We start from the raw sequence: 144,179 nt of genomic DNA, 5'->3' as shown, positions 1-144,179 counted from the left end.
TGAAGGGCCATGGGAGGAGGAAGCAGAGTAAAAGAAGTGTTCTGAAGCCGAAGCCTCATTAGCTTCTTAGCAAATCCAACTGTGGTAGAAGATCTGTGGCAGACAGATTGTCACCAGTGTCTGTTCTCTCCACTGAGGGTTGGTTTAACATCGTCACCTTGTCATGGTCTAGATAGACCTGCCAGATAATGGAACAGCTGTGACAACATTATAAAAATTAGTGAGCTACATCGTGCTATCAAAGATCTAGGGGAACACTGGGTTAGACTGTGACAAGATAACACCTGTTGGCCACACGTAGATCCAAGACCCCACCCCACTATAGGAGTAGACACTTGGTTTGCCCCTCCCCTCACTGCACTATTGTGCCTCCTGGACCAGCATCCACCATCCCAAGGTCAGAGTAACCTCAATCCTAATGAGGAGTGGGGGGCTCAACACTGAAAGTATGTTGTTTCTGTGTAGACATGGATCAGTGGACAGGGGCTTGGGTGAGACACATGGCTCACCTCTCCCAAGTCCTTAGCAAACAACATCCTCCCCCACAGCCAGAGGCTAGCCTGCTACACACTTACCTGATTTGCTACAGATGCAGATATAAATTAGGATTAAGCTGATGAAGATTGTTGGGATGATCCATGGAGTTTCCAGGATGGATGAAGGTTGGTCGGCGTCTGGGACATTAATTGATGGTTCTAAAACAAAAAGTGAAAACCCTGTCAAAACAACAACAGCAACCCTGATGATTGCCAGACAGGATACTTGCAAGGGGGAGGGGGTATTGGTGAAAAAGATAAAGGAGTTTAAGAATCCACTTGAAGATCACCGACTAATGTATAGAATTGTTGAATCATTAGACTGTACATGTGAAATTAATGTATTTTATATGTTAAATATATTTCAATAAAAAATAATAAAATACCTTCCTGAGTACCCACTTTCCCCAGGCAGTCCATGTCACCACCAAATTTATTGATTCGTGATGTAGTAGCCCCTCTATCAGATCCCGACTATCCCCCCTCCCTAGTCGCACATTCTCCCCCACCTTCTCTCCACCCGATTTCCAGACTCTAATTCATACACAGGTGTAACCCCTACACGGTTCAATCCCCACATTTGGCTTAGCCTAAGGTCAAAGTTCAGCCTGTAATCCTTTGGCTTCAGAGCAATTTACTAGCTGAATGGCTTCATTTTTGATTCATAGGATTGGCTGAGTAAAATGCTTCCTGGGGAAATATCATCCAGCAGTTCCTAATTTATCTTTCATACATTTCTGTGTCTCGGGAAGCTAGAGCTTTTTACAAAAACTCTGGCAAATCTGAGGTAGTTTTATTTTACTATAGGTTCATATATCATTAAGTCATTGGTAATCTGTCTTATTTTTTTAAAATGTATTTTATTTATTTATTTTTAATATGTTTTTTAAGTAGCCTCCACACCCAGCATGGGGCTTGAACTCACCACCCTGGGATCAAGAGTCTGATGCGCCACCAACTGAGCCAGCCAGGTGCCCCTGTTGCTAATCATGCGGAAGTGGGACCAGCCTGCTGTGGGGAGCCTCTGGATGTCACGCACAAAGGTACGGGGCTGCAGTATGCATAGCCATGTTTATCTGTCCTATGCTACCTGCTTGGCAATGTGGGTAGAGAAAGAGAAACATGGCTTGAAAAGTAGGGACTGTGCCTAGTCCAACAGGAAATTATTCTAATCATCAAATGATTCTCTTTGCCCCTCTCCTCACAACTAAAGATATGTGAATAGTTTTCTATTGCTGTGTGACAGATGACAAACTCTTCTGCTTTAATGGCACTCAGTCATTAGCTCACAGATCTGTAGGTCAGAAGTCTAGCATGACGAGTTTAGGTTCTCTGCTTGGGTCCTACGAGGCTGTGATTAAGATGTTGGTCAGGTCCCAGGTGGTCCTTAAAAGAAAAGAGTTGAGGGGTGCCTGGGTGTCTCAGTCAATTGGACGTCTGCCTTCGGCTCAGGTCATGATCTCAGGATGATGGGTTCGAGCCCTACATTGGGCTCACTCCTCAGCAGAGAAGTCTGCTTCTCCTTCTCCCTCTATCCCTGCTCGTGTGCTCTCTCTTGCTCACTCACTCTCTCTTTAAAAAAATATAAATAAATAAGTAAATAAAAGAAAAGAGTCGAATAGGAGAAGTTTGCCCCTTCAGATGCTCCAAGAAGCCAAACTTGTGGCTTTCTTCACAAATTCACATGAAGGTATTCAGTGGGCATCTGGGGTTAGAAAAGCTCCCAGTCAGATCAGCCCCTGTCAGAAAGCTCTATTTTAGGGGTGCCTGGGCGGCTCAGTCATTAAGCGTCTGCGTTCAGCCCAGATCATGATCCCAGGGTCCTGGGATCGAGCCCCGCATCGGGCTCCCTGCTTGGTGGGAAATGTGATTTTCCCTCAGACTCCCCCCTGCTTGTGTTCTGTGTCTCATTGTCTCTCTCTCTCTCTCTCTGTCAAATAAATAAATAAATAATATCTTTAAAAAAAAAAGTGGGGATGCCTGGGTGTCTTAGTCCTTGGATGTCTGCCTTCGGCTCAGGTCATGATCCCAGGGTCCTGGGATCGAGCCCACATCAGGCTTCCTGCTTGGCGGGAAGACTGCTTCTTCCTCTTCCACTCCCCCTGCTTGTGTTCCCTCTCTCACTATCTCTCTCTCTGTCAAATAATAAATAAAATCTTAAGAAAAAAAATGAAAGCGCTATTGCAAAAAACCACAGTTCAGTAGGAACATTCAGTCTGCTTACAGGGGTCTTGTCCAGGCCAATAAGGCTGCAAAGCGGGAGGCAAGCCCTGCAGGGACTCAGGGGTGTTTTGGTGGAAGCATCCACTGGTAGCAAGGAGGTCAGTTTTCTCACAGGTGTCCCCCTGAAATTGCTTAGAGTAGCCAGAGCTGGCTGCTGATTTGATGTGTGCTTGACAAGTCTTTGCCCCTTGATTTCTTCATCTGTGAAGTGGAATCATAGGAAGGATTGGCTCTTAACCTTAAGAGAGGAGTTTGGAAGTCGACTCCACACATGAACTAGGTCCCAAACTCTTATACCTCTCATTTGTCCTTCTAAGGGCTTGTGCATCTTTCCTAAAAATCATGTCTTCACTCTCCTGTAAGAGGCCTGTATCCTTGTTCCCCTTTCTCTGTTAAGATGGTATTTAAGACAATTCTAAACAGCCTCAGGAGTTATTTTGTCCCTGGGCCTCTCCCATGTGCACATGAGGTGTACATAGTAATAAACTTACATTTCTTTTTCTCGTGTTACTCTGTCTTATGACAGCGGTCTTGGCCAAGAACTCTGAAGGGTAGAGTGAAAATTATTTTCCTCCCCTGCAATACGAATATTAAAAACAAAACAAAACAAACAACTTCCTGTCCCATCTGAGGGTTTATCTGGCATGTGCTGTAGTGGTCGTGAGAACTTAGCCCTCAGGTCTTCAACTGCAGGCACTCACGTGACCACAGGCCCCGAGCCCCACCCTGAAGCCCATTGCTGTGGATGCGTCACGGTCACTCTCCCTAGGGCTGCTCCCAGCCGGACAGGGAATTAAGGCAGACCTCTTCCTGGGAGACAAGGGACTTCTCTGATGGCCCACTTCTACTTGAGGGATCCCTGAGAACTTGTGGGACTTTCCCTAGACTAGATAGCAGTACAGGATGCCACCACCCAAACTCTGCCCCTCCTGCACTTAGGGCCTGAACCGCTTTGATCTGAACGGTCTCCAGGAACCCCCAGGCTTCCGCCATTATTCTCATGGGGGCTTCTGCCATTGAAACTCCTGCATGTTAATCCCATCTATGTTTCTGCTTCTAAGGACTGACCATCAGATGGTTTTACTGCCTGAAATTCTATGTCATTATATTTCAAGTTCTGATAACAACTAACATTGTACATTTCCTCTAAACATCAAAAGTGATAAGCTGCATTACTTGGTCATTTGGGCCTTAAATTCTTCTGCAAATTCAGCTTGTTGAATTGGTTTTCGTACTATGTAAGTAATTTGGGCAATGCTGTAAAATGACATGTTTTGTTTGGTCATAGCTCTCGAAAACAGAAATTGCATCAAAATGTTATTCATTTGTGAAATCTTGAAAAAGTTTCACATCCTCAGGGTAATTCTGAAGCTTTGTTTCAGTTAGCACAGGAATCCATAAAAAGGTAGAAAGCACCGACTCTGACCTGAAAGGTGTAGGGAGGTAAAACTATTAGTAAGCCAAAGTTCAAGCTTCTTTGGTAGATCTGTTCTTGAGTAAATTTCTCAGTCCCTGTGGAAGATGGTCCTCAACTTCCTGCTTCTCAAGAGTACCATGATGTCCAGGAAGGGGACACTGTCTCTGTCATCGCAGCTGAATAGCTCCTTAAAAGTTCTTTGCCCATAGGTACATAGGCTTTCATGTGTACCAGGGACCCACCTGAAGGTCCAGCCCGATTTTTTGATGTATTATAATAGGATATGGATTTACAACACCAAATAAGAAGTAACTTTGCAAAACCAAAATCAAATTGAAAGCTAATCAAGTCTCTGGATCTAACAGCTGGTTTATAGAAAATATTGTCAGCAGAACCATAGAAACAGGCACAGGGATGCAACCAGCCAAGTCTAAGATATGAAAATTTTATAGGACCATCTTGTTTCTTCAACACATTAAGGACAAGGAGAAAAGTAAGAAGGCAGAGCATAAAAATGAAACCAGGCTGTCCAGATCTGGACCGAGTCATGAGCGTGGGATTGAAGCAAAGGGAGTGAGCACCACTGAGGGAAACACGGAGGGGTCGGATGGGGAGAAAAGATCCTTTTAAGTCCCCCAGGCTCTGTGACCCCACAAGGAAACCTCCAAAGGGTTGGGCTGCCAAAGGGAGGAGCGTCTGTTCTCCATCCCTCCATCCTCAGCTCCTGATCCTCAACCTGATCCCCTCCACCTGTCTGAGGTCTGGGACAATGGCAGATTCTCCAGATCACTGTGTCCCCTGCTGCCGGATGTGCTCATTTGACAAGCATTTTGGGGGCAGCTACTGTGAGCAGAGCATGGGGCGGGGTAGAGGGCGAGCTGAAAGAGTACAAGACAGTTTCTGCCCTCTAGGACCTGACAGTCTAGCCAGACCCACAGGATGGTTAGCAGAAAGGGAACAGGCAAAGCTTCGGGGCATGTGATCCATGAATACAGGGCATGGCCTGGTCAGAGGCCTTCTGTGAAGAAGGCAGGACTTAGCAACAGGAAGGGTGAAGAGTGGGAAGATTTGAAGGAGGAGTCCTAAATCGGGGCTCTGCTTTCCAGAATGTCCAGAGAGTGAGGGGAGCAGTGCGAGGGAGGATTGCCACTTTAGGGTGATAAGAGTCAAAAACAGAGAGAGGCTAGGCTCTCCAGGACCTGAGGGGGAACAGCTTCTGTGGGCACTGACCTGGGAATCCACAAGCCCCACTAAAACACATGTGGAAGACAGACAGACAGACAGACACACCTGAACAAAGAAAGAGGCAAAGCCCTATGCATCTGGTTTCCAAGATTTAGAAAAGGATGAAAAGGACCTGCCTGTCTTCCTTCACTAAGACAGAAATGTTCCCAGCAAGACCGTGGGGACACAGCATGGCAGGACGATGATGAGTTCAGTGAGAGAGAAGAAACTGTGCCTTCCAAGAACCATCCCACAGCCATGTTTGCAAGCCGGGGTAATAGCCAGGATGTTATCCAGGGACACTGGGTGGCTCAGTGGGTTAAGCATCTGACTGTCAGTGTCAGCCTGGTTTTGATCTCAGAGTTGTAAGTTCCAGCCCTTTGTTAGGGGCCTACTAAAAAAAAAAAAAAAAAAAAAAAAAACCAAAAACATATTATCACCTAGGGGTCAGAGGGAGGGATTGTGTGACACCAGGCCTGAAGCCATTCCCTCTTCCTGACCTTCGAGATTGCTCCTCTTTGGGAGATGGGACCCCCAGCAGCAGAAACAGGAGGGAAAGAGGGGATTCTGGGCTCGGGACTCACCCCCGTCATGTATTGGCGTAGTGTAGCTTGTGTGGACTTCCGTGGTGATGCCAGGGACTGGGAATTTAACGGTTTCAGATGGCAAAGGCCCTCCCCCTGGAGCGGTCACAGGCAACCCGTTGAAATGTTTCTGGGCAGTTTGGGACTCCAGGGTTGTTCGTTGGCCTCCAGGATCCAAGGCCCCTGAGACTTTCTCTGCAGGTTCTCAACTGCCAAGGAAGCAAATGCAGATTGAAAAGTCAGCAGGAACACAACGTTCATCCTTGCTCACCCATTGTTCTTTTTACTTTCACTCTCCAAGGGCAAACTCTTTTCCCAATTTGTCATTTAACCCACCAAACTTGGCTTTCCATTTCAGTAATTGCATAGAGGGCTGTCCTGCTCTTCAGTACTTCCGTTCACTCACTGGTGAATCATGGATTTCCTTCCCTGTCACACACACACGTCTACCTCTTCTTTTTCTTCTTCTTCTTTTTTTTAACAGTTGCATAGAATATCCTATGGTCTGCACTCAGCACTTGGAAAATACTTTCTTAAGGAGACTGATTCCCTTTCTATCTGATCATCAATCAGATACATCAATCTAGTTCATCAATTCTAGTTCATTGGAGAAAACCCTGGTATATTATGAATACATTCTATTTCATGAATCTATTCTATGTCATGAATAACTGCTCAGCTATGCATTTAATCAGGTTCCTGCTCTGTGTCCTCTGGGAGCGGGGACGAAATACTCACTGAGGTGGGTTCCTGTGACCTGTGTTTCAGATGAACTGCACATGGCACAGAGCCTGGGGCCACAATGAATGAGGAGTTTACAGGGCCAGCGAGGACCATCACTTTTCCTGGCCTACCCAGTTCCCTGTCCTCAGCCCTACCACACTGCATGGTAGGTATTATTAAATACATGTATATTCAGTAATTGTCCCTTTTCTGGCCTTAATGAAAGGGGTATCAGTCCACCATCATCAATAGATGTTAAAATCGTGGGTTGAAAGGTTTTTGGGGAACAGGATATTCACATAGAGAATAAATTTCAACCCACATTTAAAAAAAAGATTATTCATTTATTTTAGAAATGAATCCATTCTATGTCATGAATCGATTCTATGCCATGAATAACTGCTCAGCTATGCATTTAATCAGGTTCCTGCTCTGTGTCCTCTGTCAGCAGGGACGAAATACTGGTTCCTGTGGCCTGTGGTTCAGATGAGGAACTGCACATGGCACAGAGCCTGGGGCCACACTGAATGAAGAGATTAGGTCAACAAGGGTTGCCAGTTTTCCCTGCCTACCCAGTTCCCTGTCCTCAGCCCTGCCACACTGCCTAGTAGATATTTATTAAATACATGTATATTCAGTAATTGTCCCTTTTCTGGTCTTAATGAAAAGGGTATCGGTCCAACATCATCAACAGATGCTAAAATCATGGGCTGAAAGGTTTTGGGGAACAAGATATTCACATAGAGAATAAATTTTGACCCACATTAACAAAAAAGATTTATTCATTTATTTTAGAAAGAGAGCACACATGCTTGCCAGAGTGAGTAGGGGGAGGGGCAGAGGGAGAGGGAGAGAAGCAGACTCCCTAGTGAGCACAGAATCTGACTCAGGGGGCTCCATTCCACAGCCCTGAGATCAGGACCTGAGCCAAAACCACGAGTCAGACACTTAATGGACAGAGCCACCCAGGGGCTCCTCTACCCACATGTTTAACATGCAAATGTCACACACATAAACTCAACTTTTATCACCACCATCATCATCAATTTTGTTAGTCTTGGTATCTATTTATTGACATTCTGGAGACTGGCTTAGGACTAACTCACTTGGCTTCCTTTTACCATAGCTGAGCAAAACTTCTACTTCCTTTAAAAACAAACAAACAAACAAAAACAAACAAAACTTCCATCTCCTTATGCGTGTGGCTGTGAGTTTGTCATTTTCGGTTTTTTTTTTTTTAAAGATTTTATTTATTTATTTGACAAAGAGAGATCATAGGCAGGCAGAGAGAGAGGAGGAAGCAGGTTCCCTGCTGAGCAGAGAGTCTGATGTGGGGCTCGATCCCAGGACCCTGAGATCATGACCTGAGCCGAAGGCAGCGGCTTAACCCACTGAGCCACCCAGGCGCCCTCATTTTTGGTTTTTTACGCTCTCACTCCAATGGTGGCCATGACCCAGATGGCCTTAATGTTCTAGGCCCCAGCTGGACTAAACTTAAATAATCTCCTTACTGGCTCCAGGTTCCTGATCTCCCTTTTCTTAGAACATTTTATTTATTTTTATTTTTTCTTTTTATCTTTTAAGTAGGCCCTATGTCCAGTGTGGAGTCTGATACAGGGCTTGAACTCATGACCCTGAGATCAAGACCTGAGCTGCTATCAGGAGTCAGATGCTTAGCTTAACCAAGACTGAACCACCCAGGAGCCTCTAGAACACATTTTTAAAAATGTGTAATTGTAAATTCTTTCTCCTCTTACCAGCTTTATAGCCCATGACTATCTTTCTCAAGGCCCTGGGAACAATCTCTTTAAAATACGAACATCAAGGAGATAGGGTCCTCACTTCCCTGTCTCTGCAGGAGGGAAGGACCCTATCTTTGACTAGAAGACCATCAGCTGGGCGGCTTAAGCAACAGAAATATTTTCTTTCTTCCTTTTTTTTTTTTTGAAAGAAGTAGCATGATTTTATTGAAATGTTTTAGTACAGTGTTGGATGATCTTAAAATCCCGTATTCTAAACTAATACAAGCACTGCAAATGATAGATTCCTGAATCTAGTGGGCATCTAAACAGAAGTTAGATCTAACAGGAGTATCTGCAAATTTATTAGTGCCCTTTCAGTTGGAGGACAAGCAGCCTTGGTGTTTGTGTATTTCTGTGGCTCCCCTTTCTGGCTGGATACACATGAGTCCAGGCCCATTTAGCAGAGTTGGACAGAAGTGATACATTTGGTGTTTTCTCCTAATGTTTGCACACAAGCAGCAAGGGTGCTGTGCAAGTTTTGGGATCAGGCCACTCCTGAGGCCACCTTCACCTTTTTGAACTGAAACCATCAAGTACTTGAGGTCTACATTGCCACTGTGTAGGGCCAAGTCTAGTAGAATTAGTTAATATATCAGAACTACTTGAAAACAAAAAGGGAGGCTAAAAGAAACAATAAGTTGTTAATTCAATAATGATAATGCAAATTTTTATCTGAAGATTATTTGAAACTAGCTCTCTATCTTAGACTCAATCTTAAGAAGAAATAATACTATGTTTAAATCAACTTTATTCAGTCATGTCAACATGTCTACGCTGTATGCCAAGGCTGGCTACCTGTGTGTGTTTGTAACCACTTAGAAACTACATTTTCATTGGTCTGTGCATAGAAATTCTAAGAAATTGATAACCCTCATTTATGGAAACTAAAAATTACATACATCTAAGTAGGCTCTTTGCATTATCAAATCAAATCTTCCTAGACAGAGTCAATCTATATGACATAGCTAACACCACCAGGCTAGAATACCATTGTTTGTCTCAAAAACCACTTTAAAGAACGGGAAAATGCTCATCTCTGCAATGACCAAACAATTTTCTCCCAGTTCTAGAGAATGGAAATCTGTGGTCAAGTTGTGGGCAGCTTGGTTCCCCTGAGACATCTCTCTTGGACTCCCATGTGGCAGCCTTCCTGCTCTGTCCTCACGTGGCCTCTCCTCTGTATGCACTCACTTCTGATGTCCCTTACCCTTCTCAGAAGGCACCCATCCAGTTGAATCAGGACCCCACTGTTAGGAGCTCATTCATCCTTAATTATCCCCTTAAAGGCCCCCGTCTCCAAAAACAGTTACCCTGGGGGGTGGGGCGGGTAGGGCTTCAACTATTACTTTTGGGTGGGGGGACAGTGGATTCCATAACAGAGACTAACTTTGATGGGAGCCACTTAGCAAACACAGATGGTCTAATTACAGAGAATAACATTTAAAAGCTCAGGAAATAACTCCATGTGCTCAGCACATCCTGTTGCTCAGCTTCAGGACTTACCCACTAACTTCCCCACCTCTTGCACACCCTCTGCTCCTTGTTTTAGTGGAGTGGGACTTCAGGGTGAGTTCTGGCCTCTCTCCCCTATTACAACAGCCTTCAGTAAAGTCTTCTTTGCCTGCTCAATGTTGTCTCATGCAATTTTTGCTTTTGACAGTTGCGGTATAGATGCAGATGGATTCTCTTTCATATTAACATCCATGATTAAGTTTCTGCATACTTTCCTCCTAAAAGCTACCCTGTTTGTTATGAGTATTTGTGCTTTATTTAGCAGAAATTACCTCGTCCCTTCAGAGCTCTCAGGGAATTATATTGTGTTGGTGCCAAAATAATTTTAGGAGTATGTTTCCTCCCAACATTTGTAAGATAATTTGTAAACATACAGAGAAATTGATAGAATTTTACAGTGAACACCAGTATACTGCTCCTCTAAGATGCTACAGTTAACATTGCACTATAAAAGCTTTATCACAGATTATCTACCTGGTCATTCTTCCCTTCTTCCATCAAAGTATCCTATTTTTGATGCATCTCAAAGTGGAAAACATTAAAAAGTTGGTCCCAAATGCTTCAGCATGCATGTCCATAGATAAAGTTCTTGTCTGCCTTTGAATAAGACCAAAAGGAATCAGTGAATCTTATGAAAACTGGGTTATAATGAATCATTAATATCAACAATTAACTACAACATATTCATCCTAATAAAATATTAGCTAATGCTAGTCTATTGCTTTCAAAGTTCACTGAGATCATTCTAATTTGATCTTCCCAGTGTTTCTGTATAGATGTAATCCCCTCTTGTTGGCTTCTGAAATTATGGGAGGGAAGTTGTGTGGAGCAAGGCCAGATGTCTGTGCCCCACAAAGAAGAGGAAGGGTAAGCTGGTGGAGGACAACACATCAACACACTTGCACTGTATACTCAGGCCTTCCAGTGTGGCCTACTTGCTGATTCCTGCCCTCATACTCATCTTTGTACTGACTCCAGCTCATCCCTTTGTCTAGATTATTTTTTCTATCTGAACAAGTGGTAAAATTCCTGTAGGGCTCAGATAATGTCACCTGAGTTTTCCCAACCATTTCTAATGGAATTAATTTAATCTCTTCTATGTTCCAAGAGTTCTGGCTGCTCTACAAATACCATTCGGTATTCTAGGTGCATGTACATCTGGCTGGCTCACATCCTGGGTTGATTAGCTCTCTTAGTTCTCTTCCTCAGAGAACACGGAACATTCTTGTTGCTTTGGCTCTTTAGAAGATCTTAAGCATTCTAGATGTTCTGTGAATGTTTAAGGAATTGATGTATTGTATTACTTTGGACATAGCATGCGCTGAGGATAGCCTCTCCTTGGTGTTAGGGAATTAGCAAAAGCCTTCACTGGATGTCTCTCAGGCCTACAATCCATGGCCCTAACGACGTCTCTGTTCTCCAGAGCAACCCTGCCCCGCCCTTCCTCACTGAGTCTCCTCTTGATTTATAACTAACTAGGTATAAAAGAGCTCCTACTCTTTCCTCAGATATTTCCTGTCTTGGACAACCTTGGCTCTGAAGGGGAGAGAAGAGCCTGGTATTTCACTTTTCCTTGACTTCCCTACTGGCAGCTTCCTTAGATGTGATGAGGCTCCCGTGACAGTTTCTTTAAAGCTCTGCAGGCTTTCCCTGAGCCATATGTCAATGTGCTCCCAGTGTCCACCGACTTCCCCTTTGCAAAGCCACCTGCACAGTTTGTTCCACTTCCAAGTACAAAAATCTGTGAATTGTGACATTGAAACGCATTGAAGTTGTGAATTGTGGCATTCTCTAACTCTGAAAGTGGGGAAGGTCTGAGGTGTGCACGGACTGGAGAAAACCTAGCCTCAAGTGGAGTTTCCCTAGGTCCCTCAACAAATGCAGGTTTTTCTCCTGAAGACCCGAGGATAATGTGAAGACCAGAGAGTACAGCTCAGCTCAGTAATAATAAAAACAATGAGCAGACATATTTTTACTTTCTCCTTCTCTCCTGGACCCCTGGGAGCTAGCTGTCTCTTAGCTGGGACCCTGGTCATTGCCAGCTGTTTCCTATTGAAGGCACTCTCTGTTGATCACCTATATTATCCTACTGGTTCAGGGTACATGGAAAAATTATTTCTTTATTTATATAATATAATATTATATATTTATTATATAATAATAATTACATATATTATATTATATTATATTATATTATATTATATTATATTATATTATTTCTTTATATCTGTTGTTGCTTATTTCCCCAAAAGTTAATGGCTTAGAACACCAATAACCATTTGTTACCTCCCATAGTTTTTGTGGGTCAAGAATTTAGGAGCAAGAGTGTTGGCAGGTTCTGGCTCAGAGTCCCCCATGAGGTTGCAGTCAAATGTTAACTGAGGTTGCTCTCATCAGAGGGTTTGACTGGGGTACAGGTGGGGATATCAGGCATACAGGTGGGGATATCAGGCATCAGTGCTTCTAAGCTGGATCCCTCCTATGGCTGTTGGCAGGAGGCCTCAGCTTCTCATCACAAGGAATTCTCACCAGGGATGGAGAGTGAGGGAGGCCTCTGGCCAGAGGACATCAGAGCTGTGCACCCTGAGCTAGGAGCTGCTGGTGAAGGAGCGCCTGGCCTCCCACAGAAAGGAGGGTTGGGGTAATCCACTGCCCAAGAGTGCAGGGGAGTCCATTACACTTGGGCTGGTTGAAGGCAGTGGGGGCGGTGACTCATGCAAGGAGAGCAAGGGTAGTAGTTTTGAAACCTGAGAAACCCCCAAGTCATGCTCAGAGTCAGTGCCCCTGGGGGTACGAACCTTTCATACCCCTTCTTGCATTTGGTGGCTCATCTGTTGAGCACTTTCCACTGGTATATGCTATGCCATTTTCTGTCGGTGCTAAGTGATAGAACTCTTGCACTGAAGTGTTTAAGTACTTGACTGGGACTCTCAATGAAGAGAACGTTTTCCATCTTGCCCTTTGGTTGTACACTATTGGATTTTTCTCTGTAAGATAACCATGTCCTTGCAGACAATATCACCAAGAAGATATTGTTTGAAGTTAGAGAACCTCAGGGAATTTGTTCTATGTACTGAGAAGGAAGCTCATGGACTTTTTAAAAATTTTTTATTTTTTATTTATTTATTTTTTCCACACAAAGTGGTTTATTGCTTTTAGAACAAGAACTTTTGTTAGTGAACAACAATGGTTAGAACTTGAGAACTTTCCTCAAACAGTATCTTGTCAGCTGACGAAGTAGGCACTTCAACAGAGAGAAGTCCCGGCGTGCAACAAGGCGTGGGACAAGGCACGCGACAACGGGGCACAGCCGGGCTGTCCCAACACGCCCCGCTCGCCGCTCAGAAGCGGGGCTTGCGCCTGCGGCCGGTGTACAGGGTGTCCGGTCTGACCTCCCTGCCCTGCCGCCTGCGGCGTGCCTTCTTCTCCAGCACCCACTGGCGGCTCTTCCTCACCAACCCGCGCCTGGCCATCCTGTACGGGATCCTGCTTCGGTGTGTTTACTGGTCAGGCGCTGCCCATGGGGCAGGCACGGAGGAGCGCCACTACTTTGGGGGCAACACAGGCCCGGGTCAGCTCCCGAGAGCCTGGTACCATCCAAGGAGAGCCAGAGGCCCGGTCCCCGGTGCGGCCATTTGAGCCCCTCACGTGGCCGTGGAGTTAGCACGCCTGGGACAGACCACGCACGGGCTCCTGGCAGCCACGGTGTCTGAGGCCGGAAAACAAGGCTGCCAGCTTGCGGCAGCCCCGACAATGCTCCTTCAGGGCTGATCTTGGCCTCTGGCCCTGGCTGAGGAGAAAAGGGACCCCTCACACAGCCCCGTGGGAGAGAGGCCCTGCTCATGGACTTTTAAACAGAATGACGTATGTGTGATTATTTTCCTCAGTAAATTATGCCCAGGTACATACATTTAAATAAATATTATCTCTACTATAAAAATATATAGTTAATTTGGAATTTTTAAATTATTTTTTTCTGTTTTTTCCAAGATATTATTTATTTGAGAGGGAGAGAGAGGGGGAGAGGGAGTGAGCACAAGCTGGGGGAGGGGCAGAGGGAGAAGGAAGAGCAGACTCCCGGCTGAGCAGGAAGCTGGTTGTGGGGCTCCATTCCAGAACCCTGGGAACCTGACCTGAGGTAAAGGCAGATGCTTAACTGACTAAGCTGCTCTCTACACCCCTGGAATTCTTAATTTTTTTTTAGTAGTAAAAAGATTTTTATTTATTTGAGAGAGAAAGGGGGCAGGAGAGAGAGAAAGCGTGTGTAGGGGAGAGGGGCAGAGGGAGTTGGACAAGTGGGGTCCCCTCTGAGCTGCGAGCCCAGCAGGAGGATTGATTCTAGGACCCTAGGATCATGACCTCAGCTGAAGGCAGACACTTAACTGGCTGAACCACACAGGTGCCCCTGGGCTTTGTTCTACATCCCAAGAGAACTCATGGAATTTTGTTCTTCCTCCACCGTGTGGGGTGAATAAAAGCGGTGAATCTGCTAGATCTGTTGGGGAGATAGAGAATTGAAGGATCGCTCAGAAATCCACTTTCAAGCAGCCATCTGTCAGTCTCAGACACGATCCTGACAGGCCAGATGCAAACAAATGTTCTGGGAATGAAGCAGTCGAGAATCTTTCTGAGTTTCCCGGATCCCCCACCACAGCCCTGTCTCCCCTGTCATCTCTCCCCACTGACTCACGTCCTTCAGAGCATGGTGAGTCTTCACAGCAGAAACAGATCTGCTTCTAAAAGGTGATTTAGGGGGCACCTGGGTGGCTCAGTGGTTTAGGCCTCTGCCTTCGGCTCAGGTCATGATCTCAGGGTCCTGGGATGGAGCCCCACATTGGGCTCTCTGCTCAGCGGGGAGCCTGCTTCCCCCTCCCTCTGCCTGCCTCTCTGCCTACTTGTGATCTCTCTCTGTCTATCAAATAAATAAATAAAAATCTTAAAAAAAAAAAAAAAGAAAAGTAAAAGGTGATTTAGTCCCTCATGAGCAAAGGATCAGTATCCAGAACATAAAGTGCTCCTGCAAATAAATATGTGTAAGTCTGGCTCTCCTAAGATCTGTGAAAATGCTTAGAGCAAGTCACAGACAGTAAATCAGCCTATGAAGTCACTGAACACATCCCAAGTAGTCAAGATAACACGAAGAACCACGAGCTTGCTTTATACATGCCTCACACTGACAAAATGTTAAAGAGAGCTATAGCAAGTGGTGGACAGGAAATGGAATAAGAAGGATTCTCTTATGGGTTGGTAGGAGTATAATGACATCACTCACTCGTCCTATATTTTCCTCTATCCAGACAGCGGTTGGTGTATTCACCCTACTTCATGGCAATCGCAGTATTAATTCAAGCCTAGAAACACATGAAGACCGAAAAGCAATTGAGATGTAGGATGTTTTTTACTGCAGTGCTATGTGGCATAGCAAAAAATTAGCCATATGATATCCAACTGAGGTACAATATATACAATGTGTTAGGAGATTTCTGTTTCTTCTTCTTCTCCTTTTTTTTTTTTTTTTAAAGATTTTTATTTATTTATTTATTTATCAGAGAGAGAGAGGGGGAGAGAGCGAGCACAGGCAGACAGAATGGCAGGCAGAGGCAGAGGGAGAAGCAGGCTCCCTGCTGAGCAAGGAGCCCAACGCGGGACTTGATCCCAGGACGCTGGGATCATGACCTGAGCCGAAGGCAGCTGCTCAACCAACTGAGCCACCCAGGCGTCCCAGATTTCTGTTTCTTCTTAAGACTAAATAATCTGAACCCTGTAAAAAAAAAAACAACAACACAAAGTTCGGTCAAAACACCAGCTGAACAAAGCTCTTCCATATATATTGAGAACTTCTAGACAACATACAGTCCCGGTAGACTCCTACAACTAAATCTCTCCACCAACATTTAAAAATTAAACCAACGAAAAAGGCAAATCAAACACTCTAACCCTCATCTTCAGCCCATCCAGGAAATGGAAAATGCCCAAGTCCATCAATCTCTTTGACCTTATAGGGCATTGCTGGAACAACTTGAAGCAGAGTCTGAGGACGAGGAGGCCCTCAGGTACCATGCGACCTTCTAAGAGATGATTCTGTGGTGATCCAGGGGAATATCCTCATGTGAGGAAAATATATCCTAAATTTTAGGATTAGGGGTCATTATGAAAACTGGGAGGACATCAGTGTGACAGTTATTAGCCAATAGGATCCAATAGCACATTAGAAGGATTATTCACCATGACCAAGTGGTTGTTACTCCTGGGATACAGGGGTGGTCCAACATGCACACACCAATCAATGTATAAACTACCTCAAAAAGAAAGGACAAGAACCATATAATCCTCTCAGTAGATACAAAAAAAGCATTTCACAGGGTACAGCATCCTTTCTTGATGAAAACTCTTCACAGTGTAGGGATAGCAGGAACATACCTCAATACCACAAGAGCAATATATGGAAAGGCCACAGTGAATATCATATCAATGGGCAAAAACTGAGCTTTTCCCCTAAGGTCAAGAACAAGGCAGGGATATCCACTCTCACCACTGTTGTTCAACAGAGAACTAGAATGCCTCACCTCAGCAACTGACAACCAAAGGAAAGAAAAGGCGTCTGACTCAACAAAGAACAAGTCAAACTCTTACTCTTCACAGATGACATGATATTCTGTATGGAAAGCCCAAAAGACTCCACCCCAAAATTGATAGCACTCATACAGGAACTCAGCAAACCAGCAGGATATAAAATCAAGGCGTAGAAATCCGTTGCATTTCTGTACACTAATAATGAGACCAAAGAAGGAGAAATTAAAAAGTTGATCTTGTTTACAATTGCACATAAAACCCTAAGATACATAGGAATAAGCCTAACCAAAGAAGCAAACTATAGAACTATAGAAAACTATAGAACACGCACGAGAGAAACTGAGGAAGACGCAAAGAAATGGAAAAACGTTGCATGCTCATGGGTTGCAAGAACAAATATTGTTAAGTGTCTATGCTACCTAGAGTCATCTACACATTCAAAGCAGTCCCTATGAAAATACGATCAGCTTTTTTCAGAGAGCTGGAAGAAGTAATCCTAAAATATGTATGGAACCCAGGAAAGACTCCAAACAGCCAAAGGAATGTTGGCAAAGAAAATCAAAGCTGGTGGCATCACAATATTCTGGACTTCAACCTCTATGACAAAGCTATAATCCTCAACAGAGTATGGTACTGCCCCCAAACAGACACACAGATCAATGGAACAGAACGGAGAGGCTAGAAATGGCCCCTTGACTCTATGGTCAACTCGTCCTTGACAAAGCAGAAAGAATATCCTATGGCAAAAAAAAAAAAAAAAAAGAAAAGAAAGAAAGAAAGAAAAAAAAAATAAAGGCAGTCTCTTCAACAAATGGTTCTGGGAATATTGGACAGCGACATGCAGAGGAATGAAACTGGGCCGTTTTCTAACACCCTACCCCCAAACAGACTCAAAATGGATGAAAGACCTAAATGTGAGACAGGAATCCATCAAAATCCTAGAGGAGAACATAGGCAGCTACCTCTATGAGCACGTCCACAGCACCTTCTTGTAAGACATGTCTCCAAAGGCAAGGGAAACAAAGGCAAATATGATCTACTGGGGCGTCATCAAGAAAAAAAACCTCTAGGTCTTGTTGTTGTTGTTTTAAAGATTTTATTTATTTATGTCAGAGAGAGAGAGAGCATGAGCAGGGTGGAGGGGCAGAGGGAGAGGGAAGGGCAGACTTCCTGCCGAGCAGGGAGTCCTATGCAGACCTCCATCCCAGGACCCTTGGATTATTACCTGAGCAGAAGGCAGACACTTAACTAACTAAGCCACCCAGGCACCCCAATAAAAAGCTTTTGGATAGCAAAAGATCAGTCAACAAAACCACAAGACCACTACAGAATGGGAGAAGATTTTGCAAATGACAGAAAAGGGGCTAGTATCCAAAATCTATAAAGAAAACTTCTCAGACTCAACAGCCAAGAACAAACCATCCAATCAAGAAAGGAGCAGAAGACATGAACAGACATGTCTCCAGAGAAGACATCTATATGGCCAATAGACACATGCAAAAATGCTCAACCTCACTCGGCATTAAGGATATACAAATTAGAACCACCATGAGATACCACCTCACACCAGTCGAAATGCCTAAAATTAACAAGTCAGGAAAGGACAGATGCTGGTGAGGATGCGGAGAAAGGTGAACCCTCCCAAACAGTTAATGGGAATACAAGTTAGTGCAACCACTCTGGAAAACAGTATGGAGGTTCCTCAAAAAGTTGAAAATAGAGCTACCCTACGACCCAGCAACCACACTACTGGGTATTCACCCTAAAGATACAAATGTAGTGAACCAAAGGGGCGAATGAACCCCAGTGTTTATGGCAGCAATGTCCACAATAGCCAAACTGTGGAAAGAGCCCAGATGTCCATCGACAGATGAATGGATAATGAAGATGTGGTAATATACTCAGCCATCAGAAAAATGAAATCTTGACATTTGCAACAACAAGCATTCCAACTAGAGGGTATTCTGCTAAGCGAAGCAAGTCAGTCAGCAAAGACAAGTATCATATGGTCTTACTCATATGTGGAACTTAAGAAACAAAACAGAGGATCACGGGAGAAGGGAGGGAAAAATCAAAGAAGATGAAACCGAGAGGGAGACAAACCATAAGAGACTCTTAATCACAGAAAAGAACCTGTAGGTTACTGGTGGGGGTGGGGGAGCGGGATGGACATACTAGGTGGTGGATACTGTGGGGGAGGGGCTACGTGATGTGTGAGACATGAATAGCTGACCTCTGCCTCAGAAACTAGGAATACATTCTATGTCATCCAATTGAATCTAAATTTAAAAAACTAGGAAAAAGAAAAAATTAGTGATTTTGCCTCAACAGGCAATGTATTACTACAATTCACATGGTTTATATTATTTAAATGTATTTTAAACTATAAACAATTATTCACTACGCTTCTATATGAGAATTCTCAATCCTTAAAAACCTAAATTTCTGGCGAAAATTGAGAGGTAAACAGTAGGGGACTGTCTCTTATCCTTGCATTCCTAGGGGATTGGCAGATTTATAAATGCTTTTCATAATTTTTAGAAACACGTGACTTCTCATAGTAAATTTTCCAGATTGACATAGGACATGCTATCTTGAGCTCCTCTGTTAAAGGAAACCAAAAGTAGATGAATCAGTGCTCCGTGAATAAATAAATAAAAATTTAAGATGGAACAGTTCCTCAAGCTACTGTTAGAGCCCTACACATATCTGGTCATATCTGTTTAAGTCAGCTGAGTTCGGTTTCTCCAGGTGCTGTTGTTTACAACCTAAGTGTTTCTAATGACTAAAGGGGATGGGCTACTTTATTATCTATCATACTTATAACAAGTCTAGCATTATGTGGCTGATTTTATGTAATTCATAAAATAGGAAAATGATCGTGAGTGAAAGTGATGTACTCCAGCTCCAACACTCACTTTGTTTAGAGCTAAAGTGTGGTCACTGAAAAAAAAAAAAAAATCACCCCCCCCTCCCCGCATACCTGAAGATAGTAGTGCTTGGAAATAGGATTCTCTGTCGAATTTATGGTTTGCTTAGGATGCGTAGCTGGAGTAATAGCATTCCTCTTCCAAAGCCTGAGAACGTGCGTTAGAGTCTGGCCAGATAGCCCTATGCTTCTCCTACACTTCCAAAGATAAGGGGCTTGAAGCTACCTGCCTTCACAAAGAAGGGGAGGATTGCTTGTAAATTATATCTCACCAAATTTGATTCTTATAAAAGGTGGAGGGAAGGGAACCTAGTGGTACCTGAGCAAAAGAAAACCAGTGAACTTGTCATAGCACACGCAGTGGTCTTGTGGTTTTCGCTTCTCAAAAATGTTCCTGGCCGGATTGGCTGGCGCTGGTCCCTCCCAGGCCGCGGGTGCCCCTCCCAGTCCGCCCGGCAGCGCCGGTCCCGGAGCGCGGTTGGCGCGCCTCCCTCGCCCCGCCCCCTTCCAGAGATCTGGGCCCAAGCGGTTCCAGCAGCCCCAGGTCCATTGAATCTGCCGCCGCTTCCGACGGGCACCTTCGCTCAGCAGTTCCGTCAGCGGAGACTCTGCTCTGTCCTCGGCCGCTTCGTCTGCCTCTCCGGCCTCCGTCTGCTCGAGTTCTCTCGCCTCTGCCTCAAGTGTGAGAAGGGAAAGTTGGGCGACACTGCGCGGTTTCACCCGGACAGAGGTCCAGTCCCGCTCGGATGAGAGACAGGTGCCCTCTCGCGCAGCCCCGGCCCGGCCACAGCAAGCACGTTCTGCCTCCCGGCCCGCGGGTTCCTTCAGAAGCCACTCGGCGCCTCGCCTGGGACTCCCCCCGGCTCGGGGCCGCGATGGGACCCACGGCCGCCACCAAGTTCAGGGAGCGCTTGCCGCTCCTGTTTCTCCTGCTGCTGCTGCGGCTGCCTGCGATCGCGGCGGCGCCCTCGGGGTTGGGCGTGGGCGCGACACGCGGCGGAGGTGAGTCCCGGGGCCTCGGACCCTGGTAGCCGTCTGGGGCCGCCGATGCCCCGCCCCCCTCAGGTCCCCGCGACGGGCTCCTTCCCCGCTCCGCGGAGTCCGCCGGGACTTTGTCGCCCTGCGGGTCGGAAAAGAGTGGACCTGGGCCACCACGGACTGCCAGGCTCCGGGCGCGCGGAGCGGGGGAGTAGGTGGGGAGAGGCTGCGGTGGGGAGCCTGCGGTCGGCCCCAGGCCCCACCTGCCTCTCTGTGAGGGGGTACCCAGTCCCAGAGCCCCGGGCTATGTGCAGGACGGGGCGATCGCGCAGGGCCTGGACCCCACACAACCGCGCGACTCTGCCACTGACGCAACTTCTCCGTGCGTCACCATCCCCGCTGCTCCAGCGCTCCCCATCGATGTATTTTGTGGACCTCTTTGCGGTTTTTGGTTTGTTTGTTTGCGGCGTTTCTTCTGTTTGTTTGGCTCCTATTTCTAGGTCATTCTCACTTATGCACTTCTCTGAGCCTGGGAATCCCTTCCTCTCCTCTCTGCTCGGGGAAACTCTTGATAATCGAGTCAGTGCAGCGCGGGACAGGCCTGTCTTCAGTTTACCGGCACCCGGCCTTGGAGCACATTAGCGCCATCTCCAGGGCCTTGCTGAATCCGCGACCCATGATCCTGAACTCTCCCTTGTCTGGCTTTGGAGTCTCTATCACCCTGTCCCCCACCCTGCCCAGCTCCTCCGGAGCAGCCCCGCCCCTGCCCTTCATCTTCCTAGGGGGCACCGGCCTGCATCCTGACAGTCCTCAAACATGCAGGCCTCCTGTGCTATGGCCAGGCTGGCGTGTCCCTGGACTGGGTAGAGTGACTGAGGCAGGGGTTGGCATGGTAGGCGTGGGTTCCTATCTGGGGCTATGTGGCCTCCTGCCAGGTAGGGACATCTTGATCCTATCCCAACAAGGGAAGATCGCCAGCCTCCAAGGCTAGGGGAGCTGCTGTGCAGGGACAGTTCTTGCTCTGTCTTGCCCAATTCTAGTGCTGTCACTTGGATGGCAGAGGGGTGCCTGCTTTCCTTTTCTTCCAGCCCCAACCACCACCTGTGTTTTCCCTTCACAGATGCTCTCTCGCTTTCCTACCATTTCTTCATCACATCTCAGGCCAAGCCTGGACAACCATGGTGTGAGGTTCAAGGCCAGATCAATGGCAAAACATTTCTTTCCTATGACTGTCAGACCAAGGAGTTCAAACCCATTGGTCCTTGGGGGATGAAGCTGAAGGACAGATCATTTTGGCAGCAACAGGAGGAAACTGTGAAACTCCTGGTGGAAGAGCTCAGAAAGAAACTGCTGGACATCAAAGCAGAGAATTTCACTAAGAGCGGTAAGTCTGAAGGCCCAGGGCAGAAGGAGAACACTTTGTCAGGGCCGGGGAGCTATTGTGGTCATGTAAATCTTCGAAGTGGGTCCCACACATGTGGCCCAGCAGCCAGGGTAGACAAGGAGGCCAGAGCAGGACCAGGAGGGCCGGGAGTGAGCTGAGGAGTGCACAGTGGGTGGGACAAAGGATTGGTCAGGACCAGAGGCTGACTTGTTTCTCTGCTGGGGGCAGGGACAGGTTCTCTCACCATGCAGGGGAGGCTCATGTGTGAGCGTGGGGCCGATGGACACACCAGAGCATCCTGGCAGTTTCGCTTCAATGAGTCGATAACCTACCGCTTTGACCCGAACAACAGAAAGTGGACAGTGGATCATTCTGGAGGCCAACAGGTTAAGGACATGTTGGATGGTGACAGAGAGCTGACCATGCTGCTCGTGAGGACCTCCAACGGAGACTGTCAGAGCTGGCTCCAGCAAGTGTGGGAGCACTGGGATGAAACCCAGGAGACCACAGGTAACTCAGAATACTGGGTGGACTGCTGGTTCTCTTGTGGTGGGCTCCACTTGCTCCACAGTGTTGTGTGTGTGTGTGTGTGTAAGTGATGCATACATGATGAGTTGTTCTTAGGAGTACAAGGGCCACTAGTATGTCCTAGCATCCTTCCTTTCCCGTCTCACATCCTGGCATCTCTCCCTACCGTACATACCTTTGGTCCTCTCACTGTGGATTTCTTGCTGGCCCCAACCTGAAGGCTTCATTTTGTTTCCAGAGATTTACTTTTTACTGTTCCCTTTTCTGAGCCTCATTGGTGTTTTTTCATCTCCCCTGCTCTCTTTCTTGAAATCCTTCAATGCCAGGTGAAATGTCAGCTCCTGACAAATGTCTCTGTCACCATCCATACATATCCCCTCCTCTTCTGTCACAGCAGGAGTGACTATCTATATGGAAAGCCTTGCTTCCCCCATTAGCTGTATGCTCTGCATGAACCGTCCTCCCTTTCATTCTCAGGACTGGTCACAGTGGCTGCCACAAACATGGTGGAAGGAGGACATCTGGGCTGTAGGATTACCTGGGGCAGCAGCAGCTAAAGACTTATGCCCCCAGTTTGGAGCTCCAGACCAGGACTCTCACTATTGTGTTTCCATTTCAGGAGCACCAGCCACAACACTGCATGTAGCTCTGTTCAAAGGCGCAGCCATCAGGCCGATCGCTTCCGTCTTCCTTGTGGTCCTCACGCACTCAGTCCTCCTTGTCGTCCAAGGCATAGTCCTATGAGTACCAGGTACTGTGGGCAGAACTGAGTCAGAAGTGAGAGGCAGATAGCCTGAGGTGAGCACAGAAAAAGGTGAATAGCAAGCCCTTGTCCTATTGCTTCAACCTTCTCACCTGAATATGAGACCAGATGTGTTGGACTATATTAGCTTCTCCCAAGAAAGAGACTCATCAGGAGCTGCTGATGTAAAGGTTGAGGTACATAATTATTACAAGGGATTGGCTCACGACTAGGGGGTCTGCAAGTTGGAGACACAGGGAAGCTGGTGGTGGGGTTCCAGCACAAACCTGAACGCCTGAGAATCAGGGCCTCAGCGGTGTAAGTCCTGTTCCAAAGAACAAAAAGAACAAAACTAGGTCCAATAGTGCTAATGACGAATGCTGAGGGCAGCAGAAGGATGGCCCAGCCAAACTGAGGGCAACGTCATCTTTCCTCCGTTTGTTCCATTCAGGCCCTTGTGGATTTGATGAGGACAGTCTTTTTAACTCAGTCTACTGATTCAAATGCTCATCTCTTCCAGAAACACTCTCAAGACAGACCCAGAAAGAACGTTTTCCTAGCTACTGGGGTGTCCCTTGGCCCAGTTGAGTTGACCTGTAAAAGGAGTCTCACATTGCTTGGTAGTATTTACGTGGGCAAGCTTAGCCTTGAGCTCTGATAGCGCCTCGCTAAGGCTGGTTGGAAAGCACAGGGCTCTCCCTCCCCTAACCCCAAACTTTACATCCGGTTTTTGCTAAAAGGATTGAGCAAAATCAGGCCTGACTCAGACCAGCTTTTCACCTGGGGAGGTGCCCAAGTCGGGGGTGGTGTACAGACAGTAGGAGCACCGGGCACGGATAGCACTCTGGTTTGGGAGAGAGCAGCTGGTGGCTGCACGTGATGTGTCCTAGGAATGGGGGAACCTCTCCATGCTGCATCTCCATGCTGAACCAAAGAAGAGGGGTGGGAAGGCTGTTGCCCACCCAACCAAAGCCTGGCTTGCAGGGTTCTGCTCCCACACAACTCAGCTTGGGTGGTGGCAGCTAAGACAGAGGGCCCATGGGAGACTCTCCAGGATGAGATTCAAAGGCCAGAGATCCAGGGTACCCTGGGATATCTGGCTCAGACCTGGTGCTCTCACCTGGCAGCTGGCTTCCTATGGAGCCCAGAGCCTCAGCCAGCTAAGCTGCCCCTACCTTGAGCAGAGGTGCCTCAAGAGTGCCTCCGGAGGGGGCATTGAATTGCTGTTGGAATGCGATGCTGTCACCTGACCAGACCAGGAAAGGGTGTGGCAGGGCAAGGACAGTCACACTCAGACCTTGTGTTCAGCTACCAAGACGAGGAGAGGCTGAGGACAAGGGAAGATGGATCTTTGCCTGTAACCTTCCCCAAGGCTACAGGGACCAGGAACCATGGCTTTCTGGGTAGGGCTCCCAGCTACTCTCTCAGGCCTTCCCACCAGAGGGGGGCCAGGATCTATGTCATGGGAACAGATGAATCATTGGTGGCTTTAGTCTTGAGCCTAGGTGTTCAGGAGTAGGGCCTGAGGCTGACTGTTTTGTGGTAATGAGAGAAGAGTTTGGTCAGGCTGCTGGACCCAGGGGTTGGGTGGCCCAGGGTCGGTGGGGGGGGGGGGAGTGTAGGGTGATACTCAACCCTCAGTGTGAGCTGGGCTTTGAGCCAGGAAGTAACTAGGGAGGCAGAAGCCCAGGAGGACTGACCCAGGATTTCCTCAGCCACTGGAACAAGCTCCTGTTTCTCTTTTAGAGGCTGAAGTTGCTAAAAGAAGGGCCTGAGGATGTGCTCTCCTGCACCTGCTCTCCCTTCTGGTGAGTGACCTTCTACCTGCTGTTCATGTCCACCAATGGGACCTTCCATCCCTATGGCAAAAGCGGAATCCTCCAGTCCTTCAGGAGATTGTGATTATGGTGGAGATATAGTATTTCCCTGCCTTCGTTCTCCGTCATGATGATCTTTTTCTTAACACTGATGTTCTGGTGCTAACTGTTGGGATTCCTGGACTTGGCCTTCTAACTGCCTGAACAAGAATTCTGAACAAAGAGATTATTTCCCAGGTTCTCCTTTGGTATTGGAAATCAGACACTTGTCAATATCACGAGCCGCTCATTGCTGAAAAAATACTGTGTGAAAGCAGAGAATCTCAGGGCTTCTTTCTTTTGAGACTCAGATCTTTTAAATAGAACAAGATTATATTTATGATAGTTTATCCTTTAAACTTTAATTTATCCTTTAAGTAAGTATTTAAATAAAATATTAAAGGTTACATTATTTCAGAAGTTTACACTATAACGCAATGGAAATAAATGGCATTCAGTCTCTCTGAAACCACCTCTCAAGTAGTCATTTGTAAGTGTCAAACATGATCCTGACACTCTGGGTGCAGAAAAAATTCTGGAAATGAAGCAATGAGATTTGGATTTCCCCGGACCAGACATCTCCAGCAGTGACTCTCCTTTGATTCCTCCCCTCCAACTCACCTCCTTCAGGCACAGTGAGTCTTCAAGAAGGAAACAGATCTGCTTCTAAAAGTTGAGATGCCCTTCAACAGGCAAATAGATAAAGAAGATGTGGTCCATAAAAATAAGGGAATATTACCCAGCCATCAGAAAGGATGAATACCCAACTTTTGCATCACATAGATGGGACTGGAGGAGATTATGCTGAGTGAAATAAGTCAAGCAAAGAAAGTCAATTATCATATGGTTTCGCTTACTTGTGGAGCATAAGGAATAGCATGGAGAACATTAGGAGAAGGAAGGGAAAAACGAAGGGGGAGGAATTGGAGGGGGAGACTGTGGACTCTGAGAAACTGAGAGTTTTAGAGGGGGAGGGTGGGGGCATGGGTGAGCCTAGTGGTGGGTATTAAGGAGGGCACGTATCACGTGGAGCACTGGGTGTTATATGCATACAGTGAATCATGGAACACTACATCAAAAACTAATGATGTACTATATGGTGACGAACATAACATAATAAAAAATAGTAATAATAAAAAATTGTTTTATCATGGACAAAGGATGAGTATCCAGAATATATAAAGAGCTCCTACAAACACACTGGAACAAGTATGGTTCTCCAAAGCTGCAGTACATGGCAAATAAGCCTATGAAAAGATCGAAAATCTCACAAATAATCAAGAAAACTCTACTTGGAAGGACAATGGGAATAGACAAAGCTGGTAAAAGGTACAAACTTGCAGGTATGAGACTCATAAATTCTGGGGATTAATGTGCAGCATAGTGACAATAGTTAATATTATTGAACTGTATATTTGTGTTTTTTTTTAAGATTTTATTTATTCATTTGACAGATTACAGTAGGCAGAGAGGCAGGCAGGGAGGAGGAAAAGAAGCAGACTTCCTGCTGAGCAGCGAGTCCGACACACTCCATCCCGGGACCCTGAGATCATAAACCCAAGCCGAAGGCAGAGACCTTAACCCACTGAGGCACCCAGGCGCTCCTATTTGTTCTTTTTTTAAAAACACAAGTGTCGGGACGCCTGGGTGGCTCAGTGGGTTAAGCCGCTGCTTTTGGCTCAGGTCATGATCTCAGGGTACTGAGATCGAGTCCCACATCGGGCTCTCTGCTCAGTAGGGAGCCTGCTTCCTCCTCTCTCTCTCTGCCTACTTGTAATCTCTCTATGTCAAATAAATAAATAAAAACTTAAAAAAAAACACAAATGTCTATTACTTTAATATATTAAAAATTCAAATTCTATCCAGCGATCTTGAAATATTGTATTATATAACCAGAGAATACGAAGGGGAAAAAAGCCAGTGATTGGAAACTGAATCTTACCCAGAAAATTCAAAAGGAAACTTATTATATATTCATATAATTCCAAGGTTAACTAAGTCCTGCCAGACCTATTTCTTAAAACACACCATCTTTTATTATGACAAATCTTTAATGTCACATTGCTTAAAATTTTCATTAAACTTTTACTTATCAAATTTAGCCTAAAATTGGAAGCCAATTCCTCTTCACATTTACATAAGTCAGGTCAATTATTGTTTAAATATGATATCTTGTTTACTGACTAATATGAGAAAATCTGATTTTTTTTATTAGAAGCCATTATTGGGGCACCTGGGTAGCTCAGTCCAGTAAGTATTTGCCTTCTGCTCAGGTGAGGATCCCGGGATGCTGAGAAGCAAGTCCACCCTTGTGGCCTCTGCCTGCCTCCTGCTCAGTGCTCAGGGTTCGGCCTGCTCCCCCCACCCCATTGTACCCCCCTACCCCATCGTTCTCTCCTTTTCTCTCTCAAATTTAAAAAAAAAAAAATGTGATGATCATTGAGCTTCCCCAAGTTCCTAGGTCCATTAACACTGGTATAAAAACCATGTGCTCCTGGGATGGGGCAAAGCCCAGGACCACCCACAGCTCCCCCTCAAGGAGGCAGAACATACAACTCTCCTTGGGTGGTGGCAGGTAAGACAGAGGGCCCATGGGAGAGACTCTGCAGGATGAGATCTGAAAGCCAGAGCTCCCCTGGGATACCTGGCTCAGCCCTGGTGCTCTCATCTGGCAGCTAGCCTCCTGCAGAGCCCAGAGCCCCAGCCAGATGAACTGTCCCTGCTTGAGCAGAGGTCCCTCAGGAGGGAGGGGGCATTGAGTTGCTATTGGAATGGGATGCTGTCACCTGACTGGACCAAGAAAGGGTGTGGCAGGACAAGGACAGTCACACTCAGATCTTGTGTTCAGCCACCAAGGTGAGGATAGGCTGCAAGGGAAGACAGATTTGTGTCTAAAAGTCTCCCCAATGATCCAGAAACCAGGATTCAGGTCCCTTTCTTTGGGTAGGGCTCCCAGCCCCTCCTTTATGGCTTCTGATCCAGAGGTTGGGTCAAGGTCTAATTAAAGGGAACAGATGATTCATTCCTGGTTTTAGTCTTTTTTTTTTTTTTTTTTTTTTTTAAATTGCGTGGAGCACTGGGTGTGGTGCAAAAAACAATGAATACTGTTACGCTGAAAAAAAAAATTTAAATAATAAAAAAAAAGAAGTACTTTCAGCCAGAGATTAGGCAGATCCTTGTTCAAATCTTTAAAGCTTTGATTAAACATAAAAATGAAATTGAAAAAAAAAAGATTTTATTTATTAATTTGACAGAGGCACAACAAAAGAGGGAACACAAACAGGGGGAGTGGGAGAGGGAGAAGCAGACTTCCCACTGAGCAGGGAGCCCAATGCAGGGCTCAATTTCAGGACCCTGGGATCATGACCGGAGGAGAAAGCAGATGCTCAAGGACTGAGCCACCCAGACTCCCCCCTGGTTTTAATCTTGAGCCCCACTTTTTGGTCGGGGGCCTGGAGCTGACTCTGTTGTGCTAATGAGGGAAGAGTGTGTTCAGGTTCTGGACCCAGGGGTTGGGGAGCTGTGGAGGTGGGGAGATGCTGGGCCATCAGTGAGGACAGGTCTTTGAGACAGGGAGTGACTGGGGGAGGGTTTAGGGGACAGTAGGACTGACCCAGGATTTCCTCAGCCACTTGAACAAGCTCCTATCTGTCTTTTAGTGGCTGAGGTTGCTACAAGGAGCCCCTAGGATGTGCTCTCCTGCATCTACTGTCCCTCCTGGGGAGTGTTCTTTCCACCATCTGCTGTTCACCTTAACCAATGGGAGCTTCGATCCCTAGAACAAAGGAAGAATCCTCCAGATCATCATGATTATGGGGGAGGTGGAACATTTCATTGCCTTCATTCTCGGTCATGATAATCCACCTTTGCACTCTTTCATAACATTAACGCTGTTTTCTGTTGGTGCTAGCTGCTGGAATCCCAACAGTTTGCCTTCTAACTGCTTAAACAAGAATTTTGTATGAAGAGAGTATTGCGCAACCTCTCCTTTGGTAGTGAAAGTGAGACACTTGTCAGTGATTCTGTTCATTGTTTAAAAAATATATATTATATGACATTAGAGAACCTCGGGGATTCTTTCTCTCTTTTGTGACACAACCTCAAGTCCTTTAAATACAACGAGATTAGAGAGGAGAGCTAAGGTGGTAGAGTAGTGGGAGCACCCAAGGCGTCCCTCATCCCTCGAACACAGCTGGATAAACATCCTAGCATTCTGAACACCCGAGACAGTGATCTGAGGACGAACAGAACAAACTACACAATGAGAGGGAGAAGAGAGGCCATGTCATCATGGAAGTAGGAGTTGCGGAGGTGTGATTTGGGGGAGAAGGGTACTGCAGGGGCTGCAGCGGGGAGGGGGCCCTGGTCATGGAGAGAAGTGATGGAGAGGAAGACAGAGGGAGAGAGGAGCGCACGGGGGATCCCACAAGGCAAACAGTTCCTCAAAGCCATTGACTGGGAAAATGAGATGGGTTGATGATCGTTTTCACAACAACCAACAGAGTTCAAAGACTGGAGTTTTAGAAGTCTGCAGTGTGCCTGGTGTGGAGTCTGTGCATGCAGATTTCACCTGCTCTACGGATTCAGCTCATTTCTAAAGGGCAAACTTTCCCATTGGGATCTAGTGCCATTGTGCGGTGCACCTCAGGGTTCCCGCATCTGCAGAGTTCATGGACCAGGCTACTGAGGACAGAAGCCTGAGCATGGGACAGGGGCTTCGCGTCAGGATTAAAAAAAAAAAAAAAAAAAAAAGAATTTCCCTTATTCGATATTGAAACCCCCAACCCCCAAGAAATTACAGATGAGATGTAATCATAGAGGCCCCTTTAGGCATTATGAGCACAATTTGGGGCCAAGACCTTGTTCCTCTTGGGACACCACAGCCTGACCCCAGAGAGGACACAGCTGTTCCTCCTGTAGCCCACACACAAACCAGGGATATGCAAAAAGCTGGAAGACACACCACAGAGGGCAAACACATTGCTCATAACCCAAGGCCAGAGAAATGTCTCACCTGATTCTGTTCCAAACCAGGCTCCAAGTCACAGGGTTCCTCAGGGATAGAGACCAGACTCATGCAAGTCCAGGGGGCAGGATAGGCATGCGGGGAGGATGTGTCAGAGATGCAGAAGCTCCTGGGGAAGGGCTCTGACACAGGAAACCCTATGGAGGCAGCGCTGGTCACCCTCGGAGTGGCAGGTGTCTGGTCTGGGGACTGGCAGCCCTGGGGAAAATGTGAAGAACCAGAGGTCCAATACAGTTGCCCTGGAGAGAACTAGGGCACCCCTGTGTGGGAGAACAGTGAGCAGCACCCCTCCCAGGCCGCGGATGCACCCATCTCCTAGCAGTGCTCAGCCTCAGACTCAGCCCCAGAAACTCCGACACGATTTTTCCCGAATGTATTGTCAGGAGTGTTCAGCACAGCGGTGGTGGAGAGAGCAGGGAAAGGAACAACGTGAACGCTCAAGGAGATGGGTGCGGTCCACGGTCCCAGTTCTCATGATAGAATGTCCTGTATCTACTGTCCCGGAGTCTTTTGGGCACAGGATCTGGGAAGCCCCTCCTGAGACCCCCCTCTTGGCTCCTTGCTCCTGGGAATATTTAGAATTGAGAAGGTGGAGAGGAGCCAGGGTGACAGCAGGGCCAAGGAGAAGGAAGGTCAGCACTGGGAGGAGAGGGATGTGCCCCGAGTCACCATCCAGGGCCCAGGCTGTGATGCCCTCGGACCTCACCCCAAATAACGGCTCCTGATGTATGGACCAGACTTCTGCTCTACCACCCCCTCCTCCCTGACCTCATTTATTCACCGTCTCATTCATCACCCCCTCTCTCCTCCCCTCCACCCCTCTCTTCCCTGCCCCCCTCCATCACCCTCCTCCCTCCCTCCCCTCCCTCCTCCCTCGCATCCTCCCTCCCTCCCTCTCTTCTCTTCCCCCCATCCTCCTGCCTTCCACCCATCCTGCCTCCCTCACTCCCACCCTGCCATCTTCCTTCTCTCCCCTCCCTTCCTCCCTCCCCGCTCCCTGCCTCCCCTTTCCCTCCCTCCTCCTCCTCCCTTCCTCCTTCCCTTCCTTCCCTCTGTTAGGGTACGGAGCCGGCCACCCCTCAATTAGACAGAGAACACTCTCGATAATGCAAGTCACACAGCGAGGTTTATTTCCAGCTAGCTGTGGGGTCTAAGAATCCGCCCGGCGCAGCAGGTTTCAACAGGGACCCCAAGCACTCAAAGCCAAGGGTTTATATAGCATTTTCAAGGCACTTCTTCATGGCTACATACATATCTTGCACCCCACTTGGACAGTTTAACTTTGTTTAACCTTTTGCCACCCCGGCGTCACCCTGGAGCCATCCTGGCGGTTAAGTGAGATTTAGGCTTAGAAGAAATTTAACTTTATTTACATTTCCTTCCTTCTGCCTCAGCCTCCTTCAGTTTTATGGTGCCACCTTAGGTCTTGAGGAACTGAGCCATTCGTCTCTGGAAATTGGGCCATGGAAGAGATAGCCCTTTTTGTTGTAAATCACCAGGATATTTGCAAACCAAGGGAGATTCCTGTCTTGCAGGATTGTGATCTCCGCAAGTTAACTATTTGTTTGTCTTTAACATCTGGTCCCTGTAGCACCACCACCTAACCACCCTGGTGGTATAGGATTAAGTTGTTTTCTTGGGTTTTAGCAACTTTCTCTTATCTCAAGTTAGGTGCAGTGCCTGTGTGGGCTGGTTAGGGACGCTCAGTAAAATGGCTTCCCCGCCTTCAGGATGGCCATTCTTGTGCTAACCCACTCTTACACCTCTCTTCCCTCCCTCCATCCTTACCCTCCCTCCCCCATGCCCTCCTCCATTTAGCAGAAGATCTGGGGTTCCTGCTCTGTACTGAGAGCTGGGGCTTCATCCGTGAGCACTCCCCCCAACCCATGTGATCATGTCCACTGTGGGAGAAGACAGGGGCAGTTCTCAGGGCTAGCAGTGGTGATGAGCACCAGGAATCTCCTCCTCAGAACAGAGGCCAGTTGCACAAAGAAAAGAATGGAGAGACCCATGCTTAGACCTTCCTCTAGAAAAATAGAGTCCTGAAAAGTGATGAAAAGTAAATATATCCTAGACTCCATGCAATGTGAGTGCTAATGGCCCATACGCCCTGATTCCTAGAAGCAGCAAAGAGTAAATCAACCAGTTCAAGTGGGGGTTAGTGACACAACATTTCTGACCAAATGACAGCATTTCAGCCAACATCTCCAGGGCTTCTGAGTTTTCCCAAGGGTCTCTCTGATCCTCTGACTCTTCGAACGACTTCCTTGGGAAGCTCTGTCCTGTCGTCTTCATTGTCTCCTGCCTTTTCCCCAATACTAAAAATAGTACTCCTGTATGATCTCACTACTGGATTATTTGCAGGAAATGAAGTCAGTTTCTCAAAGTGAAATCTGCACATCTCACCCAATCTCCCTGAGGAGGGGTGGCCAGCCTTAGCAACAGGGCACCCATGTGGAAAGTCATAAGCAACCCTCCCCTGGAGGCAGGTGCCTCCCTGGACAATGGGCTGCCCCAGGGCTGGGAGGTCTCCACTGCAGCACATTCAATGTCCTGGATACTAGGAGGAGACAGAGTACAGCACCAGACCACTGAGGGTCAGGACACACTGCCCCAAATATGGCACCTTGGTGAATTAAATACAGAAACTGGAAGAGTTTTCCATAGAGCAGAAGCAGTAAGGTCCCTCTGATCCCCAGCCATCAACCCTTCTTCCCTGAAGCAGGTCTGAATACTCCCACGTGTTACTTTCTCTCTCCAGATGGCAGGGAGGACACGCTCATCACCAGAGTCAAGGAATTTAGGGCCACAAAGTCTAGAGGAACAAACCTGGTTAAACTAACCTTTATCTTCCTAGTTTTTTACCCTTTACCGGCCCTAGCTCAAACCTCTGTGTCTCTCAATTCTTCACACATTGATTGCTTCTTTGCCTAAAACATAGAACTGTCTGCTTCAATTGCCTCTGCTGGTCTCCTTATTCTTGTGAACCCCCCCCCCCCAAAAAGAAATCCCTACACTTTGCCAGCTTTTCTCCTATTCATCTGTCTTTGTCAATATCCAGACCCAGCCAGGGAATTGAAGAGGAGTTGAAGAAAACTTTGCTCTCTTGCAGCCTTGTTGAGGGGGTGGGGGGGGTGGCAGGTGGAGTCTGGAAAATCCATCCCATCTTCCTGACCTTGGTTAAAACTGTCCTCTGCTGGGAAGCAGCACAGAGTTGTGCATGGCTGGGGGAGCCAGAGAGAGGCAAGTGGAACATGTAGCCAGGGGACTTGGCCAAACTGACAGAAGGGAGGGGGTGGGGGATGGGGTAGCTGGGTGACAAGTATTAAGAAGGGCACATGTTGTGATGAGCACTGGGTGTTACAGGCAACTAATGAATCACTGAACACTACATTAAAATCTACTGATGTATGATGTGTTGGCTAATAAATTTAAATTTTAAAAATTAAGTTAAATTAAAAAATAAAAAATAAAACCAGGGCAGAAACCACACATAACTCAGAGGGCTCCAAGCTCTTGGAGGCTGAGCTAGCAACCATAGCCAAGGTCTCTGGCAGTCAGGGGACTGAAGGTCTGAGAGGTGGCTTGGTGCACCCCTGCCCCTGAAGGCCCATGGTCATGGCAAGGTGCAGGGACTGGGAGGGAAGACCCTACTAGAGGCCATCCTGGCTCCACGGCCAGTGCAGGACCACTCCCACCCCCACCAGGCAGTGTCTTTCTAGAAGCAGGAAGAAAACCTTTACCCTTGATTGTTCTTTTCAAATATGGTTGCTCAGCATTGACACAGAAATTAACCAATGTAATACTGGAGCCGTTCACAGCTGAAAATGACCCAGAAGTTATCAAACTCTAGTGACCACAAAGAGAGGACCTTGTGTCCCCAGGCAGGCCTCCTGTGTGCAGATGCAGCTGGGGCCCTGGAAATGCCCATGTGGGCAGGGCTGGGCTCCATGGTCTCCCTCGAGGGGACAGAAGTAGGAACCTGCTCTCACAGCTCTGCTCAGGAGAGCACCTCCTAATGGAGATGGGGACAGCCCCTCATGAGACCCAGATGTCCTGGTGATTCTTGGGCACGGCCTGAATCTCAGGTTCTTCATGAAGGGTGGGGAGGGCAGCCCAGACACCACAGGTCTCACAGGTCCTGCAGGGGACAGCCCAGCTGCCATGTGTCCCACAGGTCTTCCAGGGATAGCACCTTGGTGGGCTTGTGGTCCAGCAGGTACATGTTCAAGTGGCTCTCATCATGCCACACAACCATGATCCCATTGGTCAGGTCGACCCCCATCACCAGGTGACAGGCCAAGGTCAGTCAGTTAACCTCCACCATCAAGCCGCCAAAAAAGATCCCCATGTAGTAAACATCGCCCTGGTCCCCGGGGATGCGGGCCTTGGACTGTGGCTGGTGCTGGTAGCTGAAGTCTTCACAGGACACCTCGTAGAAACTGGGGTGCAGGATGCCAAAGAGGGAGGAGAGGATCTCCATACCCACATGATCACAGGACTTCAAGTCCACATCCACACATGGCAGGTCGTCCACCTCACAGAGGAAACGCTGCTCACAGAAGCAGCTGACCATCGCCATATGCTGCATGGACACATCCTGCCAGAGCGGGGTGCCTGGGACTTCAAAGACCACCACCCTCCAGGCCCTCTAGAAGGGCACACGGGCCTGGCAGCCCATTAGTCGGTGATGACCTAGTAGGTGAACCTGTGTCCCACCATGATGGGCTTCTCTGCCCTCTGCAGGGACAGCTCCAGGAAGACCACCTATCTACAGGGATGAGGGACAAGGAGGAAGGAGGATCACTGTCAGAGGCTAATGACAAGACGCCAGAGCTGGGGGCCATGGAAGTGTGCACCTTCTTCAAGGGGGCAGGCCCCGGGCTGCTTTAAGCTACAGCCACTCTCCCAGCCTGTCCCAAGGAAGTCTGCTTATGGGGCCTCCCTCTCTTCTCCCACAGATGGGGACCATCAGCACCTCATCATACAAAGGGGAGCCTGAGGCTTCAGAGGCAGGAAACCAAACCCACAGTCAGCATGCAGGAGCCAGGAATGCTCCTCCTGGGCCGAAAAACCAGGGAAACCCTGCAGGTGCCCTTCCCTGGCCGACCCCCTGCAGGTCCCATCCCCACCTGCCAGGAATGGAGCACTTTGGGGCACAGCCCTCCTTTCTGTGGCCTACAGACTGGCTAGAATAAGCAGGGCTGGCCTCCTGCCTCACTTTGCTTTGAGGGGGCTGTCGCTGGCCCTACAGAGCTGTCTCCACCCCCATAGGGTCCTCCTTTGAAGGCTACTAGGCCTCTTTCTGACAAGGTCCATTAGTCAACCGCTGCTATTCCTAGGAACGGTCACCCTCGAACTCCCCCAGATCAGGAATCAGGTCCACCCCGTGGGCAGGGAAGGGGAAAGAGGACCGCTAGAAGAACAGGGGGCTTGTTAGTTTGGCCCCAGCCATGAGCCCAAGAGTGGAAGCTCCCAGGTCCAGAAGTTGGAAGTCCTGTCTTTCTGAGGGGACTGCCTGTGGGGACAGCAGCTGCTCCATTGTTAGCAAAGGGTGGTAAGCCCCTCTGAGATGGGTTTTTATTAAGGTTTTATTTATTTGTTTGAGAGAGAGACAACTAAAGAGAGAACACAAGCAGGGGGAGTGGGAGAGGGAGAATCATGCTCCCCCACTGAGCAGGGAGCCTAACACGGTGGGGTTCAATCCCAGGACCCCAGGATGACAACCAGAACTAAAGGTAGATGCTTAATGACTGAGCCATCCAGGTGCCCTGAGACTAATTTTTTTTTTTTCACACAGGCACTAAGGCTACTTCCCAGTGCCTGCCCCATACCTGGCAGCTTAGTATATCGCTCACACAGGGAAAGTGGGCACTATATTTAAATAGGGGACAGGGCCACACTCAGCAGGAAGAGAGGAGTCAGCTCACTGGGGAGCAAGTCCAGGTACAGCCAAAAGGGGAACAAGCCAGACATGAAGCAGGGGCAGAGAAGAGTTCTCCTGGCAGAGGGCAGGCAGAATATAAATGCTTGGATTCAGGCCAAAGACACATGTAGGATGACCACAAACCTGGGAGCCCCACTAGGGTAGGGGGGATATGGTGGGAGAGGAAAGGCTGGAGAGGACAGGCAGCTGGGGAGCGGATCACAGAGAAGCTCAAAGATTATGTTCTGAAAAGATTACTCTGCTGGTTACCAGAGAAGAATGGGCTCTGTACAACGGAGGACAGGGAGACCCTAAACCTAAGCCCTAACCCTAACCCCACCCTAATTCTAATCAAACACTGTGCTCAATTTTGAGGACTGAACTCTACTCTGAAGTCACAAACAATTCCATCATGCTGGCTTTCACTCCTCGCTCCTTGCTCAGTATTGCACTGAAAGTTCTATTCAGAGCAATAAGGCAAGAAATAAGGAATCCTCATGTGAAAGGAAACAGTAGATCTAGGTCTATTCAGAGACCAGAGACGGTATCATCATATACAGAGAGCTTCCTAAAGAATCAACAAGAAATGTTCACAGCCAGTTCCCTAATTTTGCAAAGTTACAGGACAAAATATCAATATACAAAAATCTATCTTATTTGTATACACTAGCAATGAATCATCCAAAAAGGAATTTAAGAAAACAAACCATTTTAGGGAACATCCACATGGACAAAATACTTAGGAAAAGATGTAATCAAAGTATACCTCTTGTACACCAAAATTTACAAAACATTGCTGAAAGAAAGTAAGGGAAACCTAAATAAATCTGAGGACACCCCATGGTGAGGAAAAGACATATTATTGAAAAGATGGCAACAGTAACAAAGCAATGTGGAAATTCATTATGCTCCCAAGAAATTTCACAAAGGCCTTTGTGAAAGGAAATTTCACAAGGGCCTTTGGGAAGAAATGCCCAAGCTAATTGTAACAGTCATATGGAATTTTAAGGAACCACAAGATAGCCAAAACCACCTTGAAAAAGAAAATCAAAGGTGAAAGGTCATACTTCCAAAGTTCAAATCTTAACACAGAGCAACAGTAAATGAAGCATTGTGATACTGTTATACTGAAACAAATAATACATTATATGTTAATTATTTGATATTTAAATTTCCAAAAAATTTTTTGAATAAATAAAATAAATTTCTTTCTTTTTTTTTAAAATGCATACAGATCAGTGGGATTTAACTGAGAGCCCAGATATAAACCCCTTCATCTATGGTCCACTGAATTTTGACAAAGGTGGACAACATTACACTGGGGAGACAGAATGGTCTTTTCAACAAAGGGTGCTAGACAATCAGCTGTCGATGTACACAGGAATGGAACTGGACCCTTACCTCACACCACATATACACATTAATTCAAAATAAGTTAAAGGCTTAAATATAAGAGGTAAAATTATAAAACCTAGAAGAAACAAATGAGGATAAATCTTGATAACCTTGGATTTAGCTATGCTTTTAGATCTGACACCAAAGCATAAGATGGAAAAAAAAAAAAAGATAAAATAATATCCTCAAAATTAAAAATATGCCCCAGGTGCCTGGGTGGCTCAGTTGGTTAACTGTCCGACTCCTAATTTTGGCTCAGATCATGATCTCAAGGTCATGAGATTGAGCCCCATGTCAGGCTCCACACTGAGTGTGGGGCCTGCTTAAGATTTTCTTTCCTTCTCCCTCTGCCTCTATCCACTTGCATACTCTCTCTCACTCACTCTTAAAAAAGAAATGGAAAAAATTTAAAAAATATTTGTACATCAGAAGACACTATGTAGAAAGTAAAAAGACAGCCCCCAGAATAGAAGGAAATACTTGTACATTATTTATCTAATAAGAGTCTGTTGCCCAGAATATGTAAAGAGCTTTTGCAACTCAACAAAAAGACAACCCCATTGTTCAAATGGACCAAGGACTTGGATAGACCCTTCTCCAGAGAAATCATACAAATGGTGAAAAGCACATGAATAGATGTTAAAAATCATTAGTCTTTATGGAAATGAATATTTAAGCCAGCTAGATGTCCTTTTACACAAGTAGAATCGTTATGATCAAGAACATAAAAAATAACAAAAGGATGTTGAGAAACTGAAACCCTTAAATCTTGCTTGTGAAAAATGGTACAGTCTACATATAAAATAGTTTGGCATTTACTCAAATAGGTCCATGCAGAATTACCATAGGCTTCAACAATTGTATCCCTAGGTATATACCCCCCAAATTGAAAATACTGGTTCAAACAAATAAACAAATATGTACAGGAATACTTATAGCAGCCATGTACACAACAGGCAAAACCCAGAAATGTCCATCCATGGGGACAAGGATAAATGAAATGAGGTAGATCCATAAATGGCTATCTTGTTCTGCCCTATAAAGGAATGAAGTAAAATGGTTCACTTGTGGGGGGAAAATGTGGTGGTTCCTTAAAATATTAAGCACAGAATTCCATTGAAGCCTATATGCCCCCAAAATTAAAAATAGAAGTATCCATATTCAGAGCAGCATTTCTCACAACAGCTAAAAGGTGGAAGCCACCCAAGTCTCCATTGACAAATGAATGGATAAACAAAATGTGGCTTATAGAACCATGGAATATGATTCAGCCTTAAAAATGAACGGAGTTCTGACACAGGCTACAACACGGGTTGAACATGGATGTCATTACGCTGAGTGAAATCAGCCAGGCATGAAAGGACAGATACTGTATGATTCCACTTGGATGAGGTGTCTGGGACACAAAGCTGGATGTGGCTACAGGGGGCTTAGGGGAAAGGACAATTGGGAGTTGATGTTTCATGCATACAGGCTCCCTCAGGGAGAGTGAGAAAATTCTGGAGAATGAAGTACAACAGTGGGAACTCATGCAGGGCCAGAGAATTGTGTACCTGAAATGTTTTAAGGGGTCAATATTCTTATGTTCAGTCCCTGTGAAAAAGTGCATGAAGGATTGGTGCATGTCACAATGTAGATGGACACTGAAAACAGCCCCAGTGACATAAGCCATATAGAAATACCACTCAGATGGGAGCCATCTATGTTCCGTAAGTCCATCAAAGTTACCCAAATAAGGGAAAGCCCTGGAAGAAGATCCAGAAGAAGAAAACTGGATCCAAAAGGAGAAGACATTTCAGACCATCGGGCAGGTGGTGACAGCTGAAGTGGGCCTGGGTTCAAATGTGAGAACCATCATGATTTCCTCACTTGGGGTTACATGGTGGTTCTGTGGGACACTGTCCCTGTTTGGGGCAAAATGCACTGAAGTATCCTGTGTGAAGTGGCAAACATGGTAAAGAAACAACAGCTGGGGACCCTGAGTGTGGAGATAAAGCATATTTGTGCTGCTGTGACAAATTACTGCAGATTTGAAATCACCTCAGAGTAAATGACTCTTCCAAACATCCGTGTTAGCACCACATCACAGAAGCAGAGAGGACATCAGACTTCGGATAGAGGTCAAGTTCTGCCAGATCCAGTTCACCCACCGTGGAGAGGCCACTCAGCCTTGGAGGAAGACCCATGTTAGCAAGAGACTCCTGGGAGGATTAAATCGGGTGCCCCCAGGTCTTGGGTACAGTAGAAGCAGTGGGATTTGGAATTCCAATTCTCCACAACGCTCCACCACAAAATGGTAAGAACTGTGAAAAAGTGTGAAGGGAAGCCTCAATAAAGTGGACTGGGGATGCCAGAAGGGGAGGCTGGAAGGGGGCGCCTGCCACTCAGTGCCCATTACCAACCCCACATTACAATCCCCCATGGGAGAGACTCATCCATTCCAGGCCCCACAGGGGAAGCTGGAGGGTTCATCTCCTACAAGAAATCCACCACCCCTGCAACTAGGCTGGTGAGAATCCTCCATCTCCCCGAACCCCTGCTTTTCTCCAGTGGACTCTCCTTCCAAACAACCCTCCCAACTTCCTCCTTCTCCACGAAATAATGTTCCTCTCCTTTGTTTCTTGCACTTGCCTGTGATGTGCCCGTAGCTTGCTCATCCCAGATTGCCATCCTCTGCTATTCCCAAATAAACCCATTCTGCTGGTCAAATAACTGGCAGTTTGAGTTTAAGGCAAACAGAATTAATAAATTCAAGAAACTTGCAAGGAACAAAATCAATATACACAAATCAATTGCATTTCCCCCATCAGAAAAGACTAGGAGAACAATCTCATTTACTACTGCATCCAAAACAAGATATCTAGGAGTCCCCTGAACCAACGGGGTGACAGTCCTGTCTTCTGACAGCCGTGGGACACTGATGACAGGTAGAGAGGGAGACACACGGAAACAGGAAGACACTCTGTGCTCAGGGAAGAACCGAAACTGGGAAATTACCTCCTCTCTCCAAAACAGTCTACACAGTCCACTGTCGCTCCTGAGCTTCCAGACTCTGGACCAACCCTGACATGGGTGTGGACACAGGAAGGACCCTGCAGGGCTAAGGCAGGGGGAGCATGAGCACCGAGGCGGGTGGCCGCTCCGTGACTGCAGACTGTCTCAGGAGCCCCAGGAACGGAATCTGCATTCTCACAGAGACGCGGAACCCAGTGCGTGCATCTGAGCCCAGAAAGGGGAACCCCACTGTCCCACAAACAGCAGCACAGGAGGCCACCTAACCACACACAAAACCGGAAGCCCCAGTGTCTACACAGCACGCCCTTCCTCCTGAGACCAGGCACCCCCTCGCCACTCCCCGCTGAGGCGGCTTCTCCTCCAGCTGTGGGTCCTGAGGGGGTGAGACTGCTGTCAGTGTGGACACAGCCTTAGTCCTCCACGGTGGGTCCTGTCACTGTGTATGTGGAACCATATCCTCCCCAGCTTGTCCTGTCAGCGTGGGAGCGTCCCCAAGTCCTCCAGAAATCACAGTGGCTCCCAAGGAGGCCCTACTCCAGTTCCAGTTGCCAAGGCACAGGCCAGGCTCCCAGCAGAAGCTGGGGTTCTGCGCCCTCTGCAGGCGGTGGAAGGCAGTGCAGGCTTAGGGGAGTTCACCCTTCAATGGAAGCACCTGCTCCCTCCTGGGGTCCAGCTGGAGCCATTTCTTCTGGAAATTCAAGCTCCATGAGCCCAATATCCCCCAGATTCTCCAAAAATAGCCAAGGAACAATGAATTGGAAACAATATGGAATGAAAACGGTTCCTGAACCAAACGTTGACAATGAACATGACCCTGGCTCAAGCAGACCCATACTCTGACCTGAACTTGCTTTCAATCCTGGCCCTGGCCCCAATACAAGACCCTAATCCTAGCCCCCTACCCAAACAGTGTTCACAAGACTCAAAAGGTGGAAACTGAAAATATCCATCACTGGTGAATGCATAAACAAAGTGTGGTGAAAGGTTTCAATTGGGTTCAGGTTCAGCTTTCAGCCAGAGTTCTAGATCAGGCTTTGAGGATAGCGTCAGAGTGAGGACTTAGAGTGAGGGGCAAGGGAGCAGTTAGAGTTTAGGGCTTTAGGATTTAGGGTTTAAGACTCAGGGTTTCTGGGATAAAGTTCAAGGTCAAATTTGGGGTTTGGGTTCATGTTGGGATTTGAGTTCAGAGTTCTGGTTTAGGGTTTGGGTTCATGCTTCAGGGCTTGGATCCGGGTTCAGGTTCAGAACTTAGGCTTTTGGTACAATTTCAGGTTTGGATTCAGGGTTTCAATTTGGGCTTTAAGGTCAGGTTAGTTTTCACCGTTAAATTTAGGAATTGAGGTATTTAGGGATGACACATTTTTGTCAGTTGTCACCTAAATCTGAAATGTATTTCATCTGGGTGTCAGGAGCTCATTTAGAATTTAAGATCTCAGTGATTTCCTACCCACAGCATTCTGATCCCAGGGTCTCCCAGTCATTGAGAATTTGCTTTTGTCTTGGCTCAAACATACCCTTGGCAGACAAGGGTGAGTAGCTGCCAAAGTTGGGATGATTTCACAATGGTAGAGGTGTGAACCCAGATATTGTGGAAATGTTCATGGAAAATGAAACCTGTGACAAAATAACTGGTCAACTTCTTATTTTTCCACAAAGACAAAGTCTTCAATAGAATCTGATAGTGTTCCCTAGGAAGGCCTATGGTATTCATTACCAGTACTGAAAGAGGGCCCTCTCCCCTGCTTTAAACTAAGAATCACAGCAGAATACACCCTATTTTGTGTCAAAAATAAAATGTTATTATTTGGCTGTTCCAGTGTACAATTTGTGGAAGCACTGACAACATTTTCCTTTTTCAGATCCTTATCAGCACACGAGTAAAATGCAGGCAATGTTGTAATGCACTGCTCATTGAAATACCAAGAATTTTAAGTCTCAGCCTAAAGAGCTAGTCATGGGGTGGACCACCCAGGACAGGGGCTTATCCATTGCAACTGAACAAGTGGCCTAGTCCAGGCCCATGCCAGTGCCACAGAGGGCCCAGGAAGCCAGGTGCTTCATAACATTGCTGAGGGCTGAATCAGACTTGTCCTGAAGCCCACACGTGCTAGATCCTCTGCTACCTAAGGAGAATCCCAAAAGTAATCATGGTCTTGGCCCGAACAAGACGAGCATCTGTGTGGTATAGAGCCCACAAGATATACCTGCCATGCAATGGGGACTAACTCAGCCAAACAATACCTACATGGAATTCAACCACAGACAAACATGCTGTGAGAAGCTTAAGGCTGACGTTGAAATGGGGTGTGGGAGGGAATTCCTGAGGCCTTCATTGTTGGCCAATCTCACTATCATCTTTTTTTTCTTTCATGTGCAGGGGCAGGGTCAGGCAGGATGGATACCAGTGACTTCCCACTCTGCCTCTGGAAAAGAAGAGCTCTCTCCCATCTTCCATCACGTTGCAGATCTGGGGTGTAGGAAACTACCACCCATGGGCCAAATGGACCTCCCCCCATATTCTCAAAATCAAGTGTGCCTGGAAAATTAGTTATGGACAGTCTGTGGCTGCTTTCAAGCCATAATGCAAGAGTGAAGTTATTGCCAGAAACACCACATGGACTGCAACACCTAACAGAAAATCTTTTCAGAAGACTTTCCAGAAAAGTCTATGCCCATCCCTGGTCTCAAAGATACTAGGATCATGTCCTTTCTTTGAGGATAACTTAGCCTCTTCTGAATCAAATCAGTTTCTTCACCCCCAGAGGCAAGGACTTCCATCCTTTTAGCCAGAACTCCATCTCCATCCTCCTCTATTGACGCCATTCAAGGTGCAGGTCTACAGGTCTGCAGCCCAACGGGTATTCACTGTTGTTTACAGGGTAGTGATGCTCAGAAAAGGAGATGTAAGTTTGACCTTGTGAGGGTAAACGTGTGCTTCCTCTTTGGGACCCACAGTGTGCAAGAATACAATACAGTAGCATGCTTTCTGTCCCACAGGAACGGCCATGCAATGTGGTTGAATAGTGATCTCAGAAGAAAGCCACCTTCACAGAACAAACTTCATCTGGGGGGACTTCCAAGTCTCTTGTCCTGCACACTAGTTTCCACTGAGGCTGGGGGCACACAGAGGGGCAGAGACTCCCCCTGCCCATCAGGATTTTGAGGGATGGCTACTGCTCCAGGACCAAAGATCCTGAAACCATTCATCCATCTGTCATCCAGCCAGGCATCTGTGAGTGAGATCTACTCCAAGCAGAAAGGACAGACCAAGAGACAGAAAATGACAGCCTTGTGTGACAAGTGCCATGACAAGGGACACTCAGGAGGACTGGGGGTGTTGGCCAGACCTGGGGGTAGGGGGGCCAGGGAATGCTCCAGGAAGGTGATCACAGCTGTGTCATGACAGGGGATCTCAGGAGGACTGGGAGTGTGCAGGGTTGGTCAGACTCAAGGGCAGGGGACCAGGGATACTCCAGGATGTCACAGCTGTGCCTTTGGGTGGTTACACATGTCAGCTTGACTGGGCATTGTCCAGACCAGAAACGACAGCGTGGGTGAGGGGCAGTGTCCCTAAACTGTCTTCTGCACAGGAAAGTTTTGTAAGGAGATTTCTTTCAGTATGATTTTAAGCCACATGTGGCCATTAGTCCCTAAAGCTGATTATGGAGAACATGAAGTCTTGTCGTTGGCCACGGCTTTCATGGACAGTTGAATGAGAAGTCATCAAAGAGGGAGAAAAACCACGAGAGACTCTTCGTTACAGAAACAAACAGGGTTGCTGGAGGGAAGGTGGATGGGGGATGGGGTAACTGGGTGATGGGCGTTAAGGAGGGCACGTGATGTAATGAGCACTGGGGGTTATACGCATCTGATCTATTATTGAACACTACACTTGAAACTCATGATTTCTATAGGTTGGCTCATTGACATTGAAATAAACAAAAATAACTCAAACAAACATTTCTAAAAATCTGTGTGGAACCACCAAAGACATTTAACAGCCAACGCAATGTTGAGAAAGAAAAACAAAGCTGGAGGAGTCACAATTCCAGATTTCAAGTTATACTACAAAGCTGCAGTCATCCTAAGAGTATGGCACTGGCACAAAAATACACACAGTGACCAAGGGAGTGGGAGAGAAGCTCAGAAATAAACCCACAGTTGTGTGGCCAATTAGTGTTCCCCAAAGCAGGCAAGAATATTGAAAAGGAAAAGGAAATTCTCTACAACTAACTGTGTTGGAGAACTGGACATCTACTTGCAGAATAATGCAGTTATTCTGCTTCCTTACGCCATACAGATACATAAACTCAAAACAGTTTCAAGACCTCAATGGAAGACCTGAAACCATAAAAATCCTACAAGAGGGCACAGACAGAACTTCTTCACAGCAGGAAAACTAGGAAAAAGTAATAATAAAAAGACAACCTATCAAAAGGGAGAAGATATTGCAAATATCCTATGCAGTAAAGGAATAGTGTCCAAAATATGTGGAGCGGATACAACTCAACACCAAAAAACAAACAATCCAGCTAAAAAATAGTCCAAAGACATGAACAGACATTTCTCCAAAGAAGAAATACAGATGGCCAATGGTCCCAGGAAAAGATGTTCACCATCACCCAAGCTCAGGAATATGCAAATCAAAAGTATAATGAGATATTAGCACATACTGTCAGAATGGCTCCCATCAACAGCACAAGGAACAGCAGGTGCTGGGATGGTGTGGTAAAAGGGGACCCTCGTGCACTCTTGGTAGAAAAGCAACCTACTGCAGCCACTCTAGAAAACAGTATGGAAGGTCCTTAAGACGTTAAACATAGAGCTATCCTAGGATCCAGCAAGCACACTACTGGGTATTTACCTAAAGCATACAAAAACAAAAACTCAAAAGGATACATGCACCCCTATGTTTCCTGCAGCATTATTTACAAGATCACAACATGGAAGCAACCCAAGTGTCCATTGATAAAGTGCTAAATGAGCTGAGAGATGTACACACACACACACACACACACACACCATACACAGTAGAATATTACTCATCATAAAAAGAATGAAATCTTGCCATTTGCAGTCACATGGATGGATCTAGAGAGGATTACCCTAAGTGAAATCAGTCAGTCAGAGAAAGACAATACTATATGATGTCACTCCTGTGTAGAATGGAAGAAACAAACATACATAAATAAAGGAGAAAAAAGAGACAAACCAAAATACAGATTCTTAATGACAGAGAACAAACTGACAGATACCAAAGGAGAGGTAATGGATGGATGACTGAAATAGATGAAGGGGACTAAGAGTACACTTGTTTGATGAGCAGTAAGTAATATACAGAATTACTGACTCATGCTATTGTACACTTGAAACTCATATAACACTGTATGCTAACTCAACTGGAATTAAACAATAAAAAAGATTTTTCTTTCAGTAACCTACTTGAAAAAGCTTTGATACACAATGTTCATATGCCCTACTTGGGAGTATTTGCTCATCAATATTTATTCATTCGATGCCTTGAATTCAAATTTCACTAAATCCTTACATTTTGCCTGTTAATCCTAGCCCACAGGAGCCATGTCCCTTTTGATCCATGATCTGCACCTATGCATTCAAGAGAGTGTAAGTAGAGAAAGATGCCATGTCATAACCCAGAAAGCTATTACTGTGTCTGTTTTAGTATGAGATGGTCACAGAGTGTGGGACAGGTTTCAGAGCTGGTTTGTTCTCTATCCTGGATCACTAACTCATTGGTCATGACTTGGATCCATTTGGCTACTAGATTTCCTGTGGGCAAGCTTGCTTCCAAGCATATCTATGGAAGAAGCAAAGGTGGATAGATTCAGTGCAGGATAGGAAGAGGGTCAAGTACAGACAAGGGTATGATCCCTCCCCTGATCCAGGAACTGGATATGGGAGGGTATGGGTATGGGAGACAGAAGCAACGGGAAGCCACCAAACTCACCAGCTGAATGCAGGGGGCACAGGTCAAGGGATCTCATGATGTGGAGAGTGGAGGCTGCTCTGAGCTACCTCTGGGAGGGAGGGGGGGGGAAGGAATAAGAAAGAGAAGCTGCTTTCCCCTGGCCCATGCCACTTGCCCACCACTCCTGGCAAACATCAGTCTACACTGCTGACACAGGCTGGGCTCACAATGGGCTGGCTTGGGTCCTTCAGCTCTAAGTGGGCAGCTGGTTCCAGGGCTCAGGAACATGCTGATGGAAGTGGCAGGGAAGGCTGGCCCTCTGGGGTATCCCTTCTTTGAGCAGAGAGCCCTGAGAATGGCTGAAAACCCACTGAGAGGTTTGGAAGACATGCCATGAATGAACTACAACATGGAGAAACAGAAAACACTATTGGTTTTTAAGGTCAGAGCTGTCAGCTGATGAAGTGGGGAGAACTTCCCTAAGGAGGACGTAGGGGAGGGCAGGCTGGGCTGAAAAGAGAGACGTGGCTCTCCTGATTGGGAACCTGCAGCCTCCTTCCAGGGCAGGTCATTATTCTTACCTCGCAGGGAACTGATGGAAGTGTTCCATCAGGGGACTGACAGACCTGCCTCTTGAGAAGGCTATCTTGGCATCAGGTTGCTCAAGGCAGAGGATGAGGGCCACATGGAGAGAGGGCAATACCTCGGGGGGTCATGGGGTAAGAGCAGAGGCTCATGATCATGAAGATGATGAAAAGTAGAAGGTGGCAGCATGGGAGCCCCTGGCATGAAAGTGCCATGGGCATAGTGCCCACCGCTACAGTGACTGGATGTCTTCTGTGCCAGGCATGGTTCACTTCAGTGGACTCCAGACTAGTCCTGACCACACCCCTAGGAAGCATGCACCACCACCACCCTCCTCTCTCCATACTGCTGCTAGGAATCACAATCACCAGAAACTGATCGGTTTTCATGATAACCAAGCACCTCTGGTGGTGTTCTAGTGTGACCCTCATGTCTGGCCAGAGACTGCTGTCTCCCTGTCTCCACACAACTCAACAGACAGGAGGGTTTCCTTAAATTCCACAGGTTTTGATGAGACAGATCCTAGGCCCCATACCCCACCCACCACGAACACCCAGTGGGTCACTCGGGACACCGGCTATTGTCATGAAACTCACCATTCCCTGTTTCAGTCACTTCCAACAGAAAGTCAGGTTCTGATCCCCCAATTTACCATATCCTGGTTGCTGACTTAGGGCCATGCCATGAACGCACAGGGCACCTTTCTGTTAGAGAAGGCCACCCCGCACCTCCTGGAAAATGTTTCTAAGAAAATACAAGTCCATCAGGGCTACAGTGTGAACAGTGGTACACAGCCTGCATGGTAGAAATCAGTAATTCTAACAAGGGTTCACCACCTACCCCCCCCCATCTCATAAAACCTTCCTTCCTCTGTTCCCATGGAAGTCGTGGTCTGCCCTCAGAAAATACCCCAGGAAACTAACCTTTAAATGAATGCTCCCTTCATGCTCTGGTTCAAATCTTGTCCAACCACAATAGTATAAAAGTAGAAATCAGTCAGAAGAAGAAAATGGGACAGTCACAAATATGTGGAAATTTAACAACATATTCGTAAACAACCAATAGTCAAATAAGAAATCAAAAGAAAATTTAAAAGTACCTTGAGACAAACGAAAAAGAGAACCTATGAAAAGTTATGGGATGCAGCAAAAGTAGCTCTAAGGGGAAAGTTCATAGAAATTTAGGTCCTCATCAATCCATCTGAAAGTTCTCCAATAACCAACCTAATATACACGGAAAAAAGTAAAAAAAAAAAAAAAAAAAAAAAAAAAGCAAAGTCCCAAATCAGTAGGTAGAAGGAAATAACAATAAGGAAAGTGGAAATAAATCCAATGGAAACTAAAAAGGCAAAATGTCAATGAAAATACAACCTGTCTTTTTTGGAAAGATAAGCAAAATTGACAAACTTTTAGCTAGACTCATCAAGGAAGAGAGAGGGCTCAAATAACAATCAGGAAAGAAAGATAATTGATTACTGTCTCACATCAAAATCCTATAAGAGAACCCAGACAACAACGTCTTCAACCTTGGGCACTGCAACTTCTTGCAAGACATGTCTCTAAAGGCCAGGGAAACAAAAGCAAAAATGAACTATCAAGACTCCATCAAGGTAAAATCTTCTGCACAGCAAAGGAAACAATTAACAAAACTAAAAGGCAGCCTACAGAATAGGAGAAGAAATTTTCAAATAGCTTGACAGATAAAAGTCTGGTATCCAAGATCTACAAAGAACTGCTCAAACTCAACACCCAAGAAACAAAGAAACCACTCAAGAAATGGGAAGAAGACAGGAAGAGACACTTCTCCAAAGGAGACATACAAATGGCCAAGAGACCATGAAAAAATTATCCACATCACTTGTAATCAGGGAATTCAAAACCACAATGAGATACCTCCTTCCAGCAGTTAGGATGGCTAAAATTAACAGGACAAGAATCAACAACTGTTGGCGAGGAGGTGGAGAAGGGGAACCCTCTTACACTCTTGGTGGGAATGCAAGCTGGTGCTGTCACCCTGGAAAACAGCATGGAGGTTCCTCAAAAAGTTAAAAATAGAGCTGCCCTATGACCCAGCAATTGCACTCCTGGGTATTTACCTCAAAGATAGAGATTCAGTGAAAAGAAAGGGTCTATGCTCCCCAATGTTCCTAGCAGCAATGTCCACAATAGCCAAAGTGTGGAAGGAGCTGAGATGTCCTTCAACAGAGGAATGGATAAAGAAGATGTGGTGTATACATACCATAGAACAGTACTCAGCCATCAGAAGGGATGAATGCCCACTATTTGCATCGACATGGATGGAACTGGAGGGGGTTATACTAAATGAAATCAGTCAAGCAGAGAATGACTATAATCATATGGTATCACTCATATGTGGAGCACAAGGAATAGTGTGGAGGACCACAGGGGAAGGGAGGGAAAACTGAATGGGAAGAAATCAAAGAGGAAGACAAACCATGAGAGACTCTTAATCATAGGAAACAAATTGGAGGAGAGGTGGGTTTGGGGGCGGGGTAGTTGGATGATGGGTATTAAGGAGGGAACATGTGATGATGAGCCCTGGGTCTTACATGCAAATAATGAATCATTGACCATTACATCAAAAACTATACCTTGGCTAACTTAATTTAAATTGAAAATGTGAAAAACTTAAAAAAGAAAGAAACATGAGTAGCACAAGAATACAAAGGATCGTTAGAGAGTACTATGACCAAGTAGAGGCCAACACCTTGGACAACCTAGTAGAAATGGATAAATTCCTAACAACAACCTAGAATGAACCATGAAGGAAAAAAGTCTGAACAGACTGATCACTAGTAAAAAGATTGATTTGATAATCAAACCCTCCCAGGAAACAAATGCCCAAGACCAGACAGTTTCACTGAGGAGTTCAACCAGATGGTAGAAGAAGAATTAATACCAACCCTTCCCAAACTGTTTTTTAAAAAGGAGAGAAGAGGGAGGCGCCTGGGTAGTTCAGTGGGTTAAAGCCTCTGCCTTCAGCTCAGCTCATGATCCCAGGGTCCTGGGATTGAGCCCCGCATCAGGCTCTCTGCTCGGCGGGGACCCTGCTTCCCCCTCTCTCTCTGCCTGTTTGTGATCCCCCCCCCCTCTGTCAAATAAATAAAATCTTTAAAAAAAGGAGAGAAGGGCATATGTCTAGACTCATTTTATGAAGACAGCATTACAGTGGTATCAAAACAAGACAAGGATGCCACAAGAAAAGGAAAGGCCAATATCACTCATGAACAGAGATGCAAAAATCCTCAACAAATTATCGGCAACATAAATTCAACAATCCATCAGGAGAATGACACAACATGATTCAGTGTGATTTATTCCAGGGATGCAAGGATGATTCCACATCTGCACATCCACCAAGAGCACACACCACCTTAACAAAATAAAAGATAAAAATCTTAGGATTGTTACAATAGATGCACAAAGAACACTTGGGAAGATGCAATATACATTTATGATAAAGACTCTAAACCATCTGGGTACTGCGGGAACACACCTCAACCAAACCAAGAGCCTATATGAAAAGCCCACAGCCAACATTATACTAGAGGGTGAAATGCTGAAAACTTTTCCACTACCAGCAAGAACAAGATAAAGATGCCCACTCTTACCACTTTCATTCATCATTGTATTGAAAGCTCTAGTCAAACCATTTAGACAAAAAAAAAAAAAAAAAAAAAAAAAAAAAGAAAAAAGAAAAAAAGATATGAAATCTAAATAGGAGAAGAAAATGGTCACTATTAGCAGATGACATGATACTATATGTAGAAATCGCTAGAGTCAAAAAATACATTTTTATTAACAAATAAACACATTTGAATAAATTAGGATAAACAAATTCAGTAAAGCTGCAGGATACAAAGTCAATTACAGAGACATGTTGCATTTCTTTTTTTTTTTTTTTTAAGAATGTATTGATTTGACACACACAAAGAAAGAGAGAGAGAGCATAAGCAAGGGGAGCAGCAGAGAGTGAGGGAAAAGCCGATTCCCTGCTGAGCAGTGAGCCCAATGCCAGACCCATTCCCAAAATCCCAGGATCATGACCTGACCTGAAGACAGACACTTAACTGACTGAGCCACCCACGTGACCCAACTTGTATTCCTTTATACTGATGACCAACTTTCACATAGAGAGATTAAGAAAGCAATGGCATTAATGATTGCATCAAGCAAAAACCATTTAGGACTAAAAGTAATCAAGAATGAGATAGACCTGGTATACTGAACATGTGGTGGAAAAGGAAGGAAAAACATGTGCCTGTTGGTGGATAAATGTATGGGCCAAAGATCTGGAAGATGACACAAATAAATGGAAGCATATGTCATGCTTATTAGCTGGAAGAGTTAATAATGTTAACATGTCCACCATACCCAAAGCAATCTACAGATGGGATGAAATCCCTATCTGAATTCCAATGACATTATTCAAAGAAATAAAAGACAGTCCTAAAATTAATATGGAATCACAAAAGACCCCCAAAACCCAAAACAATCTTGAGAAAGAAGAAGAGAGAGAGAGTCCAAGATGGTGAAAGAGTAGGAGACCTTCATTTCATCTGGCACAAGGAATTTAGCTAGAGAGCTATCAGACCATTCTGAACACCTGCAAATTCAAGCCAAGATCCAAGAAAAGAATAGCAGCAACTCTACAAACAGAAAAGTGACAACTTTCCACAAGGTAGGAGGTATAGAAAAGTGAGTCTAAGCTGATAGGTGGGAAGATAAACCCTGGAGGGAGGGAGCCTCCATCAGCCAGCTACTGCCAAGTGCTTGGCAGCAGAGCACAAAATTGGAACTTTTAGAAGTTGGCTCTGATGAAGGATGTCACTCTGGCAGCTGGGCAGGGTTGGAACCCTCAATGGGACAGTGTGGCCTCAGGATCCTTGGGGTCCCAGGAAGACCAGGGTGCTTGAGAGCAGCAGAGCTCCCAGGTATTAGAAAAGGGAAGCTGGCTGCAAAGAGTGAGCCCAGGAGTTGGCTCTAAGCTGGAGGTTGCCATAAACTGTGATCCATGGCACAGTCTCGCCACCGGTCTTTGAGAAGAGGCCCAAGAAGCAGCACAAATGGGGAGAGATCCCTTTCTTCCCCAGGAGGAGTGGCACCTGAGGATGCTAAAGGAGTCTGCTGTATCTGGAGACTCCAAACAGGGTCATGTGCCAGAGACAGAAATTCTTGGTCACAGGTCCGAATAGCACGGAGTACAGACAGGGAGACATGAAGGACTGACCTATTTTCTGTGAGGGTGCACTGAAGGAGTGGGGCCCTGAGCTCTCAGCTACAGGACCAGAGATAAGGAGGCTGCCATGTTCATTCTCATCCCAAAAAATAGGATTATTCCCTGCATGTTTTCAGAAAAGAATTCTTTGAAAATGAAACTCAATCACAAGAGGAAAGGTGGAAAAAACTCAAATACATGGATGCTAGAGAGCATCCTACTAAAGAATGAGTGGTGAACCAGTAAATTCAAGATGAATTTTAAAAATTCATGGAAACACAGGAGAATGAAAATACAACCATTCAATATCTTTGGGATGCTGTGAAGGCAGTCCTAAGAGAGAATTATATAACACTACAAACCTTCCTCAAGAACCAAGAAAGGTCTCAAATACACAACCTAACCTTACACCTAAAGGATCTGGAGAAAGAGGAGCATAGAGAGCCTAAACCCAGAAGGAGAAGAGAAATAATAAGGATTAGAGCAGAAATCAATGAAGTAGAAACCAAAAGAATAGTAGAACAAATCAATGAAACTCGGAACTGCTTCTTTGAAAGAATTAATAAGATTGATACACCCCTGGCCAAACATCTCAAAAAGGAAACAGAAAGGACCCAAATCAATAAAACCATGAATCAAGAAGGAGATATCACATCCAACACCAAAGAAATACAAACAATTATAAGAACATAGGATGGCAACTCTATGTCAACAAATCAGACAGTCTTGAAGAAATGGATGCACTCCCCAAAATATAGAAATGACCAAAACTAAATCAGGAATAAAGGGAAACCTAAAGAGACCCATAACCAGTAAGGAGATCGAAGAAATCATCAAAAATCCCCCAGGAAACAAGAGCCCAGTGCCAGATGGCTTCCCAGGAGAGTTCTACCAAACATTTAAAGAAGATTTAATACCTCTTCTTCTGAAAGTTTTCCAAAAAATACAACTAGAAGAAAAACTTCCAAACCCTTTGAATGAGGCCAACATTACCTTGATACCAAAACCAGACAAGGAGCCCACCCAAAGGGAGAATTACAGACCACTATCCATGATGAATATGGATGCAAAAATTCTCACCAACATGCTGGCCAATAGGATCGAACAGCCCAGTAAAAGGATGATTCACCATGACAAAATAGAGTTTATGCCCGGGCTGCAATGTTGGTTTGACAACCACAAATCAATCAATGGAATCCACTACCTTAATAGAAGAAAGAACAAGAACATAGGATCCTCTCAATAGATGCACAAAAAGCATCTTACAAATTAATGCATACCTTCTTGATCAAAACTCTCCACTGTGGAGGGATAGAGGGTACATACTTCCACATCATAAAGGCCATCTATGGGGAACCCACAGAGAATATCATTCCCAATGGGAAAAAACTGAGAGCTTTTCCCTTTAGGTCAGGAGCATGACAGGGATGCCCATTCTCATCACTATTGTTCAACATACTAGAAATCCTAGCCTCAGCCATCAGACAACAAAAGAAATGAAAGGCGTCCTAATTGGCAATGAAGAAGTCAGACTCTCACCCTTTGCAGACAATAGGATACTTTCTGTGGACAACCCAAAAGACTCCATCCCAAAATTGCTAGAACTCATCCAGGAATTCCGTAAAGTGGCAGGATATAAAATCAACGCACAGAAATCAGTTGCATTTGTCTACAGCAACTACAGGTAGTTGCAACAGAAGAAAGAGAAATTAAGGAGTCCATCCAAAGCATAATTGCACCCCAAACCATAAGATACTTAGGAATCCATCTAACCAAAGAGGCAAACTATCTGTATTCAGAAAACTATACCATAGTCATGAAAGAAATGGAGGAAGACACAAAGAAATGGAAAATAGTTCCATGTACATGGATTGGAAGAACAAATATTGTGGAAATGTCTATGCTACCCAGAACAATCCACAGATTCAATGCACTCCCTATCAAAATACCATCCACATTTTTCACAGAACAGGAATAAATAACCAAAGGGATGTTGAAAAAGAAAACCAAAGCTGATAGCAACCCAATTGCAGACTTCAAGCTTTCTTCAAGCAAGGAATGTGAAGGAAGGAAGTAAGGAAGGGAGGAAGGAACGAAGGAAGGAAAAGAAGAAGAGAAAGAAAGAAGAAGGAAATAAAGAAATAAAGAATAAAGAAAGAAAGAAAGAAAGGTAGGACAGAAACTAACCCACACATGTATGGTCTTAACTTATGACACAGCAGCAGAAAATATACCATGGGAAAAGGACTGTCTATTCAGTGAATGGTACTAGGATAGCGGGACACTAAATGCAGAAGAATTGACTGGACCACTTTTTTTTTTTAAAAGATTTTATTTCTATTTATTTGACAGACAGAGATCACAAGTAGGCAGAAAGGCAGGCAGAGAGAGAGGAGGAAGCAGGCTCTCCGCAGAGAGCCCAATGCAGGGCTCGATACCAGGACTCTGGGATCACTACCTGAGTGAAGGCAGAGGCTTTAACCCGCTGAGCCACCCAGGTGCCCCTGGACTGCTTTCTTACACTGGACCTACAAATTGTGAGTGGATGAATGACTTGAACATAAGAATTGAATCTATAAACCTCCAAGAAGAAAACACAGGTAGTAAGTTTCTCGATATTGGTTTTAAGGAAGAGTCTTTTACACCAGACACCAAAAGCAAAGGCACCAAAGGCAAAAATAAACAAATGGAAGGACATCGAAGTGAAATTTCTGCATGACAAAAGAAACCATCAAACCCTTAAAAGCCAACCTCCGCAATGAGAAAAAAATATCTGCACATCGTATGTGTGAGAAGAGGCTAATATCCAAAATACACAAAACACTCCTTCAAATTCAAACAAAAAATAAAAAATACAAACTCAGAATAAAATGTGAATAGATACTTTCCAAAGATGGTGTACAGGTGGCCAACAGACACAGAAAAAGTTGTTCAACATCACTAACAGTCATCAGGGAAACAAAAGTCCAAACCACCATCAGGTATCACCTCACAACAGCTGGAATGACAATCGTCCCAGAGACAGACACCAGGTGAGGTCAAGGGTGTGTACACAAGGGAACCCTGTGCACTGTTGGTGAGAATAAATATTGGTGCAGCCACTGTAACAAATGCTTTGGAGGTTCCAGAAAAAATGAATACAACTACCACATGACCCAGTCAGTGCTCTACTGAGTATTTCTTTGGAGAACACAAAAACACTCCTTCCAAAAGAGAGATGCACTCCCATGTTTACGGCAGCATTATTCGTAATAACCAGACATGGAAACATCGACCTTGGGAGCATTATGCTAAATAACTCAGACACAGAAGGACAAACACCAGAGGCTCTCATGGACATTCCATATGGGAAAAAATACTGAATGCATAGATAATGAGAACAGATGGGTGGTTTCCAGATTTGGGGATAGTGGGGGAAATGGGTGTCCAAGCTTCGAACCCTCACTCATTGGGCACAGAGCTCCATGTCCACGTCAGCATGAACACTGCTCCTTCAAATCTCTTGTCTCCCATTCCTTCAAATCAGACACCAAGCTCCAGTCACCACTCTATTTTCCCTCAGAGAAGTAAAGGATAGAATAAAACACTACGTGGGCACAGCACACTTCTATCCAAATAGAATTCCGCATTCTTTCTCATCTGGGAAGTCCTACACTGCCCATAGTAATGAGAGGTGCCACAAGTTCAGTCCTCATATATATAGATGACCTTGTGTTTTTCCTTTTGATATTTGGATCTCGAAGTCAATGTCTATATTGCTTTCTTAAAATAACAAGAATAAGAATGACGTGGTCAAATAAAGGTCTGGGTCTCCATAACCAGACAACATGGCTCTGGTTCAGATGAGGATGAAGACACAACCTCTTCCAGGAAGCAAAGCCCAAACCCTCAGGGATCCTGACACACCTCATGGGTGATGGGCTCCTTTGCTGCATGGAGTTGTCCGAGTGCAAAGATGCAGGCACCCTCCAGGGTTCATTCTGTTTTCTTCATAAATTCTCCAGTTCAAGTCACAAGGGACTCATGGGGTCAGGTTTCAGAGCCCAGAATGGGCCACCAGGTGAGTAGCCACACACACAGAGACACACACACACACACCACCTCCCTCCCCTACCAGGGAAGGCTAACAGGGGCTTGTGTTCCATTGGGAGCACAATGAGCCACCCCCCAGGCTCCTAAACAACCTACACTTCTCCATTTCTCCCCTCACAAAGAGCACTGCACCCTGTTACAGCTATGAGGCTATGTCTTACTTTAAAAAATAATTTCTTTTTAAAAAGATTTTATTTATTTATTTGACAGAGGGAGACACATCAAGGGAGGGAACACAAGCACGGGGAGTAAGAGAGGGGGAAGCAGGCTTCCTACCAAGCAAGGAGCCCAATGTGTGCTTCAATCCCAGCACCCTGGAATCATGACCGGAGCCAAAATCAGATGCTGAATGACTGAGCCACGCAGGTGCTTCTCAAAAATAATTTCGAATATCAGAAAGTGGTTCATGGAAGAGAAAAACATGAACCCCTACAAAGGATTCTTTGACTATTTCAGAACACTGTTTTCCCATTGTTTAATGAAAACAGGAAAGAAAAACACACAGACTTCCCCTTCCACTAGCAGGTCTGATTCACTTCAGTGATTGAAAGAAGAGCAGGAAATAAAAGAGGAACCGATGATGTTCTGATGACCATCAATCCAACCACCGAACTTTCAAATCTTCACCCACATGCAAAGAAAGAAGCACAAACCAGTTTCTCAGCCTGGCAATGTGGAGAAGTCTGAAGTGGAGTGACAGGGACAGACGATGAGGTTGTGTGTGTTGGCTGAGGTTGGTGGCACAGATGGTGCCCTGCCAGCTCACCACCCGGGCCTCACATGTCCTCAGCCAGGAACATGCTCACAGCCCTGACCTGTCACAACAGTCACACGGAAACACACAGCCACCCCTGGAGACAGCCCTGCCCACAACCTCTTGCAGAATGCACTCATCTCTCCTCCAGGACCCCTGTCAGCTCCAGGCAGACCTGGAACTCCCCTGTCTGCTGCAAAGCTCTAGGATCCCCCATCCATCCTTCCAAAATTACACTGGACCAAGTCTTTCATGAGAAAGGGAGAAGGCTACCTCCTGAATGGTTAACTCTTTTCATCTTCTGTTGTATTTCTCTCCACTTACCTTTCTCCCTGGGCAAACTGTAAGGACCATAGGAATGGAACATGTACATGCTCTGAGATCTGGATCTTTCATTGCAGCTTTCTGAGGACTCCTTATGCAATAAGAAACTAGTGTATCCTACCACAGTGTGTTCAAAAATGATCATCCACAGAATACCTCATGAAGCAGAACATGGTTTTCTTCTTTCCTTCATTGACTTCAATTCCAATTCGTTTCCATGCAGTGGTAATTCCTTTGCTTCAGGTGTAGGATTTAGTGATTCCTCACCTGCATACATCAACCGGAGCTCATCACAACAAGTGCCCTCCCTAATAGCCATCACCCATTTAACTCTTCTCCCCACACACCCTTCCCCCAGCAACCCTTGGTTTGTGCTCTGAGGTTGAGTCTGTTTCTTTTGCCTATCTTTCTCTTCTCACTATGTTCATCTGTTTTCTTTCTGAAATGCCATAGGGGTGAAGTCATAGGGTATTGGTCTTTCCTTACTGATTTTGCTTAGCTTAATCCACTCTAGATCCATCCACATCCTTGCAGATGGTAAGATTTCATTCTTTTTGAAGCTGGCTCTTATTCCACTGTGTGTGTGTGTGTAATATTCATATAAAAATATATATAAAAAATATAAATATATATAATACATTAAAAATATAAATATATATAAAAAAGAAGATGTGGGAGACTATATTTATGTAATATCCATATATTATTCATATATGAATAATTACATTACATATATTCATATGTAATTATTCATATATTACATATATATAATCTCCCACACCTTTTTAAAAATATTTTTTAATTTTTTAAATAAACATATAATGTATTATTAGCCCCAGGGGCACAGGTCTTTTAATTTTTTAAATAAACATACAATGTATTATTAGCCCCAGGGGCACAGTGTGTAAACTCACCAGGTTTACACACTTCACAGCACTCACCATAGCACATACCCTCCCCAATGTCAGTAACCCCACCACCCTCTCCGTACCCTCCTCCCCCTGGCCACCCTCAGTTTGTTTTGTGACATTAAGAGTTTCTTATGGTGGGGCGCCTGGGTGGCTCAGTGGGTTAGGCTTCTGCCTTCGGCTCAGGTCATGATCTCAGGGCCCTGGGATCGAGTCCCGAGTCGGGCTCTCTGCTCAGCAGGGAGCCTGCTTCCTCCTTCTCTCTGCCTGCCTCTCTGCCTACTTGTGATCTCTCTCTGTCAAATAAATAAATAAAATCTAAAAAAAAAAAAAAAAAGAGTTTCTTATGGTTTGTCTCCCTCCCAATCCCATCTTGTTTCATTTATTCTTTTCCTACCCCTCAAACCCCCCATGTTTCATCTCCACTTCCTCATATCAGTCTCCCACATCTTCTTTCTCCATTCATCAGTGAATGGACATTGGGACTCTCTCCATAGTTTCACTATTGTTGATAATGTTGCTATAAACATCACGGTGCTTGTGTCCCATTGAAGGTGCATTTTTGTGTCTTTTGGATAAATACCTAGGAGTACAACTGTTGAATCCTCAGTTGTCCAGTTTTTAGCTTTTGGAGGAAGCACCATACTCTTTTCCAGAGTGGCTACATCAGCCTACATTCCCACCAACTGCAGGAGGGTTCCACTTTAAGCAGAACATTATGTGCCAGCAATTTCCTAAGGAGGAAACAGAAAAACTGTGGGATAACCTGACTCCCCCAGCATCAGACAAGCAGCTACAGAAATTCACCCCAAGTTCCTGACACCAAGCCCCTTGAAGCCACCTCTATCCACAAGAATTCCCAAAGACTCTCTGACTTCACCACCAGTGAAATTACAGAGAAAATACGGCATATCCAACTATCTAGATGATCCCTTTAGTGAAACTAGAAAGTCAAGCTTCACTTTTAAATCATCAAAGGCTCCTTGGAATCATTTTGGATTTTCCCTCTGCCCTCATTGCAATTCTTTGGATGAAAAGACAATCAGTTAGGAAACTTCACCTTTGGCAAAGGACAAGACATCATCCAAGTCTCTATCTGACCACAAACAGCCATTCTATGTGCTGGCTGTTCCACCACAGCCTAAGCCCAGTGGAATAAACACTGTTAGATTAAGGAACACATTCCATGTTAAAAACATACACTGAGTAAATCATATCTTTCCTTTCTAATCCAAGGGATTGCCTAGGAAAAAGATGTTCCAAATACCTTTGTAAACCAGAAGTGAACAAAGAAAATGGGATGCCCTGCCATGTGCTCCCTGCAGGGAAACTCTGGAACTTTGGCACCCACTCTAGATTGCTGACAGCTGCTTCAGTGTGACTTTGGGGTTCCACTGGAGACAAGAGAAAAGCCCAGGAGGTTTGGGATGAAAGAGAACTTTTACCTCCCATTCTGACATGGATGTGACCTTGCACCCAGTGCACCTGCTGCTTTCTCTGAACACTAACCTCCTGTGACGAGCTGCATGACTGACTCAGACGCTGATTTCAAAACTTCAGTTCTCGTGAACCCAGAGTGAAGAAGGGTTGTCAGGTGGGGATAAATGGGCACCTCCAACCTAAGGCCTGCACACCTGCTCCAACTCTTGGGAGAACTGGAAACACATGCTTGTCTTTTAAGTGGTAATTAGCTTCATTCTAAAGTCAACCAATGCCATTGTCCTTTCTGGATAAGTGAAGTTACTCTTCCAGAAAAACGCTCAACTTATTAGCTCTAAATGCAAAATGAGTCAGGTTTGGTTTCCCCCCCTCCCAGCTCCAGACCCTACTGGGAAGCCCCTCCTGCACCATCCTTACAGCCCATTACTACCAAACCTGGGGAAACGGCACAATGCTGAGTGGGTGGACAGCTCCAGAGGTTGTGACTGCCGCTCATGAGCCTGGGGAAACAGAGAATACACAGCTCACCACTCCTTCCTATATAAACAAGCAGCAGTGCCTCACCATTCAGGGTCTCTCACACTAGCACCTCACGACTGCCCTCAGTTCCGACAGGCTGAACTGACTCCTCTTCTAGCGTCTTTCACACTGCAGCTCAGCACTGCCTCCAGTGGTGGCAAGCAGCATTGCCATGCTTTCCAGTGACACTCAAACCACAGCTCACCACTCCCTCCAATGGCACCAGCCTGTACTGCTGGGCCTTCCAGCATCTTGTAGTGCAGCTCACTGGGAGAACTGCCTCCACTGGTCTCAAGCCTCACTGGCATGTCTTCTACTGTCCCTCAGATGGCAATTCAGCACCACCTCCAGTGGAGGGAATCTGCACAGCCTTGCTTTCCCATGACTTGCACTGTGTCTTCTCACTGCTTTAGACATTGTTGGAAAGCTTCAGTGGCATGTCTTCCTGCAGTCTTGACCACTGCAGCTCAGTACTTCTTCCCTTGGTGGCAAGCTGTACTCCCTCATCTTTCAGCATCTGTTGCACTGGAGCTCAGCACTGCCTCCAGTGGTGGGAAGATGAATGATAAGAGCTGCTTGATAGCATGGCAATGCAGAAGTCTGTCACTGGAGGCAGTGCTGAGCTGCATTGGGACAGCTGCTGAGAGACATGCTAGTGCAGCTTGCAGGCACTGGAAGCAGGGTGAGCCTTATTGTGAGACCCTAGAAGAAATGGGAATGTCGGTTTTAGCCCCTAGAGGCAGTGGTCAGCTGCAGTGTGATGGATGCCAGAAAGATTTGCAGTGCTTCTGATGGCCAGGAGAGGCAGTGTTGGGATGCAGTGCGAGACCATGGGTGGTATGGCTGTGCATCTTGTCACCACTGGAGGCAGTGCTGAGCTGCCATGGGAGATGCTGGAAGGAGTGACAAGGAAGTATCCTGCCACTGGAGGCACTGTTGAGCTGAAGTTTAGGATGCTGCAAGAATCCTGCAGTGCAGTTTCCTACCACTGGAGGCAGTGATCAGCTGCAGTGGGGGGATACCGTCATGTTTTGCAGTGCTGATGACTACCACTGGAGGCAGTGGTGAGCTGCACCGGAGAGGAGCAAGGAGACATGACACTGCAGCTTGCCTCCACTGGAGGCAGTGGTGAGATCCAGTGAAAGATTCTGGAAAACACTACACTGCTCTTTCACACCACTGGACACAGTGGCGAGATGCAGTGTGAGACGCTGGAAGGAGGGGCCATGTCAGTTCCTGCCACTGGAGGCAGAGGTCAGCTGCAGTGTGAGTAGGAACCTTGAGAGAAGTCATTTCAAATATCATGAAAACTCAGAGACATCACATCACCTCAGTCCAAATCCTGTGAGATCTAGTCCAAATCTCATGAAAACTTATTCCAAAGCTCAAGAGTTCTCAGTCCAAACCGATTTGAGCAGGAAGCTCATGAGAATTGCCTGGAAGCCCCCAGTGAACTCGCTTCTGGAGGTGGGGGCACTCAGAGAGCCATGTAGGACTAGCCCATGGACCCAGGTGGTCACAACACAAACCTAGTGAGAAAGCGCTCCAAACGCATGCATGCACGTGGCCCAAATCACAACAGAATGCAGGCCAATTCTCAATACTTTTCTGCCCCCAAAAATACCAATTTGGGCAGAAAGTTCATGAGAATTTGCTAGGAAACCCCGGAGAAATCACTTCTGGCAGCAGGGGCCCTCAGAGGAGCTGCATGGACCTGTCACATGATCTCGCAGGCTCATGGTCAGAACCACACAATAATGTGCTCCAAACGCCAGGTGCATGATGGCCTGTATTGCCTCAGAATGCCGGCCACCCCCACACTTTGCTCAGCTTCCTGGGGATCACACCTCAGCAGTGGCAGATTGGGCCTCCATGCCCCTAGTCCCTAATCCTAACCCTATGTTGGGTATTTAGGCTTCCATCCCCAGAGGCCTAGCCCCCAAGCCTTCCAGACTGGGGACCCCTGAGCCACACCCCAGGACTCCGCCTGCCACCCCAGAGGAAACTATGCTGTTTGGAGCTGCACAGAACCCTCAGAGTGGGATCAGGAGGAGGCCTGGAACAAACAGCTTAGAAGCCATGAAAACAGAATTAGGGAAATAAATGATGTCGTGAACCATTCCAACATCAGAATTATTGGGATCCTTGAGGGGGTGGAGAAAGAGAGAAGACTAGAAGATATAGTTGAACAAATCCTGAATGAAAATTTCCCCATGATGTCATGAACCATTCCAACATTAGAATTATCGGGATCCTTGAGGGGGTGGAAAAAGAGAGAAGACTAGAAGATATAGTTGAACAAATCCTGAATGAAAATTTCCCTAATCTGGGGAATGGAACAAGTGTTCATGTCCTAGAGGCAAAAAGGACACTCCCCAAGATCAACGAATCTAGAAAGACCTCAAGGCACTTAATTTTGAAATTCATGAATCATAATCTTAGAAAAGAGGCTCTAAGAGCAACTAGGGGGAATAGATTCCTTACATAGAGAGGAAGGTCCATCAGAATAATGTCAGACATGTCCACAGAAATCTGGCAAGCCAGAAAGGACTGGCAAGACATATTCAGGGCACTAGATGAGAATAATATGCAGCCAAGGATACTTTATCCAGCAAAGTTGGTATTCAAAATGGATGGAGAGATAAAGCTTCCAAGACCAGTAAGGTTTAAAAGAGTATGTAACCACCAACCAGCATTATAAGAATTATTAAAGGGGGGGTTATAAAACAACCCAATAAAAGAACCCAAGAGTGACATAGAACAGAAATTTACAGAGACAATCTAGGAAACAAGGACCTCACAGGCAAAATGATGTAAAAACAAAAACAAAAACAAAAACAAAAACAAAAACTTATCTTTCAATAATCACTCTCAAGGTGAATGGCCTAAATGCTCCCATAAAATGGCACAGGGTTGCAGACCAGATAAAACAACAGGACCCGTCCCTATGCTGCATACAAGAGACACATTTGGAACCCAAAGATATATCCAGGCTGAAAGTGAAGGGATGGGGAACCATCTTTCATGCCAACAGGGCTCAAAAGAAAGCTGGGATAGCAATTCTCATATCAGATAAATTAGAATTTAAGCTAAAGATTGTAGTCAGAGATACAGAAGGACACTGCATCATTCTTAAAGGTTCTATCCACCAAGAATATCTAACAATTATAAATATTTATGTCCCCAATATGGGAGCAGCCAACTACATAAGCCAATTGCTAATCAGAATAAAGAGTCACATTGATACTAATACATTAATGGTAGGGGATCTTAACAAGCCACTCTCAGTAATAGACAGATCATCCAAACAGAAAACCAATAAAGAAACAAGAGCTTTGAATGGCACATTGGACCAGATGGACCTCATATATATATATACAGAACATTCCATCCTAAAACAACAGAACACTCATTCTTCTGGAGAGCACATGGAACTTTCTCCAGAATTGCTAATTAAAACAGTGAAGGAATTATTTGGGAGGAACTGGTCTTATTCAATGTATTTCTACTCTGGCAACCAAAACAAACAAACAAACAAACAAACAGAAAAACAAAAACCAAAAAACCAAAAACCAAAACGAAAAAACCCCTAGACCTCAGTACATCTATCGATTTATCTTTATGTGTTTTTTAAAGTAACTTAGCAATATCTGACAACTATAGAGCCAGAAATCCAGTATACATAGGATATTCATTTAAAAATTTCATACACTACTGGTAGAAGTACAAAGTGGTACGATTACTTTGCATAAGGCTAGTATTTTATTATAAAATAAAACAGGCTTACCATACAACCCAGAAGTCCCAATCCTATACATTTACCCAAGAGAAATGAATATATATGCCCATATAAAGATCTATATGAATGTGTTTAGTAGTGTTATCCCTAGTAATAAAACTGGAAACAACTACAACGTCCATCAATTGTATCAATGTATTTAGACCACACATAAGATGCCTACTGCTTAGACATGGAAAAGAATAAACTGTTGATATGTATAACGTGGGTGGATCTTGACACATAAGGTCCAGTGAAAAAAAGTAAAACACAAACTAATACAGACAGGCACACCTTCGAGATGTTGTAGGTTTGCTCCCAGACCACCACAATCCAGTGAATATTGCAAAGTAGGAAGTCAAGTGAACTTTTTTGGTTTCTCACCCTGTATAAAAGTTCTCTTTACACTAAACTGTAGTCTATTAAGTGTGGAATAGCAATATGTCTAAAATAACAATGTACATACCCTGACTTAAAAATACTTTATTGTTAAAAATGCTAACTGCCATCTGAGCTTTCAGTGAGTCATAATCCTTTTGCTGGTGGTGGGTCTTGCCTTGATGTTGACAGCTGCTAACTGATGAGGGTGTTGGCCACTGGAGGTGGGGATTGTTGTGTCAATTTCTGAAACTAAGAAACACTGAAGGTTGCCACCTCTAATGACTCTTCCTTACATCTAAATACTTTCAAGTCATTATATGGTTATTATTTGGCCTAGTTTCAATACTGTCAGGTCTCAGAGAGTAGGAGGCCAAAAAAGAGGTAGAGATAGGGAACAGGCAGAACACTCAAAGTATTTGTCAAGTAAGTTGACTGTCTTACAGGGGTGCAATTTGTGGCATCCCAAAACAAATACAATGATAACATCAAAGGTCGTTGGCCACAGATCACCATAACAAATATAATCATAATAGTCAAGTTCGGAATATTATGGAAATGACCAAAATGTGACACAGAGCCAGGATGTGAGCAAATGCTGTGGAAAAATGGTGCCAATGGACTTGCTTAACTCAGGGTTGACACCAACCTTCAATTTGTAAAAGCACAATATTTATGAACTACAATAAACCAAAGCGCAATAAAATGTATGTCCACACATGCTACCCACGATTCCATTTTATATGACAGTGTAACACTAGCAGAACTGTGGAGACAGAAATCAGAGCAGTGGTTTCCAGAGTCTGGAGAGGGGGGTAGGGGATTGACTGCAGAGGAGCAAATGGAACTTTTAGAGTGATCACCAAACCAGCACCACAAGAAATATTTAAAGGGTCCTCTAACCAAAGAGGGACCCTACAAGTAACATAGACCAGAAAGGAACAGAGACAATATACAGTAAAGTCACCTTACAGACAAAACAAAAATGCACTAAATTCATATCTTTCAATAGCTACCCTAAATGTAAATGGGCTAAATTCCCCAATCAAAAGACACAGAGTATCAGATTGGATAAAAAAGCAAGACCCTTCAATATGTCGTCTGCAAGAGGCTCATTTTAGATCCAAAGACACCACCAGATTTAAAGTGACGGGGTGGAGAACTATATCATGCCAATGAACATCAAAAGAAAGCTAGAGTGGCAATTCTTGTATCAGACAAATTAGATTTTAAACCAAAGACTGTACAAGGGATGAGGAAAGAAACTATATAATAATTAAAGGGTTTACCCATCAAGAAGATCGAGTAATTGTAAAATTTATGCCTTTAACATGGGATCAGCCAATTACATAAGCCAATTAATAACAAAATCAAAGAAACACATTGACAATAATGGTAGGGAACTTTAAGACTCCCCTCACTGCAATGGACAGATCACCTAAGTAAAGATCAACAAGGAAATAAGGGTTTTCAATGACACACTGGACCATATGGACTTCACAGATATATTCAGAACATTCCATCCCAAAGCAAAAGAATACACATTCTTCTCCAGGGCACATGGAACATTCTCCAGAATAGATCACATCTTGGGTCACAAATCAGGTCTCAACTGGTACCAAAAAATTGGGATCATTCCTGACATATTTTCAGACCATAATGCTTCAAAACTGAAACTCAATCACAAGAGGAAAGTTGGAAAGAACTCAAATACATGGAGGCTAAAGAGCATCCCACAAAAAAATGAATGGGTGAACCAGGAAATTAAAGGAGTATTTTAAAAATTCATGGAAACAAACAAATGAAACAAACAAATAAAAATGAAAACACAGCTGTTCAAAATCTTTGGGATGCAGCAAAGGTGGTCCTAAGAGGAAAATATATAGTACTACAAGCCTTTCTCAAGAAATAAGAAAGGTCTCAAATACATAACCCAACCCTACACCTAAAGGAGCTGGAGAAAGCACAGCAAATAAAGCCTAAACCCAGCAGGAAAAGAGAAATAATAAATATTCGAGCAGAAAGCAATGAAATAGAAACCAAAAGAACAGTAGAACAGATCATCAAAACTAGGAACTCGTTCTTTGAAAGAATTATTAAGACTGATAAGCCCCTGGTCAGACTTATCAAAAAAGAAAAGAGAAAGGACTCAAATAAGTAAAATCATGAATGAAAGATGAGAGCTCACAACCAACACCGAAAAAATACAATTATAAGAACATATTATGAGCAACTAGACAATCTGCAAGAAAAAAATGCATTCCTAGAGATGTACAGACTACCAAAACTGAAGCTGGAAGAAATAGAAAACCTGAACAGACTCATAACCAGTGGAAATTGAAGCAGTCATCAAAAATCTCCCAACAACAAGAGCTCAGGGCCAGCTGTCTTCCCAGGGGAATTCTACCAAACATTTAAAGAAGAATTAATACCTATTTTCCTGAAACTGTTCCAAAAAATAGAAATGGAAGGAAAACTTCTAAACTCTTTTTATGAGGCCAGCATTACCTTGATCCCAAAACCAAAAAAACCATCAAAAAGAATTACAGACCAATATCCTTGATGAACACAGATGCAAAAATTCTCACCAAAATACTAGCCAATAGGATCCAACAGTACATTAAAAGGATTATTCACCACGATAAAGTGGAATTTATTCCTGGGCTGCAGGGTTGGTTCAACATCCACAAATCAATCAATGTGATACACAACATAAATAAAAGAAAGGACAAGAAACATGATCCTATCAATAGATGCAGAAAAAACATTTGACAAAGTACAGCATCCTTTCTTGATCAAAACTCTTCAAAGTGTAGGGATAGAAGGTACATAACTCAATATCATAAAAGCCATCTATGAAAAACCCATAGCAAATATCATTCTCAATGGGAAAAAAAACTAAGTGCTTTTCCCCTAAGGTCAGGAACACAGCAGGTCCACTGTCACCACTGCTATTCAACATAGTACTAGAAGTCCTAGCCTCAGGAGTCAGACAACATAAAGAAATAAGAGGCATCCAATTTGGTAAAGAAGAAGTCAAACTCTCTCTTTGCAAATGATATGATACTTTAGGTGGAAAACCCAAAAGACTCCACTCCAAAACTGCTAGAACTCATACAGGAATTCAGCAAAGGAGCAGGATATGAAATCAATGCACAGAAATCAGTTTCATTTCTATACATCAAAAATGATACAGAAGAAAGAGAAATGAAGAAGTCAATCCCATTTACAATTGTACCCCAAACCATAAGATATTCTAGGAATAAATCTAACCCACAAGGCAAAGGATCTGTATGCAGAAAACTTAGTATGCTCAGGAAAGAAATTGAGGAAGACACAAAAAATGGAAAAAAACTTCCAAGCTCATGCATTGGAAGAACAAATACTGTTAAAATGGCCATGCTACCTAGGGCAATCTACACATTCAAAGCAATCCCTATCAAAATACCACCAACTTTTTTTCACAGGACTGGAACAAATAATCCTAAAATTTGTATGGAACCAGAAAAGACCCTGAATAGCCAGAGGAATGTTGAAAAAGAAAACCAAAGCTGGTGGCATCACAAGTCCAGACTTCAAGCTCTATTACAAAGCTGTAATCAACAAGACAGTATTGTACCGCACAAAAACAGACATATAGACCAATGAAACATAATAGAGAACTGAGAAACGGACCCTCAACTCTATGGTCAATAACCTTTGACAAAGCAAGAAAGAATATCCAGTAGAAAAAAGGAAAGTCTCTTCAACAAATGGTGTTGGGAAAATTGGACATGCAGAAGAATGAAACTGGACCATTTCCTTATACTATACACAAAAATAGCCTCAAATGGATGAAAGACCTAAATGTGAGACAGAAATTCATCAAAATTCTGGAGAAGAGTACAGGCAGCAACCTCTTTAACCTCTGTCACAACAACTTCTTCCTAGACACATTGCCAAAGGCAAGGGAAGCAAAAGCAAAAATGAATTACTGGGACTTCATGAAGATAGAAAGCTTTTGCACAGCAAAGGAAACAGTCACCAAAACCAAAAGACAACTAACAGAATGGGGGAAGATACTTGCAAATGATGTATCAAATAAAAGGCTAGTATCCAAAATCCATAAAGAACTTATCAAACTCACCTCCCAAAGAACAAATAATCCAATCAAGAAATGAGCAGAAGGCGTGAACAGATATTTCTCCACGAAGACATCAAAATGGCCAACAGACAGATGAAAAAGTGCTCATCATCACTCAGCACCAGGGAAATACAAATCAAAACCTCAATGAGATACCATCTTACACCAGTCAGAAGGGCAAAAATTAATAAGTCAGTAATCACTAGGTGTTGGTAAGGATGCAGAGAAAGAGGAAACTTCCTACATTGTTGGTACAAATGCAAGCTGATACAGCCACTCTGGAAAATAGCATGGAGGTTCCTCAAAAAGTTGAAAATAGAGCTACCCTATGACCCAGCAATTGCATTACTGGGTATTTACTCCAAAGAAACAAATGTAGTGATCCGAAGGGGCACGTGACCTGAATATTTATAGCAGCAATGTCCAGAGCCTAGAAGTCCATCGACAGATAATGGATAAAGAAGATGTGGTATATATACACAATGGAATATTATGCAGCCATCAAAAAATGAAATGTTGTCATTTGCAATGACATGGATGGAACTAGAGTGTATTATGCTAAGCAAAATAAGTCAATCAGAGAAGGACAATTATCATATGATCTCACTGATATGAGGAATTTGAGAAACAGTGTCTTGTTTCACAGGGGAAAGGAGGGAAAAATGAAACAAGATGAAACCAGACAGGAAGACAAACCATAAGAGACTCTTAATCTCAGGAAACAAACTGAGGGTTGCTAGGGAGTGCCGGGGTAGGGATAGGGTGGCTGGGTGATGGACACTGGGGAGGGTATGTGCTATGGTGAGCGCTGTGAAGAGTGCTGTAAGACTGATAATTCACAGACCTGTACCCCTGAAACAAATAACACATTATATGTTAACAATAAATAAACAAACTAAATATATATATATATATTTTTTTCTTTTTTCCTTTTTTTTTTTTAAACTGAATTAAATTTCATCTCTGTAGGGCTTCCTTAAGGCTTCCATGGCTGCTGGCTTGTCAAATATGGCTAGTTGGCCCTGCCTCTATTAACTGCAGCTGTTTGTGTGAATTCTTTCCTCACTTGGGAAGAGCAAAATTTGTGTTCCTATAGGTGATGGCGCCAAAACTGAAAACTGGTTAATAAAATACTAAAAATTTTCAGCTCTCTGTATCTCTTTTTTGTGAGCCATAGTTCAAGAAATACCATTTTGTTGTATTATATTTTGGTAGGCAAGATATTTCCTGATGGCTAATTTTGTAAGACAGACTTGAGAAAACCTAGATAAGATTGTTGATCTATTATTTTTATTTTATTAGAAAGCATCCTGGGTAATTTCCATAGCATCAAAATGACCTGGGAGGAAAAAGAGCAATAACTGCATATTTCCATTAATTGCAATATAATAACAAATAAATATTAGTGAGGACAGTTCCATTAGATTTATTTTATTTTATTTTATTTATTTATTTGACAGAGATCACAGTAGGCAAAGAGGCAGGCAGAGAGAGAGTGGAGGAAGCAGGCTCCCCGCTGAGCAGAGAACCCAGTGCAGGGCTCAATCCCAGGACTCCGGGATCACAACCTGAGCCAAAGGCAGAGGCTTTAACTGAGCCACCCAGGCACCCCTAGATTTTCTTTCTTTCTTTCTTTTTTTTTTTTTTTTTAGAAAATCAAATAGAAAACAGCATTGCAATTTACTTAGGGACAAACTGTTTTAGAAATGAATTTATAATTAGGCCAAAAGACTAATCACATAAAGTATTATACAGTTGTCTCGTAGCTATTCCACTGAGTGAAATTAATGAATCAAATTTTATTCCCTGTTATCTTCTTCACAAACACCTCATAAACACAAGAAGTGGCTCTAAACCCCTTATTGTGTCCAAGGTTAGATTGAGACCTGTAAGCAAGTTTGGCAGCCTGATGATTTAATGTCACCTTCAAACCAGAATCCATAAATATTTCTTCAACATACAATGCAGGTGGGATGAAACTGACTACCTACTCATAAAAATTGTATGCCCCTCCCAAAGAAGTGGCACTGAATATAATTCTGTATTTTGACTTATTTGCAAATGTCTGTTAACTTGCTGTTTTTTCATCCCTTCCCTTATGAGTGACGAAATGAAGGAATGAAAACTGTACCTTACATCATAACAAGTAAAAGGGCATTGGTCTCACATTCATTCACTAGAGCTTCCATAATGAAATACCACCGGCTGCATGGCTTAAATAACAGCAATTTATTTGCTCATTGTTCTCATTGTTCTAGGATGCCAGGCAAATTGGATTAGGGCTCAGTCTGACGATTGCATTTTAACTTATTTACATCTTTAATGCCTTATTTCCAAAATCACATTTTGAGATATGGGGAGGCTTATAACCGATGAATTTGGGGGAGATGTAGTTCAGCCTGTGATAGCTGGCCATCCTAGAATGTTAAAATCAAACAGGGAAGGACTTTACTTCAACCCCTGGCAGCTTTGATTACAAAATCTTAAAACATAACTATCTTCCACGGGATTTCATGTTTCACTTTGGGATTCCAAATCCTTTTCTATACAAGAAAATTTGCAGAAACAAAGGAACAAAAACAGATCCATTTCCTAACTTACTTCTACTTGCTAAAGTAGGCTTAGTATCCTGAGGGGGGTGGGAAAAAAACAGCAAAACAGTCCCTGTTTTTATCAAGTGCAAGTTCCCCCTTCAGCTTCCCTTTGTGACTGTTGAAACCAGGAAACTCTTAGAAGATACACTAAAGGATTTAAAATTTAGAACTTTTTTTTAAATCACTCATTCCTTGGAAGCCACATCATGTCAAATGTATGTTATGTTTTGAACCACAAATAATAGGATATCTTCCTATCAGAAGGGCAATTATTACCCAACATGAAGCCCAGTGGCCAGCAATTCCAGGTTGGTGAGTTCAGTACCAAAATGAAGATGGAACTGGGGAATTCTTGTCCGCAGGTCCTGCCCCCAGGCTTGGGGCCTGGAAGGGAAGACTTCATCCTCTTGAATCTCTTTTTATCAAGGAAGAAGGCTTTGCTCAGAAGGGTAGCAAATATGCTACCCCCAAATATGACTGCAGGAGTTCAGGATATGCCACCCCCAAATATGCCACTTTGGTACCTTGATTGTCTTGAGATGTCAGCACTTGAAAAATAGCCAGCACAGGGAGAGGCTTTCTCTGAACTCCCCTTTTTGGCATAATGACATATGGTCCAAAAGGAACTCAATTGTCCTAAATCTTCTCTTTGGGAGTTTCAACAACCAGGGAAGACTGATAAAATTGGACATCACACTCAGACAAACTTTGTCACAAATTATCATACCTCCAATCTATTCTTCAAAGTGCCCATTCATCTTTCCTTAAAATGATTTCCTCTCCCCCTAAGAGGCTTACATTTATCTTCTTTCCCTATTAAAATGATATTTAAGCCTGAATCCCAAGCCACCTCAGGGAGTTACTCATTTTTCCCTTGGTATCTTCCATGTGCCCTGGAGGTATACATGGTAATCAATGTCTGTTTGTTTTCCTCTGTTGTTGATTACAGAGGTCTCAGCCAAGAACTAAGAAGAGTGGAGGGAAATTATGTTTCCTCTCCTGTAGTCCAAACCTCCCCTAAGCCGTCCCTGGTCAAAGAAGTGGAATTTATTCCATTGCTTTTCACACAAATACACAACAGAGATGGGCTCAAGCTTTTTAACTAATGTTCTCACAAGGGCAACACCACTTCAGCAGGAGTTGAATTTATTTGCCTTTCACCAAAATTTTTGAGAGAACTTGAGTTTATCAGCATTGTTCTATTTTAGTGCCTTGCTTCAATTATCTATTGCTGCACTAAATGTTACTCCCAAACATTATTTAAAAATAATGTTTATTTTGCTCACTGCTCTTGGGCTGAGTGGACTCAGCTAAGCAGTGTTCACTTGGTTCTCTGTGCAGGTGCAGTCATGCAGTGGGGGCTTAAGATCATCCTGAAGTCTTCTTCACACATATCTAGCACCTGGGCCAAAGCCACTCAAACAGCTACCAGCTGGAAGAGCTGGGGCTCCTTGGACATTTCTCCACTTTTCTCTCTAGGAGGCCTCCCCACATGATGACTTCAGGTGGACATTTAACATGGCTATGGAGGCTCCATAAGTGAGTGCCCCAAGAGAAACTATCAGAAGCTGCCTGGCCTTTTCTAATTTAGCTCTGGAAGTCACACAGTATTGCTTCAGCCACATTTACTCATCACGGCAGCCCAAGACCACTCAGGTTCAAGAGGGAATAGAGACTACCTCTTGAAAGGAGAAGTAACAAGGATTTGGTGGACATACTTTAAATGCCACTATACACCACTTAATGACTAGCTCTCTTGTCACCTATTCAGTTGGACCATCCTTAATTTACCTCTAAGTCCACAGAACCTGCTTTTCATGGTCATGTACACCTCCAGGCCCTCATCTCTCATCACTCTCCTTGTGGATAATTCCCACTTTCACTTCACATACCTCCTTTCCCAGGAGGGACTACTTAGAGAAGTACTTCTTAGCCCCGTTACCAGTACTTCTTAACTCCATTATTTTGATAAAACTGAAATCAACCCAGCTAAGACAAAGCTTCAAGCCAGTAAATTTTAGGCCTTATTTCCTCTCATGATTTTTTGGTCTCCAAAGAAGAAACAAAATGCAGAGATAGCCAACTAGCAGTAGGGAAGGTTCTCCTACATCAGCTAGGCCCAAGACTACAGGCCATCCAATGGACATAAAAAGTCTGCCAGTCTGTCCTTCTGCCCTTCTGAAGGTGGACTGCTTATATTTTGCCCACCTAAGCAGGATGAACATCTGGAATCTTAGCTCTTTCTCCCTTGAAGTCCTCTCTCCTCAGTATTGGTCAAGCTGACCAACCTTTCCTTGAGTAAAAAATTCCAGTGAGAGCCTGAAGTAATGAGTACGCCTCAAACACTATTTCACCAAGGAAAATTAAATGAAATTTTTTCAGTGGCAGCTTAACCACTTTAGGAAGAAAAGGAACCTTGTACAATTTATGCATACTGGTAAGAGGAAAGGAAAGGAATTCAGTGAGCTCAATCTAGGACAGCGAGTCCACTAAGTGGCACTAAATTACTCAAAATGCCAAATATCTTTGATTCTGCCTTAATTTCTATTAAAGTTATCTTGTTTGTTCATTTGTTTTGTTTTGTTTTAAGATTTTACTTATTTATTTGACAGGCAGAGATCACAAGTAGGGGGAGAGGCAGGCAGAGAGAGAGGAGGAAGTAGGCTCCCCGCTGAGCAGACAGCCCAATGTGGGGCTCGATCCCAGGACTCTGGGATCATGACCTGAGCCGAAGGCAGAGGCTTTAACCCACTGAGCCACCCAGGCGCCCCTGTTTTGCTTTGTTTTAAGCAGGAGACGCTGAGGGAATGTTAGGAAGCTGTTTCTGTGAGCACACTTGAGAATGTAAACCACAAGATTTACAACAGGCTCTGTCTGGATAAAATAGAATTAAGCGTATATACATATCAGTTACCATAAAATGTAAGTAAATTTTACACTTATTTTGTATTTTGTCATCACAAAATTGAGTTTCTGTGTAACTCTGTGACTAAAATAAGGAAAAAGTTTCCCTATAATCTTCAAAACTTTATCTTACTAGTCTTTTAGGACTTCTACTTGTAACCTTTATGTTATAAATATTTGTTTTTAAAAACTGTGTTTATTGGGGCACCTGGGTGGCTCAGTGGGTTAAAGCCTCTGCCTTTGGCTCAGGTCATGATCTCAGGGTCCTGGGATCAAATCCCACATTGGGCTCTCTGCTCAGCAGGGAGCCTGCTTCCCTCTCTCTCTCTCTGCCTGCCTCTCCATCTACTTGTGATCTCTCTCTGTCAAATAAATAAATAAAAATCTTTAAAAAAAATTAATAAAAATTAAAAAAAGAAATAAAATAAAATATATATTTTTAAAAACTGCTTTTATTAATGTGTTCATGCAGAGTTATAAACTCTATTTGCCAAGGAAGATTGATTTTATCCACCAACCCTGAGCAACTGGTCTGATGATTTTTAACCTTGTTTCAGTAGTAAAATGAAAACACTACAAACTGTTTCTTAAAATTAGGAACATGGCCAAAAGCATTCTTACTTGCAAAAAGTATATTATACAAAATAACTTTAACAGGCTGACTTTAAAACACAATATAGCATCTTGATTTGTCATAACCTTGACATGGAGCCCTGGTAGGATGCCCTGCCTCTTTGATCTTCTGACATTCTACCTGATAGATGTCAAACTCTGAAAAAGGAGTACATTTGAAGGATCCTTGGAGGATCAATCTCAAAAGAAAAAACTGTACGAAAGCCTCAGAAACATGACAGAAAACGAAAAGAAATAATATAGGGAGTGAAATTGTGAAATACATCACACTTCTATTTTGTGTGTGTGACAGTGTAAAATTTACATCAACATTAAAACTGAAAACAAAGGAAATCCATGGCTCATGGAGTTTCCTAAGATCACCCCGGCAGAGGGTGACCCCCACTTCCAACCCCAAGCATTTTAGTTACAATGAAGTTCAAGTTTATGGGTGCTAGGAATATTCAATCAAACAACTGACCTACGGTCTTCACAGACTGACGAAAGAAAAAGGGGAAGAAGACAACTGTTGTGGTTTATAAGAGCCTTAGGACATAACAAACAGATGTATTATATGGTCCATGATAAGAGTCTGACTTGAAAAAAAATATTTAAATATATATATAAATATATATATTTAAATATATATATAAATATATATATATATATTTAAAAAGAAATATATATATACACACGTATATATACACATATATATGTGTATGTATATATAAAGGACATTTTGGGGGCAGTTGAGGCAACTGAATATAGTCAGTATATTAGGAAATAATTGTTCATTCATTAGGAGTGATAATGGTATCATGATATAGGATTACATGCTGACATATTTTGGACTGAAACTTCACATAGTCTACAATGTAAAATAGTTTAATGAAAAAACACATAGATGAAGTATATGTGGCAAGATAACAATTGAGGATAGAATATTTTTTCTAATATTCTTTATGTCTGAAAATTTCAAAATAAAAATTTTTGAAAGTACATGGATGTTATTCCTATTCCCCCATTTTTAAAAAAGACTTTATTTATTTATTTGACAGAGAGAGACGCATAGAGAGAGGGAACATAAGCAGGGGAAGTGGGAGAGGGAGAAGCAGGCTTCCCACTGAGCAGGGAGCCAGATGTGGGGCTCAATCCCAGAACCCGGTGATCATGACTTGAGCCGAAGGCAGACATCCAATGACAGAGCCAACCAGGTGCCCCCCCTCCCCATTTTTTAAATTCTTAAAATAAGAAGGAGAGGCCTGTTGAAGTTGGCTTAAGAAGATGGTACCTGTTAAGTTCGAAAGAGAACTAGCAAATTCAGCCAGAGTGCTTTCTTTCGTTGTTAAACCTCTCACCATCCAAACAAAACAAATCTAGAAATCTTGAATCACCGTTAGATTTATTTGTTGGACAGAGCTATGCCAACTGTGCTTCCCTCGTGAATGTCAGGCTAAAAGGCAAAGTGTAGTTACCGCAGCAGCCAACCAAGTCCACCAGAAGACAAAAGTGTTGGACTCGCAATACAGGTGGAGCTAGAGGGTATGACGTTAAGGGAAATAAGTTGGTCAGACAAAGACAAATACCATATGATTTTACTTATATGTGGAATTTAAGAAACAAAAACAAATGAATAAAGGAGATAAAAAGGAGAGAGGCAAACCAAGACACAGACTCTTAACCTATACAGATCAAACTGATGGTTACTAGAGGGGAGATGGGCGGGGAGATGGATGAAATAGGGAAGGAGGACCAAAGAGCACGCTTATCACGAGGAGCCCTGAGTAACGTGTGCAATTGTCGAAGCACATACCGTACACCGGAAACTAATGTAATACGGTGTGCTAATTATACTAGAATCAAAATTAAATAAATAATGGGTTAGGGGGCGGAATCTATCAAAATAAATAAATAAATAAATAAGAGCTGTACTCTCTTTATTGGTATCAGTGTCTCTGTCTCCAAAACTAAATGAAACAATTGGTCAGAATAAGCCTCTGAGTCCTGCTATAGCAGTAATAACAATGAGTAACACTACCGATGGTAATAATAAGGCCCACCATTTATCCAGCACTCAGCGAAAGGCATGAGAGGGTGGTCCGGACTTCACAGATGGTGCTTCAATATTATGATCGAAAAGGCATGTTGGACACACTGAGTCACTATGTATAGTTTTTCCTTAAGCCAGGTGTTCAACAGGAATTATTAAGTCTTTCTCAGCATCTAAGGGGTCAGACTCTCAAGGGGAAGCACTGTTAGCTCACGGTGTAGGGGCAACACGGGAAGCTGGCACACCCCCTTCTCTCCTCACACCCTTTTCTTCCCTGTCTCCCACATGTCCCGCCTTCATCCTTCTGCCTTCCAGAAGAACTTGTTCCACCCCACCCTGCTGAGGCTGCCTATATGCTCCCTAAGTCCAGCCCTTATTATACAATCCTTCCAGCTGTTCCGCACAGTTCAGGACCAACATGTTCATGGCTCTATAATTTTTTCCATATCTCTACTGATTCTTCAACTTATCCCTCCTGCCTTCCCTACGCTGAGTAGCTGGAAATACTGCGCCTTCCTTGTTGGCACCTGCTGTATGCCAAACTGCTCAGGAACAGAAGGGATTAAGAAAGGCTGAAGAGGGCGCCTGGGTGGCTCAGTGGGTTAAGCCGCTGCCTTCGGCTCAGGTCATGATCTCAGGGTCCTGGGATCGAGTCCCGCATCGGGCTCTCTGCTCAGCAGGGAGCCTGCTTCCTCCTCTCTCTCTCTCTGCCTGCCTCTCTGCCTACTTGTAATCTCTGTCAAATAAATAAATAAATCTTTAAAAAAAAAAAAAAAAAAAAAAAAAAAAAAAAAAAAAAAAAAGAAAGGCTGAAGAAAGGAGTGGGGTGTCTTCAGCCCTATCTCCCCATCCAAACACAAAACCGAACGAGTCTCTGAGGGCTGTGGCTTCTTGTAGACACCCGGAGTCACTGGATTCAGCTCCCAGGATTAGGGATCAAATGATTAAAGTAAGTAGGTGACAAAGCTCGGCAAGGAAACAAGGGTGGCTGTGCTAATTGTGAAATAACTGGATGCTGGGTTCGTTATGTCTTCCCTAGGTAACACTTTGAACTCTACATCAAAACTTTAAAACCGTATTTTTTTTTTAAGATTTTATTTATTTATTTGACAGAAAGAGAGATCACAAGTAGGGGGGGCGGGGGGGGGGGAGAAGAAGGCTCCCTGCTGAGCAGAGAGCCCCTTGCAGGGCTCCATCCCAGGACCCTGAGATCATGACCCGAGCTGAAGGCAGAGGCTTTAACCCACGGAGGCACCCAGGTGCCCCTAAAATCGTATTTTTATAAAAATTGTTTCAACTGTTAAGAACAGCGTGTCCTCGGAGGGTGCTCATAAAAGATCCACTTATTCAACAAATATTATGTAGGAAACTAACGAAGGGAAAGACAGTCTTCTACAAGGAACTTAAGCTGAACGGAGAAAACGATGAATGCAGCGGCCCCTAAGGCGCTCAGTCGGGTGAGCTACCGACTCTTCAAGTCCGGTTGTAATCTCAGGGTCGGGAAGTCCAGTCTCCCCTCTGGCTCCGTGCGGCGTGGAGTCTGCTCAAGACTCTCTCCTCCCCGGGCCTGAGTGGTTCAGCCTTCGGTGAAGTGGCTGCCTTCAGCTCGGGTCTTGAGCTCGGGGTCCTGGGACACAGCGCAGCCTCCAGCCCCCGACTCAGCCGGGAGCCCGCTTCTCCCTCGGCCTCTGCCCCTCCCCCTCTTCGTGCTCTCTCTGTTTTTCTCTCTCCAGAATAAATAAGTAAAATCTCAAAAAACAAAACAAACAAAAACCTGTCCCTCTCCCTCAAGTAAGTAAATAAATCTTAAAAAAAAAAAAAAAAAAAAAAGGAAGGAAGAAAGAAAGAAAAATGAATACAAATCATACTTGCTCTGACATGTACACGTAGGCAGTGCCATCGGAGTGCAGAAAAGCAGTGGACTTCCGACTGGCGAGAGGATGATATTTTAAGTTTAGATTTACTGAAAGGTTACTTCATTCTATAGCGGTAAGAGGAACGTGACGTTTTCCTTTTTCTTCCTATCCAATACTGCCTCCTAGTGGTTCCACGGCCCCTTTGCAGCGCCTCTCACCTCTCCCCACCCCCAAAAAGATAGAGAAAGGGAAATGGAAACGTTGCATCAAAGAATCACTATAGAATCTGAGTCGATTTGTGAATATTAGTTTTACATTGATCCATTTCAAATGAAGTCTTCATTTCCTTTGTTTTTCCTCTCCAGGAAAACTGTCCGTCCATAAAAGTGTCGTATACTATGGGTCCCAACATTTTATCACTGGGTGCTCTGGGAAAAGACAATGACCTCCCCCCAAAAAGGATATAAAAGGGAAAAGTAGAGACCTTCTGCTGCCTTCACAGAAGGGCCTACTCCTGTTCCCAGGCTGCAAATGAGAGCCGTTTCCTTGCAGACAGGGGAAAAGGAAGCTCACAGTTTGAATCGGATTGAAACATGATCCCCAAAACGTTGAAATCTTGATGCATGTATCAAAAGCCAAAAATACTATCACATCAGAAGTGGAACTGTTTTCTGTTTTGCAAGAGGTGACAGCTTAGTTACTGTTTTGGGGTAGGCTATGACTTGTTCTGGGATGACCCCCGGGATAGGTGCAGGGACTATTCCAGGAAAAGCTGAGGCTCTAGAATCACATGAAAGATTATCAACGCAGCAGGCAGAATTACAGCTTTGAATGCGTTATGTTCCACCCACAAAACAAAACTGTCCATTTTTGCTTTATAAATATGGGTTGGGATATTGTGTGTCTACAAATGGGTGCTTCTTTTTGTGGTACATGAGCGTTTTATTGGAGAGGTGCTAACAGGAGCCAAAAGCTGGAACAGCCATCTTCCCCAGAAACTTTGTAAGACTTGGCATCCAGAATTGCTGCCTCAAGGCCTCTCTGAGGTTCAGCGGCTCAGAATATAACTTAGGGAGAGGAGGAATTTTGTTTCATGGATGTACTCTCCTTGCTGGGTTCCTAATTATCATTTCAGCATTTGTTGAATGAATACATGGAGGCAAAGTGCTCCCCATTTCCTCATGCTGGCCATCCTTACAGATTCTTCTCTCCCTTCTGCTGTCCTCCTGGTGGTTATTCTCACACAAAACGTGACTTGTAAGACTTTATGTTATTGTTCATATCCTTCCTAACACCTCCCGCCACCCTTACCTTACTCTCACCCAACATGACAATTCATTTCCCTCAAGATTTTCAAATCTTGCTTTGTCTACTATAATATCCTCCTCATTAGCCATTCTGTCTCCACTGTGGTCCATCTTCAATGCTATTGCCTAAGCCTTCTGAATTTCTCCAGTCTTATCTCCTCTGGCCCTCAGGAGAGCCTCCTCAATAAATAAATAAAGAAAGAAAGAAAGAAAGAAAGAAATGTTGCCATGGATATTGGATGCCACAATATCGTATGTTTCAGATCCATACATTTCAGAATTTTTTTCCTGCTGCAAAAAATCTTGAGCAGAATATTCTGCATTTCTTGAATTAACTTGTTTTCTCATACCAAGATGTCTTTCATCTTTCTGTTACTCTTGAAAAAAAGAACCACATTCTTTTAAGTATGATTACCTTCTTCCCATCCTTAAGTAAACACACGAGGTGCGTGCGGTATCAAATCTGTAATTCGATATGTTTTTAATACTGCGTGTTTAATCCATGAGAAACTCTTCAGAATATTAGCTCCTTAAACTGAAGTGATTGATTGGCAAGGAGTGAGCCCTAACACAAATAGGGTCAATTATGATGCTTTTCAGTTGATGCATCCTGGACTAGTCAGAGCCTTTTCTTGAAATTTTTGAACGTGAGACCACAAATACCCCATTTTCTTTCAGGTGTGTTTCTCAAAATTCATATATTGAAGTCCTAACCTTCAACATGGCTATTTGAAGACGGGGTCTTTTTGGAGGTAACTAAAATTAAATGAGGTCATAAAAGCTGGGCCCTGACCCGATAGGATTGATGTCCTTTCAAGGGACACCAGAGCTCTCTCTGTCTGTGCCACCCAGAGGACAGGACCCGTGAGGATGCGGCCAGGAGGTGACTCATCTACAGGCCAAGAAGAGAGCTCTCACCAGGACCTGACGTGGCCAGCACTTTAACCTGGGACTCCCAGCCCCAAGAATTGTGAGTAAATAAATTCCTGGTTTTTAAGCCACCCAGTCTGTGGTATTTTGCTGTGGCAGCCTGCGTGGACAAATACTGAGTGGCTGCAAAGTAGCCATTAACAGAGGACACATTTCTTTTTTTTTTTTTTAAAGATTTTATTTATTTATTTGACAGAGAGAAATCACAAGTAGTCGGAGAGGCAGGCAGAGAGAGAGAGAGAGAGGGAAGCAGGCTCCCCGCTGAGCAGAGAGCCCAACGCGGGACTCGATCCCAGGACCCCGAGGATCATGACCCGAGCCGAAGGCAGCAGCCTAACCCACTCAGCCACCCAGGCGCCCCCAGAGAACACATTTCTGCCATGCTGAAGAAGGGATTCTAAAGGAATGAGCTGAGACAAGAGACAGAGAGACCTACAGGCACTCCTGTGCTCCAGGAACAAAGACTAGAACATCAGCAGAAGCATTTTTCTTTATTCTTTTTTGTACTTACTATACCTGAATTGGTTTCAGAAAAATGTTTTCTGAAATGGTACTTATTACATATTCTATACATAACCACTTTTTTCTCAGCATGCTTAATAATTATCTACAATTAAAAAAAAATGTTCGACCAGTAAAAAGCCTGATTAGGAAAATAATGATCACAAATGTATTATTGAAGCCGGGCTGTGGCCACTTGGGAGAAATGAGGCTAGGTTATATTTTATGGCTTGAGAAATAAACTGACTTTTTAAAAAAAATTTTATTTATTTATTTGACAGAGAGAGATCACAAGTAGGCCGAGAGGTAGGCAGAGAGAGAGGCAGGCAGAGAGAGGAGAAGGGAAGCAGGCTCCCTGCTGAGCAGAGAGCCTGATGCAGGGCTCGATCCCAGGACCCCGAGATCATGACCTGAACTGGAGGCAGAGGCTTAACCCACTGAGTCACCCAGATGCCCCTAAACTGACATTTTAAATTGCTTCTTGAGAAATGTATCACTTTGTTTCATTTTATTTGTTTTCCACAACTTTCAGTCCTTTGAAGGGATTCTGTTAGTTGCTCTTTATAGAGCTCTTTATTGATAAACAGAGACAGAGGTAAACCAAAAGGAGACTCCTGGCTTCTCATCCATGATAGGAATTTCTGGTCTACTTTTTTCTTAGTATGTTCCAACTAAAGTGGAAAGAATCTTTTTAAAGAATCATTTTGGGGAGCAACCTGGGTGGCTCAGTCAGTTAAGCATCTGAGTCCGTTTTGGCTCAGATTATGATCTCAGGGTGAGGAGATCGAGCCCCGAATGGAGCTCTGTGCTCAGCTCAGAAACTGCTCCTGACTTTCTCTCCTTCTGTTCCTCGTCCCCTGTGTGCTTGCTCTCTCTCAAATAAATAAGTTTTTTAAAAAATCATCCTGACGGTTATTAGGATAGAATTAAGGTGGGGAAATGACTGCTGTACGTGCCATGAATGATTTAGGTAAGTGCACTAGTTGAAGTCAAAGGGCCTGGAGAGATGTGAGGAGGCCAAGCAAGAACACCAGCCTTTAGTCAACCGTACAATGCCAAGAGAATATTTTTAGAATCCTCCCAGAAGGAAAATGATGGCCTCCTACAAGAAGTCAGTAAAGATCTGACATAACTCAGAATTCAAGGGAACAGCCCATCTTTCATTATATATTTATGGCACATTTATAATTGGAAACCAACAATCAAATCCAAATTTATTTGTACACTCACATATTATATTCTTGCACAAAGGCTACAACAATCCAATTTTATGAGTTCTTCCTCATGTGGCAGACTTCATTTACACTTTAGAATTACCGTTTCAATACATAGTTTTCTATTATCTAAGCAATCTAATGAAATCATTTGATCATTTTTTTCTCTGGTGTATTACCCTAAGATAAAATTTTGGAAACTGTCTTGGGTTTTGAATAGGTGTCCTTATTAATGAGACGAATCTTGCAAAATGTCCTTGACTTGAAAAATATTGTTTTAAAAAAACCATAAATAGCAGCTATGAAGCTATAATTTCAACAGAGGTAGGCAGCTGGAGCAGATACACATCTAGATTCATGGAAATCAGAGAGAAAAGAGAGAGAATAAAAAGCTGCCCATCATTAGATGCAGATTTATCAAACATAATATAATGTTGCATTAATGACGAGCAGTGTTCAAAGATAACAAAGTCTTTGGGGTGGGGGTAAATGAGTAAAGTTGTCTTAAGTATTTTTCTTCTTTTCTCACCTAGGAAGTAACATAGTACATAGCAGATAAAGAATTGGTTTTGGAAGGGGCACCTGGGTAACTCAGTGGGTTAAGCCTCTGCCTTTGGCCTAGGTCATGATCCTGGGATGGAGCCCCACATGGGGATCTCTGCTCAGCAGGGATTCTGCTTCCCCCTCTCTCTGCCTGCCTCTCTGCCTACTTGTGACCTCCCTCTTTGTCAAATAAATAAACCAAATTTTTTTAAAAAATTGGTTTTGGAATACGACAGATCTAGATCTAAAGTCTAATTCACATGTAATTGCTGCATGTTTAATCTGTTGCTAACTGTACTTCGTTAGTTTCTAGTTCTTGCTAGTAATAGTTTAAAAAGCCGGCTGGGTTTGAGTGCCCTCATGTTCATTTATTTTTAAAATTCTTGTTAAATCAGTACTATGGCTTTCAGATTGTGTTGCATAATATTATGAAAACAAAAAAGATCAATCTAGAGACTGTGGTAGGGACATGGCCGTTTGTTGTGATAGTCACTGGGGAAGAGATCACAACTGCTGCTTTCTCCAGCTTCCTATGTTCCACCATTCATCTTCTTTTTCCAATTCAACCATGCAAAGTAATTTCCTTTCCCCCCAGAATGCTTTTCTCCTGACATTTATCACAGCTAGCTCATTTTTTTCTGGTCTCAGTTCAACTGAGGCCTTCTCTAGCTTCCATTCCATCATTTTCCCTAAGAAATCACACTGTTGATTCCTTTATGGCAGTTCCTACTATAGACCTTTATCATGCTTATGAATCTATTTAGTTGTCTATTTCCTCTAACTAGAACCAAGTAGGTTTTCAATAAGCAGTTGCTGGATGGTCAGATAGATGGATGAGAGAGGGATGGCTGACGGATAGATGACGGACAGGGTCTGATAAAGATCTCCTCTATTCAAAATCTGACCACTTCTGATTACCTCTATGTTTAACACCTGTGCACTGCCTCCAACATTTCCCAACTAGACTGTTGTAGTGGGCTTCTTAACGGGTCAGCCTGCTACTACCCTGGGTCTCCTATGGCCTACTTCAACATCATAGTCAAACTAATCCCCTTAAAAGCATGTAAGTCCGTCTTCTGTAAAAAACAAAAACAAAAGAAACAAAAAAATCTGCAATGACCTCCCATATCCCTCCGAGTCAAAGCCAAAGCCCTTACAACAGTCTCAAGTCCCCACTTAGTGTGGTCCCTCCTTACCTCTCTGACTTCTCTTCACTCTTCAGCGAGAACTGCTATTGCCACCCTCTTCCCTGAACATGCCAGGGATTTAAGGCATTTTCTCTAGGCTGTTCCCTCTTCCCATAATGTTTTCCCCCCAAATATCTGAGTGACTAACAATCCTCACCTTTTAGTCTTTATTTAAAGGTTATCCTCACACCTTATTTACTACTGCCCCCAATTACCCCACCCACATGCCAGCTCTCCCTGTTGTTCCCTAAGAACTTACTACCTTCTCACATTCTTCCCTGCCACCTCTCACTCTCATGTAAACTCTGTTCACCCATGATTCCCAGACACGTACGACAGCGTCTGGCACGTAGTAGGCACTCAGTATCTCTTAACCTGAATGATTAATCTTGGTGTATATATAGAAGAGTCCTGGTAGTGGATTACAACATGTTGCTCTCCACGCGAATGTATCCAGGACCCAAGAAGGAGGAGTTCAGGCTAGATGCCTGTGGAATTGCCAGCTTTAGGGAGCTTATGCGAAACTCTCTCAAACAGCAGGAAGGAATCTCTGCAAACCCTGAACCAAAGTGATTATAACAGCATCATAATTCTTGTTTTTATCATTCTTGTATTCTCCATATGCATTTGCATTTGTGTTCCCTAAGGACATCTTTTTGAAATACTCCTGTCTGCCCTAAGAGACCAGTAATGGTCACCATTTATTAATCATCTAAGTACTGTTTAGGGTAAATGGCACAGTTGTGGTTCCATTAGATGATACAATAAGTGGGAAAGTCAGGAAACCCTGCTTTGGTTGGTTGCCGGCTGAGAAACTCACCAGAACTAATTTAAGCAAAATGGGGAAGTTATTTGCCAATGGACTGCAACCAAGCCTAAGAACTGGCATGGATACGGTTGTGGGCATCAGAAATCAGAGCTAGGAACCGAAATGCTTCCAGGTAGTCTTCTTCGGTGTTGACTTTTTTTTTTAACAGCCCGTAAGCGGTGATGTCGCTAGACTGAGTCGGCGCTGGAGCGGGAGTCCGGGCAGGAGTCCGGACAGGAGCTGGGCACCGCGGGCCAAGGACAGCGAGCACCTGCTACAGGAGCGGCCGCTTGCCTACTACCTGGACGCCTGGCAGGGCGACTTCGCCAGCGGCCCGCGTGGCTAGCGCGCCCCCGCGGCCGCCCCACACTCACCGGTCACAGAACACCCCCCCACCCCCCCAGCGTCTACAACACCCACGATCGCAATACCACCAGGTATCCTGCCAATTCGTTGTCGTTGGAGGCTGCCCCATCCGCAGAGTCGGGTTCCGGAGGACCCTTCACCTCCCAGGGCATCTTCTTAACCATCATTTTGCTCCCATTTGGGTTCATCTACCGTTTCGCCTTTAGGAAGCAAAGAGCCCCAACTGTGGAGCAAACTTTACTTAAAGGGACCAACACACCAGGCTTTCCTACAGCCCGCTTTTTCTAATGTAAATGTCGTGTTCAATAGCCTCATTTGATTAAGCTTTCAGGATTGTTGTGTAAAGTGAGGTGGGATAGTTTTGGCGTGTGACTGCGGTTTCCTGGGCACAGGGGTCTCCTGGGCACAGGGGTCGCGGAGCGTGGAGACGCAGCAGCACTGCTCCTAGGGTTCATGACCACCCAGTAAAGCACACTTTTAGTTTTTGCAGTCTTCAATCTGAGAAAGGTAAGATATGTTTAAATAAACGTGATTGGGGGCACCTGGCTGACTCGGTTAAGCGTCTGCCTTCAGATGAGGTCATGATCTCAGGATCCTGGGATTGAGCCCCACCCACCCTGGCGGCCTCCCTGCTCAGTGGGGAGTCTTCTACACCTGTTTGTACCCTTTCTCTCAAATAAATAAATAAACAAAATATTAAAAATAAGATTCATGCCACTGTTTAAAAAAGAAAAACCCAACAACAGGGGGAAAGACTGTTAGTTGCCAACCCAATACTCAGTCTCCCCTTATTATACAGAATTCCAACTGCATTTGCCAATCTGCCCAGCTAAGACATTTTCTGACCACTCTGAAACCAGGCATGAACGTGCAACAAAGCTCTGGCCGAAGACAGCTAAGCCGAGGTCTCGGTTTGGAGCTTCTAAGGGTCTTTAAAGAGAGCTCACTTAATTACTGTGTCCTCTTTCACCAACCCTTCTTCCTGCAGGGAAATGGGTCTGGAGCTCCAGCAGTGATTCTCACAAGAACGAAAACCACACACTAAGGAGAGCTGAAAGAAGTATATAGGATATGGATCAAATTGTAAGCCCGTCCTACCAGCCCTGAAGGCTCATAGTCCCTGCTTTGTGTCTAGTTGACAGGGATAGGAGATGAAAAGACACTGTCCTTTTTCCCAGAAAGTTAACAGAAGCAACTAACTTTTATTGCACATTTGGTATGTATCAGAAGTCATCCTTAGCGCTTTACATGCATTAGGAAAAAACAACAACAAAAAAATGGGGCGCCTGGGTGGCTCAGTTGTTAAGCATGTGCCTTCGGCTGGGGTCATGAGCCCTGGGATGGAAGCTGCTCAGCAGGAAGCCTGTTTCTCCCTCTCCTACTCCCCCTGCTTGTGTTCCCTCTCTCCCTGTGTCTCTGCCAAATAAATAAAGTCTTTAAAAAAAAATGTGCATTAAGCATTATTCCATTTATAGGAAGGAGGATAAACATTTAGCAAGGTTAGCTACCCATGGTAATCCAAGGCTTGAAGCTGGGTCTTCTGTCATTTGTATGATTAACTACAATGTTATACAGTTTCCCAGGCTTACCAACTGTATTTCAAATTTGAATTCAAAGGGATGAAAGCCTTTTTTTTTTTTTTTAAGATTTTATTTATTTGAGACAGATAGTTCACAAGTAGGCAGAGCGGCAGGCGGTGCGGGGGGAGCAGGCTCCCTGCTGAGCAGAGAGCCCCATATGGGGCTCGATCCTAAGACCCTGAGATCATGACCTGAACCGAAGGTGGAGGCTTAACCCACTGAGCCACCCAGGCGCCCGGAAGAAAGTCTTGATGAAGGTGAGTACAAGGAACATGGGAGCAAAGGGGTGAATGTCTAACTTTCCAGCAGAATCTTGGGTGCTTATCAGGAGTGTTAAAAATGAATATGCATGCACCAAGAAGCAGAGCAATATGGTCGGTGATCAGCATGCTTAATTTGGATCTTGAATGTTAAGTGGAAGAGACAGATGTTAAATAGGTAGGGAGATTATAAATTATAGCATCAATAATGAAACTGAGTAGGAACTGGAGACTATACTGATCACTTTTCCAGGAAGCTTGACTGTACAGGGAAGATGGAAGTCTGCAGCGTATTTTTTGCATACATCGCTGTTAAGTGTATTGAAGCTACCCCAGTTAACATTTAATCAAACACATCATAGTATACTGGAAAGACTATGAACTTTAAAAATCAGACAAAAGTGGATTTGAAATCTTCTGCTCTTATTTGTCGCTTTGTGTAAATTGCATGCCCTCTGAGCTGGTTTCTTCATTTGTAAGTAGTTTAATTTCATTTAGAACAGCTATAGACTACAAATATAACTTTGAGCATAATACCAATTATAACAAAATTAGATATATCTCCTATGGTATTTATATTAATGGGATAACATCACAGAATTCCTTCTACCTATTAATGGATACTAATCTCAAGGAGATCATACTGTCTGATAAAGATAGAAAAGGAGATTGGAATGAAGTTTGTATCCCAAAGGACACATTTTCAACACCTCTTAAGGACTCTAATCTAAGGACTTTTGGTTAGTCTTTGAAATCTATCAATAATTTTAACAGCTCTTTCACTAAATGCTAAGTATAGCACATTTTCACAGGACTCTGTCCAGCAACCCTTACTCTGGAATCTTGGCGCTTGGTCCCTCCCCATCTCCACTCCTGGTTACAATGCAGATTTTTTAAGTGAAGGGCAAATACTTAAATTCAGCCTTTATTTTTAAAAATTTTCAAGTATCTTAAGTGTTCAACTTACTTTTACTTTATCCAATCTTGCCATATTAGTATAGCCCAAACAGAACATTTTCACATGGAAAAATGTTTTCTAAATTATGTTAGAAATAGTATAAAGCACCTCTCACACTATTGAGATAAAAGCTATCAGAGGGTATCACTTTTTTACTACATAGCGGTATCTTTTAAATGTCATTAAAAGCATTTCAAATCACAATTACAGGAAGTTAAGTTCTTTGTAAGATGCTGACAAATATAGCTTATTTCAAAATATTACCAGTGCTTGCTTTTTAGCTCCAAATCACCAAAGTGGACCAAATTCCAGCCCAACCTAAGAATTCTCTCAGCATTTAGAGATGTCTGTTACTTACTCTACTCCTTTCCTTTTAAAGCAGTGTTCTTTGCTGGTATTAGTAATAGGATTCTGTCAGAAGTTAGGCATTCCTGCATGGTATGGCTACCAAGATCCTTTCTAGTCTATGAGATTCAAGGCTGAGACATCTCCTATTAGGTACTTTTTGAAATGGATTTATACTTTAATGTTTCAACATGAAGACTTAGATTAGCTATTTCACATTTGACTCATTTTTTCCAAATATGTTACTTTTCTTGAATTTTATGCAGAAACTGAAGTTTTAGAGATTTTTTAGAGAGGTAGCGGGGGAGGGGATGAGGATTGGTGCAAAGAGGGAGAATCTTAAGCAGGCTTCACATCCAGTGAGGAGCCCAACAGGGGGGTTCATCTCAAAACACTGAGATCATGACCTGAGTTGAAATCAAGAGTTGGACACATAACCAACTAAGCTACCCAGGCATCCCCAGAAACTGAAGTTTATTAACTTTTACTTATTGATTTCCCCTAGATCGAATGCACCTAGTCTCTAAATTGCAGTGTTACGAACATACACGTACCAGAGGAAATGACCAAGTCTGACTCCTTAAGTTCCCCTAAATAGCTTTTAGAAATGAACTAAGCGGGTGCCTGGGTGGCTCAGTGGGTTAAGCCCCTGCCTTCAGCTCAGGTCATGATCTCAGGGTCCTGGGATCAAGTCCCCTGTCAGGCTCTCTGCTCAGAAGGAAGCCTCCTTCCTCCTCTCTCTGCCTACTTGTAATCTCTGTGTGTCAAATAAATAAATAAAATCTTTAAAAAAAAAAAAAAAAAAAAAAGAAATGAACTAAGTATTTTATGGGAAGTTACCCTTTATGTTACAGAATAACAGAAGCCCATTGTTAGTGTGAAAGAACAAGTCCTGAATTATTTTATAGCTTCTCTACTAAAGCCTAATTCTAAGCTGCAAAACACATCCAAGATTTAAACATATGCAACATAGCTGGGAAAAAGAAAGACACTTGAATCCCAGGAGCCAAAACTGATCTGCTTCCACTAACCCTAGATTCTAGCATATCCCCACATATGCACAGCAGGGAGGGAAGGAATTCAAAGAAATATACTTTCAAGGGTCACATTCATTTAAGGCTGAAGACCATTCACTGTGTAAGTCTGAGCTGCTATATTATATTAAATAATTTATATAAATAAAATTTCACTAAAATCACTATGATATTTTATATGACCCCAATGACAAAAGAACCTTTTTTTTTTTTTTTTTGGTCTCTACCTAAGATTTACTAGGCTGATCAAAAATTAAAATTATTGGTATAAAGTGATAAAATAAGACAAAGCATGGTAAAGACTGCTTTATTGGTGGCAGTTAGTATAAGTCAATAAATATTGATCCCCAAATAACTTATTTATCAGTTACTGGTCCATAGAGAGCTGAACGAAACTGACCCAACTGCCTGCTGAGATGATAAACTGGAGTCAATCCTGCTTCTTGGGAAATGAAGCCATAGCTAGCTGATATATGGCATATGCTGTTCCTGAAAAATAAAAAGAAACAAAAAAAGAACTTATAAGAAAATCTGAGATTTACATGGAAACCTAATATTCCAGCTAAAAAGTCATAGAAGAGAGTCAAGTCTGGCATTAAGACTACTTCTATAGGAACATAAAAGTATTTTGATAGGTGCTGGCAAAATTTAAAATAAATATATGTTAAACACATCTAATCTTTCTCTTTTTTTAAGGACTTTATTTATTTGACAGGGAGAGAGAGAGAGACAGCATGAGCAGGGGAGCGCCTGACAAAGGCAGAAACTTAACCAACTGAACCACTCAGGCACCCCTAATCTTGATTTAGTATCAGTTAACTTCTACAGAAAGTGTTAGGTACAGTACAATAATGTATTTGTCAACTTGGTATCATGTAAAAATTTTTTTAAGTAAGATTAAGAACACATGTAAAGGGGTGCCTGGGTGGCTCAGTGGGTTAAAGCCCTTGCCTTCAGCTCAGGTCATGATCCTGGGGTCCTGGGATCAAGTCCCGCATCGGGCTCTCTGCTTGGCAGGGAGCCTGCTTCCCTTCCTCTCTCTCTGCCTACTTGTGATCTCTGTCAAATAAATAAATAAAATATTAAAAAAAAAAAAAAGAACATATGTAAAGGTCATTTCCATTTTAACCTGAGATTGCCTGAGAAATGCTAAGAATGATTCAAATATCAAAAAAGAGGTCAAGGGGCGCCTGGGTGGCTCAGTGGGTTAAAGCCTCTGCTTTCGGCTCAGGTCATGATCCCAGGGTCCTGGGATCGAGCCCCGCATCGGGCTCCCGGCTCCACAGAGGAGCCTGCTTTCCTTCCTCTCTCTCTGCCTGCCTCTCTGCCTACTTGTGATCTTTGTCTGTCAAATAAATTAAAAAAAAAAAAAAAAAAAAAAAAGGTCAAAATATGCAAGCATTCCCTAAAGTATATTATCAATGTAAAACCAAGAGTGATACATTTAAATTATCAAATTTAATAGCTAATAAGTGAAAAATTATTAAAACTAACCACCAGAATTTATGATGTACTATATGCTGGCTAACTGAACATAATAAAAAAAAATAAAAAATAAAAAATAAAACTAACTACCAGAATACCTAAGAAATAGTCACACTGATCAAAAAGAATTTAGGACTTTATCTTAAGAGAGCCCAAATGCACTATCTAGTTGTTGTCTTCAATCATAAATACCCCTTCACTGTATTCAATTTAAGCCAAAGAAAGCACCTTGTCATGAGCAGAAGGACTGTGTAATTAGGGCTCAAATTTCAGCCTTTCCACACAGAGGGAGTATTATCTTGAGTAACTAACATAATTTCTTCAACTTCAACATAAGAACACATTACAGACTTAATACAAGGCTTACAAAAATTCCTTTATGTGGCCTTATCAACAGGGCAAGCAAATAGTAATCTCCCAAATATTGTTTCCCTTCCTCCCCCAGAGAGCAATCATTCAAATTCTTAACTCTGCTCTGAGTATACCAATTTGTGATATTCCACTGCTAATATTGAACAACAGACCTGCCCAAACCACAGAAAAAATATCAAGCACTTTTGGGTACAGTAGTAACTGTTGCTCTATATAGGTTTTGTTTCTGTCATAAACATGGATGTTTAATGTCGGTGTAAAACGTTTATTATGTATCACAGTAAAAATGTTCAAAAAGCCCCTGTTACAGTAGATGGGGTAGAGTATAGGGTCTGCAGGGCCACCGTGAGCACACTCAGAAAGTTACCTGTGTCATACATACTCATCAAACGTCACTGGTTTATTTTCTTTAAGATATTAAAATGCTCTTATATAATATGTATCAATCATCCTCTTGAATCTCTTACATGCAAAGCATTATGAACTCAGATTCTGGAGAAAGACTTCCTATGTTAAAATACTGGCAAAGTAAAAGCAATGACGTTAATTATCCCTCCTGTTACTTATCTGTAAGTCAAGCACTCCAAATATCTTACCACCAACTGTAAGCACCATAGTAGCTCTATACAGGAGGGCATCAGCTACTCCACCCTTCAGATGCACTGGAATTCCATTATCCTCCTAGATTAAAAAATGATAATAATTAATACACGTGTGATCTGTTTTCAACTAAGTTCAGAAAAGACTAATCCATTTATATAAAATTAAGCACCTTCTCAAACCCCTGGAATTAAAATATTGTAAACATCAAAATGAAAAGACTACAATTTTCCTGACTCTACATCCACTAAATTATTAAAATAAGAACTCCCAAAAGTCAATATTCTTTCTCTTAAAATTTAGTGAGATCCAATAAAGATGTTCTTTCTAAGGAATATATAAACATTAAGGCTGTGAAAATATACTGATTGAGTTCATCAACAGAATTATTAAAAAGATCAGTAACCATCACACTTTAGATTTAATCACAAGATCTATTTTTTTCTTAAAAAGGGGAGGGTTGTTTATAACCTTAACCCCTAGTTCAGCACCTGGCATACAGTAGATATTTAATACATCTATTAAATATAAGTATTTTATTTTTATGTAACATACAATGGTCTCTGACTTAAAAATGGTTCAACCTACAATTTCTCAACTTTACAATGCTGTGAAGTAATACATATTCAGTGGAAACTGTACTTTAAATTCTGAATTTTTACCTTTTCCCAGGCTAGTGATATGCAGTACGATACTCTCTTGAAGATGCAGGGCAGTGACAGCTGGCCACAACTCTCGGACAGCCACACAATCAGGAAGTTAAACAACCAATACACTTACAACCATTTTGTATTCATAAAACCATTCTGTTTTTCACTTTCAGTATAGTATTCAAGAAATTACATAAGGTATTCAACACTTTATTATAAAAAACTGTTAGATGACTTTGCCCAACTTAAGCTAATGTATGTGTTCTGAGCTTAAGGTAGGTTAAGCTACATTTAGTAGGTTAAGTATATTAAATGAATCTTCAACTTAAAATGTTTTCCATTTATGATAGGTTATTATGACGTAATGATATAACCCCATTGAAATCAAGGAAGATCAGTACAGAATACTTTTTAACCACTTAAAATTTTATTTGGGAAAACCAGAGATCACCCCAGGAAAACAAAACAAAACAAAACTATCACCAATAATTTAGTTATCCCACCATCTTTCCTTATGTGAAAACCACCATTAACAAAACTGCAAGGTACCTATCCATAAATATATTCTTTTAAAATTTATATATTTACTTTAGAGAGACAGCATATGCATACACACACACACACACACGGGGAATAGGGAGAAAATTTCAAGCCTGCTCAGGCGCTGAACAGGGAGTCTGACATGGGGCTTGATCCCAGGACCCTGAGATCATGACAGCCGCTTAACCAACTGAATCACCCCCACGCCCCTACTTAATGGTATCTTTTTTTTTTTTTTTTTTTTTTTTTTTTTTTAAAGATTTTATTTATTTATTTGTAAGAGAGAGAGAGAGTGAGAGCAAGCACAGGCAGACAGAGTGGAAGGCAGAGTCAGAGGGAGAAGCAGGCTCCCTGCGGAGCAAGGAGCCCGATGTGGGACTCGATCCCAGGACGCTGGGATCATGACCTGAGCCGAAGGCAGCTGCTCAACCAACTGAGCCACCCAGGCGTCCCTACTTAATGGTATCTTAAAAACCATTCTCTCAGTCCCTTTAAGCCCACCTTATTCCTTTTAATGGTTACAGATCATTCCAGTGTGCAAAATTATCACAACTGAACTAGCTAGTCTCCTATTAATGTGTATTTAGGTTGTCAGGGTTTTTTTGGTATTAAAATCCTATATGGAATAATCTTTTTCCTTTTTTTATATTCTCATGCTACTAGTTCTGCAGAAAAGATTTTTTTAAAGATTTATTTATTTTAGAAATGGAGAGTGTTCCCTCTATAAAATTTTTACTTGTCAATCATATGTCAATAAAACTGGAAAAAATATATTTTCTTCTAATATGTTTTGCAGGAGAAGCACTTTTATCTGCAGTTTATCTTTTTTTTTTTTAAGATTTTATTTGAGAGAGAGAGCACAAGTAGCAGGGGGTTGTGGGACAGACAGAGAGAGAGAGAAACAGGCTCCCAACTGAGCAGGGAGCCCAACACAGGGCTCGATCCCAGGACCCTCGGATCATGATCTGAGCCAAAGGCAGATGCTTAACCAACTGAGCCACCTAGGCACCCCTGCAACTTATCTTTTAATATACAATACAGAAGGGATCAAACTTTATTTTTCCAATACCAATTTATCATATCCTTTCCTCACTGATGTGAAATAGCACCTTTAACATACATTCAATTTCTACATATAAATTTGTTCTGTTTCTCGGCCCTTTCTATGTTTCTATGTTTGTCTATTCTCATGCAACCACCCCAAAGAGTGCCAACCCAGTGTAACTTCTCCAAAGTGTCTTTGATATACCCTTTCCCTCTCATTTCTTCTGCTTCCCCAAGGACTTCTTATATACAACAAATGCCTAGTTAGCTATCAATAGTTTGTTATTCTTTTGCTATTACAGCAGCATCAGTAACAATCAAACATGGCCAAATTTACTTCCTATCTCCACGTTCTAGTAATTACTCTTACAAGTAATAATTGTCTATAAAATATTTCAGTACCTGAAACAGCTTTTGTTTCTCTGGAACTTTATTTTCAAACTGCCTGCGTGAAGCAGTACTTATGGTCCTCTGGGCAATCTGACGAAGAGCCTGAGATGAAAAATCCACAGATATTGGGCAGATTTAGGTTTTACAAAACTGTCAAAACCAACCATTTTCAATCTTTACTATTAGAGAAGAGGAAAAACTGACAGTTAAAACATATCCAACTTGTCAGTAAGAATCCTAAACCAGCAGCCAAGTTTTGCAATTGGTTGTCCATCCACTACCCTTTATATTAAAATTCTGCAGGCTCCAAAAACCACATTCAAATAGCAATTCATGCAGATTCTGAGCAAAAGAAAAAAAAAATCATCTTTACCTGAATTGTAGCATTATATAATCTTGAGTAAAATGCTGACATATTACAAAGATAAAGAGTGATTACAAAATACACTAAGTTCAAGTATTTTCATTTCATACTCTACCATATTATTAAAAATCTATTACTTGATACCAAAATAAAATGGCATGATTCCTACTTAATTAAAATGTTTTCCCATTACATTTTTCCTAAAACAAATCTTTAATAGGCTCTAATTCTTTTAAAAAAGAAACCTGCACTATATATCCAATTGCATTAAATAATGAAATAAATACGCACTCTATATTCTAAAATAAATGATACATTGAGGCTAAATAAAACCTTATTTAATAATTACAAAAGCGAACGGTCACGGTTACATTTTCCTTCTCTTTACACGCCCAAAGCCGGTGGAGGAGTGAAGGACACTGACACTGCAGAACCGCCTGAGGAAAGCAACACTACACTTCTGCCACGGCTGCTCCCAAAGTCCCAGCCAAAAGTGAATGACCTGCTTTTTAAATCGCATTCTGATGCTCACAAAGCTCAGAAACGTTGAAATTTAAAGCCTATCAAAATACCATCGGAACATCTTCTGTCCGAGGCTTCCGGGTTATCAGAAACTTCCCACTTGCACCTTAGTTTTACTCGTATCAGAGGCAACCACTTCATGAATGACCTATAGGTTTAAGGGTGGCCACTAAGAACCCAAGGCTGAGTAACTCACCTCTGGTCACCTCCCCAGCCTCTCCACTCCCTTCATCTACCCAACACAGTCTGGGGCGAGAGGAACAGATAGAAGGGAAAGTAGCCGCAGGCGAAAGGGACACGAACCAAGGTGACTTCGGAAGTCGCCTTTTTCCACCTTCCCTCCCAGGAGAGGTTTCTCCGTCAAGGTCCCTTAGCTAAGTAAGGTCTCGCCTAAGCCTCCACTCCCGACCTTCCCGCCCCGCAATAAGAACCCAAGCCGAGAGGCTCCTCACCAGCAGATTCCGCAGCATCTTGGCTCAGTTAATATCCACCAACCGCATCAACCGACCACCAAGAACGAAACTCTCCCCACCGGAACCGGAACTACCTTCTGGCCTTGCGCGCGTCAGGGAACACAAATATTTCCGGGCGGAGGCTGGGCTTGAGCTTCTCTAACCATAGAGAGTGGAAGAAAAGCGAGAGCGGCCGTACGGCTGTGGCCGCTCTAGCCGACCGGCCGTTTCGGTCTCTTCGGCTCGTTCCCATCCTGGCCGAGGCCTTTCAGGCGGTGGTCGCTGGAGCTAAGGCTGGGAAAAGCAAACGATTTTTGAGACCAGAGAGGCTAAAGTCAAGTGTTCTGTACTTTTTAACTACCTTACGTAAAATGAATATGAGACCTATCGTAGAAAATTGATGTATTTAGAAAGAAAAGTTGTTTTTAAAACTTAGCAAACTTGGAACCATTGTTAAGACGGTGAAAGAACACTGGGTTGGCTCAAGAGTTGTGAAGCTGCAAGAAATACGAAACAAAAAGGATAACTCCTCTTACACGGATACAGTCCGTTTCCTCCGCTGACGAAACTTTGTGAGGGCGTTATTGGTCCTTGTGCTGGGTATTAGCTGTAAGGAGCTGCGTCGAGATACCAGTTTTTATCTTGTACCTTTGGATGCTGCAGAACTCCCCACGCAAGAAACGCTACCACAGTGTCCTGAAATTGCAGACGCTGTTCGCTCGTTTCTCCTTGTCTGGGAAAATGCTGAAAGAGGGGGGAAATTTAATTGTGGGGCAAGAAATGGAATGGAAAATCTGGGCTCTTAGTTAAGTCCCAGTCTCAGGTCGGACAGGGCACTTTCCTTGACTGGAGTAGCTAGGCAGAGCGATTATCGTACACAGCCTATCTTCTATCAGTTTTGTCTAAATAATGTCACATTGCAAATATCTTTATTCTCTGTGCCCACCAAAGGTGTACATATATATAAACATATTTACCCTTTGTAAAAATATTTACCTTTCCACCTTTTTACAAATTAATCCACTATGATTTTGGATAAAAAGTGAATGATATATCGGTTCAGTGTAGGTGAAATGTGTAGATAAAAATTAGTAATATCAAGATTACTATTCTCATCTTTTGGGTTGGATCCACCAAGTTATCTTTCACTTAATATTTTCACACAATTCAGGTTCTCATCCTCACCAAGATTTATAGATGGCCAATTCAGTTCTTCCCTAGATAAGGACCGAGGGGCTTAATCTCTTCTCTGTATTATGCACTGTGATCAAATCCCTGAGGACAGTTACCAGGTATCAATACCTGGAGATACAATTTTTAAAAAATTAGATTGTCTAGAATTTGAGCTTTGGTAAAGTTGTACGTGCTGTCTTACATTTTCTCTGTCTAGACTGTAAATTTCTCAAGAACAGAGGTTTTTAAAAAAAATTTACTTATCTCCTAGTACTGCTTAAAGGGTTAAAGGTTAGCCAGTAGATGAATTAATGATATATACTGGGTAATAGTTCGATATATTTAAAGAAGGACACATATGGCTCTGTTCAAAAAGAACAAAGATTCACATAAATATTTCTTTCAGAGTTTTTTTTTTTTTTTAAAAGATTTATTTATTTATTTGATAGAGAGAAATCACAAGTAGATGGAGAGGCAGACAGAGAGAGAGAGGGGAAGCAGGCTCCCTGCTGAGCAGAGAGCCCGATGCGGGACTCGACCCCAGGACCCTGAGATCATGACCTGAGCTGAAGGCAGTGGCTTAACTCACTGAGCCACCCAGGTGCCCCCTTTCAGAGGGTTTTTTAACATTAGGACTGGCAGTACACTATTTAGATATATGGAAAATGTGAAGTAGGTAATGGCTAATTTAAGCCTTGTCAGGAAAATAAGTTTGTGTGAAAATACTAAGTGAAAATAATTCATAATTACTGATGCAAAGTTACCAAATCAGTTACTCAACTTTTCTTTTCCTTTGAAAAATGAGATTACAATCCTTACTTTGATCCTGCCTATATGACCTATAAATAAAAAGAGGAAAGCCAGAATAGAGATTTGTGTTGATTTGGATGTGGGTTTCAATTCTGGAACCATGCTTAATCCATTTCCAGTTTTATAAAAACAATATAGTAGAAGAGCTTCATGTGGCATTTAATGTAAAAAACTAATAGCTACAGAAAAGATAGCACTTTAATATAATTCCTTATTTGATTATGATAGTTAGGAATCAAGAAACACTTGGTCATCTTTTTTCTTTTAAGATTTTATTAATCTATTTAGTTGACAGAGATCACAAGTAGGCAGAGAGGCAGGCAGAGAGAGTGGGGGAAGCAGGCTCCCTGCTGAGCAGAGGCTAGATTCCAGGACCCTGGGATCATGATCTGAGCCCAAGGCAGAGGCTTAACCCACTGAGCCACCCGGGCCCCCCAACTTGGGCATCTTTTAATTGCTGTATTCATTATTAAATAATTTACATAACTTCAAGTCTCAGTCTTTTCATCATTTAAGTTAAGGACTGGCTTTGGATTATCTCTAGCTCTAAAATCCTTGTGTATGGAAAAAAATATTTAAAATATATTAATGAGTTCACTCCTTATTGAACCATAATTTATTGGCTACCTACTATCAATCTCACACTTTGCAGTATGCTCAGGGAAAAACTTTTTAAATCCCTAACTTTCTGAAGCATATAATCGAATCAGGAAGGTAATAAATACATACTAGTAAGTTATGATGTGGATACAAATGAGTCTTAGGTAACTGGTTTAGCAAAAGTTGCTCATGGGAAATTCAAGGAAGAAAGTTAATAGGAAGTTTTTAAAAAAGACTAAATTTCAGGGGCACGTGGGTGGCTCAGTGGGTTAAAGCCTCTGCCTTCAGCTTGGGTCATGATCTCAGGGTCCTGGGATCAAGCCTCACATCGGGCTCTCTGCTCAGTGGGGAGTCCGCTTCCCCCTCTCTCTCTGCCTACCTCTCTGCCTACCTGTGATCTCTCTCTCTCTCTCTTTCTCGCGCGCGCGCGCGTGTGCTGTCAAATAAATAAAATCTTTAAAAAAATAAAAAGACTAAATTTCAGCAGAGTCTTGTGGAACTAAAATAAATGAAATAGTTTAGCAGGGTCCAATAGAATAAATGGAGTAGAGATTAAAAGGCATTCTTGACTTAGGGCAAGAACATGATTAATAACCTGGATTTAGAATCAAGCACGATTTCCTGCAGGAACTTTAAAACAGATGCCTAGGTGTACTGAAAAGAGAAAGAATATTGTAGTTAATAACCTGAAGTCAGAGCCTGAATCTCTCACTTAATAGTGATTATGACTGAAGGCAAGTTTCATACTTCAGTTTATCTGTAAAATGGATAATGGTATCCATCATATCACTGGGTGGCTATGAAGATTAAATGATATAATTCAATGTCAAGGTAACATTTTAAGGATTTTATTTATTTGAGGGGTGCCTGAGTGGCTGAGTCGTCGAGCGTCTGCCTTCCGCTGAGGTCATGATCCCAGAGTCCTGGGATCAAGCCCTGCATCAGGCTCCCTGCTCAGCAGGAAGCCTGCAAGCACACATTTGGGGACAGGGAAAGGGCCAAGCAAACTCCATGTAGAGAGCACCACCCGAGCCAAAGCTTAAACCACTGAGCCATCCAGGCGTCCCTATAAATGTTAACTTTTATTATGGAAGAAAAAATTGGGTAAAGAGAAATGGATCAACAAAATCCAGACAGAGGGACAGCATAGACAGAGGGTGAAAAGAGAAGGTGAAGAGATGTCTTAGGGAATTGCAAATACTTTGGTTGGCAGAAAGACGAATAATGAGGGATAGTAGAAGTGGCAGAAAGATAAATAGTGAGGGAACAGTGGAAGGCAGGGGTGAGATTTTAGTGATTTTAATTTTTTAAAAAATTTGTATTTCTTTGTCAGAGAAAGAGAGAGAGAGAGAGAGAGCGCACACACAAGCAGGCAGAGTGGCAGGCAGAGAGAGAAGCAAGGTCCCCACTCAGCAAGGAGCCTGAGGTGGGACTTGATCCCAGGACCCTGGAATCATGACCTGAGCCAAAGGCGGCAGCTTAACCAACTGAGCACCCAGGGGTTAAATGTTATCCTGAAGGTGAATAAAGCCATTTAAAAGTTTATGAGGGGACACCTGGGTGGCTGTCAGTTGAGCGTCTGCCTTCGGCTCAGGTCATGATCCCAGCGTCCTGGGATCAAGTCCCACATCAGGTTCCTGGCTCAGCAGGGAGCCTGCTTCTCCCTCTGCTTGTGTACTCTCTCTCTACCAAATGGACAAATAAAATTAAAATAAATAAAAATTAAAAAATGATTTACGGGGTGAATTACCCAAATCAGAAATTCTATTTCAAGATCATTCTGGTAGCAGTGAAAGGCTAGATTGAACATGCATTACAAGGATCTGAAAGGTCCATTAGAAGGCCTTAATAATAATACAAGGAAGAAAATCCAAAATAACTTAGTAGCAAAAAGATGTAGATAAAGGGATGTAGATAAGGGGATGGATTAAAGAGCCAAGTATGAGGACATGCCTTCAGAAATCAACAAAGTATAGTGGTTTTTTAAAAAAAATATTTATTTACTTGACAGCAAGCAAGATCACAAGTAGGCAGAGAGAGAGGGGGAAGCAGGCTCCCCGCTGAGTGGAGAGCCCGATGCGGGCCTCGATCCCAGGATCCTGAGATAATGACAGGAGCCAAAGGCAGAGGCTTAACCCACTGAGCCACCCAGGTGCCCCAAAGTATAGTGATTTTATTGGATCAGGAAGCTGAAGAAGACAGCGAGGCTTCTGATTTAACTGATGAGGTGGTTATCAAGGAATTTAAAAGAAACCAAGAGTATGAAATGACTCCTGTTTTGGCCTTCTTAAGCTTGAGAAATGCAAAGACAATCCAAGAAGAGATCCATACTGAACCATCTAGAGCTTAGAAGAGCTGTTAAGGCACAAGAAAGGATTCATCAGTGTAAAGACCATAGTAGAAGTTACTAGGAACTTTATGATTGCTCAGGGAGTATATGCAAAGGGAGGAAAGGGCCTGGAACACAACCTCAAAGAATTCCCTATATTTTATGCAGTGAGCATAACCAAGAAATAAAGAAGACTAAGAACAGGTAAGTAGGAAGAAAATCGGCAGATATTCACAAAGCCATATGCTAAGAATGAAGAGGGAAGGAAGATGCCAACTATCAAACGGAGCAAAAAGTTCAAGGGTGAGTTTACTTCCTGTGACAAAAAGGAGTGCACTGGTGACCCCATTTGGATTGCAGCCTGCTCTGTCCAGCTCAGTCATATGTCATTTTTCTATACTTTCTTGCTAAGTGTCTTGTCATCTATCACTTCCCTATCCCTCAAAACAAAAGTCTGTCAAGTATGTACTAAAATTCCCATTTTACTGACAGGAAATGGCAAATGATTTAGGAGATTAAATAATGTGAAGGTAGTTTATTTAAATAAGACCCAAGTCAGCCTGCTTCTAAAACCTATACTGTTTTTATTCTATCTTTCAGACACAGATGATAGAAAACAGAGTACAGTACAATTGTGCAGTGAAACCCCAGCTAAAGTTGAAGGTGGGCAATAATATATAAATTAGTCTTTTACAAACTTTGTTGTAAAGAGGAAAGATGACACTCCAGGGATTACTTGAGACCACTAATTCAACTTTAGACAACTAATTCAACTGCAATTGAACATGTATTTTTCAACTGAGCCTGGGTGGCTCAGTTGGTTAAGCGGCTGCCTTCGGCTCAGGTCATGATCCCAGCGTCCTGGGATCGAGTCCTATATTGGGCTCCTTGCTCGGCAGGGAGCCTGCTTCTCCCTCTGCCTCTGCCTGCCACTCTGTCTGCCTGTGCCTGCTCTCTCGCTCTCGCTCTCACTCTCTGACAAATAAATAAATGAAATCTAAAAAAAAAAAAAAAAACCAACATGTATTTTTAAAGCTTTTTTTTTTCTCCTGTATTTCTGGTCCTTGAGCAAAGTAGCATTCAAATTTTGACAGCCAAAGTATTGTACAGTGAGTTCAGTCTTCTTCAACATTACCCTGGATAAAAAAGCTTGTCACGCACCAACAGACAAGCTCCCATTAATATCAATGACAGTACATACCAACTTTATTTTTAAGATCTTTAAAAATGTTATAAAAGTACCAAAAAGTAAAAGGCATTTTACGGTTTAAAAATTGGCTCCAAGAGTTTATCTATTCTCTCTCTCACCCCAGTGAAATAAAAAAGGAATTGAAAAGGTAGGAGGCATCATTACCTCAGATGAATTTAAAAGGCATGCTAAATGAAAGAACTGTTTCAAAAGGTTACATATGGTGTAAGTCCGTTTATGACATTCTAGAAGAGAACAAAGGAGCGGAAAAGAGATCAGCCGTTGCCAGGGCTTATAGATAAGGGAAATGGTGAGTACAAAGGAGTAGAAGGGAGTTTTGAGGGGCTGATGGTACTGCTCAGTATCCTATGATGGTTACCGGAATCTATACATAAGTTAAAATGCTCAGAAATATACACAATAAGAAAAACAGTAAAGTTAACTGTATGATCATCTAAAACAATTTCTTTTTTTTTTTTAATTTTTAAAATTATTTTATTTTTTTAAAGATTTTATTATACATTTGACAGACAGGGATCACAAGTAGGCAGAGAGGCAGGCAGAGAGAGAGAGGGAGAAGCAGGCTCCCTGCTGAGCAGAGAGCCCGAAGCAGGGCTCAATCCCAGGACCCTGAGATCATGACCCGAGCCGAAGGCAGAGGCCAAACCCATTGAGCCAAAGACACGAGCCCAAAAGGATAGAGAGTTGAGAGAGGGTAGAAAAAAGAGAAGCGGTTTCAGATTTCTAGAAAACAGCAGATGATATATGACTGAGCTGGACAGAGCAGGCTGCAATCCAAATGGGGACACCAGTGAGAAGCATGCTCATTGGTCCACAGCCCCAGAAGCTCAGACTTAAAAGCTACAGCTACAAGGAATAGGCCTGAACAAGACTAGCTGAAAATTATATACAACCGAACGGTCAGATCCAAAGACTTCTGCCCTACCCCTCTCAGCCAAACAAAGATAATCTCTCACCTTCATCACTGTCTCTCACAGGTAGGAGATCACTTTATCTGGACAAAGTAATGGAAGACAACCAGGTAGAAGGAATATGCAGAGAGACAGGTATACAGAAATATGCAGAGAGACAGGTATACAGAAATATGCATAAAGTGGAAAACAGAAGGTGAGGTGGAAGACAAGGTAGAAGCAGTTAAAGGCAGGAAAAAACGGACCCTCCTTGTCCTCCTATTGCAGAAGACTAGAGAAGTCCCCAGAGAAGTCCCTAGAGAACAACCCCAGAGAAAAGGCCTCCAGCCAAATGAGTGGCCCCCTGACAATCATTCTGTAATACAGTACTTCTCAAAATTTGGTCCACCTACACTTGCTGACCTGCCAATTCTTTATTACTTGTCTAAGCTTTTTATCATGAACACGAACAAATAATTCGCTGAGTGGCATTTCTGAGTAGCACTATGCTAATGAAGTCTATCAGTTGTCCAGCACAGGCCACAAAGAGCTTTCAATTAGTTTTTTGGGGAGCCATTCATATATGACAGATTGTCAAGACTAGCCAGAAATACAAAGAAAGTCACCTACATGAACAAAACACTAATATTTAAAATAGCAACAATAAAAATCAATGCTGACAGGGTAGAAAAGAAAAATATTTTATCAAGGCACCTGGATGGGTCAGTCGTTAAGCATCTGCCTTCCGCTCGGGTCATGATCCCATGGTCCTGGTAAGGGGCCCTGCATTGGGCTCTCTTCTCAGCAGGAAGCCTGCTTCTCCCTCTCTCACTCCCCCTGCTTGTGTTCCCGTGTCTCTCTCTGTCAAATAAGTAAATAAAATCTTTAAAAAGAAAAAAAAATTAAAAAGAAAAATATTTTATCTGTGAACTAAGATGAATGTATTTCAGAAACAGAATAAAGGACGTCTTAGAAATTAAAATATTTTTAAATACACAAATTCAACAGAAGATAATGTTGGAAGATCAAAATGAAGAATTCTTCTAGAAAGCACATAGACAATAGTGTCTAAACTGGAAAAAAAAAAGAAAATCAAGCATCACTCTAGGAGGTTCAATATCTGATTAGGACAGAATCCAATTTCTCAAAAGTAACAGGGAAACCTAGAAAAGGATGGAACAATGGCTTCAAAACCCTGAGGGAAAATTATTTTAAACTTAAAATTGTGTATGTAGTCAAACTATCAATGAAATTGTGAGAACAGAATAAAGGCATTTTAGACATGTAAGGACTCAGAAAATTGGCCTGTCATACACCACCTCTTAGGAAGCTTTAAGTGCTTTAAGAAGTGCTCCAGTGAACTAGAGAATAAACCAGGAAACAGATCCAACACAGAAGGGGGACAATAGGAGGTCATAGGATAATGGCTATATAACTGGCCAAGAGAACCACCAGTACCGATTGGCCTGGAAGGACAAATATAGAATAGACCTCCCTAGTAAAAACAGGTAATCAGATTATCTGATATTTGGGGACAAAACTCCTTCAAAACTATGGATGAGAACATGATGGACCTGACAGAGAAACTGAAGAAAGTTTAGGGTAAGTTTCCAGAAAGTTAGGTATTTAAAATGAGGCAATTACTGGGGCGCCTGGGTGGCTCAGTGGATTAAGCCTCTGCCTTCAGCTCAGGTCATGATCTCAGGATCCTGGGATTGAGCCCTGCATCGGGCTCTCTGCTCGGTGGGGAGACTTCTTCCTCCTCTCGCTCTGCCTGCCTCTCTAACTTGTGATCTCTCTGTCTCTGTTAAACAAATAAATTAAATCTTTAAAAAATAATAATAAAATAAATAAAATGAGGCAATTATTAATTCTAGGAAAAATAAAATGATGCAAAATGTAATCAGGTTGCATTGCTTTGCTCTATAGTCATAATTAAACAACAGCTATTGTATTTACTAAATATAATCATAATGACATAATGGGAGACGTAGAGATAGGTGTGTTAAAGAGCTAAATCCTCAGGTAACATTATCAAGAAGATAATAATGCCTAAAACTGTTAAATCAAGCAATAGTAGGATAGTCATATTATTTTATTTAGATATATTAAAACAAATGTCAAAAGAAACTTCTGGACTCAAAGTGATTATCTCTGAAAGTTAAAGTTGGGGCAGGGAGGAACACCTGGGTGACTTAGTCAGTTAGGCACCTGCCTTCTGCTTGGGTCATGATCTGAGTCCTGGGATCCAGTCCCACACCAGGCTCCTTGCTCAGCAGGAAGCCTGCTTCTCTCTCTGCCTGCTGCTCCCTCTGCTTGTGTACACGTGCTTGTTCTCTCTCTCTCTCTGACAAATGGATAAATAAAATCTTAAATTAAAAAACAGGGAGGGGGCACCTGGGTGGCTCAGTGGGTTAAAGCCTCTGCCTTCGGCTCAGGTCATGATCCCATGGTCCTGGGATGGAGCCCCGCATCAAGCTCTCTGCTCAGCAGGGAGTCTGCTTCCTCCTCTCTGCCTGCCTCTCTGCCTACTTGTGATGTCTGTCAAATAAATAAATATATCTTTAAAAAAGAAAAAAACAGATTTTTTTTAAAGCATGTATACATGTTACTTTGACAAAATGTAATTTATATATTTACAAATGGATAAAGTCAAATAAACTCACCATGGTCTGATTTTAGACATATTTATTTTGAAATTTAAAATGACATTAGGGAAAATATAATTTATATTTATTGAATGGGGTGTGGACTAAAAAAAGAAAGCTCTAAAACACTTGACTAGATCATCTAAACTCTCCAACAAACATTTATGCATCAAAATTCTTCTTGAAATAGCACTTCCTTACTCCCTCCACCCTTCCCTCAAAATAACCGTGTTCACAAAGAAAACTTTTCATCTTAACCAACAAAGGACCAGAAAATAATTCTAAGGCAGTATTTCCATGAAGATGATTAGCCAGCATTGATTAACCCTACAATCAGCAGCTCCTCTTTCCTGGTTTGGTTTTTATTTCCTGTATGCCCCGTCCTCTTTGTTATTTTCATTATCTTTGCTCTCTACCATTTTTTCCTTTTCTATTTACTAGACATTTCCTTGATCTAAGACCAAAATTTAGCCCATCTGCCTACAATTCAGGTGACAATCTGACCACCCAATGGTAAGAAGAGACGTTTCCCAGTAATATAGACAAATCTTGCAGTTAATGCTGTCAAAGTGATTAATATATACACATACTGGCAATCAAATCTAGACATGGAAATGTTAAAACTCGGGACTTATTGACTTTGAGCTAAAGTTTAGTGTTCAACATTAGCAAAAACACTGGGGCATTATTATTTTAGCAAGACACTTAAACATAGCAAAATTAATTTTGTTCATTTTTATTAATACAGAACATACTAACAGAACATTATCTTTAAATATAATCAAGGTTACAAATAAACTGTTACTAACCAATAAACAAAAATATTCACTTGACTCTCCTCTTGAATCAAAATTCTCTATTAGGTAGTACAGTTATTTTTCTCATCTTATTTTTAACTGTCTTATGATTTCAATGAAATTTCTTAGCTTTTACTTATTAAATAATTCCTTCAATTGGGAAACTTCATATATCAAAATACTTCTGTAAGTCAGTGCATTCTTCAATGCCTTCTACTTAACCTAAATGCAATAAAATGCAATAAGATTCTCTGAAAGTTGAATATGATATCAGTATTTCCAAAAGATGAGCATAAAACCCATAAGAAAAAAAATGTTTTTCCTCCCCCACGATGCTTCACACAAGCCATGTGAATATTCCACATTCTTCATAATTAGTAACAGTAATCCCTTAAAGCTCAAATGACAGGAGATTGGAAGGGAACTGGGCCATCAATGAACTTGTAGAAGAGATAAAACTCCAAATGTATTTTAAGATTCTGTCTTCACCACAGATGAGAAAGTGTTGGGAAGGTCTTCAATTTTTCTTTAGTGGCACCTTTGGTCCCCTAATCAGAAAAAGAGATGCAGGATGGCAGTCCTCCTTAAACAACATAAACTCAATCTGGATAGACTGGCAAAAACCTTTTCCCCCAGTGATGTATCCCAGAAAATAAACTGCCATGTGCAAGAGGGTCAATTTATCAGAATAAACAACAATATTCTGAAGGACTGACAAAACAAAGGCTATTTTTAGACAAAGAATACCCTATGCACTCAGAAATTTCAGGATAATCATAAAGTAAGTACCTCATGCAAGTAATATTCTACCAGTTAAAAGTCATTATGAACTACAAGTTCTTTTAACTGAATTACATGTTATACAAAACCTATGAAGTGTGGCACATTTCTATTACCATTACATTATTTGTTTTTTTTTCTAAAAAAACATATATTAATCAAAATTGATACATTACCAAGACCTTTTGATTTAAAATATAACTGAAGGGAATCATTACAAACTCTGAATAAACAGCTACCTTCTATACAAACATATGAGTTTAAAATTTAAAAAAAAAAAGCTATTTCAAAGCAATTAAGCCATCTCTGATTAAAACATATGTTTTCATGCATGTGAAAAAGTAAGTTTACATTCAAGAATAAGTTCCATAGCAAACAAATTATAGCATTTATTCAATAAGGAATATTAAAATAATTCCAGTTAATAGAAAATAAAATAACTTCAACCATATATATATTATAATTTATCATGTACATACTGTAAAATCTCCAGAATTTAGGAAATTTAAGAATTTATTTTTAAAGTATGTTTTAGGAAAAACCAACCAGAATAACGGTACCTTAACTAAAAAGAATGTGCATACACATCCACATTTGACCTATATACAAAAATTGAATGAAATATAAAAGAAATGAAGGTTACTGTTTTCTAAAATTTCTACAATATAACATTAGTACTTAAATCAAAACTTACCTGCAAAATAAAAACAGCTTGAGGTATTTCCAATGTTGAAGCAAATTTCTGAATGCTAAATACCACAAGAATGAAAAGTCTCCTTTGAACATTTACAATTGGTTTATAGTTGAGGCAGAAGATGAAGGTCTGCCAAGAAGTTTCCCCATCTCACCTATGTATCCCTTATGAAGTATAAGCTTCAAGGGAAATGATCACATGTAAAAACGTATCAAGTGAGTTGGGGTTCCTGACTGCAACATCTTCACCAAATCGAAAAAGGAATTTTAAATTCTCCCACCCAAGACCCACCTGACCTCTAGACATGACTATTAATTCCTATGCTAGACAAGGTAAGCATGTCCTTGTCCTTTGAAATCAAAGCTAAACTTGAAAAAGAACTGTACTGGATAAACTGAATACAGGAACCACCTCAACAAAGATGGTACTTTAAGCCTTTACACACGACACATGAAAATGATGAAGTGTTTTATTTAATTTGGTCTTTCTTCATCGTTTTGTAACTCCGAATCCTGCAAGGTTAGCAAGTCATTATATTCATACATCTTGTAATCCCTTTCTTCACACAACAGGCACACATATACAGCATCATATGTCAATATAATATTATCAACACAGCATAAACATTTAAGCAGTAGATGCATTTCACAGGAAAGAGGCTCTATGCATCATATGGCCTGATCCAACACAAAGCAAACATTAGAATGCCATTTCAGCAGTTACAGTGTTGATATGATCAATATAGTTAATTTGTTTCATACCCGTCATATATTTCCATAAGACATCCATAAAGAAGGAGCAAAGGACAAAAACTGCTTTTTAAAAAAAAAGTTATGTGCCAACTTCAAAAATGACATACTAACCAGACATCGGCATTCGAAAGCTAGGTTGAACAGGACTGGCCTTGATGCACATGCAGTAAATTTGTTTTCAGAATATAAAATTAAATGGTAATGTCAGCAGTATTACTACTGTTTCTATATTTATGATTAATTACTAGCAGTACAACTCCCAGAAGAAAGGAGATGGATCCAATAGCGATGTAAGCAATCCCCAAAAATGGATTTTTTCCTCCCATCCATGAAATAGTGCTCAAGATCATCCGTTTTCGTCCATCAAAAGAATGTACAGGGTAATCTGAAGAGTGTATAGGAAGACTTTTCCATGTCTAGTCGATTTTTAAAATACAACTTAAAATCTGGCATTTAATTGCTTATAATTCATTGGTATAGTTCCATGATACACAGGCAGCACCTTACTCACGTTTTCTGAATCACAAAACAATTTTATAGTTACTACCTTGAAGCACTGAGTTAGCAAGTTAAACATTAGTAGTAAAAACCATACAGTAGTAAAACCATATAGTTTATAAGTAAAAACAACCAAATTCAAATTAAGGGTTATATGGTTTCTCAGGTACTTTTACTCTCATTACACAGAAGGGACAAAAGGCCACAAAGAAATGTGATGTGAAACAAGTATTTCAAATGAACAACAATAAAACCCATCGAGGAAGAGAAGATTGACAGACCAGAAGAAAAAGGAAGAATAAAGAGACTGAAGGTCTCTTGAGCTAAAAGAGCATGAATAAGAGAGTGATTATGAGCACAAGGTCAAAGAGTATGATACTGAAGTTTTAACTTGTTTATTTGGAGCAATGACAAAACTCATGGTGTGACACAGATCTGATAGCTGAAAACAGAGCAGAAGTGAAAGGTGGACTGTTACAGAGATTTTAAAAAATGGGACACCAGTATATTGGATAAACTATCTACATGGACCAATTCTAAGATTTTGGGGAGAATTAGGGCAGAGAAGACAGAACTAAATCCCTATGTGAAAGGTTTACAACCTTTTCAAAAGCATCTTTTGAATCAAGTTTAGGCCCCATCTGATTTCTCTAGCTTATGTAATTTTCCACCCCCACAGATAGACCCTATTACTTCAAATAGCAGGCTCTGCTAGTTTCTTGTATCTATCCTTATCAAATCAATCAATCAATGACTAAAGTAAGAGTTCCAACGAATAAAACACTTGAGGGACAAAGTATCAAATCACCCATCTAGCCTCTCTCTGTATCCCAAGACCCCAAAATGGGCTTCTGTCTTAATTCTAGTATCTAAGTTCCCATCTTGTAAGTAATTTTTGTAATTACCCATGATGCTTTGCAGACCCAAATTCCTGCCTCATCAATTTCTGAGAGCCTATATTCTTCCTACAGCTCTCTTTTCAATGCCTGGGATGCAAATAGTCTGTTAACTAAGACAAAGTACTGAATACTCCAAAGATGTCTCTTTATTTTGCTCTAGGCTACAGGCTTGTATATGCCCTTATACCTTACTAGATCTTCTGGATTCTGTGACAGAGCTGCCTCCTAAATTTGGCAGTAGCCTCAGGATAATGTTCTAACAGCACCTTAACTAGGTCTGTCTGTGCAAAATTGCTCCCATCCGGGGGCCTAGGTTACAAAACTGGGCTACTTTTAACCTGTCACTATCAAGTCATATTCAGTTGCATACTTGGGTGCAAAATCAAGAGACTAAGGATCCAAAAAGACATTTCTTTCGAAATTAGTTCTATTAATTTAACCATTCGTTAATGCATTATAAAACTGAAACTATACACTCATGGCTAACCTGGATTATGAAAACTCAAAAATACAAAGATCATTTACAAACATTCAAATGCAAATATTTGAGAAACTTTTCATTCATGATCTATGTAAGCACTGGGCTATAGATTAAAAAACATAAGGACTTTTGTTTAGAATAAAATGCAGTGTCCAATATTTTCAGCTAAGAAAGACTTTGTATCCAGGCCAATGTGGCTTGGTCTGACTACTTGAGTAAAATAGCTAGGGATACAGCCTGTGGTAGTTTTGTAGCTGATGGTAAAGTCATGGCCACTGGAGTCAATAACTTGTTTATGAACCCCAACTCTTCTACTTATTACCTGTACAACCTGGGATAAGTTACTTAAATGCTCTATGTTCCTGTATTCTTGTCTATGAATGGAGATGATAACCATCTCATAATGCTTCAATTAAATGTAACAATGCATGGACAGTACTTAGTAAAATGTTGACATATAATTAGAATGAAATAAATGATATATATAAGCACTAAAAGGTACACCCGAATTATACAGCTAAGGATAAAAATGTTTTGGTACTATGAATGGAATAATAGTTATAAACAATTATGTGGATGCAAACTAGCATCCACTGATACTTAATATCTAAAAATATACATCAAAACAGCCCACTACCATCAATGCTTATTTAGCATCAGTTATGCTCACTGACCTTTGAATTAAGCTCAATTACAATCTCTATTGTAGAAATATTTAGCTTATTAATAAATGAAACACCAGCATCTTAAATAATTTTACCAAATAATATGTTTGAATCCTAGTACAAAGTACATCAAAATTTAAAACTTCTGGAAGATAAAAAAAGATACTCTCATATATCCTCACATACTCCTGTAAAAATCAAAACTAAAACAGAGTATCATCTCATTTAACTGAGATAAGGCTGAACAACATTCCTTTCAAATTCTATCAATCTGTGCACATGGCCAAAAAAGGATACTGTACGTGATATTCAAATAGTATCGTCCAGCTGGTAACGTTGGATGTAAATCACTTTTCCGCTCTATAAGACGATATAACTTACGAAAAGTAGGTAATGCTGCAGTACGCATCCAAACAATAAAATCCTCATTTATGAACCCATTGTTATCTGGTTCAGAATCCAGCATATACACTGGTTTAACCCAGTTTACTGGCTTTGTTGTACCTTAAAAACAAAGGGGAGGGGTGAGAGGAGGGGACAAAATATTCAATTCTATTAAGAGTTTCACTTTCACTGAAAAGTCACTCAAATAAAACAAAGACATACAATACACAATCTAAGTGTTTTTCGTATTTCGAAGGTATAAATATATTCTAAGAAAGTCTTAAAATTTGGAGACAAACCAATTTCTCATGTAACAACAAATAACTACAAAGATTTGATGACTATCTCCATTAGGAAAATACTAAAAATTATGCCACTGAGTATATACCAAAAAGCAGATGATTTAATGCAAAGATATGATAAAAAAATTACATTGTGAAACTGAGGCATAATATTAAAAATAAATTTTAATTTATAACTATAATAAAAAACTGGATCTGTTTAAAAGAAACTCACCTGTAGTTTTAACACAATGGCTGAAATGCTTTTAAGAAAATACTAGAAAAATTCAAGATTAGAAATATACATTTCCTTCAGAATTTCAGTACATAGGAACATTCAGTGTATCTTACCTAAATTGGTGTGAAGTTAAGAAACGTTTTTTTAAAAAGCATAAACATTTTTAAGATTCTAAAGATAGAAAATTTTAGGTACTTCATTAAAACTCCTAACTTATATCACATTTTAAAGAAAATTAGTAAATTTTACCTTTGAATCGTTCTTTTAGACTTTCTCCTCCAGAGGGATTTCTGAATTTCACATTTTTATCTGTCCACCAAGCAATACCTTTCTTTTTCAAAGGAATAGGTGTAGGATAAGATTCATTGCCAACAAGAAATAATTCTAATGTATCTAAACATAAAAGAAGATATTGTTAAATACTGAAAATCCATAGCACCTACTATACTCTATGAGAAATGAGGATCTGATATCTGCTCCCCAAAGTGGCTGAACAGGAGGCAGGTATACAATGTACATTTGCTCCTGACTACTTAAACATGAACTATCTATGGTAATTTTATAATCCTAGATGGACTTCTCTTTCTTCAATACAATTAGAGGTCGCTTCTCCTACCTGGGTAACTGAGATGTAGTAAGGTAAATGTTTTAATATTAACCCAAGTAAAATAAGTTGCAGGGTAAATCTGCTTCCCCTCCTTTCCTTTAAAAAACACATTCTTACCCAGTTTCTGGCGTATCCATTTCTCTATCCATACTATCTGATATGGTAGCCTCCAGCTACATGGCTACGGAGCCACTGAAACTAAGGCTGGTCCAAGTGAATATGTTTTGTAAGTATGTATCTCAGAAATAAAAAATCTCAATACAAAAAAAAAAAGGAAACAAAATATTTCATTTATCCATTTTATATACTGAGTATCATTTATAGGTAAAAAGGTGGTATTTGGGGTTCAATAAAATATATTATTAAAATTAATTTTAGTTTTTGTTTTTAATGTCACTATTAGAAAATTTTAACACATACATGTCTCACATTGATGGTTTAGATTATATTAGTATCAGACAGTGCTGCTTTAAATGATCAACTATAGCTTCTTTGTACTGGTATAAATATTGAGTTGGCGGAAAAGGCAACCTGCCTTTTATTTTGTCATATATGAAATACGAAGATTAGCAGAATGTCTCTGCTTCTTCTTCCCGAGCGAGATTCATTCTTAAAATACGAGAATTCTCAAAAAAAAAAAAAAAAAAAAAAAAAAAAAGAGGTCACAAAATGTTCTAATACCCCATTAAATAACTAATTGATATATTTATTTTAAAGTTGCTCGGGGCACCTGGGTGACTCAGTCAGTTAAGCGTCTGACTCCTGGTTTTGGTTGAGGTCATGATCTCGTGGGTCGTAAGATGGAGCCCTGAGTGGAGTAGAGTCTTTGGGCTCTGCACCAGCAGGGAGTCTGCTTGAAGATTCTCTCTACCCCTACCCCCACTTGCATACGTGCATAGAGCTCCTGCACATGTGCAAGTGCTCTCTCTCTCAAATGAATACGTTTAAAAAAAAAAAAAGTTGCTCAATTTCTCAACTTCATTCATGTTTACTAGACTATCAAATCAGTATCAATAAATTATACACATTTTCCTATTTATATATGTTCATAATTTGTATTTCTTTTTATCTGTATCATACCATTAAACATGCTGTTGGCAATAGCTCCACAAGGAGCAATCGGTTTGTCTTCATTTCTTCGATAAGGCTCACATTCCTTACTGGGATTCTGATGTTCAGAAGGAAAAGAAGAAAGAAATTATCACATGGGCCTCTGGGAGAACTAAGAGCTAGTCTAATAACTGATTATAAATTCAGTCCCTACATGTGTCTCACTTGTAATGCATACAGAATAATTCTGTACTGTAAAGACTGTAACACCACATTTAAATACTCAAATTTTTTCTTAATGTTACTGTACTACCTTTTTATGTAACCCTTCCTTGCAAATACTTTGTCATATATGCATATATCAAATTGACTTTTTTAAAATTTTCGTATCAACACAAAAATCCTATCACAAAGAGTTTTCTGCTCAAGAAAAATTAAGAAGCAGTCTATTCTCAATCCAGTTGTGACATGATAAAAGGAATCTTCAATTGAAAGTAGACTGGAGGGGCACCTGGGTGGCTCAGTGGGTTAAAGCTTCTGCCTTTGGTTCAGGTCATGATCCCAGGGTCCTGGGATAGAGCCCTGGATCCGACTCTCTGCTCAGCAGGGAGCCTAATTCCCCCTCCATCTCTGTCTGCCTCCCTGCCTACTTGTGATCTCTGTCTGTCAAATAAATAAATAAAATCTTAAAAAAAATAAAAAGTAGACTGGATGCTCTAGTTCCACCTATGTACTATGTAACTTTGGGTAAGTCCCTTGATTTACCTGGCTTCACTTAGAAAATGAACACATTCAACTAGATAATCTCAAATTTTGTGATTCTGGGTTAATCCTGTGGTTCTACGTCAAAGGAAGGAAGGAGGGAGGGTGAGATTTTAAATACAAATAAACTCTTCAATACGGGATATATATTCTGGCCACTGAATTCTTCAGGAAGTTTTAATAGAAAGGAAAATACTTTTTTACTACCTAGGCATCAGAGATCCTGAACTAAGCAATGCTAGATACTTTCCAGTAACTGGTTTAGGAAAGCCATTTATTATTACCTAATACACCATGTATCCTGCAAGGTATTAGACACAGAAAAAAACAAACAAATAAATAAATAAAGTCCCTGCTTTTAAGTAGCTCACAGTATGACAGAGGAAACACATCCATATACAACCAATTATTATCTGAAATAAGAGCCATGATGAAGGAGTTTATAGTCATTCAACATGTATTTATTAAAAGTCTTCCATGTGTTAAGCACTGGCAAGGTGCTTGGTATATGGTGGTTAAAATGATCCTTGCCCTCATGAGCTTATAGTATAGTTGGGAAAATAGAAGACAAATAAGTAAATATATAATTACAAATTGCAGTAAGTTTTATGAAAGTGGTATGCCAAGTAATTAATAGGGGAAGGCAAAATAAATTACTTTAGAACCTATGATAAAGAAAAGTTTGTTCTGGAGATGATATAAGTTAAGACCTAAAAAAGAAGAGAAGGCAAGCATGTTGTGAGCAGGCAGAAGAGGGTTTTAAGCAGAGAGAATAATACAGGCCACTGAGAAAGAACCTGTTATTTCTGAGAAGATAGTAGGAGAATGTAGTTAGAGTATGGGAACAAGGAGAATAACGTATGATGACACTGGAGAATTATGCATAGTTCAGATCATCCTGAGATTTTACTCCAAATGCCAGTAGACCACTAAAAGATCATTTAAGTGGTTATCTACATTTTTAAAAAGATCACTACAGCGACTATGTAGAAAATGGCCTGACAATAGGGCCAGAACAGATGATATGGAGAGAGTTGGGAATGCATATGTGGGTAAAGTTTGTTAAGCAAGGTGAGAAGTGACTTGGCATAGGGTATGAATGAACTAAATATGTAAAGAAGTTATTTTGTATCCAAGGGCACTATATTAAGAGCAAGCCTCCACCAGAGACGACTTCCAGGGCAAGACTTAAACCAGTATTCTAGGCAAATAAAATGTAAATGCTGAAGGGCAGATTACTTGGTCTCAGGAATGGTTAGGAAGGAGCATACATCACCCAAGGCAGCCAGGCCATTAAAGGTATGAGTTGGAAATAAGGAAGTAGAGTGGAGTGGTAGGTTGACAGAGATTGTGAAGGACCTTACACACAATGTTTTAAGTAACAAAGACTTTAATCTGTCTTTAAAATCTTTGAAAGCCACCTGATCTTTAAAATCATGTATTTGGTTTAGCTCGGACATCAATAAATAACAAACTATACCTGTTTTTATAAATAAAATTTTATTGGAACACAGTTACAGTACACCCATTCACAAGTTTTGTCTATGGGTTACTATCATTCTACCGTGGCAGAGGGGAGTTGCTGTGTCAGAGACCATATGACCTGCAAAACTGAAGGCCTTTACTCTCTGGGCTTTACAGAAACAAATTCATCAATTCCTAGTCTAGGCTAAAAGCTTTTTGCTTGCAGCCTGTCAGCAAAGAATTGATCTCTGTTTCTTCTGCTTTTAGCAAAGAGGGTGTATCTGAATAAAGGAATTATAAAACAACCAACGTTTTCCAGGTCTCTCAACACACCCAATCTGTAATCCCAATCAAAAAATTCAGAAAGATCTAAGAACTTGGTGTGTCTCACAGAATATCATCTTCTCTGGATTTGAGTCCTAAAACCCCACATGGTACTGCAAAATATTGCAGACCTAACCAGAATCTTTCAAAAGACATGTTATTTCTTGAGATCCCAAACATTAGGAATGATCAATAAAACCAGTAGATAACCTAGAGCAGTATATGCTTACCAGGAGCATTCTGGTCACAATATAGTCCTAAACTGCATTCTAAGAGATTCATTATATCTAAGAAACCCAAAATAGCTCTGGAACTCTGAAGGTTTGCTACATTGGCAACACTAACATAATATACTTGGGGACCAACCACTACTATGAAAAGTTGAACAACAGTCAGGAAATTAAGATCCTCTAGCCCAATCCAGGCTGGGCATAAGAATGGGGGCTTTAGGGCGCCTGGGTGGCTCAGTGGGTTAAGCCGCTGCCTTCGGCTCGGGTCATGATCTCGGGATCCTGGGATCGAGTCCCGCATCGGGCTCTCTGCTCGGCGGGGAGCCTGCTTCCTCCTCTCTCTCTCTGCCTGCCTCTCTGCCTACTTGTAATCTCTCTCTGTCAAATAAATAAATAAATCTTTAAAAAAAAAAAAAAAAAAAAAAAAAAGAATGGGGGCTTTATTGGGGGAACCTGAGTGGCTCAGTCAGTTTAGCATCTGCCTTCGACTCAGGTCATGATCCGGGGCCCTGAGATCAAGCCCCACATTGGGCTCTCTGCTCAACGGAGAGCCTGCTTCTCCCTCTCTCTCTCTCTGCAGCTCCCCCTGCTCCTGCTCTCCTGCTCAATCTCCTGAGCTCTCTCCCTCAAATAAATAAACAAAATCTTGGGGGAAAAAAAAATAGGGAGCCCGCTTCTCACTCTCCCCCTGCTTGTGCTCTTGCTCTGTCAAATAAATAAATAAAATCTTCAAAAAATAGTAATAAAATAAAAAAGCAAAAACCCTCACTAAACAAACTACAAGTAAAAAGTTAACACTTTAATTTTATCCTAAATTATTAAATTTAACATTTCTAACTAAGCTATTACCACATGTTCTTATTTATATCTACATTTTCACATTCCCATCATTTTACTTACAAGTAAAGCACTAGAATCTCCATTTAGTTGACTATCATCTCGAGATTTCACGTAACGACGATGGTTTTGATAGAAATTAGACAGTCCATAATACATAAACACATTGCCCTAGAGAAAAAGAACAAAAACAATTTTCATACGAAACTGTTGGGTATAAACTTGTTTCATGCATATATAAAAGCTAGTCATTTGAACTTTACAAGTTTAGAATTTGTGATAACTTAAAACAAGTACTGGAGTGAATCCTACCATTCCTTAACAATCTAAAATACTACAAACTGTAAGTAAGGTTAAAGAAGGTATGTTAAAAAATTCAAGAATAAACTTTGAAATATCCTTAAAGACTTCAAAGAAGTAATATTTGCATGAAAAAAAAGCCCTCAAGATGCCTATTAGCCTATTCTACTTTCAACTTCAAATTTTCTCCCGTTCAGACTGGTCTCCACTGAGAGTCAACGTTTCAAAGGAATAATTATCAAACTTTCATTTATTGTCCAAGTTAATTCTGAACTTGGACATATTCTGAGACATAAAAAATTTCTTAACAACATACTATTAGTAAAGTATCTAAGTTAATGAGTTAATATATAACAATCAAGAAAAATACTTTAATATAGTTGGTAGAGCCACTTTAGAATAACTTGGGAAAGAAGGGTGACCGACATACACTATAATTCTTTAGAAGGTACCGCAAAACCATCTTGAATGACTTAAGGTTTTAAGAGGTAGCAAAAACATTAAGCTCTTTTCTCCTTTCTGGTTGCTACTTTTATAGTCTATAATCAAAAATAACTCAATAGGAGCCCCTTGTGTAGCTCAGTTGTTAAGCATCTGCCTTCAGCTCAGGTCATGATCCCAGGGTCCTGGGATCAAGCCCCACATCCGGCTCCCTGCTTAGCGGGAAGCCTGCTTCTCCCTCTCTCTCTGCTGCTGCTTCCCCTGCATGTGCTTTCTGTCAAATAAATAAATAAAAATATTTTAAAAAAATAAATAATAGGGGCACCTGGGTGGCTCACTGGGTTAAGTCTCTGCCTTCAGCTCAGGTCATGATCTCAGAGTCCTGGGATTGAGCCCCACGTGGACTTTCTGCTTGGCAGGGAGCCTGCTTCCCCCCTCTCTCTGCCTGCCTCTCTGCCTACTTGTGATCTTTCTCTCTCTCTCTCTCTCTGTCAAATAAATAAATAAAATCTTAATAAATAAATAAATAAATTTTAAAAATAACATTTTAAGTAGGCTTTATTTGATTTGCTATTTTCACATATACAATTACTTATTTAAAATTTTATTTTCAAATGTCAAATTATTCAAAACTTTCCCCTTCGATAGAAAGAAAATGTTCACGTGCTCGCTTCGGCAGCACATATACTAAAAAAAAAAAGAAAGAAAATGTTCACATAAGAACTATTTTTGGTTATCAAAAATACCACAGACACAAAGAATATGCTTAAGATAATCTCAATTAAGAAGCAGTACAGTAAATTCAACTTATAAACTGAAAAAGAAATCCTTTCAGTGAATACTGAGACAAAATAACTGAAAAGTCTTTCAGTCCAATGCAAAGTTTGGTCTTATGAAGGAACCCAGGGTCCACAAAAGAATGGGCTTTTCAGAAAAAGTTCTAAAATAGGTGTTTTTGGATGGGGAAAGAAACAACTGAAGCTTTCAAGTCTGTTTCATCTCAATTCTGTCTGTTCAGACAAAAGCAGAACTTCTTTACAGTTTTTTTCATCTCAGTGAAAAAAATCTGAATTTTTGAGGTTTAAAATTTATATGTGATTTCTGCTGAAACAAAGTAAAACAAATTCCTGTCTGCTCCCAAATTTATTTGCATGTTTTTTAAGATAGTTTTAGTCCTTTATTTCGGTGCACAAACATCTACAACTACTAGATGGCAACCACCTGCTGGGGACCACAAAAGTCAAACAGGCCTTTTAAGAAAATTTTAATTGTAGAAAATCTAAAAAGTGGACAAGTATTAAACTAATTTTGCTTCCTGAAGAATGAAACAATTTTTTATGCTGAATTTTCAGGTAAAGGAAAGCACAAACTGGTTTTGTCATGTCTATTCTGAATCCTTATGTCCTTTAGCATCAGCTCAATTTCCAGTAACAGGTATGAATGCAAAAGATACATAACTACACACACACACACACACACACAGTAGTGTTCTAATTGCTGTCAAGACATAAAAGCTCAATAAGGTTTCACTACGTGTTTGCATTTATGGCAATTCATATCTAATAGAAAAACAAGACGACTGAATAATGAATGACTTAGTAAATTTCCAAAGTAAACTTGCTTTAGTATTAAAAGTGGGCAAAATTATTTCATATAAATGATACATTGATTTGTAAAATAAAATTTTCCAATGAAAAGATAAAATGCTTTAAATTTAATTTATAAAGTACTAAACTGTTTAAATAAATACATGATATTTAATTACCAGACAGCATAATGCAAGAGTCAAACAAAACAATGTTCCTCAAAAGGATATGGACTTTGCTACAAAAATGAAATTAGTAAAAAAATTTTAATAAAACATCAATATTTTTAAAAGCAGGGTTTTTCTAATACATTGGGAATACAGACCTCAAATGACTGTTCCAGTGTGAAGTTAATGGTACAGTAACAAGGTGTCGCATTCGGAGACAAACATTTATTGCAGGGACTAGAAGGGTCTGTTCCGGTATAATCAATCTGTAAGAGAAACACAAAGTAAGCACTTCTTGGAGAAAGTGGATACACTGTGAAATAACTTGCTATTAGAAGAAAAAAATGAGTCAAATGAAGCAATGTATAGTCCAGGAAAAAAAGTTTTTACGGTTATCTATTTTGACAATCAAAGATAATAAAAACTGAAAAGGGTCCTACATTATTCTACTAGCTCATCTTTCCAAATAATTTCCTCTCTCCTTTTTACCAGGAGAAATATATTTATGCATAAAAAGTCAGATAAAAAATTCTAACTGCATGATATGTAAAGATTTAAACAGCTATATAAAGCCTAAATAATTAAAATAACAAGTGAGGGGTGCGAGGGGGGGTGCTCAAGTCAGTTGGGCATCTACCTTTGGCTCAGCTCATGATCCAGGGGTCCTGGGATTGAGCCCTACACTGGGCTATCTGCTCCCAAAGAGCCTGCTTCTCCCTCTCCCTCTGTTCCCCCTGCTTGTGTTCTGTCAATAATAATAAATAAATAAACTCTTTAAAAAATAAATGAATAAACATAAATTTAAAGAAATACCAAGTTGATACAGAGATCAGTAAATCAGTTATTGCTCTTAAGTCTTCCAATCTTTAATACTTTTCAGTCACCTCAGCTTTCATGGTATATTTTCAAAAAAAAAAAAAAAAAAAAAAAACTACTGGGGCGTCTGGGTGACTCAGTGGGTTAAGCCGCTGCCTTTGGCTCAGGTCATGATCTCAGGGTCCTGGGATCGAGTCCCGCATCGGGCTCTCTGCTCACCGGGGAGCCTGCTTCCTCCTCTCTCTGCCTGCTCTCTGCCTACTTGTGATCTCTCTCTCTGTCAAATAAATAAATAAAATCTTAAAAAAAAACTACTAATAGGTATCTCAAGAGCTACCATTTTCTTAAAAACCTGATGTAAAATAAAGAATTTGTCTTGTCTTTGTCCTGGTTTCCTAGCAAGGAGCTTCTAAAACCCTTGGATTTCTCCAATGACAAGGGGTATTTGTTTTTGATAAGCCCCATGACTCACACAGTAGAGTTTCTGCTAGAGACAGCCCAGGATGGGGGCTAGTCACCAGAAAGACTATGTATGATTAGGGACTTTGGCTCAGCCCAATCTCTGGGGAGAGGGGAAAGCCTGGAAATTTAGTCCAATTACATAGAGCCAATGTTTAATCAATCATGCCTGTGTCATGAAATGTAAAAAAATTAAAACAAAACAAAACAAAAAAAAACCACGACTCTGGAAACAGAAGCACAGGGGTGCTTCCTGGTTGGTTAACCCACTGATATACCAGAAGAGTGATGTGCCCTGATTCTATAGGGAAAGGGCACAAAATTCTATATTCAGGGCCCTACCAGACCTCAATTTATGTGTTGTCTTCATTTAGCTAGTCATAATTTACATTGTTTACAATAAAATTGTAATCCTAAGTATAGCACTTCCCTGAGTTAAGTTACTGAAACTGAGAAGGATCACAAGAATCCCAGATTTATAGCCAACTGGTCATAAGTACAGATGGCCTGGAGACCTCTAAACTTGCAACTGGTATCTGAAGGACAGTCTTGTGTATGTAGGGGTGGTCTTAGGAAGACCCTGGATTTGCAGCTAGTTGACCAGAAACGTCAGTAGCCTGGGGACCTAATTTGCAGCTGGCGTCCAAAGTGGTGGCAGTCTCTCGTTGGGAACCATGCCCTTACAACTGTGCAGTCTGATGCTATTTCAGGGTGGTTAGTGTCAGAATTGAACTGGAGCTGGCATCAGATGACCTGGCTGATGGCTAATATGAGTCTTTATAAGAATTTTTTTTAAATAGATACCATTATTGTATCAATATTTTATGGTCTTAAAAATCCTTTGTACTCTACCTATTTATCCCTCCCTCCCCTAACTACTGGCAACCTCTGATCTTTTTACTATCTCCACAGTTTTGCCTTTTCCAGAATGTTGTACAGCTGGAGTCACACAGTCTATAGCCTTTTCAAATTGGCCTCTTTCACTTAATAATATGCATTTAAGGTTACTCCATGCCTTTTCATGGCGTGATAGCACTCTTCTTTTTAGCACTGCACACATTATTCCATTTTCTGAATTTATCCATTTACCTACTAACGGACATCTTGGTTGCTTTCAAGTTTGGGCAATTACGAGTAAAACTACTATAAACATCCTCCTGCAGGTTTTGTGTGAACCTAAGTTTTCAGCCATCTGAATAAATTACAAGGAGTAGGAATGCTGGATTGTATGGTAAGAGCAAGCTTAGTTACCTAAGAGGCTGCGAAACTATCTGTATTGTTTTGCATTCCCACCAGCTGTGAACGAGTTCCTATTGCTCCACATCCTCACCAGCATCTGCTGCTGTCAGATTTTTGGATTCTCACCATTCTAATAGGTGTACAGTGGTATCTTGTTTTAATTTACAATTCCCTAATGATCTATGTTAGGCATCTTTCATGTACTACTTGCCATCTATATATTAGGGACCAAATGTATCCTCCCCAAATCAGCACTAATTGTCCATGTGATGTATGTGGAGGTGGGGCTGTTGGAAGGTAATTAGGTTTAGATGAGGTCATGAAAGTAGAGCCCCCATAATGCGATTAGTGTCCTTAAGAGTAGAGACCAGAGCTCTCTTTCTCTCTCCCTGTCCCGTGAGAAAAAAGGTGAGAAGGCAGCATCTGCAAGTGAGGAAGAGGGTCCTCACCAGGAACTGAACCTACCAATACCTTGATCTTAGACTACCGAGACTCTAAAACCATGAGAAATAAATGTCTATTATTTAAGTCACCTAGTCTGTGTTTTCCCTTCGGTTTTTGGTTTTGGGTTTTGTTTTGTAGCAGCCCAAGATAAAACAGTTTAGTACTAAAAAGTGGGGTGTTGCTGTAACAAATACCTACAAAGACAGAAATGGCTTTGGAACTATGTAAGTGGTAGAGGCTGGAAGAGACTGGAGATGGATGCTAAAAATAGAGACATTAAGGGTAAGGGTAATAGCAGCAGCAAAGAGCGAGCCCTGGGGCAAGAATGCCTGGCCCAGTGGGTCCTGAAGGTAGAAGAGCTTCAGATCGAAGACAATTACATTTGAGCCTTAATATCTAAAAGTATTTACTCACTAGATTTTGAAGACTTGCTTAGAACCTGTCACCCCTTTTTTCCTCTAATTTTCTCCCCTTCCAAATGGGAATGTCTATGATCTGTCAGTTCCTCCCACTGTATTTTAGAAGCACATAACTTATCTGGTTAAATAGGTTCACAGATGGAAAGACATTTTGTCTCAGGATGAACATACCTCAAGTGCCACCCATATCTGATTTAACTGATATTTAGATGAGACCTTAGAGTTGGTGCTGGATTGAGTTGAGACTTCGGGGTATACTGGGATGAAATTGAAGTATATTCTGCATGCAAGAAGGACATGAATTTGAGGAGAAGAAGGGTAGAATGTATGGACTAAATGTGCCCTCCCCAAATTTGTATGTTGCAACCCTAACCCCCAATATGATAGCATTTGGAGGTGGGCCTTTGGGAGGTAATTAGGCTTAGATGAGGTCATAACGGTGGGGTCCCTATGACAGGACTGGTGTCCTTAATAAAAAGAGGAAGAGAGACCAGAGCTCTCTTTCTGCCATGGTAAGGACATAGCAAGAAGGTGACCTCCTGCAAGCTAAGATGAGGGTTCTCACAGGAAATCAATCTACCAGCACCTGATCTTGGACTTCTTTGCTTTAAAGACTGTAAGAAATGACTATCTATTGTTTATAAGCCACCTAGTCTATGGTCTTTTGTTATAAGAGCCGAAACTAAGATATTGTATATTTTCTTGGGTGAGATATCTCTTAAGGTCTTTTGCCCAATTTTTTTTTTTTTTAAAGATTTTATTTATTTATTTGACAGAGAGAAATCACAAGTATACTGAGAGGTAGGCAGAGAGAGAGAGAAGGAAGCAGGCTCCCTGCTGAGCAGAGAGCCCGATGCGGGACTCGATCCCAGGACCCTGAGATCATGACCTGAGCCGAAGGCAGCGGCTTAACCCACTGAGCCACCCAGGTGCCCCTTTTGCCCAATTTTTAACTGGGTTTTTCATTTTCTTATTGCTGAGTATTAATAGTTCCTTGCATATTTTGGATAATAGTCCTTTAACAGTCCTTTAAAAAAATGTTTTTTCCTACTCAGTGGCTTGTTTTCTCACTCTTTCGATAAATAATAATTTTATGATAAAGTCTTTTATTTACTTTAATAAAGTACAAAGATTAGCCATTTAATTTTTATTTCTAAAACAACATTTTAAACTTTATATATGCTCAGTATTTTCTTACATTGAAAAAAAAAAGGTTAAAATCGGTCTATAGAAAATAGAGTCAGCAACTAACTGCAACATCTGATTGCTTTTTTAAAAAGATTTTTTTAAGTCAGAGAGAAGGAGAGCACGAGCATGTGCAAGTGTGGGGAGGGAGAGAGGGAGAGGGAGACCAGCAGAGGCCCCACTGAGCACAGGCTAGACACACGGCTCATTATAGGACCCTGAGATCATGATCTGAGCCAAATTCAAGAGTCTGACACTTAACTCACTGAGCTATCAAGGCACCCCAACATCTGCTTCTCAAAAACTACAAAACTGTTTAATAAATCCTGGTTTTGTCAAATTCCAATAATGAAATGTTCTCCACCAAAGCATATTTGTTTATTAATAAAACTTTGTTTACAGAAAATTTTTATTCACCCCAAATATCTAGGAGAAGTTAGGCACAAAACTAAAACAATCTAAAAACACAGGTCCCCTAAATGAAGAGAGGCAAAGCATATGTAATTTATACTATACCTGTTGAGCCACAACTTTCCACTCAGGGCCTATCCATACATAATATCCCACTTAAAACCCAACTTTTATGATTCTGAAGAGATGAAAGAGGAGACCACTTAGAAGGGAGAACTATATTTTAAAATCTATATTAAACTATAGTAATTTTTTTCAGTTTTTATTTTTTAAAAATCTCCACACATTTCTTTCTTTTGAGTCTTTCTTAAGACTAATTTAAGGATTTATGGGTGCCTGGGTGGCTCAGTGGGTTAAGCCACTGCCTTCGGCTCAGGTCATGATCTCAGGGTCCTGGGATGGAGTCCTGCATCAGGCTCTCTGCTCGGCAGGGAGCCTGCTTCTCCCTCTCTCTCTGCCTGCCTCTCTGCCTACTTGTGATCTGCCTATCAAATAAATAAATAAAATTTTTTAAAAAAGACTAATTTAAGAATTAAAAAAAAAAAAGTGGCCAGCTGTGCCTATTACCCTATTGTATGCCTTTGAACAAACCCCTCTCAAATCACTCTCTTTCAAATTAGTTTCTAGGGCAAAGTAGGAAAGAAAGATCATTAATTATGCAAGGACATATATTATTTATTTGAACAAAAATAATGAATTAATATGATGGAATGTAAAATATAATAAATTATACTACAGTATATTAAAACTGAACATTTTATTGGAACCGAGAATAAGGGGAGATAGCTATAACATTTTCATTACAATCTTTTGACATAATTTTCAAAATGTACAAAATATTGGTATGTCTTTTGATTTCAGGAAAATCTGAAAGGAATTTTTAAAAAATCATTATCATGAACATATTAAGCCTTACTACATTCAAGGCATAACATATGGTCCAAAATAAGATACAAAAGCAATCATACCTAAACTTCAACCTTGTTTACACATTCCTATTATACACATACTGTATTTCATCTGGTTCCCACCAAAATCCTATATTGTTATTTACACTGTACACACTGTACACAGAAACCTGCCCAAGCTCATACAAATAGCATTAGCTTGCACTAGGCTAAAACCAAGGATTTCTAACCCCAAACCCAAGTTTCTTCTACTGAACTGCTTTTTCCAAAGAATCATCAGTCTCCTCTGCCCTGTAGAAGACTACTTTATCAAAGGTATCACATGAATACAAAGAAAACGACTACAATTGCTAAATGCCAAACTGAATGGTAAAGAGGACCAACCGTAAGTACAAGGTGAACCAATAATTTTTTACTGAGAAGAGGAGGCTCTGAACTGAGCCATTAAAGAAAAAAAAAAAAAAAAAGGAAAAAGAAGAAAGATGTGTACAAGTGAAAGAGGGGACATTAGAGAAGCAAGAAGATAGAGGGCACAGGTATATCTCAGGACAATGAACATAAACACTTCAGATTTATGGACAGTTTTTCAGTTTAAGGAAGGTAAACTGGAGCCATAAGGATACTCTGTGTTTTACTAATTACTGTTTATTAAAATACACTAAGTGCCAGACACAATAAGCACTTAATATACATCATCTCATTAAAAAGTACAATAGTCCTGCAAAGTTTGTTTTTGTTTTCCTTATTTTGACCTAGAAGACTCCTATTTAGGGAAGTTTAGTAATTTTCTCAAAATTACCCTGTTAGTAATTATGAGCAAGAATTTGAACCCAGCTTTGCTTTGCTCCAAAATCTATGTTCTTTTCACAGTAGTAGGAAAGAAGGTAGGTACTGATTGTGAGTGAGAGAAGTAACAGAGGTACAACAAATAAGGCAGCAGGGTATCCTAGAGGACCGATAATATAATTTAAAGTTTTTAAAACATTAATTTTTTTATTAACAGGTAATACATCACTGTAGAAAAATTCCTCTCAAAAATGCTCGTCAGATAAACAGAGTGAAAGGAAGAAATAAACAGCCATATTTAAATTATTCATAGCCTCTTAAAAGCAATTGAACTTTTTTTAGATTCAGTCACTATTTTAATCTTTTTTGAAGATTATTTTTTAAAAAATCAAAAGCTTAATTCTAAACTTATAGCTACAGAACAAATGTAATCTGTTTTATCCAAATCAAACTCTATGGGTCATATGAAAGCTGCTGTATGTTTCTATAAATTAGGGAATCTGAGTGGGAACAATAAACAAGGATTTTACTCTTAAAAAAATAAATTTTTTAAATTACTGGATAGAGAAAGCACAAATAGGGGTAGGCGCAAAAGGAGAGGGACAAGTGGATTCCCCAACTGACCGAGAACCTAAAAACTACAAAGGGCTCATCCCAGGACCCTGAGATCATAACCTGAGCCAAAGTCAACAGCTCAATCAACTGAGCCATCCAAGCACCCCAAGGATTTTACTTCTAATTCAATCAGTTTCAATCTCATACGTGAGATGATAAATTTATGAATTAGGTAATAATATAAATTATCTTTAAAGAAAGGACAGCAATAGCAAAACTAGCTCTTATTTCCCAACTGTCTTCTTCATGCCAGAACTGCTCTTAACCTTTTACAGAGAGGAAATCGAAATTCCAAGGTTAAGTAACTGCACCAAACCAAAAAGGTTGGTATGTGACTATGGTATGTGACTGGGGCTGCTGTAACTAACTGCCACAAACTGGGTGTCTTTCAACAAAGTGTAACTTATTCTCTCATAATTCTGGAAGCTAGAAGTCTGAATTTTAGGTGTCAGCAGGGCTCTACTCCCTCTGGGACTCTGGGGAGACTCCTTCCTTGCCTCCTTGTAGCTTCTGGTAGTGGCTACCAATTCTTGGTGTTCTCTGGCTTGCAGCTGCATCACTCCACCTCTGCCTCTATTACTGCCTTTTCCCTATGTGTCTGTCTTCACATCACCTTCCCTCTGCATCTGTTGTCTATCTCTTCTTATAAGGACACCAGTCATATTGGCTAGGAGCCCACCCTTTCTCTCTGCTCCTCCCTTGCTTGCTCTCTCAAATAAAATAAAATCTTTTAAATAAAGAATAAAATTGGTGTCAATTGTGAGTATTCTGATGTTTTAAACAGTACAAAGTCTTCATATTTTTCAACTTAAAGACAGATTGAAAACGATTTTGTTGGGGTGGCTCAGTCTGTTAAGCGTTTGCCTTCAGCTCTGGTCATGATCCCAGGGCCCTGAGATCCAGCACCTCAACGGGCTCCCTGCTCAGCTGGTAGCCTGCTTCTCCCTCCCTCTGCCTGCATCTCTGCCTACGTGTGTTCTCTCCTCTCTGTGTCAAATAAGTAAAGTCTTTTAAAATTTTGTTGTGATTAGTAGGTATTGCTGAGGTCAAAGGCAGGCAGCTCCAAGATGGGCCACTTAGGCATTAACGTTATTTTGAGCTAAAAGTAATCAAAACCCAGCAGACTGAGGAAAAGCTCTTCACTTTCCCCTCAATTGCCTGCTTTTACCAGGAAGAAAGCTATTCAGAGAGATTCTTCTTTACCAAAGAAACTTATCTACATAACAACGCAACCTTTGCTTTCTAAATACCTCCTTTTGGGGCACCTGGGTGGCTCAGTGGGTTAAAGCCTCTGCCTTCAGCTTAGGTCGTGATCCCAGGGTCCTGGCTCACTGCTCAGCGGGGAGCCTGCTTCCTCCTCTCTCTCTGCCTGCCTCTCTGCCTGCTTGTGATCTCTGTCTGTCAAATTAAAAAAAAAAAAATTATAAATACCTCCTTTTACCTTCCTGCTAATGGTATTTTTCTCTTGTATCCTCAGACCCCTACTCCTCTCCTTAGCTCATATATAAGCGCAACGTTGCCTGACTGCCTGGGATTTCCAGGTCTGTGTGGGTTTTCTGTACATGGATTACCAAATTTGATTTTCTCCTGTTAATCTGTCTCATGTCAATTTGATTCTTAGTCCACCTAGAAGGATCTTAAAGGGTACCAGATATTCTTCCTCCCTGACAATATCATCCCAGGACTATCTTAATTTTTAGTATTTGAAATGTAATTTTATAATATAAATTTTCATACAAAGTTTTATATATGACATTTAACCCATTTCTACACACAAAAAAACAAACTCTAACATAAAATTCCTTAAAAGTCTTACTAAGGTTATCAAGTTATAAAAACTGCCTAGGATAGAAATGATGAAAAGGGCTTTGCTAATTATGATCCAAACTATATAACAGGGTAGGTCAAAGGAACAGATAAATCAATGAGTAAAGCAGAGCTTTCTATTTGGAGGAATACATGGTCATTTCTATACAAAATGTTGTTTTTGTATAGTCCAACAGATGTTCAAATATTAGTGGCTTTTACCTTTGTCTCCAGTGCTCCTTCCTGGCAATGCTGTCTTATACCACGTGGCATCCATTATACCGCCCTTTCTAAATTGTGACTGGTCTTATCTCCACCACCTAGTCCAATTTTTAATTCCTAGATGTATTCACTTGGTTGAGTTTCTTACCTCCTAATTGAACTCTTACCATCTCTATTTCAAATCTATGGTGATCTTTTCAAAATTAAGCTATATGTATGTGATTTTTTAATCCTTTTTGGTTGTGCTTCACTAAAAACTTGACTTTAAAAAAAATCAGTAATGATAGGTCATTGAATCCCTGATCTCACACCCAGTCAGTGGTTGTCTTTTGATACCTTAAACGGTACTAAAAGAGGACTTATTTCAACTACCTCCATTTTGACTTCAGTCTGTATTTTCTAACTGATTCTTTCCAGCTTATTGATTAACTCAAGCAAAAGATCCTACAGGCAAAGTATCCCCATGACTGGGGACCAAAATTACCCCCTCAGCATTAAAGACTACCCTGAGCCAGCAAAATGAGCATGGCTGACCCCCAAGACAATGACTCACCTGACCTTTACTGCCCACCTGTGTGTACCCAGTGAACTTTGTCCCACATTTTCCTTATATAAACCTAGAAGTATTTTCAACACTTTGGAGACAGCCTTTGGGAAACTAGTCCACTACCTTCCCGTGTTGGCCACACTGAAATAAATTCTCTTCTTGTTTCACCACTACTCCTCTTTCTGTCTTTGGATTTTGTCAGTGGCAACTGGCCTAATCTGATATATTTGGGACCCCCGGGAGCCAGGTGCTCTTGCACCTCTGTGTCCTGGCTACAGTATCACAGCATCCAAGTTCAAAATCTCAACATCAACTTTGGCATTGGCCTCCGAGTTCTGCTAATTCTTCCTTAGCAATATAATTAGTATCCCTGAATTTGACTCTCATTGCTTGCACTACAGATCAAACTTTGAGACCTCATTCTAATATTTTTAAAAGGAGGAGGAAAAGTACATTATATATTTTTTAAAAATAAGTTAAAAAAACTTTTTCAAAACTAAACATAATCATATATAATCTGAGACCTGAGAACTTAGAACAATAGCCAGCTTAGTATATTGATGAACAATGCTATTAGATGCTATAATCTTATAATCATTCTTAAATAAGTTTCATTTAATTTTAGAAATTAAACTACAAATCTATGTATCTGATGGTTGGCCGATCTATGGCTTCCAATTTTTCAGAACTAATATGTATACAACAGCACTTCTTTTTTTCTTTTTAAAGATTTTATTTATTTATTTATTTGACGGGCAGAGGTCACAAGTAGGCAGGGAGGCAGGCAGAGAGAGAGAGAGGTGGAAGCAGGCTCCCCGCTGAGCAGAGTCAGATGTGGGGGGGGGGGGGGCGCTCAATTCCAGGACCCTAAGACCATGACCTAAGCCGAAGGCAGAGACTTTAACCCACTGAGACACCCAGGCGCTCCTACTTCTTTTTAAAATAAACCTCAAAAAGGGGCACCTGGGTGGCTCATTTGTTAAGTGTCTGCCTTCGGCTCAGGTCATGATCCCAGAATCCTAGGATCAAGCCCCATGTTGGGCTCCCTGCTCAGCAGGAAGCCTGCTTCTTCCTCTCCCACTCCCACTACACCTGCTTGTGCTCCCTCTCTCGCTGTGTCTCTGTCTGTCAAATAAATAAAATCTTTTTTTAAAATAAAATAAATAATAAACCTCAAAAAAAGCCTGTGTTTGTGTATAGGAGAAGGGGATGTATTTCATGCCATTTTTAAAATCATGTACTCCCCCCTCCTTTGCTGCAACATTTGCCAATTAACCTGTTTGCTGAATTTTCAACATTCTCTAGATGACTGTTCAACTGGCAAATTTGTTTTACCTATAGACATGGGTGGCTATCATATTAATACAAGTTTCATCTTGTACTCTGTAACACTTTCCTTGGCTAATTTCAGTAACTCCTTGAGACAATACCATTCAGATGATCAATAAACTCAGTAAACTGTTTTAAAATTTCTTGATTGTACTCATTCAATTTAGTTAATTTGTTCATTAAAACATCTTATCCCCTATTAAATGCCAAATATTGTGCTATAGGATAGGAATACATAATGGAAAAACACATTGTTCGTACTACAAAAGAATTTACAGGCTAGTGAAAGTAAAATCATGTTAATAATTACCAGATATAATTTGATAATGTTATAAAAAGCCATAAGCTAGTACTTATGGGACCAGAGAAGCACTTATATCAGGTGGGGAAAGGGAGGAATCAGGGAACATTTTCCATAGTGTTGACAGGAATGAAATTTGAAACAAATGGAAGAATAAGAAAAGGACGGACAATTTAGGTAGATCTGGCAGCATGCCACATTCCAGAAACTATAGTAGTTTTCTTTTTTTTATTTTTATTTTTTTTAAGATTTTATTTATTTATTCGACAGAGAGAGATTACAAGTAGGCAGAGAGGCAGGCAGAGAGAGAGGAGGAAGCAGGCTCCCTGCTGAGCCGAGAGCCCGATGCGGGACTCGATTCCAGGACCCTGAGATCATGACCTGAGCCGAAGGCAGCGGCTTAACCCACTGAGCCACCCAGGCGCCCCACTATAGTAGTTTTCTATGGCTAGAGCAAACAGTAAGGGAGTGGTAGGAGGTAAGGCTAAAGAAGCAGAAAAGTAGCCTACCTTGAAGAAAAATACATTCCACGTTAAGGGATTTGAACATAAGCCTGAATAGTAGAAGCCACAGGAAAAATTTTAAGTGAGAAATTTTAAGCAAGAAAATCACAGAACTTAGTGCCTAGAGATAGGATAATGATAATCAAGTTTAGTTTGAATTCCAGGATTTCTGATGTGAAAAGCCATGTGGATGTGGGGCGCCTGGGTGGCTCAGTGGGTTAAAGCCTCTGCCTTGGGCTCAGGTCATGATCTCAGGGTTCTGGGTTCTTTGCTCAGCAGGGAGCCTGCTTCCCTTCCTCTCTCTCTGCTTGCCTCTCTGCCTACTTGTAATCTCTGTCAAATAAATAAATAAAATCTTAAAAAAAAAAAAGAAAAACAGCACATGTGGATGGTGACGGTACTCACTGTAGGACAGGTTCATCACTGCTTCTTCTATTATGAAATGCATCATGTAATTCCAAGGTCAGCTCTCAGTCCTCCCTTTATATGAACTCTAATAAGCAGGAACACTGGGCATAATTGTTCACAGGCTTTTTCCTAAAACTGGTTTCCAGGACACCGAGTTTACCTTGTTTTTCTCCCACCTAACTGGCTGCTCCTTTCTAATCTCCTTTGCTGTTCCTCCTCCTCTCCCCAGCCTCCACAAACACTGGAGTGACTGGGCTGTCTAGATGCTCTCACTTTTCTCTGACCTGTAACCACTCTCTTGACTTCATTCCACTTTATGTCTTTATAAATCATCTATGCTGATTAACCCTCAAAATTTACAACCCAAGTCTCTACCTTCCCCCAGACTCATATATTCAATTGCCTACTCATTATTTCCAATTTGAATGTCTAAAAGTCATCTCATTCTAACAAGTCACCCTCCAAAAGCCCCTAAAACTATACTAAAACACTTCTCCAGCCTTCCCCCATCTCAATAAACTATAACTCCATCCTTCCAATGTAGGTCAAAATATCTTATCTTTTATTCTACAATTTCTTTCACCCCCCAGCATATTTACTACCTGAGAAAATTCCATTAGCTCTATGTTCATAATATATTTTTTATTAAAAAAATTCATTAATCCAACATTTGCCTATGTTTTAACAACTCAAAATACAGTAACTAAACAAAAGAATAAATTTTATACATGATATCTATGTCATAACATATTCTAAATCTAAATGCTTTTTACTGCAACCATTCTACTGTAGCCCCCTAATCTCCTGCTTGAATTATGGCGGCAGACCTTTATCTGGTTTCCCTGCGTAGGACCAAGGAAGGGCAAGCTGCTCCAAGATGGGCCAGTGGTAATAAGGGTCATTTAAGTTAAAAAGCCATCAAAATTCAGCAGATTCAGAAAAAGGTTTTACCTCCCCCTACAACTGCCTAAAAATAATTTAGAGGACCTGCTCCAGGAACAGAGCTATCACCTAAGATAACTATATTATACAATGAACTACATAGGGTCAACAGGGAAGAACCTAGCGAGCCAAGCCTGTTTGATCAGTCTTCTATGTCCCATGGTTTCTGAGTGGCCCAGCAAACGTTTGTTTACCAAGCAATTACAGATCTTCCTGTGAACTACATTCCTTCCCTTTGAAGTAACAGACCCCTACCCTTCTCCTTAGTTCATTATGACATATAAACCTAATTTTGCCTGGTTTTGGAATTTCCATGTCTGTGTGGACTCCCCATATGTACACTATTAAATTTGATTTTCTCCTATTAATCCATCTCATGTCAATTTAATTCTTAGCCCAGCTAGCTAGACACTTTGAAGAAGACAGGGCATTCTTGCTTCCCCATACTTGCTTCTACTTTTATCCTCCAGGTAATATTCTCCTTATCGTGGCCAGAGTGACTTTTTTTTTTTTAAAGATTTTATTTATTTATTTGACAGAAATCACAAGTAGACGCTGAGGCAGGCAGAGAGAGAGAGAGGGAAGCAGGCTCCCTGCCGAGCAGAGAGCCTGATGTAGGACTCGATCCCAGGACCCTGAGATCATGACCTGAGCTGAAGGCAGTGGCTTAACCCACTGAGCCACCCAGGCGCCCCAGAGTGACTCTTTTAACTCCAAGTAAAATCATGTCACCTATGTGTGTGAACATTTTCGGTGGCTTCCAAAATCCTTACAGTGGCCCATGTGCTGTGCAGCCTGATACTTTACCACTCTAACCTCATTTCTTCTATTCTTCTCCACTTCTCACTCTATTCCAGCCACACCAGCCTCTGTTGTTCCTCAAACATCCTAATAAATACACTCTTCAGGACTTTTGCTCTTATTCTTTCTTCTGCCTGGTACATTCTTCCCTCAGTTACCAATATGGCTCATTCCCTGACTTCTTTTAGATCTTTATTCAAGTACCACTTTACTGAAGCCTTCCTATTTTATTTAAAACTGTCAACCGTTCATATTCCCTTCCCTTCATTTTTCTTCATGGCACTTTTCACTATCCAACATACTTCAGATATAGTGAATTAAAGAGCAAGTCAATGAAAGGTAAGAATACATTATCAATAAGTATGGCCCTTCTTTTCACATAGACTGGAAAAAGAGAATACGGACCAGCACCTACAAGAATCAAAACAAGAGGTAAGAGTGCTAGGATGTGAATTCTAGCTATGTGACTAAGAAACGACTTAATCTCAGATTTAATGCCTCTCCCAAAACAAACAAACAAAAAAGGTATAATAACAACATTACCATTGTGTCATTATACCAAATGAATCAAATGACATATGTATGTAAAAACCTTAGCACAGTAAAATCTCAAAGGCAAATTGTTAATATTTTTATTACTAAACAGAATTAAGATAGAACTTCTCATTTTTTTAAGAGGTAAAATTGGAACACTTATATGCTGAACAGAGAAAGAAAAGCGACTGAAGAAAATAAGAGGAAGGTGATGATATTCAAAATTCCTATCAACTTATTTTTTTAAAAAACTTATCAGCAAAGTAATAAAATTGGATTTGCTTTTCACATATAAAAAACATACTGCCTTTTACTGTGAAATCAAGTTCAACTCAATACTATAATCAATATAAAAATGCAATCTATTTTTCCATGTCTAAACTCTTAGCCTTATATCTAGATGACTTAGCTCCCATCCTGTCAATATATTACCACCACACAAATCTTTCTATATATAGCTTTATTTTGCGGAGACTCCTAACATCCTCCAACCTCAATTTCTGTGCTACCTTTCTTCCATAGCTTAAAACTCAATTACTAATTTAGAGAACAAACTGATGATCACCAGAGGTGGGGGTAGGCAGGGGGATGGGGGCAATAGGGGATGGGGATTAAAGAGTACACTTATCACTATGAGCACTGAGTCATGTATAGAATGCTGAATCACTGTACTGTACACCTGAAACTAATATAACACTGTATGTTAACTACAGTGAAATTAAAATAAAAACCTTCATAAAAAAACAAACAAACCTCAATTACCAGCTGAGAATCTTGTTATCAAAATAAAGGCCACATTTCTAGCCTCTAGCTGCCCTTACAGCTAGTGTGTCCTTGTTACTAAGTAAGTGGAGGTAGCACGAGGCAGCTTCCTCAAACCATCTTTAAAAGGCCTACCCCTTTGTTCTTTATCTCTTCTTTCAAACTGCGGCCTGGAAAAGGATGTGACAACAGAGCTCTATCCTTCATTCTGGACTGTTAGCGTCAGTTTCAATCCCTACCAATGACAGAGCAGTAAACTAGACCTAGTAAAACAGTACCTCCACCCTAGCCAGAGACTGTGTTTCTAAGGGATTTTTACATGAGAAGGAAAATATTAATTCCTCATGGTTGAACCCGATCCTAACAGATACACACTGTATCAATCATGTCACTTCCCTAGTTTACATACTCATTATCAAATACTCAAAGTCTATCCACAATCTGGCACTGGCTTATTTGCCCTTACTCCTATATTCTCTATACACCTTTTGATTTTCTGTCACTATACCTTTCCTCATATTAATCTCCTTTCTCGGAATGCCTCCAACTTCCCATTTAGAAGTGTTATTTATCCTTCCAGTTCCAGTTCAAAGCCCACTTCCACCACAAAGCCTCCCGTGGTTATTAAAGACAGATGTAATCTTATCTTCCTTTGAACTATTAAGGCATGTTCTGCTTGTGCCACTCACCTAGCAAGGCTTTGTTTTCCTTTTAGATGTATAATCTCATATCCCCCTAAAGATTCTAGGGTCCTTAAGAAAGACTACTCTCTGCTTAAGGAAAAAAAAAAATTTAAAGAGGCTCCGTTCCCATTTTTCTAATGTTCACTATGTCCACAGCAGCACTTTGCATACAGAGTGTGCAAAATATCAATTAAAACTCTTGAAAATTTTAACTCAGTCTATGAGTTTTTACCACCAAAACCCACTAAATCCTTTATCAGCTAAAATTCAAGGGAAGGGCGCCTGGGTGGCTCAGTGGGTTAAGCCGCTGCCTTCGGCTCAGGTCATGATCTCAGGGTCCTGGGATCGAGTCCCGCATCGGGCTCTCTGCTCAGCAGGGAGCCTGCTTCCTCCTCTCTCTCTGCCTGCCTCTCTGCCTACTTGTGATCTCTATCGAATGGCTAAATAAAATCTTTAAAAAAAAAAAAATAAATAAATAAAAAATAAAATTCAAGGGTAGCCTGACCTAATGTCCAGATTGTAATAAAATCTACTGGATATAAACACAAGATTTGTGAACATGGGAGTGCAGATAACCCTTTCAGATACTAACTTCATTTCCTTTGGATATATACCCAGTAGTGGGACTGTGGGAGCATATGGTAGTTCCTTTGTAAATTTTCTGATGCTCTTCCATAAGGGTTGTACCGATTTATATTCCACTGGAGTTCCCTTTTGTCTACACCTTCACCAGCACTTGTTATCTCTATCTTTTTGTTAAGAGTGGACCTTAAGTATTCTCACTGAAGTGTTTACACCAAATAAATCTTTTTAAAAAAGTTAACTGTGGTAGGTGATGGATGTGTTAAACAGCTTGATTATGGTGATCATTTCACAATGCATACATACATATATCAAACCATCATACACTGAAGACCTTAAAATATACAATTTTTATTTGTTAATTATATATTTCAGTAAAGGTAGGGGGGAAAAGTTCATACTGAAGACAACAGTCCATAACTTATCCTAGAAAGAAAGAAGTTACCAGAGGGAAGAGGAACTAGAGTTCACTCAATTTTAAAAAGTAGTGCTTATTAAATGTCAAAAGCATACAAAGCATAATACAGAATACAATGGTAAACTGTACACATGCCCATTAGCTTAAATACAAAACACAAAGAACCAGAGCTAAAACAGAACAGATGTAGATGACTAGATTAGTTTAAAGGTTATCATAATATTTCTCAACTTTGTTTTGCTACCACTATAATTGTTCCTCTAAATAAAACTGTCCTTTCTCCTTAGTAACTCTAAAAATATATCCTATTCCTCAGAACCAAACTGAATTTAATAAGCTGGGAAAGGAGGAATTTGAAGGACATACAGTTTTCACACTGTATAAGGAGGACTGGAAAATTTCCATTTTTGAATGTAAATCTGCCTTAAAGGAAATCAATATAAGACCTAAACAGGTCACCCAACAAAATGCTGAGTAATAAGGTAAATCACAGTAAGTATTAATTAGATTAAGCTCTAAAAATGGCATTTTAGGGGCGCCTGGGTGGCTCAGTGGGTTAAAGCCTCTGCCTTTGGCTCAGGTCACAATCCCAGGGTCCTGGGATCAAGCCCCACATCGGGCTCTTTGCTAAGCTGGGAGCCTACTTCCTCCTCTCTCTCTCTCTCTCTCTCTCTCTGCCTGCCTCTCTGCCTACTTGTGATCTCTGTCTGTCAAATAAATTAAAAAAAAAAAAATCTTAAAAAAAAAATTATTCCCTTTCTCTCTCTCTCTTAAACAAACAAACAAACAAATAAATAAATAAAATGGCTTTTTAAGTACCCCTTTGAACTAATACTTCCACACTAAAGAATTTATCTGGAATTCTTTCTCCAAAGTAAAAATCTCAAAAGCAATTTTTTAAAGGTTTCTTGAACTTTATCTGACTGTGTAAAGAAATGAAGAATGGTATCACCTGAACCAAGATTAATATGTTTAGCTAAGGCCTTTTTTATCTATGAAATGTGTACAAAGAAGGCTGAACACAAGCAATTATCAGAGATCATTACACCTACCTTGAAAGATTATTGAGAATTATAAAGTTTAAGTTAAAAATTGCTATTTTTGTAACAAATGCTAAATTTGCCAGTATGTTTCTTTAAAACTCTAACTCAAGGGCAGGAAATTCTTTTCTGTAAAGGGCCAGAAAGTAAACACTCTAGGCTTTGCAAACCAAGAAGCAAAGTCGAGGATATTGTAAGGGCCTATTTAGCCAGAGCGATTCTATCCGGTTAAACGGTGATTTTGCTGTTTACGCAAACTTAAACTGACCCTGCCCCTGCATCCCCCCGCACCCCGGAACCTACTTAAAAGCAAGTCCAGAAAACCAGTAAAATATGGTCGACCAGTTCCAGATAACAGAGCCCAAATACAAGTGTGGGTCAGGTCAGGTAGAGATAACAGAGCCTGGATGCAGGGATGAGTCGGCCAGGTGGTGGCATCCAAACAGTGGAGCGTGCATACAGTCTCCCTAGCTACCAAGGAGTGTGGGCCTCGCCTTTTGGGTGCCTTTTGGGCGCCAATTGTGACCAAGGTGATAGGCTATGGGGTGAATTGTAATTCAATTGGCCACCGGTGTGTGACCTAGCATGACCATGCAGCTTTCTCTGTGTGTTGCAATCTCATTGGCCACCTGCGTGTGGCCAGGCTCAACCACATGGCCTTTGCTCTATAAAAGTTAGTCTGTAAGGCAGGGAAGGGTCACCTCTTTGTAAGAGACAGCCCCAGTGGGTCGGTTTGATTCTCAATGCTTGGTGCGAAATAAAGCTTTGCTTGACCTTCGCTTTGTATCAGTCTTGTTCCTTTAATTACGGACCCAACAATATTATGTAGGTTCTTTATATAAAAAGAGAAAACAACTTTGCACAAATTTGTATTGATGAAATTCAAAATATATTAGCATTAGCATACAATCTTCTGGTAACACACGTCTACTAATAAGAATGAAATTATTTTGCGGGTATAACATTTCACGTAACTGGGGTCCAAAGTCAGTGTTTTCTATCATCAAATCAACTGCAAATGTTCATCTATAGAAGCAGTCTCAGTTCCTGAGCTTTGCAAAATGGTCTGGACCAGCCATATTTACTTTGTCATGCCTTGCTCTAAGTACCAAAGTTGCTTGAGAAACAAATTAAAACACAAACAAATTAGAACTCTTAGTTTCTAAGAGTCAGCTTCTAAGCCACTGCAATTCATGTGAATAGGAAAATTTTAAATTTCTTAACATACAATGCCTTATCTTTAACCATTATTTCTACCCAAAAATTTATTCTTCCTTGACTCTTAGCTGTAGGCTAAGTATAAACAAAGAATAATGCTAAATGCAGAAAAGAAATCTAATCCTCTTAAAAACCTTATTACGTAAGATTCTAAGTTATATAGGAATATAACTAGGAAATGAGGAAAACAGAAAGTAAACAGGATTAAATAATTGAGGGCAGTAAATGACATAGTAAGATAAAAGCAGAGGAGAGTTGGGATTTCTTTATCAAACATGTTGTGGGTGGAAAGGGAAGTCCTATTCCATTAAAATTTAATGAAAAAGTTTGCTGAACACTTTTGGCAATATTAATTTAAGGTAAATATTTAGTTTTTAAATTTACTCTGGATATTACTTTGAAAAATGTAGTCATCCGATTCTAAGAATTCACACTGATAAATGCTTTTGTAAAAGTTAAGAATATCTCATTAGCTTTTTGAAGTAAGCTGTATTCGGGTAATAGCTCAGTCTCACCAACAGAGGCCCTAGACTAGAAAATCATTATTTTTGTCATAAAAGGATGTGCCTGACTCCTACAACTGCCAAATTAAAGGAAATTCCTTGCTGCTAATAATAAATGAAGATACTAAACTTTAATGTCAAGTGACATATTAAATATTTAAAATATTTTCGTATGAACGATAAAATTAACAATTTTAGTTTTCTAATAAGTTCACTGAATTAGATGGTAGAAAAACTAAAAACCAACTAAACAAGATATACAGACTTAACAGGATGGGGCTGGAGAGATAATACTGCCAAATATAAGAATTATAATTAAAAATATATTTTTTATAACTTTTTCAGCAGAGTCCAATGTGCTTTACAAGATTAATTTTTTAAAATAATACCCTTAGGGTATAGACCTACTGATTTTTTTGTGCCTAAAATATCTGGACTTCTGATCTTAGCACTCACTCTAAGCTATATTACAAAAGTATTCTTATTTGACAAGTCTCCTCTTGCCTAATAATTAGATGTAATACAGCAATCAAAGTTCCTAAAATTTTCAAAATTGAGAAAATAAGCCAAGTGTGAGAAACTTACAGTGTAGAACTTGGAAAGAACTTGTTATTACCCACTTACTTTTAATAAACCTCAACATATATATACATTTTTAGATTTTTTACTTATTCATTTGAGAGCGAGAGCATGCCAGCAAGAGAGCTCAAGCAGGGAGCAGGGTCAAAGGGAGAGGGAGAATCAGACTCCCCACTGAGCTTTAGAAAGCCCAACAGGGGGCTCAATCCCAGGACCCTGGTATCATGACCTGGTCCACCACAGCACCCCAACCCTCAAAAAATTTTAACCTAAACTAGTAGCTAACAGAGGGTGGAGAGCTTGCAAAAAGAAGCATGTGCATTTTGGGAAAGTTCTCCAGGTTTCTCCAGTATTCCACACCTAATCCAGAACCAATTTTCTGCATAGTCAACAGCCAAATTTTTAAAAATTGCAATTCTGTTTATACAACTGTATTGTCAGTGTTGGTACAAAATTCCTAATTTTAATTTCCTCTGGTTCTAAAGGTGATCCAATCTGAATACACAGCATTTTTTAAAAACCTCATTAAAGCTGGAAGTCATAAATTTTTAGAGCTGAACAGCATATCAGAGATCATCTAGACTGAATTTTTTTGATTCTTCAAGAAAAAGAAACTAAGTCTCAAAAACATACCAAGAATCACAAACTAGAGTAACAGACCTGAGACCTCAACAATACTGCCTTGACTCTTAGTTCCCTTTTAACCATTAGACCAAGGTGCAGGAGACTCCTCAGGCACTTTGATATCAGAATTACATACATGAGAAGTAGTCAAAACATTTCCATTTCAACAACCACTTAGTGTAAAGAACCTTACTTAATTCAGAACCCAAAAGTTTTAAAGGTTTTTTTGTGGTTTTTTTTTTTTTGTAGATTTTATTTATTTATTTGACAGACAGAGATCACAAGTAGTCACAGAGGCAGGCAGAGAGAGAGGAAGGGAAGCAGGCTCCGCGCTGAGCAGAGAGCCCGATGTGGGGCTCGATCCCAGGACCCTGGGATCATGACCTGAGCCAAAGGCAGAGGCCTTAACCCACTGAGCCACTCAGGCGCCCCCAGAACCCAAACGTTTTAAAGTAAATATTTATCTTCATAGTATAGTAAATATTAACAAATTGAGTTCTGATAATTTACTAAATTCCCATAGCATAAAATTCCGAATTACTGCTATTTCCATCTTAATATCTTACGTTTAAGTAAAATGATCCAATTTCTAATGTTAAATTATTTTCTTCTACTTAACTATGCACAACGCAGTTATGATTCCAGCATAGTGTAAAAGATTAAGGCTGGGAATCAAGACATCTAGGTTTCTGCCTCCATTTTACAATACTCTGTTAGCTTAGTAACAAATACCAACCTCTCTGACTCCATTTCTCATCTCCTGACCTGTAAAATAGGTGAATAATGCCTATCTTATAAAATTTGGGAATTAAAAACACTGATTCCCAAATTTTATAAGATAGGCATTATTCACCTATTTTACAGGTGAGAAAACTTGGGCTTAGAGAGATAAAGTTTCCCAATAAACTGAGCTTGTTAGTGGCTGAGCTGGAATTTAACACCAGCTCTGCCTAACACCAACCTAGAGCCCATAGGTCCTTGTGTTACACTGTCTTGCTCATATCCTGACATGTGTGATCCTAGAGTGGTTGAGTGAACAAGCACCCTATTTGCAGGACTATTAGGGAGAGAAAAATGATAAAACAAGTAAGTATACATGCTGGGTAAACATACTGTGGCACTTTCTTCACGTATTAAACCAAAAATGAATTTTTAGCAAAAGATTTAAATACTATGCTATTGATAATATTCTTACCACTATAAACTTAAAAGTGATCATTGTACAATTAAAGGATATATTGATTTTGCTTTTACAAGTTAACACCGCAGATTATGCGTAAAGTAGGTATCTTCACGCCTATTCCGTAATTGAAATAAAATTACTCTGAAAATCCCATTAAATCACATACACAGATTTAAAGTATTTAATAAAATTAGAAAAATGGCATAACCTGATAGAACAGAAGAAATCAAGAGAACTTGATACTAGTTCCTGCCCTTCCAAACAGATAAAAATACCATCTGGTATACCAAAAATGGGGATGTACAGATTTTAGTACCGGACATCTCTACGAAGTATTTACATTCTAGTACCAACCTACCTCCACCACTACAAATAGATGAAGATACTATTATTGCTGTTCTGAAGTCAAGATGCTTCTCCAAGTCTGTCATGTCTTATATCAGTAAAGTGTTCAGTAGATAGTGTACAACTAATTCTGTGTATAGTCTTTGGCTCTCTTTTTAAAATTTAAATTCTATTATTATTAAACGCAGCCTCAAAGTAAAAACTAGAACTGGAGATTCTGGTTATCTTTTATCTCTATCATGCCTTACAACTAAAAGCATTTACTAGCCCAAAATGAAGGGTACTGTACGTACTTCTGTTATGTGTCCTATTATATGATCTGGGAAACTTCTTGACATAAAACCATCAATACCTCTATGACCCTGGCTCCCTTCCCTTAACAATGGCCAACGCGTTAATCTCTGTAATCCCCAACACGGGTAACGACACTCTGACCAAGTCAATTCTCCTGGAGTTACATCTACACAGAACTTCTTTCTCCCCCACTGTGTTTTAACCTCTGCTGGAGGCAAAAAGCCCCACAGAACCACACGAACCGCGCATTAAAGGGACGTTCTTCATCTGACCCACCCCCTGCATTAAACATTCATCCCGTCTGAAGCCCTGGAAATCGCAGGAGGAAACTCGGGAGAAAAACTGCAAAATTCCGGAAACAGACAGAAAGAAACAGGAGAAACAGAGGAAGAGGAAGAAGACGCAGGGGAGGGCAGAGCCAGCCTGTCAACCTCAAGGGAGCTGAGGCTGGAGTAGAGCAGACCGGGAGGACCCCGTTCCCGGGCAGCGCCAACTCCCACGGCCGCTCCCACCCCTCACCTCGATCTCGCGGATGTTGTTGGAGGTGACGAAGATGCCGATGCCAATGGGGATGAAGATGAGGCCGATGATGAAGAAGGTAGGGAGCACCGTGCCAGCCGTGAGGATGGGCTGCCAAGCCGGCAACCGTTGCTGTTTGAAGGCCGTGTTATCCGGTCTCCGGTTCTTAGCGGGGCCCCCGGGAGGACACTGGGGTCCACCATCCACTTCATCCTTCGCGTTATAGTTCATCGCCATCGACCCCCACGGCGCGGCTCCGCGACGCGCAGGTGGACCACCCAGGGGACCCGCCTGCTGACCCTGACAGAAGACGCGCAGGCGCCGCCGCCGCCGCCACCTCCGCTGTAAAGGCGGAAGAGGCGGGACACCCTTCCGCAGACCGCCGCCGACCGGAAGCGGGTGTCGGCTGGGGACGCCAGAGGGAGGGAGAGAGGAAGGAGGGAGAAGACTGAGGACTAGGGGAGGGGAAAAAGGGAGGAGGATGGAGGGGGGAGGGAAAAGGCGGACGCACCCTGACCATCTGCCCTGTGACGACAAAGTGAGGGGCTCAACCCCCGGAGCGTGGAGCAGCGTTGCGCCTGCGCGTCCCTGGGAGCGAGGGGGTTTGGACGCTTACGCAATAGGTGTGTCTTTGCTTCACTCTCCCAAGCTTCTGTCGCCGGTCACCTACCTCCTGCTGTGGTTATCATGGCGACGGCGCTGCTAGGTCACCGGTCTGACTCTCCCGGCCCCCATCACCTTCAACATCCCTGGAGCTGCTGACAGAGAAGGCTTTCTGCTGACTTGGGCGCCAGACAGGTTTTTGTCTTGCCTCGAAACCCTCTCTGAAGGGAATCGGCGCATTTACAAGACCCTGCCAAGAGAGCTTGAGCCTGATGGGATGGCAGTGTTTGCTTGGTTTTCTCTGAAATTTTCTCTAAAAAAAAAAAGCGATTTTCTCTAAAATAT

General features: G+C 41.8%; 3 protein-coding genes, 1 non-coding gene and 2 pseudogenes across 7 annotated transcripts in view; 2 read left to right on the top strand and 4 right to left on the bottom strand.

The window, feature by feature from the left end:
- Positions 1–26,370, top strand: part of LOC131833683 (UL16-binding protein 2-like) — a 31,445-nt gene extending 5,075 nt beyond the window's left edge. Inside the window, exons 2-6 of one of the 4 annotated variants that reach the window (XM_059177265.1) lie at positions 1,431–1,579; positions 21,622–21,885; positions 22,114–22,395; positions 23,033–23,164; positions 24,902–26,370. In XM_059177265.1, the coding sequence (XP_059033248.1) occupies positions 1,483–1,579; positions 21,622–21,885; positions 22,114–22,395; positions 23,033–23,157 (768 nt within the window). In that variant the 5' untranslated portion in view covers positions 1,431–1,482 and the 3' untranslated portion in view covers positions 23,158–23,164; positions 24,902–26,370. Of the gene's footprint in view, positions 1–1,427; positions 1,580–20,014; positions 20,526–21,621; positions 21,886–22,113; positions 22,396–23,032; positions 23,165–24,901 lie in introns of those variants that run through there. The other 3 variants (XM_059177264.1, XM_059177263.1, XM_059177262.1) reach the window with 3 other exon arrangements.
- On the bottom strand, positions 13,725–13,857 carry LOC131835001 (small Cajal body-specific RNA 20). The gene has a single exon (XR_009355082.1). It is a non-coding gene; the product is annotated as a small Cajal body-specific RNA 20 (non-coding RNA).
- A 3,474-nt stretch (positions 26,371–29,844) lies between the features above and the next one.
- Positions 29,845–39,544, bottom strand: LOC131834594 (histo-blood group ABO system transferase 2-like; annotated as a pseudogene).
- Positions 39,545–78,025: 38,481 nt separating this feature from the next.
- On the top strand, positions 78,026–85,558 carry LOC131834593 (membrane protein BRI3-like; annotated as a pseudogene).
- A 4,223-nt stretch (positions 85,559–89,781) lies between these two features.
- Positions 89,782–96,068, bottom strand: LOC131833681 (cytochrome c oxidase subunit 7A2, mitochondrial). Its single transcript, XM_059177261.1, has 4 exons — positions 95,910–96,068; positions 94,584–94,673; positions 91,944–92,028; positions 89,782–89,979 (listed from the first exon to the last, which is right to left on the bottom strand). Exons 1-4 carry the CDS (start codon positions 95,925–95,927, stop codon positions 89,921–89,923), a joined length of 252 nt encoding a protein of 83 aa, XP_059033244.1. The 5' UTR covers positions 95,928–96,068; the 3' UTR covers positions 89,782–89,920.
- Positions 96,069–105,592: 9,524 nt separating this feature from the next.
- TMEM30A (transmembrane protein 30A) lies at positions 105,593–143,766 on the bottom strand. The gene is given in 8 exon segments (XM_059177259.1): positions 105,593–108,977; positions 111,433–111,639; positions 112,288–112,431; positions 113,726–113,813; positions 117,376–117,483; positions 119,965–120,072; positions 143,232–143,579; positions 143,581–143,766. Coding segments are annotated over 8 exon segments (1,368 nt in total). The 5' UTR covers positions 143,752–143,766; the 3' UTR covers positions 105,593–108,783.
- Positions 143,767–144,179: the final 413 nt, after the last annotated feature.

This window comes from Mustela lutreola, chromosome 6 (genome assembly GCF_030435805.1).
Source record: "Mustela lutreola isolate mMusLut2 chromosome 6, mMusLut2.pri, whole genome shotgun sequence".
Classification (NCBI taxonomy): domain Eukaryota; kingdom Metazoa; phylum Chordata; class Mammalia; order Carnivora; family Mustelidae; genus Mustela; species Mustela lutreola.
Note: the sequence above shows the minus strand (reverse complement) of the source record. Positions and strands in the feature narration are given on the sequence as shown.

Bases quoted from the DNA above. Each gene is read 5' to 3' on its own strand.
- LOC131833681 (XM_059177261.1), bottom strand. The intron at 92,029-94,583 runs GTACTGAAATAT...TTTTTAATCTAG, and splicing joins AGAAACAAAAGCTGTTTCAG to GAGGATAATGGAATTCCAGT. The intron at 89,980-91,943 runs GTAAGATATTTG...TTTATTTTTCAG, and splicing joins TATGGTGCTTACAGTTGGTG to GAACAGCATATGCCATATAT.